This window comes from Magnolia sinica, chromosome 11 (assembly GCF_029962835.1).
Source record: "Magnolia sinica isolate HGM2019 chromosome 11, MsV1, whole genome shotgun sequence".
NCBI classification, from domain to species: Eukaryota; Viridiplantae; Streptophyta; class Magnoliopsida; order Magnoliales; family Magnoliaceae; genus Magnolia; species Magnolia sinica.
The window spans coordinates 42,261,019-42,405,197 of NC_080583.1; the positions used below are offsets into that span (position 1 = coordinate 42,261,019).

At 41.4% G+C, this 144,179-nt stretch overlaps 1 non-coding gene across 1 annotated transcript; it reads left to right on the plus strand.

Moving 5' to 3' along the window:
• Positions 1-36,741: 36,741 nt before the first annotated feature.
• Positions 36,742-36,848, plus strand: LOC131219806 (small nucleolar RNA R71). The gene has a single exon (XR_009158449.1). It is a non-coding gene; the product is annotated as a small nucleolar RNA R71 (small nucleolar RNA).
• The last annotated feature ends 107,331 nt before the right edge of the window (positions 36,849-144,179 follow it).

Sequence of the window (144,179 nt, forward strand, 5' to 3'; positions counted from 1 at the left end):
AAAATGATGGAAGACTAAATTGGCAAGTACATAAATGTTGTTAGCCATACCAAGGCTATGCAATGCAAGGCCTACATGGCTGAATGTCATATAGTAGAGATGCAATGCAAGCATGCTAATCCTCAACTAGTGCATGTATCAGTACGATTCATCACTGAAAATATCACCGGGGTCTACTACACTCCGACACTGGCTGCCGCCCCAACTCGGCATGACCAAGTGAGTGGAAGAGACCTCACTATTTGCCTTACCAGTGGTATGCCAATGCCCACCCGGCTCATCGATACCTGACCCATTTACGATCTGGTCAAACTCAACCTAGTTTATATCCCCCTACCCTCAGACAGATAAGGTCACACCCCTTTTTAACCAACCATGACTGTGGGATCCTGGACTTTTATAACACCACTCGTGTGCACACATGTCCCAACTCTCATCATTAATAGAACATACACTACACCCCAGTGCACCCAACAACCCTACCCAAGTGATTTGTTCTAGATGACCTTGAGACATCTATCATGTAGACCACATCATCTTTGCGGTCACAATGGTGAAAACTGTGCGTCAATCCGATGCTCCGTTAGTGAAATATGATCCATCGAATCTACGGCCCAAATTATATATCCTGTAACATAAGTAACTTTTATTATGCTAGACTCATTGGACTTAGGCCCATGTGAGCCTAAAACCCACCTTCTAGACCATAGGAATTATCACAAAATAGGACAATTACTACATGACAAAAAAATGACCTAGCACATATAAGACAAGTACTATAAGACAAAATTGGATTATACCCCAAAATCTATCATTTGCCCTCTCCCCATGCTTTAGAAACTAATCATGGCCCATGTCCACCTCATCTTATACATCCATCCAATGCATGTATTGATTTGTGTCACATCACTTCAAACAAACAATTACAACACTCCACCTCATCATCCACCATGCATCACCTACAACTCTTATCCATCCATTAGCTAATGCATGTCTAGATTTCTTCCACCTTGGCCAATGCATGCTTAGCATCATCCAATCATCTATCCATTACCCATACCATACATCACCTTCCTCCTCACTTTTAGCACCAATAAGACCCCATAAACTTGTCACATCATCTTGCTACTTCAACCCCCAATTCCCTATATAAGAGTCAGAGCTCTCTTGCGCTTATTCTTTTCCTATACTTAGAAAAATTCTGATATTTTAAGAGAGAGAGAGAGAGAGTGGAGTCAAGGTGTGGCCCACCATCAATCTTAAATAGATTGGACCACACATCATCATCCAACCATCTATCCATTTGAGGAGAGTCTACATTGCTCCTTCCATCCTCCTCACCTTCCTCTTCCTTCCTTTTTATTTTCTTGATATGTGTGGGGTCTAAATGTGTGGAGACCCATAGGTGCATATATTATTGTCCATGGTGGTTAGCAAAGTGGCCCACGTCAGTATGGTCCACCATGATGAACATCGTATCCACACCCTTCACATGTAATCCTGTTTTTATATCTGGATAGCAAGTTCTAAAAATTATATAAAATTGACCATGCTAAGATCAAATTTGAAACTTGGAAATTATATGAACCACAATATGCACTAACTCTGGGCCAAATTTCATAACCATCCAACAGTCCAATCATCGGTAGCATCAAGTTTACCTAGTTGTTGTCTAGTAGCACATGCAGGATTCCGATTTGCCAACAACGAACCCATTTTTTAATTCCTTTAATTAATGTATTAAAAATATATGTTCCATTGGATTCATAAAAAATTGGACTAGCTTTCTAGTGGTATATAATAAGCCTCAATTAGAGTTCGAACAACTGAGATCTTGGTCTTATATGAGAAATGTATTTGAGGGCTTGTTATAACCATTCTTGTGTGGGCCATATCCTTAATTCCAATGGTCATATGTATTTGATATTTGTTCTTAACTTACTTGAGATAGTTAATAATCATATTTATGGTCCCTATGGTCAGATTCATTCATGATAAAATTTAAAAATTTCTAGATCAATACATACTTCCGTAAGGATAAACCTTAAATTATTTTGTATGGTCCAGATGGATCTAAGGCTCTGTATGGTTGGAAACTTATATACAACCTGAATGATGTATTAATAAACCATCCATTGGCTCAGATTTTTCAATAGAGAATCTGATCATAGAGATTTGATCAATATATTTCATGTGTTGCTTGTATGTTGTATGTATGTTGACCACAACATTCATCCTCTTATTATGGACCCACTTAGTAGTGAGACCACTTTTGATTTTTGTACTTTCTTAGTTCTTTTAATCTAGACAGCCATGTGTATTGATGTGTGTTTCTTATCTATGCTCTGCTAGCATGTGGCCCCACTTGCCATTATATCTATTTCCTTTCTTTTGCACTTTCTGTTTGCTGGAGTATTTCAAAGTACCTAACTACATTGCATGTAGGTCTCTTTGACACCTTGTGGTGGGCCTCACACTCTATATTTAAGGGTCCCACCTTAGGGAATATTTAATCCATATATAAGTGAGCTGGGATGTCCCACTTTTTTGTCACGAGTATTTAAAAATTGCACCCTAAGTTGTGACAGATCCCATTGCTGAAAAACTATCTGATTATTGTGTTTTGTACCAACTTTGAGCCTTTGTAGTGGACTCCACACACAAGATATGAGTAGGCCACCACTTGGATCCTTTAATATATATCAATGGATAGAGAAATTATATTTTACTTGGGCCAAACTAGACCTCATATGATCAGGGAGTAGATCCCAAAATGGGGCAAGGCACGGTTGTGTAGAAAATTATGCGCATAAAATTAAAGTACCTATGTTTGGCCGTAAACCAAATATTATGTGTACACAACTAGTTAGTCCCAGCTTATAGTTATTAAATTAAATATATAGTACTACCAAGAACACCAAATGACACACTGAAAGGTGGTCCCTCGTGATCATGGGATATACTCAAAGTCGGGACAAATTCTGCACTAGTTTCTTACACATTTCCTCCAAGTACCCACGTTTAGGACATCACCGTAAATTGTATACACCAAACCAATGAGGCTCGTCTTATACCTTTTAAAGCCCATACATAGAGCTACCAGATGGATCCTTCTTTTCACCAGATGTGGGTCCCATATGATCATAAATTTGAATTGAAAATGGCCCAGAACCAACCTTGTGCCAAAAGTCTGTTTAATATAGAATTTATGTGGGGCCACGTCAGTAGGATCTACCACCTTCCCAAAGCATTTAATGCAGCATCTAAACTTTGAAAAATAACTTTCAAGCTAAAAACCTTAAGTGGGCCATCTAGTATAGGCTATCTTATATGGGCCTTACTTTTCAAGTAGTGAGAACCACCTAACGTGTTTTGTAAATGGGTATTATATAACTTGTAAAATATTTAGTGGACTAATCTTGCTACCCAATTTTTGTGTTAAGGTATGTATGGCCTTGGGCCCATCTAAATGATGCAACTTTAAGGCCCAAGTGGGCCTAACACAAAGAGATCATTATGGAGTGAGAAGCCCACCATGGTAACCTTCCTTGAGCCCGTTGGGCGGGCCTATTGCCTAGTGGTTAGTGTGCCTTACACACTACCTCTAGTCAAGTGGACCATGCTTAGAGAGGCCTATTTTACAATGCATAAACTGGATAATTGGGCTTTTTCTTGGTTTTTTGTGTATTTGGCTAGTGGGCCCAATATGATGTATGACATGATATTAGCATGTTGTCCTTGTGTTTGAGATTGTGCATTGTTTCTAGTTAATGGTGGAATGTGTGGGGTGCAGTTAGTTGTGGAATTAAATCCACACCATTGAAAGCCTTGTAGTGGGACATTTATGCCTTTGAGTTGGCCTATTGGTTCACCAAGTGGGACTCGCACTTGACCTATACGACTCCATGCCTTGTGTGTAGTCCAAGGTTAATGTGGAACTCACACTAGGTAGGACGCATCTAGTGATGGGTGAGATGATGATACATGTATGGTAACAAGATAATGATGATTGTGAGTTGTTGGTTAAAATGATAGATATGATTTAATGGATCGTGAATTATGACATATGCATTGATGATGGATGAGTAATTATTTGTGTTATTTATGACATTTCTTATGTTAATCATAAAGTGAAAATGATCCTCATGATGATGATAATGATATTATATGTGTATATGCATGATGACAAAACATGCTAGTTGACCACCATGCTTGATATCTAAGTGATAATAATGCACGTATTAATTGTTGTGATGATAATATAGACAAGATAACCATGTTTTACTTGATGCATGGATGATGATAAATATATGATGCTGGTGAACGTAAGGAGAACCTCATGCATGACAAACAACTAATGCCTAGGGCATGTATGATAGTGATGGATGATGGTCATGATATTAATGATGCATGTGAATCCTTACATACTGTGTACTCCATGCACATGCTTTCATGATGTAGGTTGTGATGATGAAATTGATGTTGAATGATGTTTATGCTAACCTATGTACCTTATGCATGTACATGCTATGTGAGCCCTGGTGGCCATTTGTTAAGTATTCACAAGAGGTATAGGGCCTCAGTGTGCTATTGAAGACACTTAAATGTATGGACCTTTGTGTCACATTGGTTATTCTTGTGTTGGGCCTAGTGCATTGGGCTTATGAAAGCCTACTTGCCCATGGAACTTGGGATATAAGTTGGTTACAAGCAACCATTGGATGAGAGACCAAGTGACCCCACTTCCATGGTCAAGGGAAGGATGTTTTGATTTTTGTTAGCTTGCTAGTCTATTTTGCCAATTGGTGCTATTGTTAAGTGAAGCCCATGAGGGCATGAGATGATTATGTTATATGATGTGTTGTGATATGTGGATGATGTGTGATGTGTAGCTCACACAAAATGTTTATGGCATGCTTTATGTAGCCAATATGTGATGGACATGGCATGCATCGTGTAGCCTATATACATGGTTGGGTCTCATAAGACCAGATTATAGATTGATGATTAAATCTTAGTTGGGCCAAGTTAAGGCCCATTGCTTAAAAGTCGTGATCTAGCCCATATCAAGAAAGGATTAAGGGTGCAAATGGACATCCCCAATGGATAATGGACTATGACTTGAGGGTTTACTATTTAGCATATATGTGCCATAACATGGCAAGTTGATCTATTTTGCCTTTAATAGTTTGATAAACATAGTTGATTCATGAGCATCCATTTTATATGCATGCATGAACACATCATGAAATTGGAGCCCTTGCATTATTATATATGCCTAGACATGATCCAAAGGAGTTGAGAGATTTGGGATATTTTTTTTATTTGGGCCCTCGTATTGGTCCTTGTGCCTGGATGAATGTCCAAGGGAGTTAGAGTAAAAACATGCCATTGTGATTACACACTTGATTATATGGGCTTTTGGTGATGTATTTCTCAAGTGGATGTTTTATATGGTAGCCACGTGATGGCTAGTTGGGTGATGTGGTTTGTGTTGAGGCTTGATGGCCTAGGTATTTATATTGTTGAGAAGTTCTCAGAAGGATGCTCTATGGCCACCCCGGCTTAGATCCCAATATTGGAGATGCCTATCCTCTAATGAAACCATGAAGATTGCCCAATCAGGTCCTCTTTCGTTGTGTGTCGAGTGGGGGTGAGCACAGTACAATGGGTGCAAGAGTCCTTTCCACTGTCAGGACCAGGAAGGGAAGATGTGTGACGAGCCTACCTATCACCGTGTGCCGAGTTGAGGTGGGTGGTATTCAGACTGCTGAGGCTGGGTAGGGCGAAATAAATCAGGGTCCCCCATTATTAAACCAATGGCTAGATGGGTAGGGGTTGACACACCCAATACTTTGCTTTTTGGAAATGTTGTCCCACTCTTATGTATGGATGGTGGATTACCCATGTGTGGTATGTTTGTGATTGTTGATGGAGATGTATTATGTGTTGTGGAGATGTATTAACTGATGGTGAAGGATGTTGTCCCACTCTTATTTGAGGATAGTGGATTACCCATGTGTGGTATGTTCGCGATTCCTCGTGGAGATGTATCATGTGTTGTGGGGATGTACTCGTAAAAATGAGGGATGTTCAGCATTTGAATCATGCATTCATTCATCCACTATTCACTCGAGCTTGTGGTGCACAAATAAATCATTATGTGCACATTCACAATGACCACAATTTCGATTAGGAATGGGAGTAACCTAAATCAGGAGTTTACCACATCGAGTCTAGCTATCCAAATCTAGTATGGGACTGGTTTGGATAGAAGTCCCTTGTGATGAACCCCACGGCTTGCGATATCGTGTACTATCATCCCGACTCCACACATCAGCTCTGTCATTGTCTTTCCATCATATGCCACATAGTAGAAAATGGAATTTGATTATCTTGTTCATGATGATTGGCTATTCTAATGATTCATGGTCACTCATCGAGTTGCACGCCTAATATTAATGTATGTTCATGATAACCTGTGTATGCTTAATTGATAACCTACTCACCTATGATAACATGCTCAGTTGATAACATGCCCATGGTTGTTTTGGATGTCTTTACAGGAGTGCCCTGATAAGCCATATTTTACTCCTAGCATGCAGTAGACTCATGAGCTGCGGTTTGCTCATACAGATGACTTACATTTTTTTCAAGATGCACGCAAGAGCTGTTGGAGTTTGCTATTGTTTCCTTCATTACTATTGAGCTGGTGCACCATATTATGTGTGACATGTCAAACAGGTTCGTCTCTTCGATATGCGTTGATACCATGTATAAAATGTATAACTACATAAACAGATTAATTGTTCAAAAAAAATTCCTCCGCCATGAGCTGGGTTTAGTGTTTGGGAAGTTAGCTAACCGTTCACCAAGTCTAGTAAGTGGCGAGGAAGTCATGCATCAAACTTGCATGATCATGTGTGACAACTCTATCTCATATGGGGTCCCCTAAGTATCTCAGCCCAATGACATATGCTATGATCAATCACCACCCACAACATGCATACAAATGATACGTATAGGCATATGTCTGGGCATGATGTCATTATACTAAGCATGTTCTTAGTGTGTCCTGCCAGGCCAAGTACACTAGCATGTTATCAAATATATCAGACAATAATCGGCCTTAGTCAGCACATCTTATACAGAGAGTGGGAATTAAACGACATGCCCCACTAGAAATATAAAAGTCTATGTGCTATAGCCCATGTTAGAATAACATCAGCTTCTCATGTAGCCTATAAGGCATGAATAAAATATACATAACAAGGCGAGGTCCACTAGGAGTGACCCTGATGGATACCCACATGTACAACACATGTGTCACTAGTCACAAGGCCCACTAATGATGTCCCAAAACAATCAAATTATCAATGAAATCACTATAGTTACTTTGGTAGAATGATCTACATCATCTAATCATTGCTAACGTAAATTGATGGATACAGATCATTGATTAGTCACTAAGATGTAATCATATACTCATGGCTCATCTGAGTCTTAAGATTTCATCAGTTCAAGCAAGGTAATGCTTAAATGGATTTAATAAAACCATAGGTTCAACATTCACACACCAACTAATTTAAAGATTTGAATTCAAGATGCTAAATATAACCAAAGACCTAAGGGATCTCAATCCTAGGGATTCCCAAGTCCAAGGGATCTCAAAACCAAGAAATCCCAAAGTCTAAGAGGTTTCTACTCCCATATTACCCTGTGATACGGCCCACTTGAGATCTGAATCAACCTAAGTTTTAGGCTCATGGCCTAACATGGTATAATAAGACGGATGAACGGAGTGAATGACATGCATACATCATGTAGCGTCCCACATGTGGGGCAGCAGCCTAAAGTGGCTTAGACCCTCACGTCGGTGAGCAACAATGCCCAGGGACACATTCCTTTTATTATTTTTTTATATACTATTAGTGCAAGCCCCACATGCATCTTCTACTCCGTTCACCACGTAGTCCATCTCAAGCGGGTCTAATGCACTTTGATTTGGGTTGATTTAGGCGAACAAGGACTCCACAATGGCCCTTGGAAGATTTCAAAAGCAATAGTTAGTTTCCCTCATTGCAGCCCACTTGAGACCCGAATCTGTCTCATCTTTTGGCCCATGGCCTAAAATGACATGGAGAATGTGGTGAATGGCATGGATTCAATATAAACATCTGAATAGGGACCCACTTGTGAGACCCAAAATTGGCCAAGAATGGGTTACCACCCACGTGCATAGCATTCATGTATTTTTCATGTTATTATTATATTCGTTGTATGTTTTGCATACACTATTATGTGGGCCCCAAGTGGATAATCTATAAGTGCTATGTTTTCTATCTCCTTTAATTGTTAAATTTTGTAGTGCCAAAACCTCTTGGAATATGTGTCTTGTGTAGCTCATCTACATATTTAAGACTGTGCATCTCATGTACAAGAACAAAGGTCTTTACCTCAAAATTTTCAAATGCAAGATCAAGAGATAGTTCACTCCTTCAAGCTTCAAAGTTCAAGGTTTCAAAGCTTCATCTAAGGCAAGACAATAGTCTTTACTTTGGTACTCAAAGCTCAAGGTGAAGTACAACTCATGTACCTCAAGCTCAAGCTTCAATGTATTTCAAATTCAAGCTTAAAAATGTCTCAAGTTCAGGCTTCATCGTATGTCAAGATATCAAGTTTTGTGAACTTCGACGAACAACTATCAACTGAAGCAAAAGAAAATTCAATGTTCATATATTGTTTATAAGGTATGAACGGCCCTAGTTTGACCATAGGATAGGTCATTTTGAATACATAATTAAATTAGGTTACTTTATAACTACATCGTCTATTTTTCAACTAGTCTTAGATTATTTTTGACTAGTCCTAGTACTGGCTTGACTAGTCCAAGGAATTCCTTGACCAGTCCTAAGTTTATTACTAATTTTCAGGATTTTTTTGTTATTGCCTCGACCAATCCTAGAGTGTAACGGCCTGAAATTCAGGGGTCGAGCATAACTCAGCTCCCGAGGTTCAGAACATCACTTATGCAACATATGAAATGATGAATGTAACTTCTCTGTATTAGTGCATAAAACATGGAGTAGATTAAGCCAAACTGCAAACATAATCCAGTGATAGATGAAATGTACAAGCAGAAGACCGAAGTGAATATATGAACTAGTGCAGTCCCCAAATGATGTGCGCAGTGCCAGGTTAATATTTACAAGTGTTTGTCTCAAAATACAAGTATCAAAATGAAATAAACCACTACAATAATAACCCTGAATCCCCATAGCTCAGGACACGGTTCACATGAACCCCCTTGAGAACTGCATAAAGGAGAACGCCTCCTCATCAACATCATACTCCCGCTCTGCCTCGTGGGTCGCATCATGATCTGCATCTACGACAGAGTCTGGTTGGTGTTTAAACACCGTCCCAGAATGTGGGAGTGAGTGATCAACTTAGTGGAACTATACAATCAAACATATCCTAATTGCTCTTGTTAATTCAAGGATGTATGTAAAAAATGATGCATGCCCTCGCCTATACTCCCTCAGCGTCTTCATCTTACGGTATGCATGAAAACCTCCCGCAGTGCTCCACAACACCAAGGCACATGCAATGTGGTGCATGAACATGATTACCAAGTTGTTATTAGTCCTTTTCATACAGCAGGATTGGGAAGCTAAGGTACCTTCCTTATATCAATTCCCAAATGGTGATCCATTCTAGGGTCGTCAGTCCTAGACAATATCATACGATATTATAGTTCTAGGTCGCTACAAAGGACTCATCACCAATCAATGCAGGCCTAATCATACCTTAGTTGCTACAATAAGGTTCGTTACCTCAATGCAGTATCATGGTATGCTTAAGGTCACTACAAAGGGCTCGTCACCCCAACGTAGGCCAATAGCTCGACCACAGTGTCCCATACCACCATGCCCGGCTCATGAGTCTTAGCGTATCGAGGTACCATAGTTAATGGGATTGCACTAGTAAGTTTAGTACCCTAGATTCAAACAGTAGCGTTCATACATGGTGAACATCCATCGGGACAATCGGGTTACTTGATGAGCTCGACTAGCACGAGCGCACGGTGAGTTGAACGACATGAAGTGCGCAAACACTCCGAGTGGCCAAACCACTGCCGATAACCCTAATACGACTCGAGTTCGTCAAATACGTCTTACGTGATGAAAACGACCTCAGCCACGAACTCAAAGCTCATTACCAATTTCCTGGACTATTTCATAGTCCCAAACACGTTCAATTATAACAGATATTCATACCAGCAATTCAGAATAGTAATGGATCAACAATTTCAATCATACAAGCATGTGAGCATTTGATGGATTTCAACTTAACATGAATTCACACCTAAGTAGTGCCTAAATTAAACAAACAAAGAATGTAAGTTGCATGTAGGAAATCATACACATCATTAAGATAGTTGAGAATCTCTTCTCAACGCCCATAAACAATACAATATATTACACACTTGATCATTCAGACATTTTTACAAACACTTAGACTACATATTCCAACATACATGACGTGTGTTGGTGATAGTACACATTACGACAATTCCTTTCGCCAAGGAGTTGATACACATACAACTAGCACAAACATACGACAATTAATCATGGTAAACACATGCTCATATTTCATACATATACGATACTTTCTACCTATACATGAAATACACAAATCTCAATATAGTTCATATATATCAGAAGCGCAATATAAACATCACATTTGGCGTGTGAAATTTCACCCACAACAATAATAAACCATTAACCGACATTGAAAGCCTTAAAAACCATAACCTATACGAATATAGTCCACACCTTTAACCAGATATTGCGCAACGAATTCGATTTAGACGATAAGTCTTCGTCGACGGCGAATAGGTAACCTAAGGCATGAATTAGATTAGCTACATCAACACTTAAGCTATTCTAAGTTCCAAAATAGGTTAGGGTTTAATTGACTTACCCAAAAATGAGATTAGAATCGCCGAAATAACGATTCAGATGGGATGGATTAGGTACGCCGAGTAATTGGAAAGAATTCCATGATGATTCATCTTCTCGCTCACTTTCTCTCTCCTTTCCTCTCCCTCTCTTAGCTAGGGTTTGGAAAATTCGTATGGAATTTGAGAGTGAGGGTTTAAGGTCTTTATATAGGCCTAAAATTGATGGAATTAGCCCCAGGGCCAAGGTATACTTAGGTTATAACCAAATCGGGTCTATTTCGGTCTAACAGAGCACTTCTGGTGGTCCCTTTTCCACGTGCGGTCGGACTTAAGCTCCTTGACCATGGATCTAGGTCAGGCTAAGTTTTCGTATCGATCGGATTTACAGATCAGCCGTGGCGGACCAGTTTCAGTTCAGCGGTCAGGGTCACTCAATCAGGGCCACAAGTACTGACATGTGTGGGACATTTCTCCTGATCCGAAGGTATATTTGGGTCAGATTATGATAGTCTGAATCCTTATATTTGGTCCGCAAGCGACACGACTCAAATTTCTTAAATTTAAATTTTTATTTCTAAATAGTTTCACGTTTCTCACACTCTTCACTTCAGGCTCAAGTTGTGCATTTTTATACATAGTTTGGACTTGATTTCCGAGGGGGTTGTCAAGTCCAGTAAAGCGGTCATTACTGTATAGTTTCGAGGTAATCGGACTTTCGACGTGCGGTCCAGGTCCGATACGGAGTTTCAGGATGCTTCCAGGAGCAACTGGGTTTAAAGATGGATTCTAGATTTCAGGATAATGTAACATCAATGATTCTGCACGTTTTGGGTCTTGCAGATCATATTTAAAGTGATTAGTGCTAATTTCATAAGCACTCTAGTTTAGCACTTGCTTATATTAACCTAATTTCTAGAGGATTTGGTCCTGGGTGATTTCTGCCTGAGGTGGTACTAGGGTCTTTGTACAAATTTTTTCGAGACGTTACAATCCACCCCCTTAAAGAAAAATTTCATCCTCGAAATTAGTACCTTCTCGTACTCCTTGAGAATCTGAGGGTAGTTCTTTCGAACCTCGGCTTCTGTTTCCCAAGTAGCCTCTTCTTTCATGTGATACGTCCACAACACTTTCACCAGTGGAATGACCTTGCTACGCAACACCTGCTCCTTCCTGTCTAGGATATGCGTCGGTCACAGTATATATGTAGTGTCCTCGCTCAACTGTACCTGCTCCCATCTGATAATGTGGGAAGGATCGGGAACGTATTTCTTCAGCATAGAAACATGAAATATGTTATGCACGCCCGCAAGTAGTGTGGGCAAAGCAAGGCGGTACGCTACCGCTCCCACTCGATCCAGTATCTGAAATGGGCCAATGAATCGAGGCGTAAGCTTCCCCTTCTTGCCAAACCGAAGGACTCCCTTCATAGGGGAAACTCTGAGAAATACATGGTCTCTGACCTCGAACTCTAGCGGTCGCTGCCTCGTATCGGCGTAGCTCTTCTGTCTGCTCTGCGCTGTCAGCAGTCGGCGCCTGATAATGTCGACTTTCTCTGAAGTCGCCTGTACTAACTCTAGGCCAATCAAGCTCTTCTCGCCAGCCTTCGCCAAGCAATGCGGCGCTCTACACGAGCGCCCATATAGTGCCTCATAACGAGCCATGCCAATACTCGCCTGGAAGCTGTTATTATAGGTGAACTTTGCATAGGGAAGACAATCATCCCAACTGTTCTTGAAATTCAGCACACAGGCCCACAACATATCTTCCAGAATCTGATTCACCCGTTCTGTCTGCCCGTCAGTTTGTGGGTGAAACGCGGTATTGAACTTCAACTTCACACCTATCGCTTCCTAGATACGAGTCCAGAAGATAGATGTAAATCGCGTGTCTCGGTCTGATACGATCTCCAAGGGAACTCCATACAGACGTACAATCTTCTTGATGTACAACTTAGCCAACTCGTCTGCAGAGTTCGTAACTCTGATTGGTAGGAAATGAGCCGATTTCGTCAATTGATCGACGATCATCCAAATGGAGTTATGTCCCTTCCTCATTCTCGGTAGCCCTGAAATAAAATCCATAGAAATAAAATCCCACTTCTATTCAACTATGGGCATGGGCTGAAGCAGTCCAGGATGTCAGCGATGCTCTGCCTTGACCTGTTGGCACGTGAGACAACGGGATACAAACTCAGCAATGTGAACCTTCATGTTGTCCCACCAGTAGGATCTCCTCATGTCTTGATATATCTTTGTACTACCTAGATGCATTGCAAGCCTTGAATTATGGGCTAACTCGAGAACCTCCTATCTCAAGTCAGGAACATCTGGGACACATAGGCGGCCACGATATCGTAGGCCTCCATCTGAACCAACACTCCACTCGGAGTCCTCATCTGTACGAACCCGCTCTCTCATCTTCGCCAGTAGCTCATCATCTGCCTGAGCTGCAATGATCCTATCATCAGTGAGGTGTTGTACTCAAATGTGTGCGACAACCTCATACGGCTCTTCCACTGTGAGTTTGTACTCAAAGTCTCACACAAACTCCATCATGTCCCATTCTACTATCATTAGCGGAGATGCAAACTCTATAGTCTTCTTGCGACTCAACACATCTGCCATAAGATTTGCCTTACCCGGATGGTAAGAGACTTCAAACTTGAAGTCTTTCAGTGTCTCCATCCATCGTCGCTGCCTCATATTTAGGTCCCGCTGAGTGAATATGTATATAAGGCTCTTGTAGTCACAAAAGAGCTCGAACTCCTCTCCGTAGAGGTAATGCCTCCAGATCTTCAAGGCAAAGATAATGACAGCTAATTCCAAGTCATGCATAGGGTAGTTTTCCTCGTATTTCCTCAACTGTCACGACAGGTAGGCAATAACTCTGTCCTTCTGCATCAAAACACCACCCAATCTGACGTGAGATGCGTCCGTGTATATCGTATACTTGACCCCTTGCTCTGGCAATACTAGCATAGGGGCAGACATCAACTTGTCCTTCAGCTCTTGAAAAGCTGTTTCGGCCTTCTCATTCCAGGCAAACTTCAAGTCTTTCCGTGTCAACTGAGACAACGGTCTGGCTATCTTTGAGAAATTTCGTATGAAGTGTCAATAATAGCCTGCTAAGCCCAAAAAGCTTCTCACCTCAGTAACCGAACCAGGTTGCTTCCAGTCCTGAACTGCAGCTACCTTAGCAAGGTCCATAGCTATCCCTTCTCTGGACACCACATGTCCTAGAAACTTAACTTCCTCTTTCCAGAAGTCATATTTCTTGTACTGCGTAAAAAGTTGATTCTTCCTCAGAGTATCCAAGACTGCTCGCAGGTGTTCCTCATGCTCTTCCTGACTCTTGGAGTATATAAGGATGTCATCAATAAACACAATGACGAATCGAAAAAGGAAAGGCCGAAATACCCTGTTCATTAAGTCCATGAACACGGCTGGTGCGTTCGTAAGGCCGAATGACATTATGAGAAACTCATAGTGTCCAAAATTGGTCCTAAAAGCCGTCTTCTACACGTCCTCATCCCTGACGCGTAACTGGTGATACCCTGACTACAAGTCAATCTTCAAGAAATACCTTGCCCCCTTCAATTGATTGAACAGATCATCTATCCTGAGCAAAGGATACTTGTTCTTCACCGTTACTTGGTTCAATCTGTGATAATCAATACACAATCGCAGTGAACCATCCTTCGTTACAAATAATACAGGCGCTCCCCATGGAGACACACTGGGTCGTATAAAACCAACATCTAACAGATCGTCGATCTGTTTCCTCAGTTCCTCCATCTCACATGGAGCCATACGATATGTCGGAAGTGAAATGGGCATCGCACCAGGCACTAAGTCAATGGTGAAATCAATTTTGCGCTGAGGGGCAGTCCAAGTATCTTCCTGAACACGTCTGAGAACTCTTGGACCACAGGAGTGTCCTTAAGCGTTGGACCATGAGCATCCTCCAGTATAGAAGCATAACAATCAATGTGATAGGGCCAACTAACCTACACCGAAAAAGTAAAGGTCGTGCCCTCTGGTCCATAAACTGTCACCACTTTAAAATCGCAGTCGATCTCTGCCCTCATCTCTGTGAGCCAATCCATACCGAGAATGACATCATAGTGATGTAATGGGGTGACAATCAAGTCGAGGAGCACTGTCCCGCTCCCTACATCTATCGAACACCCCTTATAGATCCTGGTAGCGTCCGAGAAAGTCCCTGTGGTAGTAAGGATTCTCACCCCAACCATAGGACTAGTTTCCAAGCTTAGCCGCTTGACTGTTGTGCACGATATGATAGAGACAGTGGACCCAGTGTCCACCAACAAAAAGACTGGAATACCTTGAATATGTGTCGCAACCTCGAAGGCTATAAGTGGCGTAGGTGCTGCCTCTGATGCTGCAGCTGTAAGTGAGTGTACTCGAGCTTGCTAAAAATGATTGGGCTGAGGTGTCATAGGCCGTTGAGGTGGCCTAACTCGAGGTGCAGGGGGCTTGAAAGAAGGATGTGCAGGTGCTGTCTGTAGGGGTGGAGTCGATAGAGCCTGAGGCATCGGGCGGCTGATCCTCTGTGGTGGCGTAAATCCACTGTCCCGCATTCGCGTGATGCAATTTCGATCCAAATGCCCGACTTTCCCACAGTATGTACAGCGCAAATTTGAACGCATCAGCTGAGCAGGCGGCGTTGCACGTCTCGAAGGAGAATCTGCCCGTGGCCTCTTGCCGAGAAATGGTCTACTCGAAAAGTCAGGTCGCGGTCTGGGAACCATAGGTGCTCACATACGGGACAACCTGTCCCCGTCCTGCTCAGCTCCTAGGGACATGCTCACCAACTCAGCATAAGAAGAGATGCTAGTACAGCACATCTTCGATCGAATCTCCGGCCTCGGCCCCTCAGAAAAGCGTTGCATCTGCATCGGCTAATCACCCAGAAGCAAAGGAGCATACCTACCCAGCTCCGTAAACCGGTTCTTATACTTTGTCACCGACATCCCTCCCTGACGGAGGCGAAGGAACTCACTCTCCTTCTCATGTCGGTAAGTGACTGGGAAATACTTCTCGTGGAAGCGAGTCTCAAACCCCTCCCACGTCCATACGAAACCCTCCGCAACTGTGCGGAGAACACTATCCCACTATAAACTGGCCTCCTTCTCAAACATGAAGGAGGCAAGCTCGACCTGCTCAGCCTTAGAAAAGTGAAGCGGCCTCAGCATCTTAGAGATGCGTTCAATCCGGTACTCGACCTCCTCGGGTCTATGAGAACCTGTGAATGTGGGAGGGCGTAAGCGTTAGAATCGCTCAAATGTGCTGCTAGCACTAGCGTTCCCAGATGGGTGCATAGGTGAAGCAGGTGGAGTCGACCCCATCGACTGAGCAAAGATACGAGCCATGGAAGATAAAAACTGTTGTTGCTGCTGCTGCATCAACAACTTCATCTGCTCTAGCCTATCTGGAGGCGGAGTGGACGAAGATGCATAAGGCGTCGACGCAGATGCACGATTCTGCTCAGGAACCGAAGGAGTGACTGGAGGAACCATAGTTGGTGTCACAGGAGTCGGCCCAGCAGCGGGGCCAGTAGCTGGCTGAGAGTCCGGCCTAGCACCAAACTGAGACGGGCCCGACTGGGGGTCCGTCTAGCCATCACCTAGGGGGAGACCCCACCAAGCGACTCCCCCAAAGAGAGACAGGCTGAAGTCTTCAAGCCCTTAGGAGGCATACCCTACATTCAACAGAGGGTGCAACCTGTGAGATTTAACATCCACATAATTCACCCACACAATATTCACATTACAACTTAGGGAAAACAACATGTATTTTATTTAACAAAATCGTCGCAATACAAGAAGTGCAGCATTACATGGATCAGGACAGAGAAAGCATGCGAGCTAATACAACTTAAGCTTCAAACAATAAAATAACTTCCAAATTACTACGCCTATAACGGCTACACACAATAACAAGCAACAAAATAGAGCAAAGGACGACTACATCCACGACTACTCGTCGGAATCTGGTGATGGAGGAGGGGCACCCTTATCCTGCAGGCAACACAGGATAGATTTCAGAGTACGAGTCACCTTCTTGAACTTATGTTTCATGAAGCCTCGAAGATCCATAATGTTCTGTCATAGGACAACCTGACCCTCCTCAAACCGAGCTATATGGGCATCCCTGGCGGCCTGATCCGTGGCCTACTCCAGTGCTGTAGGAGGAAAACTCTCACTCGTGTCTTGGGCCTCCACTTCTTCCTTATCCTTCTCTTCTTCTTCTTCTATTTCAACTCCACCTTCTTCATTACTATCTTCCTCTTCGCTCTCAGTCTCATCCTCACTTTCTTCAAGTAGAGCTTGTCGTCGTCGAGGCCCAATGTGCATCTGATTAAGAGTTGTCTCATTGATGTAACGGACAGGTACCGGCCTTTTCGCCCCAAGTTTGTAGCCAAACTCATGTGCAATCTTACATATGAGTTGGCCAAATGGGAGTGATTTAGTCCTTCTATTCGAACGTGCGAGAAGGACTATCTGTCGCAAGATGTACGTAGGCACACACAGCTTCTCTCCTTGTCCCACCTGATACAAGAAATCCACCATCAAGTGCGTGCACTTACTGCGGTTGCTCCACCTATGATAGACATTGAATGTGCAGATGTGGTCAAGCAAGCGGAAGTCGTCCATCATGTTGGTCGCTAAAAGGCTTCTGTTAGGCTACCATTCAACCAGACAACCACAAAGGAACCGCATGCGGCAATCCCTTTCACGCGCACTACTTAGATTCTTCTCACTTGGATGAACCTCGCCAAGCGGCACGTTCAGAAGTCGGGATATCAAAGCAACGTCGATTGTGGCCTCTTGATCTCTTCTGTAAGGGATCTTGAACTACAATGGCTCTAGCGAAGGTTCTCGAATGTGGGCATAGAAAGCTCGGATAGTACCCACATTTATACGATATTCACCCTCAAATAGTAGACCCCACCTGGCCTCTTTCAGGCGCTCAAATAAGAGATATTCTTCAAATAGTCGTGCATCTACATGAGCTTCAGAAAGGACCCTACGGCCCTCATAAACTCCATGAGATAACTCCACCAACAAAGTCCTTCCAACGGGAGCCCGGGGATCGAGGTCCCGCTTTGTCTGAAACTCTCGAGTGGCGGTGGTGCTCGCGGTGGTGCCTCTCGGCCTCCTTGAACGAGTTGATCGACTAGGCCCGACATCATCAAGGGGAGCTCTCTTCTTCCCCATGAAAGAGAGAATGGTGGAGATGAAAAATATGGTCGTAATAAGCTCGAATAGGGCCATGAAAAATGAAAGAAAAGAGAGAAATGGAAGGAATGATGGGGCTTCCATAAATTTGAGACTCAAAGTAGGGATTTCAGTGCTCAAATGGAAAGAAAAGAAAGGGAAATCAGCAATGGAGGTGGGTTTTGAGATGGGTAGAGTGAGGGTGCATGAAAATGGAAGAAGAAAGGGTTTGAAGATGGATTTTTATGGGGTTTTGAGAGAAATTTCAAGAAAAGGAAAGCACGGAATGATGATTTGTGAAGGAAAGAGGATTTGCAAATGGATTGTATTCAACCAACCTTGGAGAAGTGGGTCACACTAGGCCCTAAATGCATCGACCTGAGTGGCCCAGCCCGTCCGGGCCCACTAGGCGATGAGGCCTCGCCGGTCTCTGGATAAACCGGTAATGGCTCGCTGGTGGGGCGAGGTCCTCCCCCTCCCCAAGTCCAAAAATTATGTGGGTCCCCCTGAAAATGCCCCGATTGGGCCCCTAGTCCGTTTCGATTCATTTCGGGTTACTTTGAATAGAACCTGATACAGATTCAAGTTTACCGGATTTTTAACGGCTGGGATGGGATGATACATGGTCTAAACCCGTTGGTGGATGGTCTAGAAGTGATTTGGGGTCGTTGTGTGTGATCATGAGTGTGCACAGACTCGATCTCGGCGATCATTTTCAGTAAACTTTCGCCAATTGGTGCAACTGGAAATCCTGCAATGTTTCTAAATTTAGCTCACCCCCTCCTACGCTAAGGTAGCGTCAGCGTGCGTTGTGTGACCATAACCCAAGTCCGGTTTAATCCAAATCATGCTCTGATACCAACTTGTAACGGCCTGAAATTCAGGGGTCGAGCATAACTCAGCTCCCGAGGTTCAGAACATCACTTATGCAACAATGAAATGATGAACATATGTTGTCTTTATTAGTGCATAAAACATGGATTAGATTAAACCAAACTGCAAACATAATCCAGGGACAGATGAAATGTACAAGCGGAAGACTGAAGTGAACATATGAGCTAGTGCAAGTCCCCAAAGGATGTGTGCAGTGCCAGGTTAATATTTACAAGTGTTTGTCTTAAAATACAAGTATCAAAATGAAATAGACCACTACAATAATAACCCTGAATCCCCGTAGCTCAGGACACGGTTCACATGAACCCGCCTGAGAACTGCATAAAGGAGAACGCCTCCTCATCATCCTCATACTCCTGCTCTGCCTTTTGGGTCGCATCATGATCTGCATCTAAGACAGAGTCTAGTTGGTGTTTAAACACCGTCCCAGAACGTGGGAGTGAGTGATCAAATCAGTGAAACTATACAATAAAAGTTAACATGTTATCAATTCAATCAAGCAGTAATGATAAAGCAATACAATCAAACATATTGCTCTTGTTAATGCAAGGATGTATGTAAAAAATGATGCATGCCCTCGCCTGTACTCCCTCAATGTCTTCATCTTACGGTACGCATGACAACCTCCTGCAGTGCTCCACAACGCCAAGGCACATGCAATGCGGTGTATGAACATGATTACCAAGTTGTTATTAGTCTTTTTCATACAGCAGGATTGGGAAGCTAAGGTACCTTCCTTATATCAATTCCCAAACAATGATCCATTCTAGGGTCGTCAGTCCTAGACAATCTCATACGATATTATGGTTCTAGGTCGCTGCAAAGGGCTTATCACCAATTAATGCAGGCCTAATCATACCTTAGTTGCTACAATAAGGCTTGTCACCTCAATGTAGTATCATGGTATGCTCGAGGTCACTACAAAGGGCTCGTCACCAATCAATGTAGGCCGACAGCTCGAATATAGTGTCCCATACCACCATAATCGGCTCACGAGTCTGGATTGCTCACTGGTCACTACGGGGAGGCTCGTCACCCCAGCGTAAGTCGACAGCTCGACCACAGTATCTCATACCACCATGCCCAGCTCATGAGTCTTAGCGGATCGAGGTACCATAGTTAACGGGATTGCACTGGTAAGTTTGGTACCCTAGATTCAAACAGTAGCATCTATATATGGTGAACATCTACCGGGATAATCGGGTTACTTGACGAGCTCGACTAGCACGAACACACATTGAGTTGAACGACATGATGTGCGCAAACACTCCGTGTGACCAAACCACTGTCGACAACCCTAATACGACTCGAGTTCATCAAACACATCTTACGTGGTGAAAACGACCTCAGCCACGAACTCAAAGCTCGTTACCGATTTCCTGGACTACTTAATAGTCCCAAACACCTTCAATTATAACAGATATTCATACCAACAATTCAGAACAATAATGGATCAACAATTTCAATCATACAAGCATGTGAGCATTTGATGGATTTCAACTTAACATGAATTCACACCTAAGTAGTGCCTAAATTAAATAAACAAAGAATGTAAGTTGCATGTAGGAAATCATACACATCATTAAGATAGTTGAGAATCTCTTCTCAACGCCCATAAATAGTACAATATATTGCACACTTGATCATTCAGACATTTTTACAAACACTTAGACTACATATTCCAACATACATGACGTGTGTTGCTGATAGTACACATTAGGACAATTCCTTTCGCTAAGGAGTTGATACACATACAACTAGCACAAACACACGACAATTAATCATGGTAAACACATGCTCGTATTTCATACATATACGTTACTTTCTACCTATACATGAAATACACAAATCTCAATATTGTTCATATATATCAGAAGCGCAATATAAACATCGCATTTGGCATGTAAAATTTCACCCACAACAATAATAAACCATTAACCAACATTGAAAGCCTTGAAAACCATAACCTATATGAATATAGTCCGCACCTTTAACCAGATATTGTGCAACGGGTTCGATTTAGACGGTAAGTCTTCGTCGACGGCGAATAGGTAACCTAAGGCAAGAATTTGATTAGCTACATCAACACTTAAGCTATTCTAAGTTCTAAAAAAGGTTAGGGTTTAATTAACTTACCCAAAACTGAGATTAGAATCACCGAAATAATGATTCAGATGCGATGGATTAGGTACGCCGGGTAATTGGAAAGACTTCCAAGATGATTCACCAACTTCTCTCTTACTTTCTCTCTCCTTTCCTCTCTTTCTCTTAGCTAGGGTTTAGAAAATTCGTATGGAATTTGAGAGTGAGGGTTTAAGGTCTCTACATAGGCCTTAAATTGATGGAATTAGCCCCAGGGCCAAGGTATACTTAGGTTATAACCAAATCGGGTCTATTTCGGTCCAATGGAGCACTTCTGGTGGCCCCTTTTTCACGTGCGATTAGACTTAAGCTCCCTGACCATGGATCTAGGTCAGGCTGAGTTTTCGTACCGATCGGATTTACAGATCAGCCGTGGCGAACCAGTTTTAGTTCAGCGGTCAGGGTCACTCGATCAGGGCCACAAGTACATTGACATGTGTGGGACATTTCTCCTGAACCGAGGGTGTATTGAGGTCAGATTCTGATGGTCTGAATCCTTATATTTGGTCCGCAAGCAACACGACTCAGATTTCATAAATTTAAATTTTTATTTCTAAATAGTTTCACGTTTCTCACACTCTTCGCTCCGGGCTCAAGTTGTGCATTTCTATACACAGTTTAGACTTGATTTTTGAGGGGATTGTCAAGTCTAGTAATGCGGTCATAAGTATATAGTTTCGAGGTAATCGGACTTTCAACGTGCGGTCCAGGTCCGATACGGAGTTTCAAGATGCTCCCTGGAGCAACTGGGTTTAAAGATGGATTCTAGATTTCAGGGTAATGTAATGTTAATGATTCTGCACATTTTGGGTCTTACAGATCATATTTAAAGTGATTAGTACTAATTTCATAAGTACTCTAGTTTAACACTTGCTAATATTAACCTAATTTCTAAAGGATTTGGTCCTGGGTAATTTTTGCCTGAGGTGGTACTCGGGTCTTTGTACGGATTTTTTCGAGACATTACATAGAGACTGCTCGAGCAATTGAGTGAACAGTACTCGATCAGTCCAGCAGGCTCGACTCAAAGTCCAGCAACTAAAATGAGTCCCACACGACCAGTCGTGGACAGGACTCGACCAGTTATGGAGGCCACTCGACTGGTCGAGTAGGCCCTTCGACCAATCGTGGAACAGCCTAATCTTATCGCGCCCAAATTTTTAAAAGTTTGTTGGTCCTTCAACCAGTTGAGTTGTCCTATAGGCCAGTTGAAGGAACGATTTCTGCACTTATAAATAAAGCACAATTTTCAGAGTTCTATATCTAATTCAAGCAAAATCAAGGCACCGCTCTGAGAGATAAGTTAGTGATATTCTTAGGCTATTTAGTGCTCATTTTATATTCTCTTTAATTAGCTTTTTGCATTTGATTTTGTATTTTATTTCCAATCTTATTTGAAAAAGGGATTGAAGTTTTTCCATTTCTTGGAATCAAAATCAAATCAAGCTAGCCCAAGGTGATTTAATCTAAAATCCATTTAGAACTTAGAACCATTTCATAAGTGAGTTTGAACATTGAACATCTACATTGAACTTCTACTCCAAGTTGTTTCTACTGGGCTGCAACAAAGGAGAATATCTAGATAAGTATTTTACTGTTATGTAAATCAATTATTCTTTTGGTTTCTTTAAGATTGTGCCAGAAAAATCTCTTTCTTTTGGTTTGTCTGAGGTGATCCAGAAAACTCAGTGTGGGGTTTTTGAATTGTGTAAGCCCACTTGAAAGACACAATTGTGAGGGTTTTAGGTGAACCTTGAAAAACCTATTTCATAGTGAACGCTAATATCCATTGTGTGAGGATATTGGTAGTGGAGTAGTTGTGTGGCTGTTTTTCTAAACAGTTGACGTACAAACAAATGAACCACTATAACTTCTGGTCTTGTGGTGATTATTTAATTGTGGCATTGTGTGGATGTTGTAATTTCCCTTTACACATTTGTGGAGAATGTTGTAATCTTTTTATGTATGTGTGGCAATGCTATAATAGCTTAGTTACTTTCTTTGCTATTTTAATTTTTATTCCTCTATACCAGTTTGAGATTTGATACATAGACCGTTCTAGGAATCAGGTTGTCCTACCATAAGCCATTGGTTTTTGGTGTAAGGTTGTCCTTAGAACAACATCTGTATCAACCTCTCAATCCTTGTACAATTGAGGTTGTTATTCATTTTTGCATTGTGGGATTGTTTAATTGCTACCTTTATTTATATTTATTTAAATTTCACATTTTATTTTTAATTTGGCATAGTCTTATTCCCCCCCCAACACCCCCCCCCCCCCCCCCCCCCCACACCCTCTAGGACTCTTAGCTCGGCTTTTTTGAGTGGTATCAGAGCCTAATAGATCGCTTTAATTCTTTTTTTTTTTTAGATTTATTCCTGAACTAATCAATCTGAGCTTTTTAAGATGTCAAATTTTGATAGTCTTTCAGTCACTAGGCCTCCACCATTTGATGGCTCCAATTATGCTTATTGGAAAACCAGAATGAGGATTTTCTTAAAATCCATGGATAAGAGCATGTGGCAAGCCACATTGGACCCCTCCTACCACTGAAGTGACTGGGCAATAATGCCAATAATGGAACTTTATAGTGGGGTCCATGTGGTGGCAGCCCAAATGTTCTTCCGCCGTCACGTCATTGGGCAATAATGCCAAGTGACACCTTTTGTTCTTTTTCTTTCTTCCTTTATTTTTAATTTTAATCTACTATGTGGGGTCTACTAGTGGATAATCCATTCCGTCCATTATATTGGCCAGCTCTCTATGGACTAAAGGAGTCCAACGATGGATAGGTCCACCACCTACACACATAACGGTCGGCCTTAGAAAGTTCCAACAATGAAACTTTATTTCCCTCAGTGTGGTCCACTAGGAACTCGGATCTGTCTCATTTTTTTGTCTCATAGTCTAAAATGACATGGGGAAGGTGGTGGACAGCGTGGATTAAACAAATACATTAAGGTGGGATATATGGTTGGGACGCCCCCACCCCATGTCTGTATGGTTGACGTGAGGGGTGCTCCTACTCCCACCATCAATTGTGGTGTGATCCAATTGATGGTTGGATCAGCTAGATATTTGGGCTCCATGACTAAAATGAGACAACAGATAGATTTATGGTGTGGATCTAAGAAATACATCAATATGGGTCCCACGAGTGAAAACTCACTCCAAATCTCCCATGCAAAGTAAGAAATGATGGTGGGTAACCCAACTCCTATAGTATTTGTGGTATGGCCCACCTGAGATTCAGATTAGCTTCATTTTTTAGCTTAACGCCTAAAACAAGAAGGGAAATTGAATGGATGGTGTGGATGATATATATATACATCATGATGGGGCCCATGAGAGAAGCCCACATGGTGGTTTTATAAGGTAAATAGTGATAGAGACATGTCCCTTGACATTATTGTGTCCAGGGACATGGTGCCACTACCCCTCTCCCTCTTTTGTGTTTTAAGGGTGAGGTAAGGCCTACCTAGGAAATCCAGTACTCTATCTATTTGAATGTCTAACTTATGGTGGGGCCAAGAAGCTTTGGATCACATCCATTTTTAGTGTATTTTCACTATCCAAGTGTGCTTACACAATCAACTGGTTTAAATAGAAATTAAACATCATGGTGGGCCACACAAGGTGGTTCACGGTATCATAGTGTGTGGGACACTCTCTCCAACAGCGTGGCCCACTTGTGGGTCTCACAACACCATGAGAATTAGAAAAGAAAGGGAAAAGAAGGAAAATAGATCCGGTCATTAGGGTGACCCCCCGCCACTATGGGTTCTACCACATACTCAATACATGATCAAGGTGCGTCCCACCCTTATGAGCCCACCAAAATAGAGAAATCACAAAGAAGGGGAGGGTTTTCACCCTCCCATGCACTCAAGTTAAAGAATGGACGGTTAGATCGCTTGGATCGTCGATTGGATGGCCCACTAAGCACCTCTTCACCCCTAATCTCCTCTAGTCACTCTTTTCTCTATTCTCTTACTCTTACTCTCTAGATCTTTCTTAATACTCTCACAAGCTCTCTTTCTTTTCTCTTAATCTCTCCCTAATATTTCTTTCTTTTCTCTCTTTCTCTCTTAATTTCTCCATAATCTTTCTAATATTTCTCTCTCTTAATCCCTCTCTACACTTGCTAGAAAATGGTAGAGATGAGAGCGAGTTAGGGAGTTTTCATGGTAGAGATTTTAGGATAGGGTGGGAATAAGGGGAAGATGGAGGGGTAAATTGGGGTGAAAAAGAATAAAAGAATGATGGCTAGCATAGGTAGGGGTATGGGTTAAATGAGAATGGCATGGGTTTCTTTGACTAATGGGGAGAGAGTGACATGAGTGAGGGATGGCTTGATTGATGGATAGATTGATAAATATATTGATTATTTGATTGACTTGACAATATGGGGATTTGTGCAAGTGCAGCCCACGTGTATTGCGCGGCCCACCTCCGATTGTGCCAAAATTGTAACTTCTAATCTAGGGGTCAAAATGGAGCGTGCCATGTGGCGTTGAAATTATAACACCCATACGGTCGCTAGGGTACAAGTCTCAGGTTATTGTGATACAAAAATAGGGTAACGATCAAAACTCATATATTCAGTCCAATGGAAACATGCTGGCATCAAAAACGAAACATACGGAGGGCTAATTAGGGTATGGGTGTTACAGTGATTGATTTCAGATTTAAAAGGAAAATACCGAAGGCCTTTAGAAAAGTGAGAGAGCCATTAGAGAGGGGAAATCCTATGGATGTCCATAAAAAGTTCGGTGGTCATTTATGTGATGGAAGCTTCTCAATTAGGAGAAGAGAAGTATGCAAATTCTTCATTTATAGGCATAAAGCCATCAAAAAATTTTCCTGTCAGTGGGAGGACGACAATTCGATGAATATCCCATAACGTAATGCTGACTTCAATAGTTGGAAGATGGAATGAATTGGTGATCGGACATCAATAATTGAAGAAGCCTTTGAGGGCTATGATGTCCTTCTAAAAATATTCTGAAGTGACCTCTATAGCATCATATAAACCAATCTTTATTAGGGCCATGGCATGCTTCGTCAAGATCACTTTCGTCCATTCATAATAGTGAGTGGGAGAAGATAGAATACCGTGAGTTCTAAACTCTTCATTCCCCCAAATAGACTCATAATATCTGAAACGCTGTTGAACGGTCTCGTAGAAATGGGTCAGAAATAAGATATGGGGATTGTGAGAAGGGACAGGAAATATCATCAGATGGACATCGCCTATGCTTTGCTTCGACCTCTAGCAGATAGAGTTCCTTTCAAGATTTGTGGTTCATTTTTCACCTAATTTGTAGTGAACATGAGTCTCTCTCTGTCCATCTGATTAGAGGGTTTGTTGTTGATGAGGGATTGGTGATGGTTGAGGTTCAATGGGATGAGAACCATTCATTCTATGAATGGTCTCTCAAATTTTACGATACCTTGGTTGAATTATATCATTTCCCAAGAATTCTGAAGTTTCTCCTTGATTTGTTCTCTTATCTTCTCTTGGAATTCTTCGGCCTTATTACGACGTTGTTTCTTCTTCGACAACGAAGCGGGTGGAGTATCCTCCCTTGCAGGTGGTCTCCGGCTACTAATTTGAAGATGAGTTGTTGATTTTAGTCATTCCTCCCACTCGATGTCATAATCATGATGAGGTAGTCTGTCTATTTCCCTTATTGTGATTGCTCTATGAATTGGGGAAGATAACGCATGGATACGGTCGATGAAGTTAAAGGTTGGGAGTACGGGTTCCTTGATGTATTTGGGACATTTGCTAGTGGTTTTGAATTACTTCTTCTTTAGTTGTTCTGGTTGCAGAGAAGGAGAAGGTCCAGGTGTCTGGGAAGACGATGGATTCGGCAATTTAAAATGAGAAGGTTCTGAAGTAGGGTGTTTTATCAAATGGTATGTTCTTTTGGTTTAGGCCATTTGAGAAAAGAAGGAAAAGTCCAAAAACTTACAAAAATTTAAGTGTCAGGAGATGTTCGAAGATTTAGAAGAGTTTGAGCAGAGTTCTGAAAAGGGAGTGATTGCATGGGGCTTGCAATCAAAGTCTGTTGCGCGGAAGCATGCAGAACGATATGATATTGCACTAGCAAGAAAGCGTTGCATGGAGGATTCGTGTAAGGATAACTTGTTGCACGGAAGGAGTCTATTCTACAAGAGTTTGGACAAGAGAATGAGAGTGGGGAAAATAGGGCTGAGTCCAATATTTATAGAAGAATCGGACCTGACAGTGTTGCGCATGTTGCGTGGGCCCGCGCAACGACTTACAAACATGAAAAATAAGAAGAAGTTGATCCTATTTCTTTGTCATAAGGGATGATCTTAAGGAGGGAGGACAAACAAAGGATTAAGGGGTCATCTGTTAAGACCTAAAAATAATCAAGATCAAGATGCTATGATGAATATCAAGTTGAAGAGCATTAATGAAATAAATTGTATTGGGCACACTCGTGCAAAGAATGTTGGTTGTGCGGGGCCAAGCAGCACTAATAATGGTTGCGAGTGGCCGGGCAACATTGGATTGGTCATAGAAGTTTAGATGGATGAGATACTATGTGAAGTAGGCCCCTTGGTATAGAGATCAAGGGTTTACATGTGTGAAGACCGTATCCTATACTGTACCATTCCATAGGCTTTCGCGGTCCTCCCAATTGAATTTCGGTGACATGCATCTATTATCTGTGTTTGCACACGATTCTGAGTTGTGTCCCATATATCTGAGTCGGCTCAACCCAAGACTTGTACCGTTGCGACCGCACCGTCGCTGCGGTTCCGATGACGCATCTCGTGCGCCAAGGTAATACCCTCGCTAGGAGATGTGGGCCGGCATTTGGTTCGAGGAAAATACACGCGTTGCAATTCTGAGAGAATCTCTATGAAATGTCCCATTAATCAATCCCATCAATCACCTTATATGTCAAGTACAACATCCCATCCCCAAGTACCAACACCCACCCCTAAAGTCAACTCTCTCCCTTACATGTCAAGTACACATCACTCTATCACTCACATCTCCCATCTCTCTCTTACAACAATCTCTCTCTCCCTCATTTTCTCCAAGCAACCCACGTCCATGGCTTCCATGGGGGAGAAGCTAGTATGGCCCATTTCCTATCTCCCATCCCCAACATCCAAAGTCCATCTCAACCGTTAAAATCCACCACCTAGAGCTCTAGATCTTGTTGGTGGAAGAAGGAAGAAGAGATCAAAGGTGGGTGATTTTTGTATGATTTTGATGATTTTAGGGCCCACTTATGGTGGGACCCATATCGATGTATGTTTTGTATCTAGGAGGGGCCCATAGTGGCGGGGTCCCTCCCATTTTCACAGTTCTCTCTCTCTCTCTCTCTCTCTCTCTCTCTCTCTCTCTCTCTCTCTCTCTTCCCCCTTTTCTTTTATGATGAGGATGATATGGGTGTGGTTCACTTGATCCACGCAGTACAACCATGTGAACCCATCCATGGTTGTTCACTCCCCAAGTATAGGGTTGTGATGTAGTAATAAACTCGGTGAGACTGAGGTCGAATCCCAAAGGACTGAAACCTGTATGTTATCTGAAACTAAGTAGAACTAGAACTAGACTAAGATGAAATCTAAATCAAATAAATTTAAGGAGTAATGGTGAAATATTTATCTAAAATTTAAAAATTCAGGGAAAGAAAACTAGGAATTCAGAGGATCCACTTGTAGAGATCAGGGAGATCTTATGCCTGCTTTAAGAACTCAACTGGACTTAGAGTCCCAACCTTATCCAGTTAGAGGGTGTAACCTTGAAAATCAAACTGAACTTCCTTTGATCTAGTTTTTAAGAGATGAAAGGTATATGAATTAGAATGGATTCCATCACTAAACCATGCCCAAGAGACAAAGCAAACAATGGAATTAAACTAATTAACAACCAATCGTAAGATGTATGAAGGTTAGGAAGGGTACCGTCATCCGACTATGCCCAGGAGACGATGGTGAACAACAAGGCTTCTTGACATCATACTCATCAAAAGGAAAAGGAAATACTCAAGCCATCACAGATCTATTGTGATTTCAGTCACAACAAACCATTAAAAACTAAAGGTATTTCTTTAATATCAAACTAGAATCAAACTTCAGTTCATAATATGAATCTAACCACAGAGATCTCCCATCACGCCACAAGCTTCACCTCTTAGCCCTAGCTAAGAGGTTTAGCCTGACATGATGAGGCTAGCAATCTCTAAAAGCATAAGGAAAACAGGAAAATTACAAACTCTACTCCCTCTGTCTCGCCTCCTCTTGTATTCACGTTCTAGCCCAAAACCGAGATATCTCCCCTGCTCTCCACTCTTTTTCTCTTTATAGCAGCAACCGATCGGTCAGTAAGAGTCTTTCGCATAAAGAGGCAATGGAGATGGCGTGCACAACAACAAATCTGGAAGCTTTCTTGCGCAGTAACCAGCGAAAGTAGGAACGGGGAACTGGTCGCGTGATCTGCCCCGTTCAGTCTCCTTGGGGGTGATCGGTTGCCCCATATGAAGGGTTTGGACGGCCAGGATCATTGGGCCGATCCTAGCCATGGTCATAGAACAGACACGAAACGTCCGGTTTCGGCAGACGCGAGGCCTTCTACGCAACACATGCAACCGACCCAATTTGTGTTAGATATGGGGTCCCTGATCGTTGCTGGATTGGAAATCTAGTCCGATCATTTTTTATCTCAGAAATTAAGTTGGGAAGGGATGGTTTTGGTTGTCCGTTGAAGTGGCCCAGGGAATTCATTCTTCTGCCATCTGATCAGCGTTTGCTACTTCATGCATGTGCAACATTTGAGATACTCAGGCCTTCGATCACTCTACGGTCGGTTTGACCCCCTAGTTTCAATGAACGGATTGGATCATTGAATGGTATGATAGTAGTGGCCCACCGAGCTTCACCCGGATTTCCCTGTTGTGAACAGAGCAAACGAAAATTTCCGTTTTAAGAAATAAGGTCGGTCAAACCGACTTTGACCCATTTGGTTGATCCGATGCACAGCGGGTGTACACCCGATGTGTACACATGCCACGTGAAGTGGGGTCTACCTTGATGTTTGTGGGAAATTTGATGCGTTCGTCCCTTTTCTTATCTCATTTAATGGATAGGTCTCGAGTTTGAAGCATATCTGAATATCAGGTGGGCCTCAGATCAATAATTCATGGGTTGATCTGACTGTTAGACCACTTCCATAGGGATCCAACTATTGAATTTGACGTGTACAGTTTATTTAGGGTCTTCAAGCCATATATGAAGTTTCGAGCCGAGCAGATGGTGGGAACCTTATGACCTCTCTTTCTAGACCAATTTCAGGTCACTTGAGCTTCAGCTTCTCGATTTTCTCGGATCTCTGACATGTAAATCTGTCGATCTTGGTCCCCTGGAGTCCGTCCCTTGCCTTGGTGAATCTTAAGTGCTAAAACCATGCTTTTAATACCCGTTTTCAGTTCAAACTCCTAAATACATCCCGCATTGAAAACATGATTAATGGGCCATTAAATAGTATCATGTTCGTAACCTAGGTAATAACTGGGGTCTGATATGCAATATTTAACCCTCAACATAACCCCCAACCAGCATCTTGCTAGTCCTAAGCAAAGTATGCAGAAAATAATTTCAGATCAGAAATACAAGACAATTCAAAATAATCGAGATGCGAGAATTCTAAGATTCATGAATGTTGGATAGTACTTTCTCTTGGAATCAAGCATATGGTAAACTTCATAATCAAGTTCAAAATATTAATCCATTAATTAGAACAATTCTAAACATTGAGTACCATGAGTGTAGAGTGAAATGTCAGCTTATCATTAAAGTTCACTTATCTATTTCATGATGTCATTGGTAACCAACACGAGAATTCATGATAACCAAAACTTGCCTCACAGATCATATTTTCATTCTTCCAGCTTTTGATTTTTTTTCATGAACAGTAACGCCAAGGAGGGGAAACAAATCCTCACCTATAGGGAGTAAACCTATGGCGAAAACTAATTGCCTAACTCTTTCCAATTGTTAACCATGGGAATTCGAATCTACACCTATAGGGAGCAAACCTATGGTGAAGTTCGTTTGCCTAACCCTTTTCGCAGACAACTATCTTGTAACTGGGTATTTTCTTTTTCTTTCATTCTTCTTATTGAACATGATGGACAAATTCCCATGTTGGTTCCTTCCATGCTTAATGATCACCAAGTTACAATTTAATATCGAACTGAAACCTTAATGTGCAAGCGAGATGTCACATGTGAAATCATAATTTAAACAATGTTTAAAACTTTTAATCATGAATTGATAATTCAAACTCAACCGTGGAATCTATCAGACAGCTAAATCTAAGAGTTGTAAATCACTAACATTCTATATCTTATACTTCCCAAATCATGACTATCTTTCAAAATCACTTCGATTTCACATAAAAGTCTAGAAAAAGTTGAAAATTTTTGAAAATTTTTCACAAATTTCGCTCTAGACCAAGAAAACACTGATTACGTAACCTAATCTCCCACCCCAACCTGAAATCTACAATGTCCTCAATGTAAAAGAGATAAACATGCAATGCACTTGGGACAACAAAAGTAAAAGAGGAGTGATGGAAAGATAGTACCTAGATGAAGTAATTAAGAGAGGCTTTTTCACAAAGATCTCAGCATGAAAGCAAGTCAGCACAAGAGAGAAACCAACACAAGAAAACTATCCTAAAATAATGTAGAAAGCAAATTAACCTAGAACAACATAAAGTAAACTACCCTGGTCCTATGAAAACAGGAAACCTACCTATACCCCCATCAGACTAGGAGATCAATCCTGGTAAACAGGATCAGTCAGAGGTATGGACATGTGCTCTGAATGAAATTTCTCGACAAATGGCTTTAAGCGATGTCCATTTACTTTAAACTCCTTACCATTGTCGGGATCTCTTATCTCAACAGCTCCATGAGGATAAGTAATAACAATAATGTAAGGGCCGGTCCAAGGAGATCGAAGCTTACACGGAAAGAGATGTAGTCGAGAGTCATACAAAAGGACTTTCTAACCTAGCGTGAATGTTTTTCACAGAATATGTTGATCATGTCCTTGTAAATTCTCGAGTTCTCGTATGCGTCATTCCGGATTTCTTCAAGTTCATTCAACTAAAGGTTGCGTACTGAGCCAGTGTTGTCTAGATTAAAATTCAGATTTTTGATCACCCAGTACGCTTTATGTTCCAACTCCATAAGCAAGTGACAAGCCTTCTCATAGACAAGTCTAAAGGGAGACGTTCCAATCGGGGTTTTTAAAGCAGTACGGTATGCCCATAAGGCATTGGTCAATCGGGTTGACCAATCCTTACGATCAGGGTTAACCATTTTCTCCAAGATATACTTGATCTCCCTATTGGAAATCTCAGCTTGTCCACTTGTTTGTGGATGGTATAGGGTACTCACCTTATGAGAGATACCGTATTTCTTCATTAGGCTCTCGAATGGTCTATTACAAAAGTGTGAGCCCCCATCACTAATGATGGATCGAGGCATTCTGAATCGTGAAAGGATGTTCTCTTTTAAAAATTTAATGACCGTGCGATGGTCATTGTTCCGACACGGAATCGCTTCAACCCATTTAGTGACATAGTCTACAGCAAGCAAAATATATAGATTTCCAAAAGATTGGGGGAATGGTCCCATGAAATCAATGCCCTAGCAATCAAATGCCTCAATGATAAGAATGGGATTCAAGGGCATCATATTTCGATGGGACAATGTTCCTAATTTCTAAAAATGCTCACAAGCTTTACAAAACTCATGAGTGTCCCTGAACATAGTGGGCCAGTAAAAGCCACACTGCAAAATCTTAGCTGTGGTCTTTTTGGCAGAAAAGTGACCACCACAGGCCTGTGAATGACAGAAAGAGATGATACTCTGATGCTCAACGTATGACACACATCTCATTAAGATTTAGTCTGGGTAATATTTAAATAAATATGGATCATCCCAGAAAAAGTTGCGCACCTCGATGAAAAATTTCTTCTTATCTTGCGCAGTCCAATGTGTTAGTATGGAACCTGTGGCAAGATAATTAGCAATATCAGCGAACCAAGGTGAATGGGAGACTCTAAACAATGTTCATTAGGGAACATGTCATTGATATGTGTCGTTAAAAGGAATCAGAGGGATTAAGGCGAGAAAGATGGTTAGCCACTACGTTCTCTACTCCCTTTTTATCTTTTATTTCTAGGTTAAATTATTGGAGTAGGAGGATCCATTATATCAGGCAGGGCTTAGCATTATTCTTAGACAGAAGATACTTGAGCGCTGCGTGATTAGTGTAAATAATGATCTTGGATTCGATCAAGTAGGACCGAAATTTGTCCAAAGCGAACACTACGGCCAAAAGTTCCTTTTCCGTAGTCGAGTAGTTCACTTAGGTAGGATTTAGAGTCTTACTCGCATAATAAATAACGTAGGGTTTCTTATCTTTTTTTTGGCCTAGAACCACCCCAAGAGCATAATTAGACGCGTCGCACATAAGTTCAAAAGGAATGCCCCAGTCAGGTGGTTGTATGATGGGTGAACTAGTCAACATGCCCTTAAGCTTAGTGAAAGCTTCCTGACATGGCTCAGTCCACTCGTATGGTGTATTCTTTTGAAGTAGATTACATAAAGGACGAGAGATGAGACTAAAGTCCTTTATGAATCTTCTGTAAAACCCAACGTGTCCTAAGAAGGATCGTACGTCCCGTATGTTCTTGGGTGGAGGTAGGTTAGAGATAAGATCAATTTTTACCTTATCCACCTCGATTCCTTTGGACGAGATAATATGTCCAAGGACAATTCTCTTATGAACCATGAAATGACACTTCTCCCAATTAAGTACCAAGTTCTTTTCTTCACATCTTTTCAACACACATTTAAGACTCTCTAAGCACTTGGTGAAAGATGAACCGAAAACAGAGAAATCATCCGTGAAGACCTCTAAATATTTCCCTACCATGTCAGAAAAGATACTCATCAATATCGCTGAAAGGTAGTAGGGCATTACATAATCCGAATGGCATCCTTCTGTAGGCAAAGGTGTCGTAGGGACATGTAAATGTGGTCTTTTCCTGGTCCTCAAGGGCGATTTCAATCTGATTGTAGCCTGAATACCAGTCAAGGAAACAGTAATAGGAATGACCAACTAGCCTTTCCAAGATTTGATCAATGAAGGGTAAAGGAAAGTGGTCCTTCCTCGTGACGGTATTCAGCTTCCTGTAGTCAATGCACATTCTCCAACCAGTAGTAACTATAGTTGGCACGAGTTCATTATTGGCATTAGTTATGATGGTGATCCCGGACTTCTTAGGAACTACCTGAGTTGGACTCACCCATTGACTATTGGATATGGGGTATATGATACCCACATCCAATAGCTTAAGAACCTCGGCCTTAACCACTTTCCTCATGTTTGGATTTAGTCTATGTTATGATTGCCAATCGGTCTTCGCATTATCCTCAAGATATATGCGATGAGTATAAATCGAGGGGTCGATTCCCTTGAGGTCCGCTATCTTCCATCCAAGGGCTCCCTTATGCTCAATGGGAGTAGATATGAGCATACTCTCCTGTTGTTTCTCTAGATAGGCAGAGATCACCACCGAGTATGTCTCATCTTGACCTAACTATGCGTATTTTAAATCAGAGGGCAAAGGTTTTAGGTCAAACTTCAGTGGCTTGAGATTAGATGGTAGAGGCACTACATCGGTTTGTGGCAATTCTTCAAATTATGGCCTCCACCAGTTAACTTCAAGTACTGGTGCAGTATCAAGCAAGGCACACGTCTCCCTAATCATGTCATCATCAAAATCATGGGAGTGGGCCAGGCACGTCTCTAGAGGATCAGAGGATAAGGTCAAAGGTGTCGTATCTTCAACAAAAGAGTCAATCATGTTAATGTTGTGAAAATCGTCATCATCCTCTAAGTTTCTGCTATTATTGAAAAAGATGTTTGACTCTAATATCATATTCCCAAAAGACATAGTCATGACACCATTTCTACAATTGATAATTGCGTTTGAAGTGGTAAGGAATGGGCGTCCAAGAATGACAAGAATCTGAGTGCTCATGTTATTGATGGGTTCGGTGTCCAGGATGATGAAATCTACAAGGTAGTAAAATCTATCAACTTGGACTAAAACATCCTCAATTATCCCTCTTGGTACATGAACAGAGCGATCAACAAGTTGTAGTGTGGTTAGGGTGGGTTTTAATTCACCCAAACTTAACTGTTTGTATACCGGGTAGGGAATCAGATTGACGCTCGCTCCTAAGTCAAGAAGTGTGTGATCAATTCGATAGTCCCTGATTACACATGATATGGTTGGGCTACCGGAATCTTTGAATTTCTGTGGCACGTCTTGCTTTAGGATGGCACTCACTTTCTCAATCAACAAGATCTTCTTTTGAATACTCTGCCATCGTTTGGTCATGCATAAGTCTTTTAGGAATTTAGCATATGAAGGTATCTGTTTTACGACATCAAGTAGAGGAATGTTGACTTTTACTTGTTTCAACACCTCTAGGATATCCTGAGAGTTAGAGAGAGGTTTTGGTGTGACCAACCGTTAGAGAAATAGAGCAACTGGCTTTTCTAGAAGTTTTGGTTCTAATTTTTGTGGGGCATCACTAGATCCATCATTGTTGTCCTCTTCTGGTTTTTGAGACTTTTCGGGCCTAACCAGAAGGGTTTTATCAATGATCTTCCCACTCCTAAGAGTGGTGATGGATTTAGCATGCTCCATTTGATTTGAAGAACTGGGATTACTTATCTCATATTGCGGTTTAGGATTAGGGAGCGGTTTTGCAGGAAGCATCCCCCTGTCTATAATCGTCATATGTGAATCCATCTTTTGCATAAAATCTCGCATTGCCTGGGTCAGCTCTTGCATAGAATTTTGAACCGATTCTTCTTAAGGTTTCCCTTGATTTGGATTTTGATTGAAGAAACCTTGAGGGGTAACAGTTTGTCCATTTCTCCAACTAAAGTTTGGATGATTTTTCCAACCAGGATTGTACGTATTAGAGGTTGGTCCATTGAAAGGTCTTTGATAAGTATTTATGGCATTGGATTGTTCATTCAACACTTCTCGAAAGGTAGGTATTGTAGGATAATTTTCAGTTGTATGAATGTTGCAATCACAGATGCATTAACCTTATCCTTCTTTCCTTCCATGGCCTCAAATTTGCTTATGAGCGTAGTCACTTTATACTTGAGATCATCCTCTTCTTGAGATAAAATCCACCTTTCTCCTTAGATTGAGTCAGCCTAGACGTGGTGTTCGATTTTGGGTAATAGTCCCATGATTGTGTTTTTTCAGCAAGACTATCGAGGTAATCCCATACCTTGTTGACATTTTTATTAATGAATTCTCCATTACACATTGTCTCGACCATTTGGTGCATGGAAGATGTCAGTCCATCGTAGAAAAAATTTGTAATGCGCCAAGTTTCAAAGCCTTGTTGTGGGCATGAATAGACCAAATCCTTGAACATTTCCCAACATTGGTAAAATGTTTCATCCTCCTTTTGGGTGAAGTTCATGATTGCTTTTCTAAGGGTAATTGTTTTATGATGTGAAAAAAATTTCTTTATAAATTCCATCTATATATCATTCCATGTGTCAATGGATCTAGGACGCAGTGAATATAACCACGTCTTAGCCTTCTCCTTCAAGGAAAAAGGAAAGAGTTTCAGCCTGACTATGTCCTCAGACACATTTTAAAAATATAAAGTAGTTATGATCTTATCAAACTCTTTCAAATGTAGATATGGTTCTTTAGATTCAAGCCTATGGAACTTAGGAAGGAGTTGGATGACCCCTGGCTTGATGTCCATATGTCCTATATTTTTAGAAAAAATCATGCATGAGGGCGTACTCACCCCCGCTGGTTGTAAATAATCTCGTAAAGGACGAGGCGGGGGTGCTTGATGCACCTCATTCTTATCCTGAAGGTCCTCCACCCTAGGTTGGGGTAGAAGGGGTTGGTTTTCAGCCATCACTTCAATTAACTCAAGGGATTTCGAGTGGTGTCTAGTCCTGCGATAGATAGTCAACCCCTCAACCAATCCTCCTTCAGTCAAAAGACATCGAATGTTGTCATGGGCCCACTTGGGCATGAAACACTGGCAGCCCTCAATCAAATTTGAAACCTAATCCTAAGAAAGGAAAAAATCTAGAAAAAGAAGGTTGGAAAGAAGATACCAAATTGAAGTCCCTAAGTTAAAAACCTACAAAATAAAACAGAATAAGTTAGATTCTAAAAAGAGAAGGACTAAAATTAGAAAATTCTTAAAAAGAAAGATAGAAGTAAACTAGTTTCTAAAAGAAGAAATTCCTAAAAGATAGTGGAAATTTCTAAAATAAATTAGGAAAGTCCTAAACTAGAAAGTAAATTACTAAAAGAGATCTGAAAAATAGAAAGTAGAGAAAAAGCTTACCGAATTACAAATTTCTATCTTAAAAGCCTACAAAATAGGAAGGTTAGTTTCTAAACAAAAAGTCTACAAGTATAAAATTTCTAAAAATAAATTAGGAAACAAAGTTAGATTCTAAAAGAGTTAGAATTAGAAACTTGCAAAAAAAAAAAAAAAAAACAAATCCTAATCTAGAAATAACAAGGAAGAAATTAAGAAAGAAATTACCAATTTAGAAACCTATCTCAAAATCCTACAAAATGGGAAAGTTGGGTTAGTTTCTAAAAAAGGGAAAAACTTTCTAAAATAAATGAAAGCCTAGAAATAGAAAATTTCTTTAAAAAAATAAAATAGAAAGTTAGTTTCTAAAAAAGAAACCTACAATAAGAAAGTTTCTAAAACTAAAATCCTAATTCTAAAAATACAAAAAGTAGAGAAGTTAGAAAGGGTTTACCAAATTAGAAGTTTATGTCGAGATCCTACAAAACGGGAAAATAGATTAGTTTCTAAAAATAGAAAAAATTCTAACCTAAAATTAGAAAATCCTAATCTTAAACTAATCCTAAAACTAGTTAATCTTAGAAAAACGTAACTGTCAATCCCCGGCAATGGTGCCAAAAACTTGTTCACTCCCCAAGTATAGGGTTATTATGTAGTAATAAACTCGGTGAGACCGATGTAGAATTCCAAGGGACTGAAACCTGTACGTTATCTGAAACTAAGTAGAACTAAAACTAGACTAAGATGAAATCTAAATCAAATAAATTTAAGGAGTAATGGTAAAATATTTATCTAAAATTTAAAAAATTCATAGAAAGGAAACTAGGAATTCAGAGGATCCACTTGTAGAGATCAGGGAGATCTTATGCCTGCTTTAAAAACTCAACTGGACTTAGAGTCCCATCCTTATCCAGTTAGAGGGTGTAATCATGAAAATCAAACTGAACTTCCTTTGACCTAGTTTTCAAGAGATGAAAGGTATATGAATTAGAATGGATTCCATCACCAAACCATGCCCAAGAGACAAAGCAAACAATGGAATTAAACTAATTAACAACCAATCATAAGATGTATGAAGGTTAGGAAGGGTACCGTCATCCGACCATGCCCAGGAGATGATGGTGAACAACAGGGCTTCCTGACATCATACTCATCAAAAGGAAAAGGAAATACTCAAGCCATCACAGATCTATTGTAATTTCAGTCACAACAAACCATTAAAAACTAAAGGTATTTCTTTAATATCAAACTAGAATCAAACTTCAGTTCATAATATGAATCTAACCACAGAGATCTCCCATCATACCACAAGCTTCACCTCTTAGCCCTAACTAAGAGGTTTAGCCCGACATGATGAGGCTAGCAATCTCTAAAAGCATAAGGAAAAAAAGAAAATTAAAAACTCAACTCCCTCTGTCTCGCCTCCTCTTGTATTCACGTTTAAGCCCAAAACCGAGATATCCCCCCTGCTCTCCACTCTTTTTCTCTTTATAGCAGCAACCGGTCGGTCAGTGAGAGTCCTCCGCATAAAAAGGCGATGGAGATGGCATGCACAACAACAAATCTGGAAGCTTTCTTGCGCAGCAACCAGTGGAAGTAGGAACGGGGAACTGATCGCGTGATCTGCCCCGTTCAATCTCCATGGGGGTGATCGGTTGCCCCATATGAAGGGTTTGGACGGCTAGGATCATTGGGCCGATCCTAGCCATGGTCGTAGAACGGACACGAAATGTCCGGTTTCAACAGACGCGAGGCCTTCTGCGTAACACATGCAACCGACCCAATTTGTGTTAAATATGGGGTCCCTGATCGTTGCTGGATTGGAAATCCAGTCCGATCATTTTTTTGTCTCGAAAATTAAGCTGGGAAGGGACGGTTTTGGTTGTCCGTTGAAGTGGCCTAGGGAATCCGTGCTTCTGCCATCCGATCAGCGTTTGCTACTTCAAGCACGTGCAATGTTCAAGATACTTAGGCCTTTGATCACTGTACGGTCGGTTTGACCCCCTAGTTTCAATGAACGGATTGGATCATTGAATGGTATGATAGTAGTGGCCCACCGAGCTTTGCCCGGATTTCCCTGTTGTGAATAGAGAAAATAGAAATTTACGTTTTAAGAAATAAGGTCGGTCAAACCGACTTTGACCCAATTGGTTAGTCCAGTGCACAATGGGTGTACACCCGATGTGTACACATGCCACGTGAAGTGGGGTCTACCTTGATGTTTGTGGGAAATCTGATGCATTCGTCCCTTTTCTTATCTCATTTAATGGATAGGTCTCGAGTTTGAAGCATATCTGAATATCAGGTGGGCCTCAGATCAGTAATTATGGGCTAATCTCACTGTTGGACCACTTCCATAGGGATCCAACTACTGAAATTTGACGTGTACGGTTTATTTAGGGTCTTCAGGCCATATATGAAGTTTCGAGCCGAGCAGATGGTGGGAACCCTGTGATCTCTCTTTCTAGACCAATTTCGGGCCACTTGAGCTTTGGTTTCTCGATTTCCTTAGATCTCTAACATGTAAATCCATCGATCTTGGTTCCCTGGAGTCCATCCCTTGCCTTGGTGAATCTTGAGCGCTAAAACCATGCTTTTAATACCCATTTTCAGTTCAAGCTCCTAAATACATCCTGCATCGAAAACACGATTAAAATGGACCATTAAATAGTATTATGTTCGTAACCTAGGTAATAACTGGGGCCTGATATGCAATATTTGACCCTCAACAATGGTGCATGTGTTTCACTAATGCCATCCATTCGTTTAGATGTGGATGTGATCCACCGTGATTTAGATATTTGGGGGGGCCCACCATCCATCTGACGGTGGAGATCCAGCAGCATATGGCTGCTAGAAGGACGCCAGCAAGCCACGTGGGTCCCACATGTACATCAGATCCAGGCCATCCAATTATACATCCCACGAGCAGCAAAGCTGTTGTATTGACCCCTGTAGATGGTGGACCCTACCCTGATGTTCGTGTCTTATATCCAGCCGTGCATCCGTGGGCCACATCGTGATATACATATTTTATCAATGCTACAGAGTAGCAGTGGGACCCACGCACGTGTGGACTCCACATGCATTGAAAAAAAAAACCGTCCATCTGTCCAGCGTCCAGACCTGGACGCTGGAACCTATTTTCAAAAAAAAAAGAGAAAGAAAAGAAAGAAAGATAAAGTAATATAATATAATATTTTATATATATATATATATATATATATATATATATATATATATATATATGTCTGGTGGGCCCCACGTGGGACCCACGTTGATGTAAATACTTTACATCCACACCGTCCATATTTAGACGGTGGTGGGTAGAGCACACCGTAATATATGTGTAATCCACTCCATCCATCCCTTCACCTGGACTGGTGGTCACACGTGTGGACCCGCCTGGTATGTATGTTACATCCAGACCGTCCATCTGGACGATACAAGTGGGACCCACGTAGATGTATGTATTAGATCATTATCGTCCATCCATTTTTCAGGACGGTGGGTCCCCACTGCTGACTGACATCAGCAAATCTTGTGGGCCACCAAACGTATGTGTTTCCTTACCTATCCATCTGTCTTGGACATGGGAACCACTCCACACGTGTCGCACGTGTCGAGGTGGGGCCACCTTAATGTATAAATACTAGATCCACACCGTCCAATGTTAGGGCGGTGGGTCACACTACTGGTTGACGTCAGCAGCCCTGTGGGCCCAGAGTGATGTATTTGTTATCTTATCCATTCAATTGTGGATGTGCAACAGAGTAGCTATTGTGGTACTGCGTCAGCAAATTCTACGGGGCCACACATGATCTATGTATTATATCCCTGCTGCTCAGTAACGTGGGCTCCACACATGTGTGGACCCTACCATATGATGTATGTATTATTTCCTTGTCATTCATCCCACAGGATATGTGGGGCGCACCGCAATGCATTTGTGATCCACACCGTTGATCTATTAGGTGGACCACATTACAGAAAATCATGGAGAATAAACGTCCACCATTGAAGCCCGTTTTGGGGTCATAGAAGTTTTGGATTTGTATGAAATTTGTTTTTTTCTTAAGACAGGTCCCCGTGACCTTATGAACAGACTGGGTGGAAAATAAATGTGATGGTTGGCCCTACCTTGATGTATCTATTTCATACCCACACCTCCAAGGGTGGACAGTGCTATGATGCCCATCTCAATGTATTTATCCTATCCGCAACGTCCATCTGTCTAGGATGGTGGGCCAGATCATGAGGTTGTGTTATATCCAAACCATATATCCATTTGGGCATATGGACAGGTGAGACCCCACCTTGATATATGTGATTCATATCCACAATGTCCGTTTGGACGGGCAGTGTAGGGCACACCGTAATGTAACTATTTCATCCCCGCCGTTCGGCCCACCTTATGATGTATCGTACATTCACACCGCCCATTCACTTGGCCCCCACGTGATGTGCATGTTTAATGTTAGTTGTCCATTTAGTGGGGCCCATTTGAAACATGCAAGGCTCGCCCGTGATATATATATGCGGCCCACCTTGATATATTGGTGGCCCATCCATGAGGCCCACCTTGATGTATTGGTGGCCCAACCTTTAAGGCCCACCTTGATGTAATTGCGGCCCATTTGATGAGGTCCATTGTGATGTGTATTAGGCCTATGTCATGTGGCCCATTGTGATATGTATTAGGCCCATGTCTTGTGGCCCGTTGTGATGTATTTCTAGCCCATTTGGTAAGGCCCGTTGTGATATATTTCCGGCTCATATGCCATGGCCCATTGTGATATATTTCTGACTCATACGATTAGGCCCATGTGATGTATTTGAGGCCCAGGTGCAAGGCCTACCCGTTGTGTATTCGAGGCTTGATGTGATATATATGAGGCCCATCGTGATTGTATGTGAGGCCATGGACCCACTATACGTTTAGCCCTATATGGGCCACTCCTTGGGAGCAATGTTGGTTGAATGTCTACATTGATGGGCAATGATGGTTAGATGTCCACATTGTGACCTTCCCCTAGGCCTTGTTAGGCCGATTCCATTAGTCGAGGCTGATTGTCGAGGCCAACTTCGATTGTCGAAGCTGAATATCAAGGCCAATTGTATAGGCCGATTCTGATTGACATGACCAATTTGCCGATTCTGATTAACGATCGATATCAATTGTCATGGCCGATTGCCGATTAGTGATTGAAAATAATTTTGATAACCGATTGCCGATTCTGATTATCATGATCGATTGCCGATTCTGATTGACATGACCGATTTATCGATTCTGATTATCGATCGATTTCGATTGTCATGGCCGATTATCGATAGCGATTGGGGCCGATTATCATGACCGATTGCCGATTTCGATTACCGATTGCCGATTTTGATTGACGTGACCGATTTATCAATTTCGATTATTGATCGACTCCGATTGTCATGGCTGACTGTCGATTAACGATCGGGGATGATTAGCATGACCGATTGTCAATTCCGATTGACATGACCGATTTGTCGATTTCAATTATTGAGGATAATTCTGATGATTCTGATTATCAAGGCCAATTCGGATTGTTGATACAGATTCCGATTGTCGAGGCTGATTATCAAGGCCGATTTCGATTGTTGAGGCCGATTCCGATTCCGATTGTCGAGGTCAATTATCGAGGCTGATTTCGATTGTCGAGGCCGATTGATGAGGCCCAATGTGATGTATATGCGGCCCGTATTTGAAGCCCATTGTGAAGTGCATTCGGCCCGTGTTTGAGGCCCACTTTGATGTATATGCGGCCCATATTTGAGGCCCGTTGTGATGTGTATTTGGCCTGTGTTTAAGGCCCAATGTGATGTATATGCGGCCTGTATTTGAAGCCCGTTATGATGTGTATTCGGCCCGTGTTTAAGGCCCAATGTGATGTATATGAGGCCTATGTGATGAGACCTATTGTGATGCATTTGAGGGCCAGGCAATGTGGCCCATTGTGATGTATGTTAAGCCCATGTGAAAAGCCCATCGTGATGTGTTAAGCTCTTGAATAAGGCCCATGGCGTTGTATATTTGGCCCTTGTGTGAGGTCATGGGTCCACTATATGTTAGGCTCTATGTGGGTCATTCCTTAGGGCAATGTTGGTTAAATGTTCACATTGTCGAGGCCGATTGTCAAGGCTGATTATTGATACCGATTATGAGTATATGACAGCATAGCATCATGATACATGCCCATATGCATCATCTCCATGATTGTCATGAGATGTGGTTAACCATTGCATATGTCATTCGGCAGGTTGTTATGAGACTCCCTAATAGGGGAGATTGTCTTACATGAGCGCACTGTATGCATAGGATTGATGCATAACTGAATTGTATACTCATGTATCTTGTAGTATATGCTGAGTGTACAGTATGCCCTAGCAACATCAGGGTCGTGGCCTCCACAGGCATATCGTGGATGCCCAAATGAGACACCAAAAATATTTGGTTCTAGCATATGGGCACCATAGATGTCCTTGGGTGAAAATTCTTAAACCTCCATAGCCAAGAGACGCCCCAACGTCGAGACCAAGTGGATATATATGAGCGCATGAGGGCCGTATACCAGTAGGTCACGTCTCCCACTATGTCATGGTCGGTTAGGAGGGGGTGTGACCTTACCTGCCTGAGTGAGGGGGCAATATCTAGGTTGAGTCTGACCAGCTTGAGGAATGGGTCCACTATCGATGAGCCAGGCCCGATGTTGGTAGGCGGATAGTGAGGTCTCTTCCACTTACCTAGTTGTGCGCTCGAATAGGGGCGGCAAGTTGGCTAGAGTGTAATAGACCCCGGTGATGATCCTAGAGAGGAACCGTACTGATATGTGCACTTATTGAGCAGGAGTTACATACTCATTCATTCATTCATTCACTATCCACTCGGGTTGGTGGTGCATAACTATTTGTTACGTGTACCTTCACAATGACCAGGATTTTAGTTTGGGCACACGACTAAACTAAGATCAGGAGTTTACCACATTGTGTCGGACTATCCAAATTTAGGTATGGGACTAGTTTGGATAGAAGTCCCTTCTGTTGGACCCCGTAGCCTACGATACTACATATTAACATCCCGACTTCACACTCCAACTTGGTCATTTCATTCACATCGCATATTGCATTACATCCGCAGGCATATGACATTTTGGGTTGCTATGTTTCTACACTTATATGGCCTAGATGGACCTAGCAGGATTTACATATTGTATTGTATCTTCGGCATCTGATATTTGGCTCTCTATGACTCCTTATTTGCATTGCTGATTTGTATTGCATACTCTGATATTGTAGGATTTATAGACTTGTAGTATTTTCACTTACTCTGATATCGTATGATTCATGATCTTGCCAGAATTTTGATATTGTATGATTATGGTATCGTGTTGAATACTTGGCACTTACCTTGTGCACACACTTTCATCACCCACTAAGCTTTTTATAAGCTTATACATGATAGATGCGTGCAGGTGGCGTTAACTTGAAGCAGTGTTGAGCATGAAGCTTGCAGCGGTCTTCTGGAGCTTTGATTTTTAACATATGTATTTCCCAGCATTGTATTCAAATGTTTATATTAGTGGATATGTGATGATGACGTTGCCTTTGTGATTCGGGTATACTTGTGGTTATGCTTATTATGAGTTAAGCGTACATTGGAAAATCCTCCTTGTAGGATCCCATGATCGGAATCTGGCGTATGGACGCTAGGAGTCGAGAATGGGGTACTACGGAGGGTGTCGGTACCGGATTTGGCAATCAGGATTCCAATGAATCTGATTTTTGAATTTAGGGCGTGACAGAAGTTGGTATCGGAGTATAACTTGTACCTAAAGATAACATCACATATCTGTTGATAGCTACCCTGCACTCTATGATTATTGAGAACTTAGAACGGTTAGATCCCCGAGTTTGAATAACTTAGAGATTTTCTGATATAGCTTCCTACCGTTGAGATTATGAGGCTGCATTGTATTTCAGCTTCAATCATCTCTGATCCAGAGTCCGAGGTTCAGTAGGATCACCATAGTATTGATGATGCGTCTTAGGAGGGCGAGGTTAAGATTAGAGAGCGCTATCTTCATCCTTTTGTAGATTGATTGAGCCTTGACATTTATAATAGACGATGTTTCCTCTTCTCTTGTCTGTTTTGTAAATTTTGAAGACCAAATTTTTATTAGGTGGGGAGAGTTGTAAGGCCCGTATTCTATATCGTACCATTCCGTAGACTTCTGCGGTCGTCCTGGTTCAATTCTGGCGACCCGCGATCTGTTATCTGTGTTTACGCGCGATCCTAAGTCATGTCCGGTATATCTGAGTCGGCTCGACCAGAGACTTGTACTCTTGCGACCGCGCCATCGCCGCGGTTCCGACGCCGCGTCTCTTGCGCCAAGGTGATACCCTAGCCAAGAGATGTGAGCCCACATTTGGTTCGAGGAAAATACTGCGCGTTGTAATTCCGAGAGAATCTCTACGAAATGTCCCATCAATCACCTTACACGTCAAGTATAACATCCCATTTCCAAGTACCAACACCCATGCCTAAAGTCAACTCTCTCCCTTACATGTCAAGTACACATCACCCCATCACTCACATCTCCCATCTCTCTCTCTCTCTTACAACAATCTCTCTCTCATCTCTCTCTCTCCCTCATTTTCTCCAAGCAACCCATGTCCATGGCTTCCATGGGGGAGAAGCTAGTATGGCCCACTTCCTATCTCCCATCCCCACCATCCAAAGTCCATCTCAACCGCTAAATCCACCACTCGGAGCTCTAGATCGTGTTGGTGGAAGAAGGAAGAGGAGATCAAAGGTGGGTGATTTTTGTATGATTTTGATGATTTTAGGGCCCACTTGTGGTGGGACCCATATTGATGTATGTTTTGTATCTAGGAGGGGCCCATAGTAGCGGGGTCCCTCCCATTTTCACCGCTCTCTCTCTCTCTCTCTCTCTCTCTCTCTCTCTCTCTCTCTCTCTCTCTCTCTTTTTCTATTATGATGAGGACGATATGGGTGTGGTCCACTTGATCCATGCAGTACAACCATGTGGACCCGGCCATGGTGCATGTGTTTCACCAATGTCATCCATTCATTTGGATGTGGATGTGATCCACCGTGATTTAGATATTTGGGGGGGTGGGGAGTGCCACCATCCATCTGACGGTGGAGATCCAGCAGCATACGGCTGCTAGAAGGACGCCAGCAAGCCACGTGGGTCCCACATGTACATCGGATCTACGCCATCCAATTGTGCATCCCACGAGCAGCATAGCTGCTGTACTGACCCGGACCCTACTTTGATGTACGTGTCTTATATCCAGCCGTGCATCCATGGGCCACATCGTGATATACATATTTTATCAATGCTGCAGAGTAGCTGTGGGACCCACGCATGTGTGGACTCCACATGCATTGAAAATATAAAAAAAAACCATCCATCTGTCCAGCATCCATGTCTGGACGCTGGAACCAATTTTCAAAAAGAAAAAGAGAAAGAAAAGAAAAAAAGAAAAAGTAATATAATATAATATTATATTTTATATATAAGTGTATATATATATATATATATATATATATATATATATATATATATATGTCTGGTGGGCCCCACGTGGGACCCACCTTGATGTAAGTACTTTACATCCACACCGTCCGTATTTGGACGGTGGTGGGTAGAGCACACCGTAATATATGTGTAATCCACTCCGTCCATCCATTCACCTGGACCGGTGTCCACACATGTGGACCCACCTGGTATGTATGTTACATCCAGACCGTCCATCTGGACGATACAGGTGGGACCCACATAGATGTATGTATTAGATCCCCACCGTCCATCCATTTTTCAGGACGGTGGGTCCCCACTACTGACTGACATCAACAAATCTTGTGGGGGCACCAGACGTATGTGTTTCCTCACCTGTCCATCTGTCTTGGATGTGGGAACCACTACACACATGTCGCATGTGTGGAGGTCGGGCCACCTTGATGTACAAATACTAGATCCACACCGTCCAATGTTAGGGCGGTGGGTCACACTACTAGTTGATGTCAGCAGCCCTGTGGGCCCAGCATGATGTATTTGTTATCCTTTCTGTTCATCTGGGGACGTGCAACAGAGCAACTGCTGTGGTACTGCCGTCAGCAAATTCTGTGGGGCCACACATGATCTATGTATTATATCCATGCTGCTCAGTAACGTGGGCTCCACACACGTGTGGACCCCACCATATGATGTATGTATTATTTCCTTGTCATCCATCTGACAGGATATGTGGGGCGCACCACAATGCATTTGTTATCCACACCGTCGATCTATTAGGTGGACCACGGTACAGAAAACCGTGGTGATTAAATGTCCACCATTGAAACCCGTTTTGGGGTTATAGAAGTTTTGGATTTGTATAAAATTTGTTTTTTTCTTAAGACAAGTCCACGTGACCTTATGAATAGACCGGATGAAAAATAAATGTGATGGTGGGCCCTACCTTGATGTGTCTATTTCATACCCACACCTCCAAGGGTGGACAGTGTTGTGATGCCCATCTCGATGCATTTATCCTATCCGCACCGTCCATCTGTCCAGGACGGTGGGCCGGATCATGAGGTAGTGTTATATCCAAACCGCCTATCCGTTTGGGCATGTGGACAGGTGGGACCCCACCTTGATATATGTGATTCATATCCACACCGTCCATTTGGACGGGCAGTGTAGAGCACACCGTAATGTAATTGTTTCATCCTCGCCGTTTGGCCCACCTTGTGATGTATCGTACATTCACACCACCCATTCACTTGGCCCCCACGTGATGTGCATGTTTAATGCTAGTTGTCCATCTAGTGAGGCCCATTTGGAACGTGCAAGGCCCACCCGTGATGTATATATGCGGCCCACCTTGATATATTGGTGGCCCATCTATGAGGCCCACCTTGGTGCAATTGTGGCCCATTTAATGGGGCCCATTATGATGCGTATTAGGCCCACGTCATGTGGCCCATTGTGATATGTACTAGGCCCATGTCTTGTGGGTTATTGTGATGTGTTTCTGGCCCATTTGGTAAGGCCCGTTGTGATATATTTCCGTCCCATATATTTTCAGCCCATACGATTAGGCCCATGTGATGTATTGAAGGCCTAGGTGCAAGGCCCACCCGTTGTGTATTTGAGGCCTAATGTGATATATATGAGGCCCATCGTGATTGTATGTGAGGCCATGGATCCATTATACGTTTGGCCCTATATGGGCCACTCCTTGGGAGCAATGTTGGTTGAATGTCCACATTGATGGGCAATGATGGTTAGATGTCCACATTGTGACCTTCCCTTAGGCCTTGTTAGGCCGATTCCGTTAGTCGATGCTGATTGTCGAGGCCGACTTCGATTATCGAGGCTGAATATCAAGGCTGATTCAGATTGACGTGACCGATTTGCCGATTCCGATTATCGATCGATTTTGATTGTCGTGGTCGATTGCCGATTAGCGATCGAGACCGATTTTCATAAACGATTGCCGATTCTAATTATCATGATCGATTGCCAATTCTGATTGACGTGACCGATTTGTTGATTCTGATTATCGATCGATTTCGATTGTCATGGCCAATTGTCGATTAGGGATCGGGGCCGATTATCATGACCGACTGCCAATTCCGATGACCGATTGCCGATTCTGATTAACATGACCGATTTGTCAATTCTGATTATCGATCGATTCTAATTGTCATGACCGATTGCTGATTAGCGATCGAGGCTGATTATCATGACCAATTGCCGATTTCGATGACCGATTGCCGATTCCGATTGACGTGAGCAATTTGTCAATTTCGATTATCGAGGTCGATTCCGATTGTCGATACAGATTCTAATTGTCAAGGCTGATTATTGAAGCCGATTCCCATTGTCGAGGCTGATTCTGATTCCGATTGTCGAGGTCAATTATCAAGGTTGATTTCGATTGTCAAGGCCGATTCACGAGGCCTAATGTGATGTATATACGGCCCATATTTGAAGCCCACTATGAACTGCATTCGGCCCGTGTTTAAGGCCCACTGTGATGTATATGCCGCCCGTATTTGAGGCTCGTTGTGATGTGTATTTAGCCCGTGTTTGGGGCCCAATGTGATGTATATGCGGCCCGTATTTGAGGCGTTGTGATGTGTATTCAGCCCATGTTTTAGGCCAAATGTGATGTATATGAGGCCTATGTGATGAGGCCCATTGTGATGCATTTGAGAGCCAGATGATGTAGCCCATTGTGATGTATGTTAGGCCCATGTGAAAGGCCCATCGTGATGTGTTAAGCTCTTGAGTAAGGCCTATGGTGTTGTATATTTGGCCCTTATGTGAGGCTATGGGTCCACTATATGTTAGGCTTTATGTGGACCATTCGTTGGGGCAATGTTGGTTAAATGTCTACATTGTCGAGGCCGATTACTGATACCGATTATGAGTATATGACAACATAACATCATGATACATGCCCATACGCATCATCTCCATGATTGTTATGAGATGTGGTTGACCATTGCATATGTCATTCGACAGGTTGTTATGAGACTCCCTGATAGGCAAAGATTGTCTTACATGAGCACACGGTATGCGTAGGATTGATGCATAATTGAATTGTATACTCATGCATCTTGCATTGTATGCTAAGAGTACTGTACGCCCTAGTAACATCAGGGTCGTAGCCTCCACAAGCATATCGTGGATGGCCAAATGGGACACCAAAAATATTTGGTTCTAGCATATGGGCGCCATAGATGTCCCTGGGTAAAAATCCTTAAACCTCCATGGCCAAGAGACGCCCCAACATCGAGACCCAGTGGATATATATGAGCGCATGAGGGTCGTATACCAGTAGGTCGCGTCTCCCACTATGTCATGGTCGGTTGGGAGGGGGTGTGACCTTACCCGCCTGAGTGAGGGGGCAATATCTAGGTTGAGTCTGACCAGCTTGAGGAATGAGTCCGCTATCGATGAGCCAGGCTCGATGTTGGCAGGCGGATAGTGAGGCCTCTTCCACTTACCCAGTTGTGCTCTCGGATAGGGGTGACAAGTTGGCGTAAAGTGTAATAGACCCCGGTGATGATCCTAGAGAGGAACCGTACTGATATGTGCACTTATTAAGCAGGAGTTGCATATTCATTCATTCTTTCATTCACTATCCACTCAGGCTGGTGGTGCATAACTATTTGTTATGTGTACCTTCACAATGGCCAGGATTTCGGTTCGGACGCGCGACTAACCTGAGATCAGGAGTTTACTACATTGTGTCGGACTATCCAAATTTAGGTATGTGACTAGTTTGAATGGAAGTCCCTTGTAGTGGACCCCGTAGCCTATGATACTATGTACTAACATCCCGACTTCACACTCTAGCTTGGTCATTTCATTCGCATCGCAGATTGCAATACATCTGCAGGCATATGGCATTTTGGGTTGCTATGTTTCTACACTTATATGGCTTAGACGAACTTAGCAGGATTTACATATTGCATTGTATCCTCGACATCTGATATTTGGCTCTCTATGACTCCTTATTTACATAGTTGATTTGTATTGCGTACTCTGATATTGTATGATTTATAGACTTGCAGTATTTCCGCTTACTCTGATATCATATGATTCATAATCTTGCCAGAATTTCGATATTGTATGATTATGGTATCGTATTGAATACTTGGCACTTACCTTGTGCACACACTTTCACCACCCACTAAGCCTTTTATAAGCTTATGTACGATAGATGCGTGCAGGTGGCGTTAGGTTGAAGCAGCGTTGAGCATGGAGCGTACAACGGTCTTATGGAGCTTTGATTTTTAACATGTGTATTTTCCTTTCAGCATTATATTCAAATGTTTATATTAGTGGATATGTGATGATGACGTTGCCTTTATGATTTGGGTATACTTGTGGTTATGCTTATTATGAGTTAAGCGTACATTGAAAAATCCTCCCTATAGGATCTCAGGATTGAAATCTGGCGTATGGACACTAGGAGCCGAGAATATGGTACTACGGAAGCTGTCGGCACTAGATTCGGCAATTAGGATTCCAGTGAATCCAATTTTCAAATTTGGGGCGTGACAACATGTGTGAAGGCCTATAAATACCTCACTCCCCTCTAATTTAGACAATAACAAAAGATCAAAGCCCTCTAAGAAGAAGAAGATCTCTGAAATACCTCTTAACAGGTACTTTGGAGGAGAAGAGAAGAGAAGGAAGAAGAATGGATTTAATCCATTGTGCAGGCCCATGTTGTTATGTAGGGATTGGTGTAAAGAGGCTGAGATTTTGCCAAAATCGATAGATCTTCACAAGTATACGAGTGTTTATCATATTATCCAGTATTCTTTCATAAGAAACCTTCATTTAAGATGAATTGGAAGAGAATGAAATATATTCAAATATGCACAACACTTCTCTTGCTGAGATAATATTCATTACAAGCTGAAATACTGTCGAAATTAATATTTAAACTTATTTAATACATGTATTTTGTATACATTATCTTAAAATAAAGGGATGAAAGGATGTAAATGAATTCAGAATGAATGAATGAAATATATTTCTATGATTGTTCTCTCTATCTTTTATTCGTTATCATCAAATAAGATATTCCCCAAATCAAATACATTCCTTTCTTGTTGAAACAATGTTGATTTAATTACATCTCTTTTACATAAAAAAAAATTTGAAAGGATGAGTTGTAGATGTTCTAGAGGTGGGGTGGATTGGACAATACCAAATATTTCGATATAATGCAGAATAAATAAACAATTACTCTCAATTGCTTAGAGTATTGAAATCTTGATTTCAAATAGTTCGTAGGACAACCTTAACAAAAGGATTTAGGCAGGATAACCTTATTTCACGACGTCTTTGAGATCAAAACATCAAACTTAGCAAGAGACAATCAATACAAATAAAGCAATAAATAAATTAATATTCACCACCACTACTCAAGGAGTTATAGTGGTTTGGTGCTTAACCCCATACCTACTCCACTCCCAAAATTACTATGCTCATAATTTTGGCTTTCAGTATTTCAAGGTTTTCACAGGTTCACCTTAAGAACCTTATGCAGTTCTTATAATTTTCACGAGCTATCACAACAAAACTCACTTTGTGATTTTCACGAGCTCACCAAAAAACAAGCCGCTGAGATTTCCGGGTTATCTCAGAAAAACCAAAATGACAATAAATTAAAGTACAGTACTCATATTCTGATGTCGATTCGAAGACGTAACTGTAGCGTGATTGGAGCGACCTTCTTTCTTAGGATATTGCTGAAGTCGTATATGTGTTCAACCTAAAAAGAATAAAGGGATCTAATGTATTTTAAATAAACAAAACCATAATGCTGCAAATTCAATTCTCTAATTCTCAAGTAAAGTATGGATTACTTTATTGAAAATGATTAAAACTAACTTGAGAAAAGATAATAAAATAAGCTAAATTAATATAAGATTTACTACACAAATAGCTTAAGATGGCCTTGACTTTCGCTCATTGCTTGAGAATATTGCTCAAAAAAATTTGTATTGTAAATGAATGAGAAAAGGCCACTATTTATAGCCAAAGGTCTTAGAAGTTCGGCTGGCCTAATTTTCAGTTTGGCTAGCCGAATCTCCCTGAGATCTGAAAATCTAATTTTGCTGGAAACTTGACTGAACACTTCGGGCTGACAGAACTGATAGGTTGGGTTAGCCGAACTTGACGCAAAAAATCATTATCTTTCTATATACTTGCTCAAAATGTGTTGGGTTAGCCAAAGGTAGTTAGGTTGGCCGAACCTGAAGTTGGGCTGGCATAACTTTGTGTATTTAACTTAAAATTATGTTCATTATGATACCATGTGAAATACACCTAACCTAGGGTCATTTTAAGGTTATACCACCTGATGATTGACACATATAGATGCTTCAAACTTCAAACCAAGCCAATTTAAAGCTTGCGATGATGAGTCTTCCCTTGAGATGTTGATTCAGTCTTTACGTAGTCTTTGTGAGTCGTCGAAGAACATCTTCATGAGTGATTGTAATCCATTCGGGACTAAAAATTTGACAATCCTAAATGTGCTTAAATATATGCACTTATAATCTCCCCCTTTGTCAATTTCGTGACAAAACACAATCATACACAACTCATCATACAACATTACAACATCTTACAAACTCATCATACTAAAATGTGCTCTAATTCAAATGAATATCCAATTTTTACTACACCTATAATATCATATATTGAGGTTCTTACTTGATGCTCCCCCTTAGAATATGTATTAGTAACTCCACTTGAGTACTTAATCAAAGATATATATATATATATATATATGGAAATGGTTCTATGTGGTCGAGCTCATGGGAACTTCCCATAAGGTCGAGTTGCATATCATATCAGAGAGAGAAAAAAAATCATATCATATCATATCATGCATCAAATAAAATATATCCCTAGATATCATAATCTCTCCCTCTTTTTGTCAGAAGTTGACAAAGAAAGAAATATACCAAAAGATGTATAATAGAAGGCATAAATATCAAGCATAATGTTATAAAGATTAATGATAAAATCATCCAAATGAATAAAGACAAATATCCAAGTAGGAGTGCGGCAAATCTAAGGAGTAATAAAGAGCTATTACAAACCATAAAATGTATAATCATTCTGATTCAGTGGAGGATGGTGCAAGAATCTCAAGATCATTAATTCTTAAATTCATGTTAAAGCGATGAAAGTAATTTTTGACGTACTTCATGTGTTGTTTTTTAGTTTGATGGAGTAATTCCTAGGATACTTGTAAAGCGCCCACCTTCTTCTGTAAACTCTCCAACCTATCAGCAATTTGAGAAGGCTAGAAATCAGAATCATTTACGTCTCCTAACTCATCCAAATCAACAAAAATTTCAACTATATTGAGTTCGTCTTCATGAGCTTCTTCCTCCTGATTGCCTAGTTGCTCAGGACGTGAGTTTAACTGCATCATATTCAAGTTTGCATTTCTAAATGGAAGTTTGGATTCCAGTGCTTCGATTTTGGGAATTTAAACATTAAAGTGCAAAGTAAGGGAAGTCATGAAGAATGAAAAAGGAATGGAGCCATGATGTGGATGGAGGCGATATTGAATGATCAGGAAGGAAATCAAAGATGGAAGACAAATATGAATACCGGATGCAAGAGCATGCAAGACACACATCATGAAGGGAGTAAGGTTGATCTTATTCCTTGTCCTGGGATAAACATTAGTGTGAAGATGCGATGTAGAACATGGTATTTTGGAAGTAAATTATAAGTGGGATGAGAGTTACCGGACCGTCATTTGGTGTAAAAACCACATAACACCTAAGTAAGAGAATTTCTTTTTGAATTATTCATATCGTCAGAATGAGTAAGAATAGGAACCCCATCATCCGCCATGTCAATGTCTATAACAGACGAAATGATGGAGGGTGTTACAGTGATAGTTTCTTCCATAAATTGAATATTAAATGTTAAGTTATCAGAAGAAACTTCATTAATGGATGCATACATCCCTTGCGCAATGGACTGGTAAGTCGCCCCGCCCCACTTCAAAATTTTCTCCCATCTTACCTCGGAGAGGATTTCAAAGATGCCATATTGAACGATGTGATCAAGATTAACCGATCTCTCAATAATAATGCACCGAGAGCAAAATTCCCGAACATTCTCCGGATAATCCTCAGGTGCGCGTATGGTCTGCACAACCCGAGTAAAGCGGGATGAGGAACCGAAATGAGGGGTCTACAAATGGTGCGTTTGTATCTCGGTTCCACAGAAGAAAATGTGCAAGGAATAGGACAATGGGGGATGGGTTTGAGAAGATTAGATTTTATAGGAAACCCACTAAAAAGGAATATCTAGATTCAAGTTAAATGTAAAATACTTAAATAAAATCCAACAGAGAACTTAAATCTAGAAGGAAAATGTAAATAAACCATTTACAAAGAAGCTAGGGTGATGGATTTGGTTAAAGGAAGCACCGTCTAACTGAGGAAGAAGAAGTGAAAATGAGGTAATTCGGGGTTTGTCCCCCTCTTTTACCCATTTCACGCACAATTCGACTAACCCAAGCATGTGCTCGGCTGGCCAAATTGGTCGGTCAGCTATGGGCTGGCCGAACAACCCCAAAAATTTTGCATTTTTGTAATTTTTCTATTATGCAAATATTAATAAAAATGCAATAAATAAAAAATTAATTAAAGATAAAATAATTAATTAATGCAACATAATCCAATGTTATGTTTTAAATTAGGGAATCTGACGCCATCTAGGGGTTTTGTCAGAATATCTGCAAGCTGCTTCTCAATATGAATGTATTGAAGCATAATAGTCTTGTCTTCAACTAACTCTCAAATATAATGATATCATAAGTCGATGTATTTTGTGTAAGAATGTTGAATATGATTTTTATAAATGTTTATTGCATTGGTATTTGTTGAGTGTCAAATATTGCATATTCTCCCTATTTATATCTTGGTTTTATGAACATGATAATGCTTAATGGGTATATTTTATACATGTTTGTATTGCAAAGTGAATCTAAGAGCTTGGATTAAAAGCATGTTAAAAGCATGGGTTTGATGCTCTAGAATCACCAAAACAAAGGATGGATCTTAGAAGACTATAATCGAAGAATTCACATGCCAAAGATCCAAGGAAACCAAGTGAGGAATGAAGAGAATCGAAGATTTGAAGTGAAGAAAAGGAATATGCGTGAAATTCGACTAGCCCAAGAAACTTCATCTCGAACTCCAGTGACATTATCTTTTAAATTCGCACAAATCTTAATTAGTCGAAGATGACTCTTGACCAGTTGAAGATTTATCTTGAAAAGTTGAAGGTAATGCAGATTTTGTGCGGACTACGTAAATTTGAGGTAGTTTCTAAACTTTTCCAACTCGGTGCGAAAGTTGAAGTTCCCCAACTATAAATAGGAGTTCCTAGGATGCTCCAAAGCATCTTCTAGGGTTTGAGGAGTGGAGAAAAAGGGTGTAGAGCCACCGCCAAGAGTTTTTCTTCTTCTTCTTCCTTAATTGTTTTTATGTTTTCTTTAAGAATTCTTAGTTTAATCATGTGTATGGTTGGCTAAACCTCTTAGTTAGGGCTAAGAGGTGAAGTTTGTAGTGTGATTAAGATGATTACTCTGCTTTAATTCATGTTTATATTGAACTTCATTGATTTCTAGTTGATTTTAAGGAATATTTTTAGTTCTCAATGGTTTATTGTGACTCAAATTATAGTAGAGCCTGCGATAGCTTTGAATATCTTTTTTTCCTAATTGAGATTGTTGGATTGGTAAATCCTGTTATTTTTCATCATCTCCTGGGCATGGTTAGGTGATGGAATCCCTTCCAATATTTAGAATTCTCCTTCATTGAGGCTAGATCAATGAGAAGTTCAGAGATTTGACCATCTCTTTCTCCAATTGGATAAGATAAGACTCTAATTCCAGTTGGATCTCTTGAATCATGTAAGGTAGCATCCTAATAGTGACAAGTGGATCCTTGGCACCTTAGTTCCCATCTTTAAATTCAGAAGTTTCAATTACATCATCCACAATTTGTAACACCCCGAAAATCAACACCCGAGTATAGAGACCTCGATCCCGAGTTTCTAGGTGTTAACTAAATAAAATGTACGTGTGACATCGTTCATATTCACATAAGCAATCAGTATCACAATTCAAATTAGCAGACCCAAAGCGAGGTAAAGATAATAAAGATAAATAAATATGGGGCTAACAGTAACAATAAAATTTAAATATGATGTCCGCCCAAATGAGGATTATACAAAATATAATATACATACCAAAATAATTAAAGTGCAAGTTTTTGGTTTGGTCCAATCCTCTAAAACACAACGTCGGTGGTGCAAGCCACTCTAAGCCTATCTATCTAAAATCTCAATAGTACCTACATAGATAATATCGTTTGGTTGGTGTTTTAAAATACCGTCCTAGAGTGGGAGTGATTGATCAACTCAGTGGTTCCATTAACATTAAGTTACGTAAGCTATCAAATCCACATGCACAATTAATGAAAAGCAAATTAAGCATAGAGTTCCTAGATACTCTTGTTAATGCACATGCATGGTATTATGATATGATGCATGCCCTCACCATCCAACACTCCCTCAAGCGACACCATCTATATGTTCGAATATAACCAACACTCTATCAATGTGACCTCGACTACTGAGTCACCAACCCATGCTAATACAATGCCATGAATATTCATGTCAGCTAAGTATTTAATTAAGTTCGTTCATCCGACAAGATTGGGGAAGTTGAAACACCTCCATTAAATCAATGGCCTTATCGAGATCACTTAGCCCAGGGAGGCTGTAACGACTCTAAGCCTGCAATCTATGATCCAAATTTAGGTATCATCTATCTGTCTCACAAATTAATAATTTTAAAGGTAAGGCACAATACCCAAAGGTATGAAGATTAACTCGGTATGGGTCATCACCCAAATACCCAGTATAATCACTCAGTTTTGAGCTGTGGGTTTGTCACATAACTAAATCACCACAAGGAAGGGCTCATCACCCAATTCAATTCATACTCGAGTTGTTCAAATGGTACGTTAGCATGGAACCATCGATCGGGTAGTTTAACGGGGGCTGACGGGGGCCATTCGAACAAGCACCTATCATCTCATGTCCTCATTGGTCATTAAAGGGAGGCTCGTTACCCCAGCGTAGGCCAATAGCACGATCACAATATCTCATTCCACCATGCCCAGCTCCCGAGACTTGATTGCTCACTAGTCACTACGAGGAGGCTCGTCACCCTAGAGTAGGCTGACTGCTCGAACACAATGTTCAAATCCACCATGCCTGACTCATGAGTCTTAGTGGGATCGTATCACTAATAGTTATCACCAGGCCTCTCAAAGGTATGAGGTGCTTCAGATTCAGGCAAGTGTGACCATACATGGTGAACATACATGGTTGGCCAACTAGTGAACTAATTTGACTGACTTAAGCGAACTACAATACAACCGGTACTGAGTGTAAGCATCCCGTGTAGTCCAACTACTGTCGGTTGTCCGTCTTCAGCCTGAATCGATCGAATTGGCACTAGGCAGCCGATCCAGTAAGGTTGCCCTTGCAAATCTTTCTGATTTTTCTGGCCAACCCAATTACATTAGACTAAAATTCTATAGCATGCCAAAAACAATTCTACTCAAGAATAAGCAACCAAATTCAACAGTACCTAAGGATATTCTAACTAATATGGGCAAACAAAAGGCATGCATGAAATGGCCAAGCTATATGTCCTAGAGGGGGGGGGGGGGGGGGGGTGAATAAGACTATACCAAATTAAAAATAAATATAGTGGAATATGAAATAAAGAATAGATAGCAATCACAGAATAGGAATGGAAAGCAACTAAAATAGAGAAATAGAAACACAAATTGTTCTAAGGACAACCTTACACCAAAAACCAAAGTTTATGGTAGGACAACCTTATTTCTAGAACAAATAGAGAAATAGAAGTACAACGTAATAAAGAGATAGCAAAAATATAATGTTGTAATGTAAATCTAAATTATTACAACATTCCCCACTATGCTTGAAATGTAGAAATTACAACATTCACATCCACACATACATTTCACAATTCTGAATGATAAAAGATAGGAAATATAAATCACACATCCACAACACAAAGAATTATAGTGGTTTGCCTGTGTGTTCACCAACTGTTAAACAACAGCCACACAGAATGCTACTCCACTCCTAATATCCTCACATAGGGGATATTAACGTTCACTATCAAATAGGTTTTCACATGTTCACCCAAAACCTTCACAATTGTGTCTTTTTCAAAGGGCTTACACAATTTAAAAACCTTCACTTCTGAGTTTTCTAGCTCTCCTCAGATAACTAACAACTTTGAGATTTTTCTAGCTTAACCTCAAACAAAACCAAACAATGTAAATTACACAAATTGTAAAATACCTGATTTTCTCCTTCGTTGTAGTAGCCTAGAAGAACCAAGTCGGAGTAGAGATTTGAATGTTAAAGTTCAATGTTCAATACTCACTTTATAATGGTTCTAGGTTCTAATAGATTTTAAATTAAAACAAAAGGGCTAGCTCTAATTGATTTTGATTCCAGAAAAAGGAAAACAACAATTCCTCCTTTCAGATTAGATTGGAATGTAAAAAACAAAATCAATTAAGAAAGCTAAAGAAAGAGAATATTAAATATGCACACTTAGCTTATATGGAGCACTGACTTATCTCTCAGAAGACCGAATTAATTTGGCTTAAAGTTCATCTTTTATTCTGAGATTCATGCTCTATTTATAGGTGACCAAATCACACCTTTGACTGGTCTAAGGACCTCTACGACAGATCGTAGAACCAACAGATATTTGAAAAATTCAGGCACGATAAGATTTGGCAGTTTTACGACTGGTCGTAGGTGGTCTACCACTGGTCGTGGGTCTCCTACGACTGGTTGTAGATTCACATGATTGGTCGAAGCAGGTCGATTTTCAGCACTGTACATTGAGTCGTAGCTCTATGACAGGTCGAAGATGCAGTCGACATTGTTCCTACGACTGGTCGAACAGTCCCCAGGACTAGTCGAAACCTAACAGAAAATTTTTGATTTTTGTAACAAACTTACGACTGATCCAGGAATTTCTTAGACAGGTCGAAACAGTGCTAGGACTAGTCAAACAAAGTCCAAGACTAGTCTTAGAACAAACCAAACTCACTTATAGGAAACATATGAATTATGTATCCAAAATGACCTACTTTAAAGGTCAACCTAAGGTCAGTCATACCTCAGGAGTGAAGTAAGGACATTGAAACTTTAGAGACAAGTGACCTTTGAAAGTAATGGAGCTTGAAGTCTTGATGTCGTTTAAACTTGAGAGCTCTTTGAGATATTGAGATTGAACTTGAAAGCTTCTTGAGATCTTGTCGAACAATCTCAACTTTCTTGAGTCTTGACTTATGAACAGTGCTTGTTAATTAAAGTTGATCTTGAGTAAAGCATTGTTCTTCACAGATGCAAGCTTCATAACAGTGTCTTTGGCACCACAAATTTGACAATACAAAGGGCTATAAACTATGGCACTTACAATGCAAGTGCGTTGGTTAGCAAGCATTCATCTACGTAGTATCTCAATCATCAATTGGCACTGATTAGCACATATACATCCATGCGTAACCAATAGTAACTAGCACTGGTTAGCACGCATCCATCTACGCACTACACAATTATAAATCGACACTAATTATCATGCATAGGCCCATACATTACCAAAATCAATAATCAACATTGGTTAGCATGCATCCGTCTACGCATTCATAAATCAACACTAACTATCATACATTCATTTATTCACTACATAAACCATTAATTGCAGCATGAGTTTGATAATTGGTAACCTAAGAGTAATGGTCTGCACCTAGAAGTGATTCATCGATTGTTAGTATTGCCCCTAGGGTTAGGGTTCGTTGATTACCGTGTCAGTGCCCTCTGTTGTGTTGTTGGGTTGTTTCCTTTCAAGGGCCCACTTCCAAAGGAGAAAAATATTCATATGATAGTTCTATGTATAGGCATCAACAATCAAAATTTGGTTCTCATTATCATGCATGCACAAGTATTTGTGAATGCCCAAACAGTGCTTAGGAGAGATGTGCAATAAAAATGTGCAGAAATGACCCTTGGCCATTTTTGAGCATGTCCCACAATCAGGTGGGGCCACCTTTTGGCATGCCATTTGGTTCCTTTAGTAGCCCTGTGTGTGGACTTCAAAATACAAATAGTTTAGTTCATTGGATTTGCGCATATGAGTTTTGGCATAAGGCCAAACATAGGCATTCCAATTTTTCTGCGCAGGATTTTCTGCACAACTACACCCGGTCCTATTTGAGATCCACTCCCCAATTATATGGGGTCCACTAATTTCGAAGGAAAAAAAGGGAATTAGGTAGAGTTATATATATACTTCAAAACCCACTAGGTAAACCTACTTAATCATGCATATAAAAATTTTGGTGAAGACTCAAACTTGGGTTCTTGGAAGAAATGAGCAGGAAATACAGTACAGAATTAGTTTTGGCCTGATTTTGAGCATGAACCATGATCACAAGGGACCACCTTTCAATGTGCTATGATGTGACCTTGGTAGTAATATATATTTACTTCAAAAATTATAAGCTGGGACCAACTGGTTGTGCACACATAATATTTGGAACAAGGTCAAAAATAGGTAAAATAATTTTCTGCACAACTGCGCCTTACCCCATTTTGAGATCCACTCCCTGATCATGTAGGGTCTTATTTGGCCCAAGTAAAATATAATTTCTTTATTCATTGATATAGCTTAAAGGTTCTAGTTGGTAGCCTACTCATATCTTGTGCATAGGGTCCACTACAGAGGCCCAAAGTTGGTACAAAACACAAAAATAATTAACCAAGTTTTAGCCATGGGGTCTGTCACAACTTAGGGCCCAATTTCCAAACACTTAAGGATCATTCCAGATAAAAAGGTGGGACATCCTATCTCACTGATATAAGAATTAAACATCCCCCATAGTGGTACCCTTAACTACAGAGTGTGGGGCCCACTACAAGGTGTCAAAGAGGCCTGCATGCCATACAGTTTAGTACTTGGAAAAAATTTAGCAAACAGAGAGTGTAAAGGAAATGAACTAGATCCAATGGCAAGTGGGGCCCACATGTTAGCAAACCATAGATAAGAGACACAAAACAATGTACATGGGCGTCCAGATTAAATGAACTAATAAAATGTATAGATCACAAGTGGTCCCGCACCCAAGTGGGTCAATACGAATGATATGTACAACATAGATCCAACATACACATCAAGTAGCACATGAAATGTATTGATAAAATATCTATGATCAGATCCTCTGTTGGAAAATCCCATCCAATGGATGGTTTGGAAATAAGTCATTTATTCTATATATAGGTTTCCAACCATATAGAGCCTTAGATTCATTTGAACCATATAAAACAATTTAAGGTTTATCCTTAAGGAAGTATTTATCAGTCCAAACTTTTTTAAATTTTATCATGAAAGAATCTGACCATAGGGACCATACATATGATTATTAGCTATCTCAAGTAAGTTAAGAATAAATATCAAATATATCTGACCGTTGGATTCGCGAATATGACCCACACAAGAATAGTTTAACAAACCCCCAAATACAGTTTTGTATAAGGCCAAGATGTCAGTCATAGAACTCTGATCAAGGCTTATTATATACCGTTGGAAAGCTGTTTCAATTTTATATGAATCCAATAGAACATATAACTTTATCATATTCAATAAAGGAAGTAAAAATGATTATGTTTTTAGTAAATTGGAATCCCGATGCCACTGATGATTGGACCGTTGGATGGCTATGAAATTTGGCCCAGAATTAGCTCATATTGTGGTTCATATTATTCTCAAGTTTCAACTCCAATCATAGAATGGTTGATTTTATATGATTTTTAGAAGTTGTTGTCTAGATACAAAAACAGTGTTACAAGTTAAGGGTGTCGATACAATGTTCATCATGGTGGATTATACTGACATGGGCCACCATGCTGACCACCATAGCTATTAATACATGCACCCATGGGGCTCCACACTAGTGGGCCTCACATGCATCAAGAAAATATAAAAGGTGGAAAGAGGAGGATGGAAGGTGGGATGTAAACTCACCTTAAATGGATGGATGGCTTGATGATGATGTGTGGTCTACTCCCTCTACGTTGATAATGAACCACACCTTGGCCTCACAATCTCTCACTCTCTCTTAAAATCTCAGAATTTTTCTAAGTATAGCAAAAGGATGAGTATAAGAGATCTCCTATTCATATATAGGGAATTGGTAGTTGAGGTGGTAAGATGATGTGACAAATTTATCGGGTCTTATTAGTACTAAAAGTGAGGTGGAAGGCACTGTATGGTATGGGTAGTGGATGGTGCTAATCATGCATTAGCCAAGGTGGAAGAAATCTAGGCATGCATTGGCTAATGGATGCATAAGGGTTGTGGATTATAGGTAATGCATGGTGGATGATGAAGTGGAGTGTTATAATTGGTTATTTGAAGTGATGTGGCACAAAATAAGATATGCATTGGATGCATGGGTAGGATGAGGTGGACATGGGCTATAATTAGTTTCTAAGGCATGGGGAGAGGGCTAATAATGGATTTTGGGTAGAACTCATTTTTGTCTCATGTGCATTGTCTTATATGTGTTAGCTCATTTTTTTTATCATGTAGTAATTGTCCTATGTTGTGATAATTTCTATGTTATAGAAATTGGGCTTTAGGCCCGCATGGGCCCAAGTCCAATGGGCCTAGCATAATAAATGTTGCTCATGTTACAAGATACGTAATTTAGGTCGTGGATTCGATGGGTCGTATCTTACTAACGAAGTGTCGGATTGACACAGATTGTCATCATGGTGACCACAACGATGACGCAGTCCACGTGACAAAGGTTTCAAAGGCATCTGGAACAAATCACTTGGTTGGGCTGTTTTAGTGGATTCAAGGTCACTCCTTTTGGTCCTAAACACATGTGAATACACACATAGATATGCACTCAAATCGAAAAATCAAAGGTAACAACCAAGGACGTCTAATTTTCAATTGGCAAAAATCTAAGAGGTTACAAAATTACTCTCTCTAATATTTCAGATTTAGATTTAAATCTTCTTCTAGTTCTGATTCTAGTTAAATCCAGAAACATACAAGATTAGTCCCTGTGGATTCGACCTCGGTCTCACCGATATTATTACTACATCGCGACCCTGCACTTGAGATTGTGAACAAGTTTTTGGCGCCGTTGCTGGGGACTATGTTCACAACCCCAAGTGTAGGGTCGTGATGTAGTAATAATCTCAGTGAGACCGAGATCGAATCCACAGGAACTGAACTTGTGATCTTTTGAAAGTAACTAGAACTAGAACTATAAGAAGATGTAAACATAAATTTGAAATATTTGAGTAAGCGATTTTGAATAATGTAATTAAAACTTATAAATTTAAAGGTGGTAACTAGAGTACCAAGGATCCACTTATAATAATTGGGAGACTACCTTGCTTGATTCAAGGACACAACTAGAATCAGAGTCCTATCCTATCTAATTGGTAAGAAGAGATTTGTCATGCTCTGAACTTCTTATGGATCTAACCATCAATGGATAAGAGTTTTGAGGATTTGGAAGTGATTCAGTCACCTAACCATGCCCAAGGGACAAAGAAAATAGCAGGATTTACCAATCCCACAACCAATCATAAGAGAATTGTGACGATTAGGAAGGATTTAATCATCCTACCACGCCCAAGGGATGATGGTGAACAACAGGATTCCCTAATTTCACAATCTAAATTTAAGAAAAGAAGATATTTCAAGCTATTGCAGATCTATTGTAATTTGTCATAATAAATCATTAAAAACTAAAAATATTCCTTAATAATCAAACTAGAATCCAAGAGAGTTCAACAAAACATGAATCAAAACAAAGCAAACATCCCAATCATGCTACAAGCTTCACCTCTTAGCCCTAGCTAAGAGGTTTAGCCAACCATAAACATGATTGAACTAAAAACTCTTAACAAAACAAAAAGATCAACTAACGAAGAAGAAGAAAAACTCTCGGACTACGGCTCCACCCTTTTTCTCTACTCCTCAAACCCTATAAGTTGCCTAGGTATGCTGTGGGGACTCCTATTTATAGTTTTACAACTCCCACTTTCGCACCGAGTTGGAAAAATCTGAAAATCGCCGAATCCATGTGCTGTCTGCGTAACCTTAGACGAGTCGAAGAAAACCTTCGACTGGTCGAGGATGACGGGAAATTAAAGGATTTTGTTATTGGAGTTCGAGTCGAGGATTCTTTCACTAGTTGAGCAGGAGCCTTAGACTGGTCGAAGGAGGGCTTAGACTAGTCAAAGCAGGCAGATTTTTAGGGTTCCTTCTTTTCACTTCAAGTCTTCAATTCTCTTCATTCCTCACCTGGTTTTCTTGGATCTTTGACATGTAAATTCTTCATTTTTGGTCTCATAAGATTCATCCCTGCTTTGGTGATTCTTAAACGTTAAATCCATGCTTTTAGCATCCTTTTCAATCCGAGCCCTTAAATTCACTTTACAAGATACACATGATTAAAATAGGACATTAAGTATTATCATGTTGATAAAACCAAGTAACAAATGAGGGATAATATGCTATTTGACCCTCAACAGACTATGGTTGCATTTTTTTGAATTTAATTAGTATTAGAATTAAGTTAAGATTAGGATTAACTTTTTTTTTGTTTCTAGTTTAAGATTATTTTTTAACTTGTTTTTAGAATCTAACTTGGTTTTCTGTTTTGTAGGATTCTAGCATAACAATCTTCAATCTGGTTAGCTCTTTCTAATTCTCTCTCTTATTTTTTTTTTAAATCTCTTAATTGTTTTAGTTTCCCTGGTTGTCTTTCCTAGGTTTAGGTTTAGTTACTTGAAGGCCTCGAGTGTTTCATGCCCAAGTGGGTTCGTGACAACACTTGACGTCTCTTAAGTGAAAGATGATTGGTCAAAGGGCTACCTATCCATCACAGGATCACACTACCAGAGATCCTCTGAGTCAATAGAAGTGATGGCTGCAAATCAACATTAACCTCCAGTTGAGGAAATTCAGGATGAAAATAAGGTGCATCTTGCACCCACGCCTCATACCTTACGAGATTATTTACAACCTGCAGGAGTGAACACACCTTCTTGTATGATGTTTTCAGAAAATACAAGAATTATGAATATTAAACTGGGGTCAATCTAACTCCTTTCAAAGTTCCATGGACTTGAATCTGAAAGTCCATATCTACACATGAAAGAGTTTGATGAGATAATAGCCACTTTACACTTTCCCAACGTGTCTGAGGACACGATCAGGCTGAAACTCTTCCCTTTCTCCTTAAAATTAAAAGCTAAAATGTGGTTGCATTCACTACATCCACGATCCATTGGAAGATGGAATGATATGACAAGGGAGTGTATAAAAAAATTCTTCCCATACCATAAGACAAACACCATTAGGAAGTCGATCATGAACTTCGCTCAAAGGGAAGATGAGACATTCTTCCAATGTTGGGAGCAATTCAAGGATCTTGTCAGTTCATGCCCACAACATGGCTTTGAAACGTAGCGTATAACAAATTTCTTCTATGATGGACTGACATCTTCTATACGCCAATTGGTCGAGACGATGTGCAATGGGGAATTCATGAACAAAGATGTTGATGATGTATAGGATTATTTTGACAAACTTGCTGAAAATGCACAATCATGGGACATCTCATTAAGACCCACCACCACTTCTAAGCTTACTCAATCAAAGGAGAGGGGCGGAATATATAAAAATATATATATATATGTATATGTATATATATTGAAAGAGGAAGATGATATCAATGTTAAAGTGGCTAATCTCACAAGAAAAATCGAGGCCATGGAACTTAAGGCTAAGGAAGTTGTTTGTCGTATTTGTGCTTGCAACATACATACAACTGAAAATTGTCCAACAATACATACCTTTCATGAAATTCTGAATGAGCAATCGAATGTTGTGAACAACTACCAAAGACCTTTTAGTGGACCCACCTCAAATACATATAACTCTAGCTAGAGGAACCATCTAAATTTCAATTGGAGGAATGGACAAACGACTACTTAAGAGATCCTTAACCAATTCCTGAATCAAAGGAACCCTCAAGAAGATCCACTCTTAAAACATATTCAAAACCAAGAGCTTCTCAATCAGATATATTGCAAGCCATTCAAGACCTTTCAAAGGCCATATAAGGGCATGAGACAAAAAATTCGATTGGGGAGAAAGAGATCCTTCTGGCCCAACCTCTCCCCAACCCTAAACTGCAATACGAAATTAGTTACCCAAGCTCTTCAAATCAAATGGAGCAAGCCAAGTCTATCACCACTCTTAGGAGTGGAAAAACAATTATCAAAACTATTCCGGTAAGGGCCAAAAAGTCTAATGACCTGAAAAAAGACATTAATGATAGGCCTAGCATTGCTCCACATGGGTTAGAATCAGAACCTTAAAACAAGCGAATTGCTCCATTCCCCTGGCAGTTGATCACACCAAAACCTCTAACCAACTCATAGGATATTCTAGATGTGATGCCCCATCACTGTGTGGTCACATGTGGGCGGGCACATGTGGGCAGATGCTGATGTGGGCGGGGCTCGGAGGGCCTAGGTGAGCTACCAGTGGTTGACAGACTAGGTGTTGGCAGGCTACTATACCCACAATGAAGGTGAAACTTTGTCCCATATCGGAAGAGTAGTCCGAAGTTGTGGTGGCTATAAGTTGGGTTCCTCCCTTAACAGACGTGACGCATTTTAAAGTGTAACGACCTTGGAATTTTTGTGCCAATCTTTCCTTAAGTAGTTGTTTTGGGGTAATTAGTGCTTTACTCGATTGCTTGTGAAATCCGCATCAATCACTTTAAATTGTATCTGCATGGCTCTAAACGTGTAGATTAGTGAGCGCTACGTTACTCTGAAATCTGGGATCCATCGCTAAATCCAGTTGTTCTGGGAATTTTTTGGAAGATCTGGATTGGATCTGGACCGCGCGTCGAAAGTCCGATAGCGATGATCTTAGGCTGTTGCGGTCACCGAGTTGCGCTTGATCTTCACCTCGAAAATCAAGTCGATCTGATGTTCTAGGTCGATTTGATTGAGCTCGGAGTGAAGAGTGTGAGAACGGTTGGAATTTATTAAGCTTTTATTGAAATCTGAGTCGTGTCGCTTGCGCGACGATTTTAAGCATTCTGACCGTTGGATTCTGACCCAATTTCACCCTCTGATCAGGATAGTTGGCCCAGGCATATCCTAGTGCTTGTGGACCTGATCGAGTTTCCGTGACCGTTGAATTGAGTGTGGTCCGCCACGGCTGATCTGAAGAGCCGGTCGGTACGAAAACTCAGCCTGACCTAGATCCATGGTCAATGAGCTTAAGTCCGACCTTTCGTGGTTATAGGCCCACCAGAAGTGCTTCGTTGGATCGAGAAAGGCGTGCTTTGGTTATAACCTAAGTATACCTTGACCCTGGGGTTATTTCCATCATTTTAAGGCCTATATATAGTCCTTAAACCCTAGCTCTCATTTCCATACGAATTTTCTCTAACCCTAGCTTGGAAAGAGAGTGGAAAAGAGAGAGTTAGTGAGAGAGATTTGTTGGTGATTCATCTTGATTCTTCCTTGTTCTTCTTCACCTTTGAACCTTCACTTTGAATCGTTCTTCTGACGGTTCTGAGTTCCTTTGGGGTAAGTTAACCTAACCCTAACCTGTGTTAGAGCTTAGACTAGACTTGGTGTTGTTGTATCTCATTTCTATCCTTATTTTAGGATATTCTAGCGCCGTTGACGAAGACAACTTGTCTAAATCAGCTCGGCGGTTCTTTCTTCGCTTAAGGTGCGGACTTTAAGTGTATAGGTTATAGTTTTCAAGGCTTTCAATCCCAGTTAGTGATTTATTCTTGTTATGGATGAGATTTCACATGTCAAATGTTGTGTTTACATTGCTTTCCTGATATGCATGTGCTATCTTGAGATTTGTGTATTCTAGGTGTATTTATAAAGTACCGTATACGTATATATTATGCACATATGTTTGCCATGATTAATTGTCATGTATGTATGCTAGGTACATGTATGACAACTCCTTGATAAAAGGAATTGTCTAAGTGCATGTATTTCAACATGCGTCATGTATGTTGTTCCACGTATGCTAAGTGTTTGTAGAAATGCATGAATGATCTAAAGTGTAACTGATTACACTAAATGCGGGCGTTGAGAAGTGATTCTCAATACTCCTATTGATGCGTATGATTTCCTTTATGCAGTTACATTTCAAGTTATTTAAATTTAAGCATCTCCTATGCTTACATTTATGTTAAGTTGATATTCTTCAAGTGCTGGTGTACCATGATTCGAGTTGTTGTTCCGTTACTGTCTTACGTTCCATATGAATATTTGTAGTAGTGTAAAGTGTTTGGGACTATGCCTTAGTCCAGGAAATCGGTAGTTGACCCTGTATGCGTGGTTGAGATTGCTTTCGCCACGTAGGACGTATTAGACGAACCCGAGCCGTATTAGAGTTGTCGACAGTGGTTTGGCCACGCGGAGTGTTTGCGCACTCTATGTCGTTCAATTCAACGTGCGCTCGTGCTAGTCGAGTTCGTCAAATAACCCAATTGTCCGATGTATGTTAACCATGTATGGACGCCACTGCTTGAATCTAGGGTACCGAACTTACCAGTGAAATCCTAATAACCATGGTACCTGATCCGCTAAGACTCATGAGCCGGACATGGTGGTATGGGACACCGTGGTCGAGCTGTCGGCCTACGCTGGGGTGACGAGCCTCCCCGTAGTGACCAGTAAGCAACTAAACTCGTGAGCCGATTATAGTGGTATGTGACACTATATTCGTGCTGTCGGCCTACATTGATTGGTGACGAGCCCTTTGTAGTGACCTCGAGCATACCTGGATACCACAAGGAGGTGACGAGCCGATCTGTGGTAGTAAGGGCATGAAAGGCGTACATTGATTGGTGACGAGCCCTTTGCTACGACCTCAAATATAAAATCGTATGAGATGTCTAGGATTGACGACCCTAGTATGGATCATTGTTTGGATAGTGACATGAGGAAGGTATCTTAGCTTCCCAATCCTGTTGTGTGAAATGGACTAATAACAACTTGGTAATCATATCCATGCACCGCATTTGCATGTGCTTTGTAGATGTGGCGCACTTTGAGGCGATGTCATGCGTAACGTAAGATTAAGACGCTGAGGGTGTACGCGTGAGGGCACGCATCATATTGCATTCATACTTGCATTAACAAGAGTACTTAGGATTTAATTACTTATCCTGCTTTATCATTACTGTTTGATTGAACTGATAACATATTAACCAGTGCCTTATTGTTCCACTGAGTTGATCACTCACTCCCACGTTTCTGGGGCGGTGTTACACACCCACCAGACTCTGTCTTAGGCCCTGATGTTGCAGATGTGGATGCGACGTCTGAGGCAGAGCGGGAGCTGGATGACGACGAGGCTGCCTTCTCCTATATGCAGTTTTCAGACGGGTTCTAGCGAGCCTCGGTCTGATGCGCGGGATTCCTAGGATATTTTTGGGGACTGAAATGATGTAATTTAATACTTATAATTTTGTTGAATAACACTTTTACACGATCTGGTTGTATATGTAATTTAGGGATTTACACTTGTACACTTTTTACTATAAGTCTTCCGCTTGCTTTATTCACTTGTCCCTGAATCATATCTGTGTTTTGGCTTAATCTATTCCATGTTTTATGCACTAATACAGTCAACATACATTCATCATTAAATATGTTGCATAAGTGATGTTTTGGAACTCGGGAGCTGAGTTATGCTCGACCCCCGAATTTCAGGGCGTTACATAAAGTCACGAGCTTCGACAAAGCGGACAATATCATGTGTTGTGGGGGTGGGCCTTACAAGTGGTATTAGAGTCGAGGACTGCTCTGCCCTCGGTGGGGGATACTGTGACGCCTCATCACTATGTGGTCACATGTGGGCGGGCACACGTAGGTGGACGCTGATGTGGGTAGGGTGTGGAGGGCCTAGGTGAGCTACCAATAGTTGGCAGACTACTGTGCTAGTAGGCTACTGTACCCACAGTGAAGGTAAAACTTTGTCCCACATCGGAAGTGTAGTCCGAAGTTGTGGTGGCTATAAGTTAGGCTCCTCCCTTAACAGACATAATGGGTTTTAAAGCCGTGAGCTTCGGCAAAGCGGACAATATCATGTGTTGTGGGGGTGGGCCTTACACTAGAGTTGTTGAAACAAGTGAAAGTCAACATTCCTTTATTGGATGCCGTGAAACAAATTCCCTCTCACGCCAAAGTTTTAAAAGATTTATTTACAACCAAGAGACGACAGACTATTCAACAAAGAATTTTTTTGACAGAAAAAGTGAGTGTCATCCTCAAGCAAGATGTGCCACAAAAATATAAAGATCTTGGTAGCCCAACTATCACTTGTATAATTGGAAATCACTAGATAGAGCATGCACTTCTTGACTTAGGAGCAAGCTTTAATTTGATTCCTTTTTTGATATACGAAAAATTGGTTCTAGGTGAATTAAAAACCACCCAGACCACATTACAACTTACTGATCGTTCGATCTGTGTACCGAGAAGGATAATTGAGGATGTGCTAATCCATGTTGACAAATTCTACTATCTGGTAGATTTTATCATCTTGGATACTCAAACCATTTTAGATATGAGCACTCACATCCCTCTCATCCTTGGTCATCCATTCCTAGATATATCAAATACCATAATTAATTATAGGAATGGAGTTATGAGTTTATCTTTCGGAAACATGATGTTAGAGCTCAATATCTTTTTCAACATGAGCAAACAGTCAGAAGATGCTTACGATGTCCACAACATTAACATGATCAACTATTTCATGGAAAATAGAGCAACCCTGAATCCATACTTTAATCCTCTATAATCACAATGTTAGGAAAGTGATCTCAACTCACTTGTGAATTGTACTGAATTAGACAATGATGAGGAGTTGGATGACAATCATGAGTCATAGCCCAAAATTCCCTAGAATCGATTTCAATTATGGTTTAAGTAAATGATCACGAGGCACAAGAAGTTTTTGACCATAATGATCTACTCCCCCTATCTAACACGTTTGATTTAAATGGGGAGGATGAGTTCCTTTGAATTAAACCGCATGATTCTTTTGAGGCGTGCTCGGCCCACTCCCCTAATTTAAATGATGATTTATTAGCAAAATGAATGACTCACTCAATATAACTCTGGTATTTGAAACTACCCAGTGGAGGCCACCATTTGAATAATTATCCCTTAAAAATACAAAGCCTTTACTAATTATTATTATGGAACCAAGTCTTCTCCTTAGATCTTCGCCTACTGATTCTCAATCTGTCTATGCATGGCAAGGCAAGATGCATCTGGTGACAACTGACTCTCACCAAGATGAAGAGCAAGAGAGTATATTTTTCATTATTCTAAAAGAAGAGGAAGGAGTCCTTGGGCATATCATTACAGACCTCAATTTGAAAAACGAGCTCCTCTCAACTGAATCTCTTAACTCCCTAGAAGAATGCTTGTCGCACTTTATAGATTCAAATGATCCCATGATACAAGGCATAGTGAATACCTTGTGATACAACACCTCAGTAGTTGATACTAACCAAGGGAATCGTTATTTTGAAGCACCTCTTTCCACATATCCTAAACGTTTACCATCAAAGGAGGAGGAGCTTCTGTCACACCCCAAACTTATAAACTGGGCTCACAGAATCCGACACCGACAACCTCCATAGTACCCCATTCTCAGCTCCCGGCACCCATATGCCAGATTCCTATCTTAGGATCCTATAAGGAGGATTTTCAATATTTTTTTTTTGTAAGGGAGAGTAACCACAAGCATAACCAAGTCACAAAATAACATCATCACATAACCACTATAATATATCATTTGAGTACAATGCTTTAAGGCAAATACAAGTATAACCAAAAGATCCAAGAAGACCTAACAGCGCTCTTGCCTCAGCATTATTGCGACCTAATGTCACCTGCATGCAATGATTGTGCATAAGCTTACAATGAAACTTAGAGGGTGTGTGCATGTGTGTACAATGCATGTGCCAAGCATGAAATATCAGAGTAAGCGGCAATACTAGCAAGTCCATGGACGTTATCAGCCATATTAAGGCTATGCGATGTAAAACCCACGTAGCCAAATGTCATATGCAAGATGTAAAGCATACATACTAATCCTCATTAAGTCCACATGTCAATACAGTTTGTCTCTGGAATATCATCGAGGTCTAGTACACCAGATTGCAGCCCAAATTGGATCGCAACCATGTAAGTGGAAAAGACCTCATAACCCGCCTGGGCAGTAGTCTGCCAATATCTACCCGGATAGTTGATAGCGAACCCATTTATAAGTTGGTCAAACTCAGCCTAACTTTTCCCCCTACTCTCAGGCAGATAAGGCCACACCTCGTTCCAACCGACCAAGACATAGTGAGAGATGTAGCCTACGGGTATTTGGCACTCAGGCACTCATGTATCCACTTGGAATCGATGTTGGAGCAACCTCCTGGTACCATAAGGGTTTATGTGCTTTCACCCAAGGACATCCAAAGTGTCTATATGCTGAGTCCCAAATATTTTTGGGATCCAATCTGGCCATCCACGATAAGCCTATGGAGGCCACAACCTTGATGTCATTAGGGAACTAAGTGATCATGTCACACAAAATGCGAGATGCATGAGTCATACCATCCAGTCATGCATTAAACTTACGCGTACCACGTGATCGTATGGGGCAACTCCGTCTCATAGGGAGTCCCATAAACATCTCAGCCCAATGTTATGATAAATCACTCCTCATAACATGCATACAAATGATGTGTATAGGCATGTATCATGATGTTATACTAAGCATGTTCTCAATGTGTCCTACTAAACTAAGTACACTAGCATGATTATTAGATATAACAGGCGATGATCGGCCTTAATCGGTATGTCACTTACAAGAGTAGGGGCTGAATGATATGCCCCACTAGACATATAGAAGTCTATATGGAATGGTCCATGTTATACTATCATAACGTACTCAAGGTACTAGTATATCATCTATCCTAAAGCAGTGTCCCCTGTAAGGATGGTGGATCTTACCCATGAATCGAGATAAGCTTCAACAGTGGACATACCAAATCTGATACCACATATTCATCCATCTACGACAGCGGGTGATGATGTACTCTCCTATAATAGTGGATGGCCTAGATGACATACTTACATCAAGAATGGGCCTTATGGTTGAGTCAAACGGGCGTACAACAAGGTGGGTTCTGAGGTTTGGGTAATCCTATGAAGTATGGTAGATAGAACCATCATCAATGGGGGTCCAACAGTTTGGGTTAGCCCAACAAGGGTTGAGTGGAAATGGGCTTAACAACGGGCTCTATGATAGTTTACAACAATGGGAATTTAACCATCATTGTTCCTAAGATGCGACCCATTTGGGGCTAGGATTTAACTCATAAATGGGGGAGGGGGGGGGGGGGGGGGGGGGGTAGGCATGGCCCTTATACTATTTAGAAAATAAATGGATAGTGCGTGTACTACACACACATCATGGTGGGCCTCTCAAGGCAACCCATGGGGCGCATAATTCATACATCATGGTGGGCCTGCATAAGGTGGTCCGTATAAATGAATGGATGGTGTGCATACAACACACATCACAATGGGCTTCACACATCACAATAGGCCTCACATATCACAATGGGCCTCACATATCAAAATGGGCCTCATTACATGGGCCTTACACATCACAATGGGCCTCACACATGTAGATGGCCCCCACCAGATAGACATTTTGGATATAATACATTCAACAAGGTGGGCCTGTTGCTGGACAGTCGGTCCAACAGCATGCGTGGCCCAATTTGGGCACCATACAGATGGGCGGCCTGGATAAGATGCATACATGGTGGGTCCCACCGTCCCACCTGTTGAACGATGCGGATACAGTGCATACATCAAGGTGGATCTCACCATCCTACCTGCTGGATGGTGCAGATATAACATATACATCAGGGTGGATCCCACTGTCCCACCTACTGGACGGTGCGCATACAACATATACATTAGGGTGGATCCCACCATCCCACCTGTTGGATAGTGCAGATACAATAATACATCAGGATGGATCCCACTGTCCCACCTTTTGGACGGTGTAGATACAACATATACATTAGGGTGTATTCCACTGTCCCACCTACTGGACGGTGCAGATACAACATATACATCAGGGTGGGGTCCATGTGTGTGGCCCACCATCTGGGAATCCAGCTGATATTTGTGTTTTCCCTTCGTCCAGGCCTACTGGCAGACTGGACGGTGCTAGCTCTAGCTGCTAGCCCAATCAAATTGGGGGCCCACTCTTAAAATCATTCCTCCACGCGGACTACCTCATAAGGGGTCCATGTGGGTGGGCCACACGACCACGAACCAAGATGATCTTTGTATTTTCCCCCCTGTTTGGCCGACCGGCCATGCAGGCCCAAAACAAGCAGCAAGGTTGGGCTGGCTGGACGGTCCCATTTGATGGACGGTCTGGATATGTCCTACATCAAGGTAGTTCACAACAGGGAAAGGAGAGGGGACATAGAGAGAGAGAGAGAGAGAGAGAGAGAGAGAGAGAGAGAATGTGTGGGTGTGTGTGAGGGAGGACCTCCACCATATGAGCTCCCCTCCAAGCATTACAACACATACATCAATTGGGTCCAACCACATATGGGCCTATAAATATACAATTAAGGTGGGGATACCATCCCCACCACAAGATCAAGGGTCTAGATGACCACCACATGCTGGCTATCAAAATAAGCATCATGGTAGGGTCCATGGAGAATGGATCCATCTTGAAATAAACACATGTATCATGGTGGGCCATTGGCCACACCGTGGGTCCAAAATGGGATCTTTACCATTAATCGATAGGCCCCACTTGCCCTATGCATCAAAATCACAATCTAAACCTATGATCACCAACTTATGGATCTTCTTCTTGGTTCCTTAAACTCCTTAGTTCCTAAGCTTCCTCTTTAATGGAGGATGATGAAGATTGAAGAGTTGGATGGTGAGATTTAGGGTAGGGAAAGGGGGTCTAGCACTTGGGTTCTTTCTCCCCTTAGGATTTTTTTCCTTCTCTTAGTTACTAGGGAATGGTAGAGAATGGAATGAGATGGGATGGAGTGAAATGAGAGAGGAGTGGTATGTAAGAAGAGATGGATGGAAAGCATGGGTTGTGTAAGAGGAGTGACATGAAAGTTGACTTTTGGATGAGAGAGGTATGGATTGCCATGCCTTGTTGGTAAGAGAGGGATGGGTTGCTTGTCTTGGTGGGAAGAGAGGCATGGGTTGAAATGATAGTTGTACTTGACTAGTGATGTGATAGGTTGCGTAAAGATTCTTCTCTCAGGATTTACAACGTGCAATGTTTACTCGAAATGTACGCGGACCCACTACTCCTAGCCTAGGTATCGCTGTTACAACCCAAATCCGGGGACGGACAGCTTCCGTGATGCCCCAAATTCGGCACTTGACTTCCATACACCAAGTCCCGAGTTCGGCGCACCACAAGGAAGATTTTTTACTGAATTTTTTTTATATATACATAGTAATACCTGAGCATAAAGATCCATGATCAAATTACCAAGCAACACTCTCCAATAGAAATCCTGATTGTTACAAGTATAAAGCTTTCCAAAGGTACACAACGTCAACATTGCCAAATCGAAAAATAGATGCAATGCATCGAGAAAGTAAAGCCTTCCAAGCTACTCCAGCCCTAAAAAAATGGGAAATAGGAGGCTTAGGCAAAAAGCCTAGTGAGTACACACGTGTGTGCAGTGTGTCCTACATGCAAGCAAGATAAATATGCTACAAGGAAATCATACCACAGCCATAACCATATTACATGCATCCGTAATCACATCATTATCATCATATTGTCATGCCATAATTATACAATATTAAAAATACTGACAAGTCCATGAGTCATACAATATCAGAGTACGCAATATAAATCAGCTATGCAAATGAAGAGTTATAAAGAGCCAAATATCAGATGTCGAGGATGCATTGCAATATACAGTTTCGGATGAATTCACGAATACCGTCAGCCATATCTAAATACTGAAACATACTAATCTGAAATGCTAAACGTTACTAATGTATTGCAATATGTGGTGCGAATAAAATGACTATGCTGGAGTGAAGTCGGGATGATAGTACGTAGTATCGCAGACTATGGGGTCTATCACAAAGGACTTCTATCCAAACTAGTCCCATACCTAATTTGGATAGTCGACTCAATGTGGTAAACTCCTGATCTCAGGTTAGTTACGCACCCTAACCGAAATCCTGGCCATTGCGAAGGTACACATAACAAATAGTTGCGCACCACCAACCCGAGTGGATCGTGAATGAATGAATGAGTATGCAACTCCTACTCAATAAGTCCACATATTAGAACAGTTCATCTCTGGGATCATCACCGGGGTTTAGTACACTCCAAATGACACCGTCTCTTTCCTAGCAGCACAGTCTAAGTGAGTGTAAGAAACCTTACTATCGCCTAGCTAATAGTCTGTTAATACCTATCTGGCACGTCGATAGCGAACCCATTCACGAGCTGGTCAAAATCAACCTAGTAATGCCCCCTACCCTCGGGTGGGTAAGGCCACACCCCCTCCCAACCGACCACGACACAGTGGGAGACGCGGCCTCCTGGTATTCGGCACTCGGACGCTCATGTTTCCACTCGGTCTAGACGTTGGGGAGTCTCCTGGCCTCAAAAGTTTAGGAATTTTCACCCAAGGACATTTATGGCGCTCGTATGCTAGAACCAAACATTTCCGGTGCCCCATCTGGCCATCCACGATATTCCTGTGGAGGCTACGGCCCTGATGTCGCTAGGACACACAATGCAAGATGTATGAGTTATACAATACAGTCATGCATCAATCCTGCGCATACCGTGCACTCATGTGAGGTAACCTCTGCCTATCAGGGAGTCTCATAACAATCTGCCCAACGACATATGCAATGGTCAACCACATCTCATAACAAACATGCAGATGATGCATATGGGCATGTATAATGATGCTATACTGCCACATACTCATAATCAGTATCAATAACCGACCTCAACAATCGGCTTCGACAATGTGGACATTTAACCAACATTGCCCCCAAGGAATGACCCACATAAACATCAATACATACATCATGGTGAAATCACACATCACATCGGTCATCAGAAACATCGCTTTGGGTCTCACATAAGGGCCACACATTCATCGCATTGGGCCTCACTCATGGGCTGCATATACATCACATTGGGTCGTATCATATGGGCCTTACACATTGCAATGGACCTCGTCACATGGGCCATGATTACACCACATCAGGCTTCATGACCCATGGGCTTCAACTACACAACAAGTAGGCCCTACAAATGAGCCTCAAATATATCACAATGAGCCACAACCCATGGGCCTAAAGTACATCTCAATGAGCCACAACTATGGGTCTCAAATACTTCACCTTAGGCCTCGAATACATTGCAAGTGGCCTCAAATCTATTTCACAGGTAGGCCACATACCTGGGCCTAATACACATCATTATGGACCACATCACATGGGCCGAAAATATATCTCAATGGGCCTTGCCCATAGGCTACGAATACAGGGCTACACCAATTATGATAAGTCTTATATCACACGTCATATAGTTAATGGCTCATATTTGGTGTTGCATGGTTAAGGGCCAAGAGTCACATTTCATCGTACCAATTACAGTTTAGAGATCACAGTGTATAGAGTCCAGGACCTTGATAGCATTAGCTTGAGTAACATAACCATACAATGCATTCGGTTTAGTGTACAACTTGGTTATATGTGATTCAAGTGGCGGTATCTATATCGATAAGCACAAACCTACGTTGTTGAATGGCCATCAATACCACTTGATTTCATACGGTTAGGTGGCCTTGTATGTATTTCACATTCATACAATTAGATGACTACATATACTACATATACCCCACCATTGCATATGATGAGGTGGTTATATATACATCAAATACCTACATGATTAATGGACCAAACATGCATATCACACCCTCACACCACTAGAGTCTACATATTTGTTATAATTAAACATGATTAAGGGTTTAAACACAAGTCACATGATCTTATTACTTAGGGCCGCACTCTAACCAAAGTACAAAGTGATCAAGGGCTGTCCACAATCAGCCCATTTAAGGGATTAATCATTATTACTTCAAGAATTATAATACCAGTTCGTCATATATTCAATACATGGAGATTATAAACTCTTGTCGAAGAGGCCCAATGGTTGGCCCAGACAAGGCTACCACTGATGGGCCCACATGGCGTTCACTCAAAGTGGGCCTTAACATTCTTGGGCCCACACATCAATGGAATTACAATGAGATCTATGTGGTGGAGCTCATGGGGTTTTCCCATGAGGTTAAGTCGTGTGTGACCCACTTAAGACTTAGGTCTACCTTAATTCTAGTGCAAATCCTAAAATGATATGAGGAAGTGGACGGTCCTTAGGTTGGATTCAATAGTTAGGTCCTTATTCTCGCAGCCTTGTATTGTATGGTCCAATTCAGGTTGGATTGACTGATCTTTCGGACAATGCCCTAAAGGGGACCCGGTACATGGACTAGATGGGTTGGATATCTAATACATCATCAGGATGGCCCATAATACCTTTTTAGTGATGAGAGTTCAATTTACATTATTTCATAATGTATGGCTATCTAATCATTGGATGGGCCTGAGTCTTGGTAACATATCATCAAAAGGGTTGATAAAATATATAAACAGTGAGGATCTTAAATATATATCATGTCATAACCATGGTGGATTAAGTGGCATAACTCCTACATCAAAGTGGGCCATACCACACACAAGTTGAGAGGTTTACCCTCCATTAAATATTCATAATCATTTGTTGGGCCCACAGAGATGTAGTTCACAATCCACTCCATCTATTATGTGGGTCCCACTTGGTTGAGGCTTTAATCCAAGTTTCATATGCATCAAAATTTCAGGTGGACCTGTAATGACCCGGGAATTTTGTGCCGAGACCCGAGTACTACCTCTTTTTTTCCCTAGTAGTTATTTTTGGGGTAATTAGCGCTATACTTGATTGCTTATGAAATTTGCATCAATCACTTTAAATTTGATCTACATGACTCAAAACCTGTAGAATAGTTAGCGCTATGTTACTCTGAAATCTGGGATCCATCGCTAAGTCCAGTTGCTCTTGGAAATTTTTGAAAGTTCTGGATCGGACCTAGACCGCGCGTCGAAAGTCCGATAGCAATGATCTTAGGCTGTTGCGGTCACCATGTTGGGCTTGACTATCACCTCAAAAATCAAGTCCAGATGATGTTCTGGGTCGATTTGATTGAGTCCGGAGTGAAGAGTGTGAGAACGGTTGAAAATTTATTAAGCTTTTATGAAATCTGAGTCGTGTCGCTTGCGTGATGATTTTAAGCAATCTGACCATTGGAATCTGACCCAATTTCACCCTCTGATCAGGGAAGGTGGCCCAGGCATGTCCTTGTGCTGGTGGACCTGATCGAGATTCTGTGACCGTTGAATTGAGAGTGGTCCGCCACGGCTGATCTGAAGATTCGATTGGTACGAAAACTCAACTTGACCTAGATCCATGGTCAGTGAGCTTAAGTCCGACCTTTTGTGGTTATAGGCCCACCAGAAGTGCTTCGTTAGATCGTGAGAGGCTGGTTTTGGTTATACCCTAAGTATACCTTGGCCCTGGGGTTATTTTCATCAATGTTAGGCCTATTTATAGACCTTAAAACCTTAGCTCTCTTTTCCATACGAATTTCCTAACCCTAGCTAAGAAAGAGAGTGGAAAAGAGAGAGAAAGTGAGAGAGAAGTTGGTGAATCATCCTAGATTCTTTCTTGTTCTTCTTCATCCTTGAACCTTTACTTCTGAATTGTTATTCCGGCGATTCTGAGTTCATCTTTAGGTAAGTTAACCTAACCCTAATCTGTGTTAGAGCTTAGATTAGTCTTTGAGTTGTTGTAGCTCATTTCTATTCTTGCTTTAGGTTGTCTTGTCGCCGTTGACGAAGACAAATCATCTGAAATCAGTTCGGTGTTCTTTTCTAGATTAAGGTGCGGACTTTAATCGTATAACTTATGGTTTTCAAGGCTTTCAATGCCAGTGAATGGTTTATTCTTGTTATGGATGAGATTTCACATGCCAAATGATATGTTTATTTTGTGTTCCTGATATGCATGTGTTATATGGAGATTTGAGTATTTTATGTGTATGTATAAAGTACTGTATGCGTATAAAATATGAACTTATGTTTGCCATGATTAATTGTCGTGTACTTATGCTAATGGTATGTGCGACAACTCCTTGGCAAAAGGAATTGTCCAAAGGTGTGTATTTCAACATACGTCATGTATGTTGTATTGTGTATTCTAAGTGTTTGTAGAAATGTCTGAATGATCTAAAGTGTGATATATCAACCTAGTATGGGCGTTGAGAAGCGATTCTCAACTCTCCCACTAGTGTGTATGATTTCCTTCATGCTAGTTACATTCCTTGTTGTTTAAGTTCAAGCATTACTTATGCTTACATTCATGTTAAGTTGATATCCTTCAAGTACTCATATGCTACATGACTTGAGTTGTTGATCCATTACTATTCTAAATTGTAGATATGAATATCTGTTATAGTGTAATGTGTTTGGGACTATGAATAGTCCAGGAAATCGGTAATCAGCCTTAAGTTCGTGGCTGAGATTGCTTTCGCCACGTAGGACGTGAATAGACGAACCCGAGTCGTATTAGAGTTGTCGGCAGTGGTTTGGCCACGCGGAGTGTTTGCGCACTCTATGTCGTTCAACTCAACGTGCGCTTGTGCTAGTCGAGTTCGTCAAGTAACCCGATTGTCCGATGTATGTTCACCATGTATGGACGCTACTGTTTGAATCTAGGGTACCGAACTCACCAATGAAATCCTGTTAACCATGGTACCTTGATCCGGTAAGACTCATGAGCCGGACATGGTGGTATGGGACACCGTGGTCGAGCTGTTGGCCTACGCTGGGGTGACGAGCCTCCCCATAGTGACCAGTGAGCAACCAAACTCGTGAGTCGATTATGGTGGTATGGGACACTATATTTGCGCTGTCGGCCTACATTGATTGGTGACGAGCCCTTTGTAGTGACCTCGAGCATGCCTGGATACCGCATTAAGGTGACGAGCCTTGGTGTAGTAACGAAGGTATGATAGGCGTGCATTGATTGGTGATGAGCCCTTTGCAACGACCTGAAACCATATGATCATATGAGATGCCTAGGACTGACGACCCTAGTATGGATTACTGTTTGGATGGTGATATGGGGAAGGTACCTTAGCTTTCCAATCCTTCTGTATGAAAAGGACTAATAACAACTTGGTAATCATGTTCATGCACCGCATTTGCATATGCTTTGTAGACGTGGCGCACTTTGAGGCGATGTCATGCGTAACGTAAGATGAAGATGCTGAGGATGTACGCACGAGGCACGCATCATTCTGCATACATCCTTGCATTAACAAGAGGATTTAGGACCTGTTTAATTGTTCTTCTTTATCATTACTGCTTGATTGAACTGATAACATGTTAACCTTTGCTTTATTGTTTCACTGAGTTGATCACTCACTCCCACGTTCTGGGGCAGTGTTAAACACCCACCAGACTCTGTCTTAGTTTCTGATGTTGTAGATGTTGACGCAACCTTTGAGACAGAGCCCGAGATTGAGGATGATGAGGCTAATTTCTCTTTTATGTAGTTTTCAAACGGGTTCTAGTGAGCCTTGTTCTGATGCGAGAGATGCTGGGATTTCTTTTGGAAATTAAATAATGTAATTTGATACTTGTAATTTTGATAGCAACACTTACATTACAACCTGGTATGTGTATGTATTTCAGGGATTTGCACATGTACACACATATATTTCATTAAGTCTTCCGCTTGCTTTCTTCACTTATCCCTGAATTATATCTGCACTTTGGCTTAATCTATTCCATGTTTTATGCACTAATACAGACAACATACATCCATCATTAAATATGTTGCATAAGTGATGTTTTAGAACTCGGGAGCTGAGTTATGCTCGACCCCTGAATTTCAGGGCGTTACAGGACCCCAGAAGTAATTCTATATACTCGAGTTCCGAGTTGTATGAAAGGTTCAAGGAGGTCAAAGTTACATGGGCCCCAATGTGATATATTTATTATATATACATAATTCTTTTATTTTTAGATATCATTTTAGAGCATTATCCAATCAAAATGAATCATATCCAAAGATTATTTAGACCTCACCACAAACAGTAGTGGAGATAACGATTTCACCGTTAAACAATTCACAGGGCCCACCTTAACATTGATTTTCCATCCAATCTGTTCATAAGGTCACAAGTCCTGAATTAAGGGGAAAAGCAAATTTCATATTGGTCCAAAACTTCTATGACCCAAAAGGGTTCCAAGGGTAGACATTCAATCTTGGTTGCTTTTGTAGTGTGGCCCACTTGATAGTTAGATCTTTCTATTTTTATTTTTTTCTCAAGCCTTAAGACAAGCTCACCGAATGGGTAGATGGTTTGGATATAACATATACCTTATGATCAGACCCATGAAAATTGCTGATTTATTCAACTTCATATATATATATATATATATATTGATGGTGTGGGCCACCTGAGTTCCGTGTACGGCTGAAATTTAGGGGTGGCCCATTTTTAAAGGGGACCTATCAAATGCAGGGTGCTGATGTTCGACATAAATCAAGGTGGGGCCTGTGGTGGGGGCCACTTTCTTCCAGCGTCAGCAGCAGACGCTGCTTGCTACAACATCAGACACTGACAGCAACAGTGTCACGGCTGTTTTGAAATATATATATATATATCATATTTGGGGCCCACAACAGGACGATCTAGTCCATCTGTTGTGTGTGTCCCACATGGTGGAGGGGTCAGTCCCAGTTTCAGATGTATAAAAATTTCAAGTGGGCCCCAACAAGTACTTTTATATGTTTTAACATGTCTTCACATGATTTTTAATGGTGTGGCCTACCAGAGAATTGGATTAGTTTCATTTTTCAGCTCAACGCCTAAAATGAACTGGGAAATTGGATGGACGGCGTGGATTAAATACATACATCAAGGACGGGGGGCGTTGTGAGCCCACAGCCCCTACCCTTAAGCAAGCTGGGACATTGTTGCTCCAGTGGTCCTCTGGACACTAGCAGCAGTGTCCTCTATTCCTTCTCTTTTTTTTTTCTTTTTTTTTTTTTAATTACATATGTGCATGTGTGTTCATGGGTGTGCCTGTGGGGCCAGCTCAATGAGCTACACTTGGACGGTTTGGATGGCATGCAAAATTCTAGTGGGGCCTACTATTGATAGGTCCCACATGTAGCCTATGACAATTTAAGTTTTATATATATTCTTCCATACATCCACACCATTAATAGCATCATCATCATTATTCTAATTATCTTCACCATCAATCATACTATCTTCATCATCCACACCATTAATAGCATCATCATCCATAACACAATGAAAATAAAAATAAAAATAAGTGGGGAGGGTGTACTCACCTTGATGAATTAGATGGATGGTTGAGATGGATGGAAGGGATGAAATTGATGGTTGAGATGGATGGAAGGTATGGGATTGATGGAGTTGATGGCCCACCAAGATCACTCCTCTCTCTCTCTCTCTCTTTCTTATGGAAAAATGGCGAAATGCTAAGGGATGGAGGGGTATTTATAAAGAAATGGATAAAATTTTGGTTAAGCTAATATGATTAATATTAGCTTAGCCTAAGATTATGGTACTTAATTCATGCTTTGTAATTAATGGTGGATTAAAGGAGTTTGGGATGGCATGGTGTGGTGATGTCATGCATAGTGTATGGCATGGAGAAAGGTTGACTTTTCATGCACATGAGAGAGAAGAGGTATGGGTATGTGACATCACATACATGGGTAGAGATTCTCTCACCCATGTGTGGCATGTACATGTGTTGTGCACATGTGTGGAATGAAATACATGGTGCCATGCGCACATGATACACTTATTATTCTTCATGGCGTATCTCACTAACGGAGTATCAGACCGATGCATGGGTAGTACCTCCACGATCGCGGCGATGGGGCGGTCGATATGAAATAGGTTTCAAGGTCTTGAGGTCCCGGTCAGTTGGGTGTGCACTATGAATGGCTAATCTAGGTCTAGCTAAGGGTGTCAATCATCGTGCATATATGCATAGAAACTAGTACGGAATGACTGGGTATTACAATGGCATTCATGCATAAGACGCGGCGTTGGCACTGTGGCAATGGTGCGGTCACAAGGGTATAAGTTTCGGGTTGAGTTGACTCAGGTTTACTAGATGCGACTTACGGTCACGCGCAATCGCTGTGTACAGGTTGTGGGTTACTGGAATTCGTCGGAGAGGATCGTGGGAGTTGGTGGAATGATACGGGACTAGGATACGGGCCTTACAACTAATAATTGAACTGAATTCTAAAACTTTAGAATGTGTTGAGACTACACTACCTATTAATAATTTCTCTAAATCTCACCTACTTGCAGTCTATGATTCACCATATTGTACTAACTTTGAAATTTTATCTGTTACAGGTGAATCATATATACTTTGGATACCTCAAGCAATTCAATGATGATTTTTTGCTGAGGTTCATAAATTTCTCTTGACATTCATGCTCCAAGGCATCTAAGCCTAATATAAAAGGAGCTTTTGGATGATCTTGTTGAGAAATCTACTGAGAAATTTATCGAGATACTGGCTGGAGGAGGAACATGCTGCATGATTGAGTAACCATTCCTTGCTTTTCGGGTTTTTTATTAGGTTTATTGCTTTCATAGGATTTAGGACTAGGATAGTTTGCTCTCAATTGGTTTAGTATTCTCATTCACCTTCACATTGAGAACCTTAGAATAACTTCAATTCTCCTTTTGCAGGTACTACCATTCCATCACTTCTCTTTTCTTTTCGTTACCTCATGTGCATTGCATACTTATCTCTTTTACATTGAGGACAATGTAGATTTTAGGTTGGGGGGTGTGGATTAGGTAGACTAATCAGTGTTTTCTTATGTTTTGAGCAAAATTTTTGAAAATCTTCAAATTTTCAAGTTAAAAGACTCGTTTGGAAGAGATAGTTTACGTAATTAAGAATGTTTTGAGTATGACTTTGAATTGTTGGAGTTTGATCAACTGAGTAGACTATCACTTGAAGTTCTTTCATTTAATTGATTTAGAGGAAGCTTGAATATCATGTTGATCTAAATCACAAGACATATTTAGTTTGCTTTTTGTGAATCACACTAGAATTTTTAATGGTTAGTATGTAAATCATTGATAGATGTTGAGAATTCAATCTGGAGAATTTTATCCACCTTAAAAAATGAAAAGAACTAGTTAAAAAACAGTGAGATTGACAAAAAGGTCATGTATGATGAAAAGACGGAAAAAAGTTTGAAAAAGAATGAAAAGTTCTAAAAAGCATGAATAATAATAATAAAAAGTGACCGTCAATATAAAATAAAAAACTAAAAAAAGAAGGAGAAGGGGATAAGTTCGGAATCAGTACTTGAGTTTTTAACTACTCTTAATATGATGAACATGGCTAACATTATGAAATGATAGTATTCTAATGGGAAGTAATTTGATTTTCACTAGGCACATTGAAAAACATGATATAAGAACTTATGCTTTGATTTAATTGATAAAGAACCTATTTGATGGGTTGCTTATATGATTCTGATCTAGGTTTTCAAAATCCCACCTTCTCATCTTAATTCTACTCATCCATACTTGATTGCACAAACAATTATTTTCTGGAAGAGCTTTGAACATTAAGAATTGAAGATTATGTCACACACGTTTTTCTTGTGACTAGCAAAATCTGGTTGGGGAGTATGATGAGTGTCAAATGTTGCATATTTTCCCCTATTTATATCTTGGTTTTATGAACATGATAATGCTTAATGGGTATATTTTATACATGTTTGTATTACAAGGTGAATCTAAGAGCTTGGATTGAAAAGAATATTAAAAGCATGGGTTTGATGCTCTAAAATCACCAAGGTAAAGGATGGATCTTAGAAGACCAAGATTGAAGAATTCACATGACAAAGATCCAAGGAAACTAAGTGAGGAATAAAGAGAATCGAAGATTTAAAGTGAAGAAAAGGAATACGCATGAAATTCGACAAGCCCGAGTTCTGGTTCGACTAGCCCAAGACCTGGTTCGACTAGTCCAAGAAACTTTGGCTCGAACTCCAACGACATTCTCTTTTAAATTTTTGTGAATCTCGACTACTCAAAGATCTCACTTGACTAGTCGAAGATGACTCTTAACCAATCTAAGATTTCTCTCAATTAGTCAAAGGTTACACAGATTTTTCACGAACTACATAAATTTGAGGCAATTTCCGGACTTTTTCAACTCAGTGCGAAAGTTGGAGTTCCCCAACTATAAATAGGAGTTTGTAGGATGCTCCAAAGCATCTTCTAGGGTTTGAGGAGTGGACCAAAGGGGTGGAGAGCTGTCGCCAAGAGTTCTTCTTCTTCTTCCTTAGTTATTTTTATGTTTTCTTTAAGAATTCTCAGTTCAATCATGTCTATGGTTGGCTAAACCTCTTAGCTAGGGCTAAGAGGTGAAGCTTGTAGTGTGATGTTGAGGCATAAAAAATGAAGAAGGGATTGAAGCAGAAGAAGATTGAGAAATAGAAAGAAAATTGAAAAAGAAGAAGAATGAAGTGACTTAAGGGTGGTTTGCGCAGGTCCGCACAACCGATATCCATTACGTGGGACTGTGCAACCGAAATATCCGTTGCGCGGGTTCCTTCAACAAATTTCAGAACTAGTTCTTTGAAAAAGACCTAAAGCATCAAAAGGTGGGTCCTATGGCACCAAAATTGAGGTGCCACATGTGTGAAGGCCTATAAATAGCCCCTCCCCTCCTTTATTTGGACCGATTGAAGATTTTGGAGAGGAAGCAAAGTAAGGAGAAAGACTGAAGGTAGGAGGAAGGAGGCCCCGGTGGTTTGCGCGGACTCGCACAAACCATATCAGTTGCGGATTGCCCTGCAGTCTATGATGATTAAAGAGCCAATATGCTGCTGAAATGGCCAAGTCTCTGGACTTCTTCTATCCAAGCTTCAAGAGGAGAAATCAGTAGAAGAGATCTATATCATATTCCTCTTAAAGAGATGATCAAATTGCGAGTCAAAGTGCTACCAGATTCGATATCTCACTTGGATATTCGAACTTTGTCAATTTCTGCATTCTAAATAATCTATCTTAGAATTAAGGGATGTATGAGGATGTAAATGAATTCAGTACTAATAAAATATGATGATTGTTCTCAATACTCTCTCTGTTATGTTTGAATAAGATAATATCCCAAATCGAATGCATTTGTTTCTTGTTCGAAACAAAATAACGACTTTACTGGGGACCTTTTATCTTATTTAACATTAACTTTGAGATAGTTAAAAGCCTTCATCGTTTGGCGTCTTTCCGGCGCCAAAATGGTGACTCTCAGTGGGAACATCCTCCCCTTCATCTCTAAGATAGATTATTCGATTCTTCAAACACTAACTATAGTTATGTTTCATGTTTGAAGGTTTTTGAATCTAACTATAAATTACAACCAATGGCAATCTCCATAAGAAAGGTGAGCTTTCGTTTCACTCCGACTAGATTCATGATAGAGTATGCACCGAACCAACCCTCGGAATACATGACTCGACTTCCTACAAGCAAAAATAACCTGACTCGAGCAACAGCTGGAGTTGTATCTGCTTCGCCTCAACCACTGGAAGGAGATAAAGGCTAGACCGTCGTAATGTCTCGCAGGACGAGAGCACAAAATGCAAGGAGCCCCATGATGGATCTACCTTCGCCAAGAGTTAGAGGGCCGATAACGTGTAATGCAGCTAGGAAGAATCCTGAACTCGCTCCTCCTGTGATATATCCTACAAGAGTAGTTCCACACTTAGCGTCGTGCGACTTCCCAACTTTTACCACCCTAAGGGTTAGATGGACGAGAGAGCAGAAAGGTAAAGTGTTAATGGCAAGTTCACCCGTATCCGTATCACCCTAGACAATTTCACCAATGTCTGTGTCGCCCCAATCGATTAATAGCACTGGAAGCATACGAAAGTCGAATGAAACTCCATCCTCTTCTCTCTTCGTAAGCCCTATTACGTCAACGTACTCTCGCCCCACTCTAACTACAGCTTCGTCGAAGAGTGGAGAAGCTGCAGTACATATGGTCGGGACAAATCAAGATGACATGCAGACTACAGAAGATCGTGTGAATGCAATGGCAGAAGCATAAAGAGCACTAATGGAAGAGTGCAGAAACCTTAGAGAGGCCTTGACAACCATTGCACATAATGTAGCCCAGATAGCAGCTCCACTGATGATGGGCACAATAAATGGACAAGAAAACCAGCCTAAAGGCTCTCAACCATAAGGAGCAGGATCATGAGGGTCTGTTCCAGCCGCGAGAACCATAACACAAGACGAGGTAAGGCAAGTCGTCAAAAAAGCTGTCAGAATAGAAAAATAGCATGAAAATACTAGCCATTTCAGATACCGAACGTCGTATCCAAGAGAGGTGGAAGATATCCCCTTTCTTGCCAACTACAAGCATCTAGATTTCCAGAAGTTTAATGGGGAAGGATCGGTAGAGGAACACTTAATGCACTTCATTACTAGCATGGAGAATTTTTCTATGATACCGTCGTATTGCTTACGATTGTTTGGGTCGTCACTAACACACAAAGCATTCAGATGGTATTCCAGCTTGGCCCCAGGGTTGATACATACTTGAGAATAAATGCAGGATGCTTTTATGTCAAACTTCTTCTCTTCAGAGAGTGATTAGTATTACGAAATTGGCTTTCGTATGGTAGAGAGAAGGAGAACTGGTAGAAAAGTTTATAGACATATGGAAGACATTAGGAACCTCATGTAGGCAGTTGCCAAAAGAAAGGGAACAGGTCAAGATGTGCCAAAATTCTATGGAAACGGGAATTGCGTTTGGACTCACCAGCGCCGACATTAGAACTTTCTGTGACCTAACCACTAAGGCTCATGCTTTGGAATTGATGACTCGTAAGATGCCAGCATTTCACCATGAGATAGCTAGGAGAGCACCCAGTAGGATGGCTGTAAATATCGTCGATCATGACAAGAGAAGCAAAGATACAAGGGACTCCAGGGAAAAGAGACTGAAACAAAAAGAAGAATGGAATCAGTCAAGAAATAGATATAGTGGAAAAAGGCCCAGGATGCTCAATTCTCACGAGGGGTTCACGTTCAATAGGGAAGATGTCATTCCTATGTTGAACCAACTCCTAAAAGCCGACACGATAGATTTACCAGAACTTAAATGCCTTGAAGGTGTGACAAGAACCAGAGAGAGATTTTTGCCACTATCATCGCCTAGTGGAGCATCCAACAGAGAATTGTTATACATTGAAATGTATAATACAATGAATGATAAACAGGGGTGAAATAGTAATTGGTAAAGAAAAAAAAAGGTACGATGGCGACACTGAATATGCTCACAATCCGAGAAAAGGCCTGAGAAATAAAAGAGAAAGAGGACCGAAAGATGACTGTAATGACCCGAAAAATTTTGTGCCAAGACCCGAGTACTACCTCTATTTTCCTTAGAAGCTATTTGTGGGGTAATTAGCGCTAAACTCGATTGCTTGTGAAATTAGCATTAATCACTTTAAATTTGTTCTACAGGACTTAGAACTTGTAGTATCGTTCGCGCTATGTTACTCTGAAATCTGGGATTCAACACTAAATCCAGTTGCTCTTGGGAATTTTTAGAAGCTTTGGATCAGACTTGGACCGCGCGTCGAAAGTCCGATAGCGATGATCTTAGACATTTGTGGTCACCATGTTGGACTTGACCATCACCTTAAAAATCACATCCATGGGAAGATGGTCAAGCGGATTATGATAGATAATGGGTCGGTAGTAAACCTCTTGTCACTCTCGATGTTGAGTAAACTAGGTTATCGTCGTTTTGATTTATACCCTAGTGGAATGATGATACATGGCTTAATCAGGATGGGCAATGCGCACTTGGTAAGATTATAGTGATGTTGAAAATAGGAGAACTGACTACTGATGTCGTGTGCCACGTTATAAATGCAGTGACGACATATAATCTTCTCCTAGGAAGGCCATGGATACATCAGTACAGCATTGTACCCTCTACTCTGCATCAATGCTTCAAATACTGTAAAGGTGGAATACAATATAAAGTAATGGCCAACGCAAAGCCATATACAGAGGCCAAGTCCTTCTTTGTAGATGTTAATTACTATAAAGGGTTCGCTAAAGAAGAAAGAAAGAATGATGAAAGCAAAGTCTTAAAGGACATTCACATAAGTATGATTAAAGAAAAACAGAAAAAGTAGAATCATCCAGAACTGCAGAAGTAAAGAAGAAATTCTATTTTACGCCGAAACATCTGAGACAACCAGGGCAGCTGCCATTAACCCTGTTATCACCCGAACAGTTAAAAATTTTACAGTCCAATTATACAGTGCCATTGTCATACATTGAAAGGAATAAGCCATTTTCGGCCGCTCTAGGAAGATTTTAGATCAAGGCTAGCGCAAAATACCCGGAACCAATAGAATTTTATGCCTCAGTATAAGCGAAGGCAGGAGAAGAGACCAAGAATAATGTGTACCGCGGTAGGCTGACACTGCAAGATCTCAAGAAATATAGCCCGGCAAGCAAGAAAATCATGAAAAACATGGTTTCGATTACGAAGAACCCACCGACTTGAATCATGGGAGAGGAATTCAAATTCCTATTGGGGTTAGTCAGGAAAAGTGAAAGAAATTTTAAGGACTAGGGACAGAGTCATCAGTGAACATGGTTACAGCCACACAGTCATCGAAAGAAGATCCCAAGACAATCGAGTATCCTGAAATGGCTTCAAAGCATATAAAAGACAGGGAGCAGCCGAAGATAGACAATTTGCGAGAGATAAACTTGGGTACAGAAGAAGAGCTAAGGAACACATTTATCAGCGCCAGTCTTTCTGAACAAGAGTCTGAGGAATACATTCGACTTCTCAAAGAAAATAAAGACGTCTTCGCTTGGACATATGCAGAGATGTCCGGCTTAGAACCTTCCATAGCACTACAATAATTAAATATCTCTAAAGAGATCAATAGGCCGGTTAAGTAAGCGCAAAGGCGATTTCATCTGGATTTGGTTCCCCTGATAGAAGAAGAAGTCAATAAGTTGATAAAAGTCGGGTTTGTCAAGGAGGTCAAATATCCTAAGTGAATATCAAACATTGTCCCTGGAAAGAAGAAAAATGGACAAATCAGGGTGTGTTAACTTTAGAGATCTGAACGAAGCCTGCCCAAAAGATGATTTTCCTCTCCTAATAACTGAATTACTGATTGACAGTATAACTCAGTATACTATCATGTCCTTCATGGACAGCTATGCAGGGTATAATCAGATTAGAATGGCACTTGAAGATGAAGAATCAAGCCAGATGTTGTGAGAAGCGCGCTTTGGAGAATGTGGGCCACATCAAGTTGGCCAAAATCTATTCCATAGAATACATCGAATGGGGTATTATTGGCCCACTATGTTCAAAGACGCGATAGATTATGCAAAGCGGTGTCATAAATGTCAGATTCACTAAGATGTTATACACGTTCCTCCAGAAGACCTACATTAATCGGTCGCCTCTTGGCCCTTCTCTGCTTGGGGACTTGATGCCATTGGTCCTATAAATCCACCTTTGTCTAAAGGAAAATAATATATCTTGGCAGCGATAGATTATTTCTCTAAGTGGACAGAAGTAGTTACTTTATGCAATGTTAAGGAAAAAGATGTGGTCAATTTCGTTTGACATGCTATAATATACCGCCATGGTATTCCAAAGAAAATTGTCAGAGATAATGACACTCCCTTCAAAAAATAGAGGCGTGGAAAAGTTGTGTCAGAAATTCAACATTCATCATTCGTTCTCAACACCTTACTATCCATCGGCCAATGGATTAGCAGAGGCATTTAATAAAATGATAGTTAAGATACTGAAAAAGACAGTGACCAGGAACAAGCGTGATTAGGATGAAAGGTTACAAGAAGCATTGTGGGCATACAGAACTACTCATCGAACAATAACAAGAACGACATCGTATTCAGTAGTCTATAGTATAGAAGCAGTGATCCCGATTGAAATACAAGTAGCGTCACTCAGAGTGGCAGTACATTAGTCCATAACAGATGATGAAAATGCAAAAATAAGGCTGAGAGAACTAGATTTACTTGACGAGAAATGTCTGGCAGCCTAACAGTGATTACAATCGTATCAGGCAAGGATATCGGCCGCCTTTAATAAATGAGTTAAATATCGCTCTTTCGAGAAAGGAGTTATGGTGCTGATGTTGAAAAGACCTATAGTAGTCACCCATCGAACAGGGGGCAAATTCGAGCCTAAATTAGATGGGCCATACATAATAAAAGAAGTGTACTCTAATGGCGCATACAGAGTCATAGATCAAGATGGACAAGGTATCAGTATACTAGTCAATGCTCGCTTCATCAAACAATACGGTCCCTAAAGACATTACTGATTTTGATCTAGAATATTATCAGAATAATGATTTTGTATCAAAAGGGGGTAAGAATAAACAAGAACACAACTGTGTACTGTCAAATGAATGAATAAAGAAGAAATTTGCAGGCACATCAAGACTATATACCAATAAGTGTTGCAAAAAGAAGGTGCCCATCGTTATCATCAAGCGAGTTCTGCAAAATTTTGTTGAAATTGGTATCGTCACCAAGCTAATGTGTTATCAATCTCAGGCAGAGATGTCTATCATCCTCGCGACAATGATGACCACTTACTATTATCTTTTAAGGCAGCCTAGCCAAGCCCTAAAAGGGCCAGCTACACTTAAGGCCTATCACTTTCACCATTTGGGTAGCAGTGAGAAGTCAATGGCCCTAAAAAGCCCGTAAAGGCCATCATATGCATACCCATGCAGGCAGCTGATGGAGTCAGTGACTAAAAGCCTAAAAGGCCAAAAAGTCCTCAACGGCCAGTCACGCGTGAGACTAATGTCGTCTGTATAGCTTTCCAGTAGCATCACGGGGAACAGAGGAAAAATATCCTCCTCTGAATGGGCTCGACCTTGCAGTTGAAGAAAATGCGGGCCGCAGTGTGAGTTCTTTGGCCATGTCCATAGATAAGCCAACCATGTGTAAGACCCCCCAGATCTTAGGCTTGATTTCAGTACTAACTCATGAGGAGGGGCTTAAACCTACTCATTGATGGACTGGCAGCCCTAGATTTGGTACCCCAAAGGTCCCCTTGCAAGCCCCGTGAACTCTAGAGAGTTACTGCGACCAACTTTGTGCGTAATTCCAACCGAGTTCACGGCCCCGGTAGCTTCACTAGGCCCCTCTGATGGATCGCGGTTTGTGAACTCACCAGGCTATGAGAAGTCCAGTGAACTCCTAAGAGTTACAGAGACTATCATGTGAGACCTGACTCCACTACTCAAGAGTTTAAAAAACTGCGGGGGCTCTACTACTCAAGACTTAAACTATGTGTAACTGACTGAATTGAAACTTAACACCGCTAATAAAAAAATCATATAGCAAATTCCGCACTAACAAGCATAAAATGTTGGTGTTTTATAATTAGTTCCTCATTAAATATCATGTCAAGATAATTACACAGATGAATATGCTTGAAATGAATAGGCACATATGCAAAAACATGTAATACTGGGATGATGTAAGAATGTACGAACATATATTCATCTAAAATATGCCAAAATATGTCGATTGCTTGATATAATGACATAAATCACAAAATTCCATATGCAGAATGTGTTTCTTCTAAAGTAAATGAAATCACAATTATATTAAGTTAGATCAAAATATCCAATATTTGAAATCTTTTACTTTAAGGTTAAATGTTTCAAAATATATTTATTCTTCTGAAGAGGACAAGTCTTCAATGATAATATGTTTGTCCTTCTAAGGTGGATGATGATGTTCTGGCGTCTCCTTCCTTTCTGACGATAAAGGAGAATTATCTCGTAATATCTGCAAAGGCGGAGGAGTATGGAACTGTAACGAATCATCATTCTGATGAGTATTTATCAGAGGAGTGCCGAAAGCTATCCATCCTTCAAGGGCATCAACAAGCTTTACTTCATTTATAGCATTTTCTAAAGAAATCTTCGTGCCAAGTCGCTCTAGAAAAGGGGGAGGGTTCGTTTCTTTAAAATAGTCGATGCCCTGGTCTTTCTGATAATCTCTAAGGTAAGGAGGAGGAATCCACATGGCATTATCTGTTGGAAGATAATCGTCCACCAAGTAATATTGGTGAACCCACCATCGCATCTAATAGTAAGAAGCGCTAACTGGGTAATTATAGCCAGGAATTATGAAATGCGATCTAGTCTGAACGATCAGGAGTTGCTTCCATATCAGGGCCCAATTATGTGGCCCAATGCCATAGCTTCTCATTGCTCTTATGACAATGTCATGAGTCTCGGGTACGGCTTGATTAAAGCCAAACTGGCTAGCAAATCTACTAGGATAGTATGGTTCATGGCAGAATATGCTACCTTCTCTCCATGGAAGAGTACTGGATCTGATAGAAATAAGGAAGGAATTGTAACGCCCTGAAATTCGGGGGTCGAGCATAACTCAGCTCCCGAGTTCCAAAACATCACTTATGCAACATATTTAATAAAGGATGTATGTTGACTGTATTAGTGCATAAAACATGGAATAGATTAAGCCAAAACACAGATATGATTCAGGGATAAGTGAACAAAGCAAGCGGAAGACTTATAGCAAAATATGTGTACAAGTGTAAATCCCTGAATTACATATACAAGCCAGATCGTATAAAAGTGTTATTTAACAAAATTATAAGTATCAAGTTACATCATTTAAGTTCCCAAAAATAATCCCAAAGATCCCGCGCATCAGACCGAGGCTCGCTAGAACCCGTCTAAAAACTGCATATAGGAGAAGGCAGCCTCGTCGTCATCCAGCTCCCTCTCTGCCTCAGACGTCGCATCCACATCTGCAACATCAGGGCCTAAGACAGAGTCTGGTGGGTGTTTAACACCGCCCCAGAAACGTGGGAGTGAGTGATCAACTCAGTGGAACAATAAGGCACTGGTTAACATGTTATCAGTTCAATCAAACAGTAATGATAAAGCAGGACAATTAAATAAATCCTAAGTACTCTTGTTAATGCAAGTATGAATGCGGTATGATGCGTGCCCTCACGCGTACACCCTCATCATCTTCATCTTACGTTACGCATGACATCGCCTCAAAGTGCGCCACATCTACAAAGCACATGCAAATGCGGTGCATGGATATGATTACCAAGTTGTTATTAGTCCATTTCAAACAACAAGATTGGGAAGCTAAGATACCTTCCTCATATCACCATCCAAACAGTGATCCATACTAGGGTCGTCAATCCTAGACATCTCATACGATTATATATTTGAGGTCGTAGCAAAGGGCTCGTCACCAATCAATGCACGCCTTTCATGCCCTTCCTACCACAGTTCAGCTCGTCACCTCATTGTGGTATCCAGGTATGCTCGAGGTCACTACAAAGGGCTCGTCACCAATCAATGTAGGCCGACAGCACGAATATAGTGTCCCATACCACCATAATCGGCTCACAAGTTTAATTGCTCATTGGTCACTACGGGGAGGCTCGTCACCCCAGCGTAGGCCGACAGCTCGACCACGGTGTCCCATACCACCATGTCCGGCTCATGAGTCTTAGCGGATCAAGTACCATAGTTAATAGGATGTCACTGGTAAGTTCGGTACCCTAGATTCAAGCAGTAGCGTCCATACATGGTTAACATACATCAGACAATCGGGTTACTTGACGAACTCGACTAACATGAGCACACATTGAATTGAACGACATAGAGTGCGCAAACACTCCGCGTGGCCAAACCACTGCCGCCAACTCTAATACGGCTCGGGTTCGTCTAATACGTCCTACGTGGCGAAAGCAATCTCAACCACGAATATAGAGTCGATTACCGATTTCCTGGACTAATGCATAGTCCCACACACCTTACACTACAACAGATATTCATATGGAATGTAAAACAGTAATGGAACAATAACTTAAATCATGGTACATAAGCACTTGAGGAATATCAACTTAACATAAATGTAAGCACAAGTAGTGCTTGAATTTAAATAACTTGGAATGTAACTTGCATAAGGGAAATCATGCACATCAATAGGAGTATTGAGAATCACTTCTCAACGCCCACAATTCGTGTAATCAGTTACACTTTGGTCATTCATGCATTTCTACAAACACTTAGCATACATGGAACAACATACATGACGTATGTTGGAATACATGCACTTAGACAATTCCTTTTACCAAGGAGTTGTCATACATGCATCTAGCATACATACATGACAAATAATCATGGCAAACACAAGTGCGTATTTTATACGTATACGGTACTTTATAAATACACATAGAATACACAAATCTCACCATAGCACATGCATATCAGGAAAGCAATGTAAACATAACATTTGACATGTGAAATCTCATCCATAACAAGAATAAATCACTAACTGGGATTGAAAGCCTTGAAAACCATAACCTATACATTTAAAGTCCGCACCTTAAGCGAAGAAAGAACCACCGAACTGAGTTAGACGAGTTGTCTTCGTCAACGGCGTTAGAATACCCTAGAACAAAGATGGAAATGAGATACAACAACACCAAGTCTAATCTAAGCTCTAACACAGGTTAGGGTTAGGTTAACTTACCCCAAAAGAACTCAGAACCGTCAGAAGAACGATTCAAAGTGAAGGTTCAAAGATGAAGAAGAACAAGGAGGAATCCAAGGTGATTCACCAACTTATCTCTCTCACTTTCTCTCTCTTTTCCACTCTCTTTCCAAGCTAGGGTTAGAGAAAATCGTATGGAAAAGAGGACTAGGGTTTAAGGACTATAAATAGGCCTATTCTTGATGAAAATAACCCTAGGGACAAGGTATACTTAGGTTATAACCAAAGTAAGCCTTTCTCGATCCAACGAAGCACTTCTGGTGGGCCTATAACCACGAAAGGTCGGACTTAAGCTCCTTGACCATGGATCTAGGTCAAGCAGAGTTTTCATACCGACCGGCTCTTCAGATCAGCCGTAGCGGACCACACTCAATTCAACGGTCACAGAAACTCGATCAGGTCCACAAGCACTAGAATATGCCTGGGCCAACTATCCTGATCAGAGGGTGAAATTGGGTCAGAATCCAACGGTCAGATAGCTTAAAATCGTCGCGCACGCGACACGACTCAGATTTCAATAAAAGCTTAATAAATGCCAACCGTTCTCACACTCTTCACTCCGAACTCAATCAAATCGACCCAGAACATCGGATCGACTTGATTTTCGAGGTGAAGATCAAGCCCAACTCGGTGACCGCAACAGCCTAAGATCATCGCCATCGGACTTTCGACGCGCGGTCTAGGTCCGATCCAGATCTTCCAAAAATTCCCAAGAACAACTGGATTTAGCGATGGATCCCAGGTTTCAGAGTAACATAGCGCTCACTAATCTACACGTTTAGAGCCATGCAGATACAATTTAAAGTGATTGATGCGAATTTCATAAGCAATCGAGTAAAGCGCTAATTATCCCAAAAACAACTACTTAAGGAAAGATTAGCACAAAAATTCCAAGGTCGTTACAGGAATGCTCACCGAATGAGATAGAATCATCATCAATTGCATCTACATCTTCAGGATAGCTAAACAATGGAAAGTGGTGAAAATCAATGGGATCATTGCCTTTTAGTCTACTAGAAATCCATCCATTTGATTCCTTAATCATGTCCCTTAATTGAAAATGCTGAAGAGGGAGTCAATTGGGGTTTAAGTATGCGCTTCTGGAGTCAGTAAATGTCTAAGGAAAGTATACTCCTAGCCAACCTATGAAGAAATTCCAAGGAGCACAGACCGGAAAAGCTTCAAGGACCGGAAAAGGCACGATAAAGAGAGCACAGAACAAGAGGAGCTAGCGAATACTTTTGACCTACTGCTATTGCTCCTACGACTATGAAGAATGAGGGCCTAATAGTGTCTGCTTGATCAGGATCAGGGAATATCACTAAGCTTAACCAGTAAGCAAGAAAGGCGACTAATTCACAAGGACTGTGTACTGCAGAATGTCCTATTTTCTTACAAATGTCCTTGAGTTTTGACTGGTTGTGGCCTGCAAAGCTGCCAAGATATAGATGTAATATTTCAGCAAAATTGTTTGAGAATGGGATTAATGAAAATAAAAGATAAGAGGAAAGGAGTGTACCGTAATTTTTGAGAAAAATGAGCCAACCATTCAAGAGAAGTGATGCGATTAGGGTGAGGGAATGCAGCCAATGCACTAAAAAGTTCAAGGGTAGTTTTAGAAATTTTGGATATACTTCCTCTCGCAAATGCAAAAGCAAGCTCTTCATTAGAGGGTATATACGCATCAAAGATATCACCCATGATAGGAAGACCTGCCATACAAAATAGATCCCATAAAGTGACGCTCATTTCACCTAGGGGAAGATGAAATGAATTGGTGGTTGGAGACCAATGATTAAGAAGGCATCTGAGGATAGTAGCATCCACGTGAAATTGTTCCGATGTGGCTATAATTGCGTCAAAGAGTGAAATCTACTCTAGTATAGCAGTATGTCTCCGAACGATAGTGCAAGCCCAAGCATTATAAAAATCATGGCTAGACAACAGTCCTATGATTGTGAATCTCCCTGTACTCCAGTGCAATTTCTCAAGAAAGAAGAGTTGCTGAGCTGTTTTGAAGTAGTGGGAAGGGGAAGGTTGCTGAGGATCATAGTGCGGATGCAAGAATCTCATCTTATGAATTCTACCCGCTCTTTGACAGAGCTTATTTTCTCCCAAATATCCTATAAGATTCTTGGTTCTCTCATAACCCAGTCATTCATTGAGACAAAGATATTCTGCCGGTCAAAAGGTTCACTGTGTAAAATCGACTAGTGACGCGGTAAATTGATAGGGATAATGGTTCGACCATTAGTGAAAGGGTTATGGAGATCCAAAGTTTTTTCATTTATCTCCACATGTTTCCAAGAATAATGAAGAGGTTGTTTCAGCCTAGAAGTGGATGGACGGTTCTTTCTTCTAGAAGAGGAAGCTTCAGAACGAGCCATAATGAAAGAGGGGTGAAAGGCTTGAAGAAAGTTCAAAGAAAGCTGAAAATTCTCTAAGTTCTGATTACGCGGTACTAGGCAATCAAAGTTAGTTGCACAAGACAGCACAAAGGCTAGAAAGTGTTGCGCAAACAGAAAACTATTGCGCAGGTCTACGCAAATGAAAGTCATTGCATAGGGGAGAATCAGTGATATAAGGGTTCGCTGCAGTGGGAGAAAAGTGAAGAATGACTGAAGGATCAGGGTATTTATAGGACGCACGGTCAAGTACTATATGTGGGTCTCGGTTATACGGACCCGCTCAAACCTTGTTATAATGAAGAAATTTGATCCTTTTTCTTTGATTTTGGGGAAACAAAGAAAGGATCAAGGGGGCATCTGCTGAGGCATAGAAAAATGAAGAAGAGATTGAAGCAAAAGAAGATTGAGAAGTAGAAAGAAAATTGAAAAAGAAGAAGAATGAAGTGACTTAAGGGTGGTTTGCAAGGGTCTGCGCAACCGATATCTGTTCCGTGGGACCGCGCAACTGAAATATCCGTTGCGCAGGTTCGCTCAACGAATTCCAGAATTGGTTCTTTGAAAAAGACCTAAAGCATTAAAAGGTGAGTCCTATGGCACCAAAATCGAGGTGCCACATGTGCAAAGGCCTATAAATACCCCCTCCCCTCCTTCATTTGGACCGATTGAAGATTTTAAAGAGGACACAGAGTAAGGAGAAAGACTGAAGGTAGGAGGAAGGAGGTCCCGGTGGTTTGCATGGACCCGCGCAAACCATATGCCCTGCAGTCTATGATGATTAAAGAGTCGATATGCTGCTGAAATGGCCAAGTCTCTGAACTTCTTCTATCCAAGCTTCAAGAGGAGAAATCAGTAGAAGAGATCTATATCATATTCCTCTTAAAGAGATGATCAAATCGCGAGTCAAAGTGCTGCTAGATTTGATATCTGACTTGGATATTCGAACTTTGTCAATTTCTGCATTCTAAATAATCTATCTTAGAATTAAGGGATGTATGAGGATGTAAATGAATTCAGTACTAATAAAATATGATGATTGTTCTTAATACTCTCTCTCCCTATTATGTTTGAATAAGATAATATCCCAAATCGAATGCATTTGTTTCTTGTTCAAAACACATGATTAGGATGTTTACTTTGCTTTGATTCACATTTATATTGAACTTCATTAATTTCTAGTTGATTTTAAGGAATATTTTCAGTTTTCGATGGTTCGTTGTGACTCAAATTACAGTAAAGCCTGCAATAGCTTTCAACATCTTCTTTTCCTAATTAAGATTGTTAGATTGGTAAATCCTATTGTTTGTCATTGTCTCCTGGGCATGGTTGGGTGATAGAATCCCTTCCAATCTTCACAATTCTCCTTCATTGAGGCTCGATCAATGAGAAGTTCAGATATTTGACCATCTCTTTCTCCAACTGGATAGGATAGGACTCTTATTCTAGTTGGATCTCTTGAATCAAGTAAGGTAGCATCCTAATAGCTACAAGTGGATCCTTGGCACCCTAATTCCCATCTTTAAATTCACAAGTTTCAATTACATCATTCACAATTACTCTCTCTAATATTTCAGATTTAGATTTAGATCTTCTTCTTATTTTGATTCTAGTTAAATTCAGAAACGTACAAGATTAGTCCCTGTGGATTTGACCTCGGTCTCATCGAGATTATTACTACATCGCGATCCTACACTTGGGTTTGTGAACAGTATCATCACAATTCATTGTGTCATGATTAATACCATAGTCTGCTAACATGTGTTTCATCCACATAAGTTGCGTGCAAGCATTCCTTGCCGCAATATATTCAGCTTCTACGGTGGATAACGACACTGAATCTTGCTTCTTGCATATCCAAGAAACAAGGCAGATTTTAATATAAAAGCATCCACCACTTATAGATTTTCTGTCATCAATATTACCTGCTTAATCAACATCAGTGTATCCAGCTATTTGTAGAGATGTATCATGCAGATACCGTCAACCTAAGTTAGTAGTACTTGCAACACATCTAATAATTCTTTTGACTATAGATAAATGAAATTCTTTAGGGTTAGACTAGTATCATATGCCAACACTAAAAGAAATATTAGGTCTACTGGCTATTACGTACAATAGACTACTAATCATGCAACGGTAAAGACGAGAATCAACACTTTTACCCGATTCATCTTTAGATAGTTTGAGTGTTGTAGCCATAAGTGTTTGAAATTTTTTACCATTCTCAAAACCAAATCTCTTCACTAGATTCATATAATATTTGGTGTGAGTGATAAATATCTCATCTTTGAGTTGTTTCACTTGGAGATGAAGAAAATAATTTAGCTCACCAATCATACTCATTTCGAATTTTGATTTCACCAAATATGCAAACTTAGAGGAGAGGTCAGTACAGGTTGATCCATAAATAATATCATCTACATATATTTGCACAATCAATCTATCTTCATTATATTTTTTAAATAAATAAAGTTTTATCAACACTCCCCATATTAAAATTTTGACTAAGTAGAAATTTATTTAGTTTTTCATACCAAGCTCTTGTGGTATGCTTTAAACCATATAGAGCCTTTTTAAGACAGTATACATTATTGGGAAGTTTGGGATCTTCAAAGCCCTTAGGTTGTTCAATATACATTTCCCCGTTTAAGTCACCATTTAAGAAGGCACTTTTAACATCCATCTAGTGTATTTTGAAATTTTTATAGCCTGTAATGGAAATAAATAATTTGATAGATTCAAGATGAGCAACTGGTGCAAAGGTCTCATTATAGTCAATCCTTTTAATTTGTGTGTAACATTGCACAACCAATCGTGCCTGATTTCTTACAATATTACCTAATTTGTCAGATTTATTTTTGAAAATCTATTTAGTTCTAATCACATGTTTGTCAGAAGGTCTGGGAATTAGATACCAAACATTATTTCTAAAAAAAACTGATTTAATTCATCTTACATGGCCAAAATCTAACTTTCATCAGCTAGGGCTTCATTTACATTAGTCGATTCTATTTGGGAAGTGAAGCAGACATGATTACATAAGTTTTCTAACTGTCTTCTGGTTTGAACACCAGTGTAAGGGTTACTAAGTATTTGATTAGTCGGATGATCCTTGACTAATCTTATCTTAGTTAAATCTGATTTTAATGATGGTTCAAATTGATTCACTATAGTAATTTCATCTTGATCAAGTTTAGGTGCGACGGTTTGATCATCGATGGCAACATTCATAGATTCTTGTATCACCCTAGTTCTTTTATTTAGGACACGATATGCTCTACTGTTTAGAGAGTATCCTAAAAATATACCCTCATCGCTTTTAGCCTCAAACTTTTCCAAATGTTTCCGGTCTCGTAAAATGAAGCACTTGCTTCCGAAGGTACAAAATTATTTCACAGAAGATTTTTATCAAACCAATGTTCATAAGCTATTTTATTTTTTCCTGCTCTTATATACACATGATTGATAATGTAGTAGGTGATAATAACATATTCATCCCATAAATTTTTAGTTAATTTTAAGATATTTAGCATAACACTCACCATTTCTTATAGAACTCTGTTTTTCCTCTCAACAACTCCATTTTGCTAAGGAGTTTTAGGAGCAAAAAAATTGTGTAATTTTCCATGGTTATTATGGTACTTCTTAAATTACTATTTTCAAATTCAGTACCATGGTTACTTCTTATTTTGATCACAGACAGTTCTTTTTTAGTCTGGATGCATTTAATTAACTTTTTGATTTCATTAAAAGCATCCACCTGTTCTCTTAAGAATGCTACCCATGAAATATCTAGTGCAGTCATCTACTACAACTAAAAAGTATTTCTTTCCACCTCTACTCTCCATTCGAGTTGGTCCAACTAAGTCCATATGGAGTAGTTTAAAAGGTCTTGTAGTGGCTAAGGAGTTTACCTTTTTGTGACTACTCCTAATTTGTTTGCCTATTTGATGGGCACCACATATTTTATTTTCTACCATTTTCAATTTGGGTAGACCACGTAGATGATCTCTTTTACTCAATTTGTGTAAGTCTCTATAGATTACATGTCTAAGACATTGATGCCAAAGTTCAGTTTCGTTTGTTTAGATCATGTAACATGAATGTTTTGTTGAGCAAGAGTCATTAATGATATAGAAATTTTTAGAGTTTTTGTGACCATTTAATATTATATGACCTTGATTATTAATTATCTCACATCCGTGATCTAAAAATATTACACTATGATCATTTTCACATATTTGAGATATTCTTAACAAATTATATTTTAATCCTTCAACATATAATACATTTTTAAAGATAGGTAGATTAAGAAATTTTATATTACCTCTTCTGATGATTTTGTAGTTAATACCATCTCCAAAAGTAATTGAGTCACCATCGATTTCATTGATGTTTAATAGAATCGCCTTATCAATTCTTATATGTCTAGAACATTCATTATCTAGGTACCATCTTCAATGACTACTTTCTTTAAAAGCCGAGTGGATGATAAGACACTTACCCTTTAAAACCTACTTTTAAGGCCTGTATCCTAGACTGTACCATTCCGTAGACTCTTACGATCCTCCCCATTGAATTCTAGCAACCCTTGACCTGTAATCGGCATTTATGCATGACCCTAAGTCGCATATTATAATTCTGAGTCGACTCAACCCAAGACTTGTACCATTGCGACTGCGCCATCCTTGCGGTTCCAACGCCGTCTTGCGCTCCAATGCAACACCCAAGCTAGGAGATGTTGGCCCGTGTTTATCTCGAAGAAATGCCACGCATTTACAATCCAGAGAGAATCTCTACAACCCATCACATCAATCAATCAAGTCAAGTATACAACCCATCACACCTATACCTCACATGTCAGATCTCTTACATAACCCATACCTCTCTTACACAAGCTACCCAAAAGTCAACCCTTACATCACTCCATCCATCACTCACACCCATCACCTCTCTCTTACAAACACCCTCTCTCTCTCCCCTTCTCTACTCACTTTCCCAAGCAACTAGGGAAGTGGACGTCCAAGCATTTTCAAGCTCCAAGAGAGTTCCTACCCCTCTCATCTCCCATCTCAACCTTCCAACTTTCATCAACCTCCGTCAAAGAGAGAGAGAAGGAGTTTGGCATTCCATCAGACCAAGAAGATCCAATAGTGGCTGTTCTTATAGGTTTAGATTTTATTTTTGATGATGGGCTAAGTGGGGCCTACCAATTGATGGTATGGATCCCACTTTTGACCCTAGGTGTGGTCGATGGCCCACCATGATTCACATGACCATTCCATGATGGGGCCATTCTCCATAGACCCCATCATGATGTTTAATTCCTAGCATGAAAAGGTCATCTAGACCTTGCATTTTAGTGGAGATGGGATCTCCACCATTGATTTTGATTGGTGGGCCCACATATAATGGGACCCACTTGATATATGTTGTATTGCATGGAAGGGAGGGCCCATAGTGTTGGGGTCCCTCCATCACTGCCCGTCTCTCTGTTTGTCTCTCTCTCTCTCTCTCTCTCTCTCTCTCTCTCTCTCTCTTTCCCCTTTTACAGCCCACCCTGATGAACGGATTAGATCCACACCGCCCATTAGTGGTAGCCACCTTGCTGCCCACAAATGGGACCCACCTGATGCATGTTCCTTACATCTCCACCGTCCAGACCATGGATGGTAGAGGGGCCATTTGATGTATTTGTTTTACACACCCTGGACAGCAGCTGATCATGAGGAATGTGTTAAATCCCTACCATCCAGCCATTTGTAGAGAACGTTTTATGGCATTACAAAGAGAAGGGGATAGATCTAAATTTCAAGTGGGACCCACCCTGCACGTGTGGCCTACCTTGATTTTATTTTTAATCCACGCCGTCCATGGTTGGGATGCTGGGACTTCACTGTGAGGTATCAATTAATCTAAGCCATCCATGAAATGGACATGCTGGATTGAGTCTAGCAGCCCTGCGACCACTAGATGTATGGGTTTATCCACACCATCCAAATCTTGGACAGTGGGGACCTTGATGTATGAAATTCATCCAGGCCATCCCAGGCCTGGATGCTGCTACCCGTTAAAAAAAAAGAAAAAGAAAGATATATATATATATATATATAATATAATATATATATGATATGTATATATATGTATATGTGGTGGGCCCCACATGGGACCCACCTGTCTGGATTGGCTGGTGTGCACTGACACTAGCTATATAACTGATGTATTAACATCAGCAAGTAATGTGGGGTCCACCGGTGATGTATATGGGTTCATCCACACCGTCCAAATGGCTGGACGTGGGACCCACCAGCCGTATGTATTGTCCACACCGTGCATCTACATGGACTGTCATGCCCCAAACCCGGAAATCGGATTCACAGGAATCCTGATCGCCGAATCTGGTGCCGATAGCCTCCATAGTACCCCATTCTCGGCTCCTAGCGTTCATACGCCAGATTTCGATCCTGGGATCTTACAAGGAGGAATTTTTTTTTATACATTTAACTCGTAATAAGCATAACCACATGTATACCCAAATCATAAAGGTAGCATTATCATCACATATGCACTAATATAATCATTTGAGTACAATGCTGAAAGGAAAATACATCAATCGCAAGTCAAGCTCCAGAAGACCGTTGTACGCTCCAAGCTCAACATTGCTGCACCCTATCATCATCTGCATGCATCTATCATGCATGAGCTTATAAAAAGCTTAGAGGGTGGTGTAGGTGTGTGCACAGGGTAAGTGTCAAGTATTCAATACAATGCCATCATCATACAATGCCGAAAATATGGGTAATCCATAAATCGTACATTATCGGAATAAGCAGAAAGATTGACAAGATCATGAATTATCAAAGTAAGCAGAAATACTGACAGGATCATAAATCATAAGACAACAGAGTAAGCAATATAGAACAGCTATGTAATAAGGAGTCATAAAAAGCCAAATATTAGATGCCGAGGATGCAATGCAATATACAATTCCTAATGAGTTCATGAATAACGTCATCCGTATCTAGACCGTATAAATGCAGAAACGCAGTAACCCAAAATGCCATATGCGGTGTGAATGGAATGACCATGCCGGAGTGTGAGGTCGGGATGATAGTACGTAGTATCGCAGGCTATGGGGTCCATCACAAGGGACTTCTATCCAAACTAGTCCCATACCTAAATTTGGATAGTTAGACTCAATGTGGTAAACTCCTGATCTCAGGTTAGTCGCGTGCCCCAACCAAAATCCTGGCCATTGCGAAGGTACACGTAACAAATAGTTGCGCACCACCAACCCAAGTGGATAGTGAATGAATGAATCCATGAATGAGTATGCAACTCCTACTCACTAAATCCACATATCAGTATAGTTCATCTCTAGGATCATCACCGGGGTTTAATACACTCCAAATGGCACTGCCGCTCTCCTAGCCGCACAGTCCAAGTGAGAGTAAGAAACCTCACTATCTACCTGGCCAATAGTCTGCCAATACCTATCCGACACGTCGATAGCAGACCCATTTACGAGCTGGTCAAACTCAGCCTATCATTGCCCCTTACCCTCGGGCAGGTAAGGCCACACCCCCTCCCAACCGACCACGACAGAGTGGGAGATGGGGCCTCTTGGTATTCGGCACTAGAGCGCTCATGTATCCACTCGGTCTCGACGTTGGGGCATCTCCTGGCCACGGAGGTTTATGGATTTTCACCTAGGGACATCTATGACACCCGTATGCTAGCACCAAACATTTTTGGTGTCCTATTTGGCCATCCATGATATGCCTGTGAAGGCTACAGCTCTGATGTCGCTAGGGCATACAATAATCATAATGCGAGATGCATGAGTCATACAATCCAGTCATTCATCAATCTTGCGCATACTGCGTGCTCATGTGAGATAACCTCCACCTATCAGGGAGTCTCATAACAACATGCTTAATGACATATGCAATGATCAACCACATCTCATAACAAACATGCAGATGATGTGTATGGGCATGTATCATGATGTTATGATGTCACATACTCATAACCGGTATCAACAACCAGCATCGACAATCGACCTCGATAATGTGGACATTTAACCAACATTGCTCCCAAGGAATGGCTCACATAAAGCCAAACATATAATGGGTCCACGGTCTCACATAAAGGCCCGATATACAACACAGTGGGCCTTACTCAAGGGACACATATACACAATAGGCAGGCCCTGCTCATGGGCCTCAAATACATGACATGTGAGCCCTACACATGGGTCTCGAATACATCGAATGGGTCATGCATCATGGGCTATGAATACATCACAATGGGCCTTTCTCATGGGCCTAACATACATCATAATGGGCTCCATAGCCTGGTCCTCAAATGCATCCCAATGGGCCTCATCGCATAGGCCTCATATACATCATATTAAGCCTTAAACACAGCCTGAATGCACATCACAACGGTCCTCAAATACGGGCCGCATATACATCGCATTGGGCCTCAACAATTGGCCTCGATATTCGGCCTCAATACTCGAAATCGACACTCGGGATCGGCCTTGATAATTGGTACCGATCATCAATATGTATAAATAAGGCGGGGTCTATAGATGGACAACTAATCAACAATAATGTAAAGATCAGCTCTCGGCCGTGGTTATATCAATCCGATAGCATGGAGCCATCTGTCTATGGCGAATGAGGCCCACTTATTTGGGTTAACCCACGAAGAGAATGAGCCTAACAAGGCCTAAGGGAGGGTTACAATGAGGACATCTAACCGTCATTGCTCATCAATGTAGATATTCAACCAACATTGCTCCCAAGTAGTGGTCCATGTAGAGTCAAACATAAGGTGGGCCCAAAAATCCAATAGGTGGCCTTAAATAGTCATCACAGGTGAGCCTTACACATGCGGCACGTGGGCCTACACATCACGGTGGGTCGATACATTGGGCCGCACCATTAGCCTAATATGCACATCACGGTGGGTCGCATCATTGGGCCACATCAATGGGTGTCAATCCAATAAGTGGGCCGCATCAATGAGCCGCACTAATGGGCCTTATACACTTCAAGTCGGGCCTCAATAACTGTGCTGGAAACATGTCATAATGGGACACGACATATGGGCTGAAAATACGTCGTAATGGGCCTCGACCCATGAGCTGAAAATACATCTCTGTGGGCCTTACCAAATGGGCCATAAACACATCCTAATGGGCCTCAACCATGGGCCTCTAACATATCATAACCGGCCTTGTGTCAATGGGCCGCACTAATAGGGCTCATGCACATCAAGTGGGTTGCATTAATGGGCCGCACAAATGCACAATAGGTAGGCCCTGCACATGCAGCAGATGGGCCCCACCAGATGGTTAGTGTGGATATAGAATGCATACATCTAGTGGGTCACACATCCCACGGACGGTGTGAATAAAACATACATCGAGGCTGGCCTTATATGACCTAAATGGTTAGGGTGGAACATATGAGGTGGGCTTTGCTCACAGGTTCCAAATACATTACAATGGGCCTTACCAAATGGGCTTTGAATACATCTCAATGGGCCTCAACCCATGGGCCCTGATATATATCATAATCAGGTGCCTGCCCTGGATGGCGTGGATAAAAATACATCATGGTGCATCCCATCCAAATAGTTGGACAGTATGGATATAAAAACATACATATCATGTGGGATCCATGTGTACAACGGATGCATCAAGGTGGGCCTCACACAGATGGACTGCATGGAATGAAATACATATGTCACACAGGTTCTACATCCCACAGCCAAAGATTGGGCGGTATGCTTATTCAACACATATAATAACATATAGTAGGGAGGACCCCATCGTCCGGTAGCTGCTGGACGATGTGAATAAGGAGTGCATGCATCAAGATGGGCACCTCGAATGGACTACAAAATACATCAGAGTGGGCCCAACAAATGGGCCACAAAATATATCAAAGTGGGCTTCATCGATGGGCCACACTAATGAACCACATACATATCAAGTCAGCCACGACAATGGGCCCCATGGATGGCCCACAAATACATCGAGGTGGGCCTCATGGTTTATCGCATTGGGTCTTATACAAGGGCCTCGTAGTAGGTGGGCCCTTCACAACCAGCAGGTGGGCCTGCATCATCCAAATGATCCCACCAGATGAACAACATGGATGTACAACATATACATCAAGGTGGACCCCACATAATGTTTATTTTCCATCCAAATCTGTTCATAAGGTCACAAATCATATTTATCCAAAACTTCTATACTCCCAAAAGGGGATTTTAATGGTAGGTGTTCAATCCCCACTGTGCAGTGTGGTCCACCTGATATATGGGTCTACCTCATTTCTCTTCCCAAACCTTAAAACGATCTCACTAGGCCGATGGACGGCTGGGTTGAAACACTTATATCTTGGTGGGGTCCACTGCACGGACGATGCAGGAAAAGCCCATATATCACGGTGGTTTCCACCTAGGATGGATTTTGTGGATATAAACCACATACATCAAGAGGGGTCCATGTCCCAGGACAAATGGACGGGATGGATATAGAACAAATATATCAAGGTAGGTTCCCATGGTTATGTGGACCCCACACATACATCTAAGTGGCCCCACGTCCAAGCTATGGACGGGGTGGATATACATATCAGGGTGGATCCCCACCATCCAGGAACGTGGGACGGTGTGGACATAGAACAAATACATGAAGGTGGGTCCCACGAGCTTGGGATGCCAACACAGCAGTTATAGTGCTTGTGAGAGGTACACCAACCAATCTACTTCATCAAGTGGTCCCACATGGGGCCCACCATATAATATAATATGTATTATTATTATTATTATAATAACATGCTGAGTCCAGCGTAGGGACGATCTGGATGTGCACGTACATATAGGTGGGTCCACACGGTGAACGGTGTGGATCAAAACCCACGTAATGGAGGTCCCACACGTGGACGGTATGGATACAAAACATACATCACGTGTGGGTTCCACGCAACATGTAGACATCCTGACAGCAGCAGTGCAGCTGCTATCAGCGCACACCAACCACCCCATGCACCATAGGTGGGTCCCATGTGGGGCCCACCATAATGTGAATTTTCCATCCAATCCGTTCATACAATCACAAACACTTGAATAAAGAAGAAAAACAAATTTCATGTCGATCCACAACTTCTGTGGCCCAAAGATAAGGGTTTCAATGGTAGATCTTCAGTCCCGTTGTTTCCTATGATGTGGGCCACCTGAGCTTTGGGTAGGGCTTATTTTTGGGGTGGGGCCCACTGCCCTAACAGGCCATCAAATGCATGGTGTTGATGTTCGAAACGCATCATGGTGGGGCCCACAGCTGGGGCCGTGAGGCCCAGCCCGTCCGTCCGCCGCCCGCCAGCGTAGGACGCTACTATGTCCTCAGCAGCAGCAGTGGCTGCTTCGTGTGTATATATATATATATATTTAAAATTTTATTTTCCTACAGATTTTCCTAGGTGGGGCCCGCGTACGAAAAATCCAACCCAACCACTAGGTTCTACGGCCCCAAATTGACCTATTGAGACCAATATATGACATGTTTTCGATGAATAGAAGAAGCACGGTGGGTTTTAACGGCAATACCACTATTTCCTATGGTATGGCCCGCTTATTGTCAGATCGGTCTCAAATTTCGCCTCAGCACCTAAAAAAGGCTAAGGAATGGGATGGATGGTGTAGATTAGTTCTATACATCAAGGTGGGGCCTGTATGAGTGACCCACCCTAAACTTTAAAAAGCAATGCATATATATATATATATATATATATATATATATATATATATATATATATATTAGCTATTAGTACATGCCCATGCTAGTACACACACTTCACGTTAGCCACCCTCATGTCCAGCGTCCCTGGACGCTGGACAGCATGGATAAACACAGTGGTGGGTCCCACGCGGACATGGCCCACATTTCATCAAGGTGGGTCCTCACATGAATGTGGCCCACCTAATTTGAATCAATCTGATACTTGAGTGTTTCCACCGCCATAAGGTAGGGTCCACATGACTTGGACAGTTTGGATAAAACATACATCAAGGTGGGGTTCATCCAAGTGGGCCACACATCACACAAAAAAATGAGAAGGAGAGGGAGAGAGAAGCACCCACTAATCGGCCTTCTTCTTAGACTTTCTTCTTCCATCAATGCATCCTAAAGATCCAAAGGGTGCGATTCAATGGTCGATATTGATTTCGGAGGGTGGAGATGAGAGTTAGAAAGGTGGGCCACACTAACTCATCTCATGGAGCCATGGACGTTGGGTGCTCCATGGGGTGTTGTTTGAAAATGGAGAGAGAAAATGAGAGCGAGAGAGAGTTGATGGGAGAGAGGGATGTAAGGGTGTACTTGTGTAAGGGATAGAGTTGACTTTTAAGGATTGCTTTTGTACTTAGGGATGGGATAGATTAATGGGTGTCCTTTGACAATTGAAGTGATTGATGTGATGGATTTCTAGGGATTGCAACGCGCGACGTTTTTCCTCGAACTGAACGCGAGCCCACATCTCCTGGCCTGGGTACCGGCTCGACGCATAATACGTAGCACCAGAATCGTGGCGACGACGCGGTTGCAATGATATAAGTCTCGGGTCGAGCTGACTCGGACCGACAAGATCCGGCTCAGGATCGCGCGCAGATGTCGTTCACAGATCGCGAGTCACCGAAATTCGACCGAGAGGACCGAAAAGGCATACGGAATGGTACGGGCTAGGATACGGGTCTTACATGGACCCATCTTGTTGTATTATATCCACATCGTCCATCCAGACCGTCCATCTCAGGACATGAAAACCATCAGATTTGCAGTTATTGTATTGTTGTTAGCAAGCTAGGTGGGCCTAATCATGAGGCATGTATTATATCTAAATTGTCCATCTATATGGACTGTAGCAAGTTTCGTGGGTCCTGAATGATGTATGAACATCTACACTGTCCATCCACAATAGCAGATCTATCCCTCAGGTGGACCACACTGCAAAGATCAGTGGATAACGAACGTCTACCATTGAAATCCTGTTTGGAATCACAGAAGTTCTGGTTCAAAATAATATTCATTTTTCCTCTTAAACTAGGTCTTTGTGACCGTATGAACAGATTGGATGGAAAATAAATGTTGTGGTGGGCCTTGTGGAATTTTAACAGTGGAAATCATTATCACCACTGCTATTTTTGGTATGGTCCAGATGATTTCCAATCATCATCTCCACTGCTATTTATGGTTTAGTCTAGATGATCTTCCGATGTGATTCATTTTTGGGTAATGCTCTAAAAGGATCTCTAAATAGATAAATGGTGTAGATTGTGCGGCCTGTAGATGCAGCCCACTTGATGTATATGAGGCCCATTAGTGCATCCCATTGATGCGGCCCACTTGATGTATATGAGGCCCATTGGTGCGGCCCATTGATGCGGCCCACTTGATGTATATGTGGCCCATTATGATGTATATACGGCCCATTGTGATGTTCATGGGCTCATAGATGTGTGAGGCTCAAATGTAATGTATGTGAGGCCCAATATGATATATATTAAGCCCTTTAGTGAGGTCATGGGCCCCACTATACGTTTGACTCTATGCGGACCATTCCTTGGGAACAATGTTGGTTAGATGTTCACATTGATGGGAAATGATGGTTAAATGTCCACATTGTGACCTTCCCTTAGGCCTTTGTTAGGCCCGTTCTCATCCTTCTTTAAGTGGGTTGACCCTAATCATTGGGCCTCATTGCTACTGTATGGTCCGTCATCACCGTAGATGGATGGATCCGTGCTATTAGATTTGGTATATCCATAGTTAAGGGTCGATCCTTATGTTATGATATAGATTGGTTGTTCATCTATAGACCACGCCTTGCATATAAGCCAATTGTCGATGCCGATCATGAGTATGTGACAGCATAGCATCATGATACATGCCCATATGCATCATTTACATGATTGTTATGAGATGTGCTTGACCATTGCATATGCCATAGGGCAGGTTATTTATGAGACTCCCTAATTGGCAGAGTCATCCCATATGAGTGCATGATATGTGCAGGATTGATGCGTGATTAGACTGTGTGACTCACGTATCTTGCATTATGTGATTATGATTACTGTACGCCCTAGCACGAATGACAAGATTGGATACCAAAAATCTTTTCTCTACATGGGGTGCTGTAGATGCCCCTTAATGAAATTCTTTAAACCTTTATGGTACCAAGAGGTCGCTCTAATGTCTAAACCGAGTGGATGCATGAGCGCTAAGTGCCGATACCAGGAGGCCGCGCTTCCTACTGTGTCGTGGTCAATTGAAAGGAGATGCGGCCTTACCCACTCGAGAGGAGGGGGTAAAGCTAGGCTGAGTTTGACCAGCTCGACGAATGAGTCCGCTAACAATGAGCCGAGCCCTATATTGGTAGGTGGATAGTGAGGTCTCTTCCACTCACCTTGTTGCGCACGATGGGGCGACAATCTGGTTTGGAGTGTACTAGACCCCGGTGATTATCCAGAGAGAACTGTATTGATATATGATGCTCCATATATGAGCTGGTTTGATATGTGGATTGGTATGCTTGAGATGCATCTTGCACATGACATTGGCCATGTAGGCGTTGCATTGCATCTCATGTCCTTGGTGTGGCTGACATCATTCATGCCTTGCATCGCATAGCCTTGGTACAACAGATAGTATTCATGGACTCGCCAGCATATTGTGTTACTCTGATATTGTATACTTGCATTGCTACCTTACGCACACACTTTGACCACCCTCTAAGCTTTCTATAAGCTTATGCACGATTGATGCATGCAGGTGATACTAGGTCATAGCTGAACAGGAGCAGGAGCGTGCCACGGAGCTTCTAGAGTTTCTATCATTATTATCTTTTTATTTCCCTTTATGCACTTTGTACTTAAGTTTTGATTATAGTGGATATGTGGTGATGTTTTCGGTTGTCATTGTTTGTGGGTTATGCTTATGGTTATGCTTCTTGCGAGATGAATGTACATTAAAAAAAATTCCTCCTTGTAGAATCCCAGGATCAAAATCTAGCGTATGGTGCTGGGAGCCGAGAATGGGGTACTACAGAGGCTGTCGACGCCGGATTCGGCAATCAAGAATTTTATAAGCCCTGTTTTCGAGTTTGTGGCGTGACAGAAGTTGGTATCAAAGCATAACTTGGGAATAACCTAGAACAACATCACATATCTGCTATGAGCTTTGGATGATTAGGTCTCGAATGCGTAATTTTCTGATTTGGTTGCCTAATATTTGAGCCTTTGAGGGATCTCAAGGCTGATAGGCGCCTTTATTCTTTTTTATAGACCATGTCGCCAAGGCGAGGCACCCGGAGCGCGCGAGTGACCCAAGCGACTCTCGCTCCCCCGTCTGAGTTTAGTGCAACCCTGACAGCATCCGTGACTGCAGAACAGCTTCGACAGATGCTACATGCTATGACCACTATCCTTAAGGGGTAAGGCAGGCGTCCCGCTATTACGCTAGCCCAGGCAAAGCAGGAGCATGCTAGCACCCTTCTTCAAGATTTTCTACAGCATGATCCCCCGCACTTCCGGGTCAAGCCAGACCCTACTGCAGTAGAGATATGACGCTCCGAGGTGGAGAAGATACTCAACACTATGAGATGTATGACCCAGCAGCAGATTCCGTTGGCTATCTTTTTACTTCAGGGCAAGGCCGAGCATTGGTCGGCATCAGTCTCCCGACCAGTAGGAGCTGATTTTGAGTGGACATGGGAGGACTTTGTAGACTGGTTCGACCGAAAGTTCTTTCTCGAGCATGTGCAGCAGGAGCGTGCATTAGAGTTTGAGACTTAGTCCAGGGAGACATGACAGTGTCCCAGTATGAGGCACGTTTCATGGCGCTATCAAGGTTCGTGCCGCACTTAGTTAATGATGAGGGGCGGAAGGCCCGCCGTTTCGAGAACGGCTTGCGATATGGTCTCCGAGGTTGTGTTGTTGGGCATGAGCTCCCGACTTTTGAGGATGTTGTACAGAGGGCCCAGATCTACGAGGCTGAATAGGCCGACGCGCAAAGTGACCATGATCAGAGGAGAGGCCAGAAGAGGTGGGCGCCCTCCAGTGACTCCCAACACCACCGACCTCAACAGAGGCGCATAGGCCGCCCAGCCTTCTGAGCGCTAGCAGCACCTCCAGCACCACCTCTAAGGTAGTTCTTCGGTGTTTGTTTTGGGTATGGTGAGATGGTGCACCGTATTTGGCATTGTCCCCGCCCTCAGCAGCAGCTGCCGAGAGCACCACAGCAGCCTCAACTGTAGCAGCTGAGAGCATAATAGCAGCAGCGACCGTAGCCACCTCAGCCGTCGAGGGCCCAACAGCAGCAGAGGTAGTAGTATAGGCCACCACAACAGTATTAGTAGCAACAACGACCTTAGAGGGGACAGGCACCTCCCCATCCAGCCTAGACTAAATTCTATGCGGCCCATTAGGACCCGCAGTCATCCGAAGGAGTCATCGACGATTCGTACGACCAGGCCTTAAGACTGTCGTGTTAGATTTGTCATTAATGGGATTGTCAGGTTGCTTAGTATCCTAGTTTCGATCATTTCTGATCGGGATTCGAGGATCAGTAGGGTCATCATAGTGTAGACAAGGCATCTTGCGAGCGTGAGGTTGAGATTCGTGAGTGATATCCCCATCTCTTTGATGTTTAATGCTATGTTGAATTGTGTTTTGATTATATATGATGTCATGGTTTCTCTCTTCTTTTATTAGTTCTATTTACTTGCGATGATAGTGTAAATTTCGAGGATAAAATTTTTATTAAGAGGGGAGAGTTATAAGGCCCGTATCCTAGACCGTACCATTCCGTAGACTCTTGTGATCCTCCTCATCGAATTTTGGCAACCCTCGACCTGTAATTGGCATTTACGCGCGACCCTAAGTCGCATCTTATAATTCTGAGTCGACTCGACCTGGGACTTGTACCATTACAACCGCGCCATCGCTATGGTTCTAACGCCGCATCTTGCGCTCTAATGCGATACCCAGGCTAGGAGATATGGGCCTGCGTTTATCTGGAAGAAATGTCACGTATTTATAATCCCGAGAGAATCTCTACAACTCATCACATCAATCAATCAAATTAAGTCAAGTACATAACCCATCACTCAACCAATCACACCCATACCTCACATGTCACCTCTCTTACACAACCCATACCTCTCTTAGACAAGCTACCCAAAAGTTAACCCTTACATCATTTCATCCATCACTCACACCCATCACCCCTCTCTTACAACCGCCCTCTCTCTCTCTCTCTACTCACTTTCCCAAGTAACTAGGTAGGTGGACGTCCAAGCATTTCCATGCTTCAAGAGAACCAAGTGTGGCCCACTTCCTGCCCCTCTCATCTCCCATCTCAACCTTTTAACTTTCATCAACCTCCGTCAAAGAGAGAGCTAAGGAGTTTGGCATTCCATTGGACCAAGAAGATACAATGGTGGGTGTTCTTATAGGTTTAGATTTTTTTTTAAATGATGGGCCAAGTGGGGTTTACCAATTGATGGTATGGATCCCACTTTAGACCCTAGGTGTGGCCGATGGCCCACCATGATTCACATGATCATTCCATGATGAGGCCATTCTCCATGGACCCCATCATGATGTTTAATTCCTAGTATGAAAAAGTCATCTAGACCTTGCATTTTTGTCATGCCCCAAACTCAGAAATCGGGCTCACAAAATTTTCGATCGCCGAATTCGGGGCTGACAGCCTCCATAGTACCTCATTCTCGGCTCCCGACACCCATACACCAGGTTCCGATCTTGGGATTCTATAAGGAGGATTTCAAACATGATTCTGATTCAGTATAAGCATAACCATAAGCATAACTCACACACAATAACCACAAGAACACCATCACAAAATCCACTATGATTAAAATCTATGAGTACAATGCATATGAAGGGAAATACAAGATAATGATAATAACGGAACCTCCTAAAGCTCGACTGTATGCTCCAACTGCAGCAAGACTATGGCTGCATCCCGGCGTCACCTGCACGCATCAATCATGCATAAGCCTATAGAAAGCTTAGAGGGTGTTGTAAGTGTCTAGTAGTATGAACGAGCTCAGAATGTAATGTTAGATAATGCGGAATCATGCTGATAGGTACATGAATGCAATCAGCCGTACCAAAGCTATGTGGTGCAAGATATGAATGTCATTGGCCATATCAAGACCATGCGATGCAAAATACAACCCATGTATGCCAATCCTCATCCACATGTCAATGCAACTCCTCACTAGAGCATCAAATCTCAGTATGGTTCTCACTCTAGATAATCACTGGGGTTTAGTACACTCCACATGGCACTGCTCCTTTCTCAGGCGCGCAGTCCAAGTGAGAGTAAGAAACCTCGCCATCCACCTGGCCAATAGACTGTCAATATTTATCTGTCACGTCGATAGCGGACCCATTCACGAGCTAGTCAAACTTAGCCTAGTAATGCCCCCCTACCCTTGGGCGAGTAAGGCCACACCCCTTTCCAACCGACCACGACACAGTGGGAGATGCGGCCTCCTGGTATTTAGCCCTCGTACACTCATGTATCCACTCGGTCTCGACGTTGGAGTCATCCTCTGGTACCATTGGATTTAGGAATTTTCACCCAAGGAAATCTATGGCACCCCGATGCTAGAATCAGTATTTTCGGTATCTAATCTAGCCACCCACGATGTGTCTGTGGAGACCACAGCCCTAATGTCACTAGGGTGTATAGAAATAATGTCATACAAATACAAAGTTCATGAATCACACTACCAGTCATGCAACAATCCTGCGCGTACCGCGCGATATTGAAGGGCAACTCTACCTATCAGGGAGCCCATAAACAATCTGCCCGAAGGCATATGCTATGATCAGTCACTCCTCATATCAAGCATACATATGAGTGTATGAGCATGAATTATGGAACTATACTAAGCATGTTATATGGTGATGGATCCTGTTCATAATGAAGAGGGGCTTAGACGGCCTACACACTATAAGTATGGGCCTATCAATGGGCCCTAGGGAGAGTTATAATGTGGACATTTAACCATCATTGCTCTTACAATGTGGCGTCAAACCATCATTGCTCCCAAGGCATGGTCGTCAAAACATCATTACATACATTGTGGTGGAATCTCACATCGTAATGGGCCTCATATACATCACAGTTGGCCCACACAAAGGCCTCACATACATCCCATTGGGCCTCATATACATCAAATGGGCTGCATCATGTGGGCCGCTCCAATGGGTCAATCATGCATCAAATGGGCCGAATCAAATGGGCTAATTCAAATGGGCCGATCAAATGGGTCGATTCAAATGGGCCGATCGATTGGGCTAAATCAAAGGGGGCGAATCAAATGGGCCGATTCATATGGGCCAATCAAATGGGCTGAGTTGAATAGGCCGAGTCGAATAGGCCGAGTCAAATGGCCGAGTCAAATAGGCCGAGTCGAATAAACCAAGTCAAATAGGCCGAGTCAAAAAGCCGATTCCAATACACCATACATGCATTGTTAGATAACATTGTAGAGCATAAAAAAAATGAATCATGTCCAAAGGATCATTTAGACCATATCACAAATGGCAGTGGTGATAATGACTTCCACAGTTAAATTCTAATGGGCCTACCATGGTGTTTATTTTCCATCCAACCTATTCATAATGTCACAAGGACCTGAACAGGGAAGGAAAAACAAATATTATATTGATTCAAAACCTCTGTACCCAAAGGGGTTTCAATGGTGGGCTTTCATTCCACTGTTTTCTGCAGTGTGGTCCACTTGATATGAAATCTATCTTATTTTTAGTCTCAAGCTGTGAGACAAGGTGGCCCAAATAGATGGATAGTTTGGATGTAATACAAACATCAAGGGTGGGGTCCACGTACATGGCCCACCTAAGACAGCTCGACAAATGGATGGATGGTAGGGATACAACATAGGCATCATGGTGGGGTCCATGAGCTTGGCCCGCCAAAAGAAAATATTTATTATTATTTTTTAAAAAGGGATGGTCCAATGTCCTGGACGGACGACTAGATGCAGGATGCCTCCATCTGGTGTGGATCCCATGTGTGTGGTCCCACCATAGATATATATGTATATTAATATAATATTAGTATAATATATATTATATTCTTAATATAATATAATATATTATATTATATACATATATATACAGTAGATCCACTGTCCAGATACATTTGGATGGTGCAGATCGTACAAATTAAAGGTGGGTCCAATTTAGGAGTGGCCCACCAGTGCATCGTGTTATATAAAATATTATATTGTAAAGTAATATATATATATATATATATATATATCATATATGTATATGTACATGTGTGTGTGTGGGAGGGTGGGATGTGTCAGTGTCCATGCCCTCATCTTTATTTATTTTTATTTTTTTTAGTTAGCTTGTTATTATACACACACGTCAGTACACACATTTCATGTTTGCCACCCCCACTAAGACCTCAAGTGTTGAAACGAGGTATCTCCACTCGATCTGCCAGTTGAGCTATGGATCTGGGTGTGTCTAGGCCCTGGACAGCCCGGATGCAGATGCACTTCATGGTGGAGTCCCACCATTCATGATGGACGGTGCAAATGAAACACAAATTAGTGGGGTCCACTTCATCAAAACGGATAAAAAGAGAGAGGGAGAGAGAGAGAGAGAGAGAGAGAGAGAGAGAGAGAGAGAGACGGTGATGGAGGGACCCCACGACTATAGGTCCCTCATGGTTACAACATATACATCATAATGGGTCCCACCTACAAGTGGACCCTCAAATGCAAATCAACGGTAGAGCACCCACCTATCGGCCTTCTTCTTTAGCTCCTTGATCTCAATGGAAGATAATGAAGTTTTGATGGTTGAGATGTGAGATGAGAGGGTGGGAAAGTGGGCCACACTTGGATTTGGGAGAGAGGGCTTGGATGTTGGGTGTTGCTCTTGGGCTTAGAGAGTGAAGATAGAAATGAGAGGGAGAGAGAGAAATAATGGATGAAAGGAATGGATGGAGTGGTTATTGTAAGGAAATGAGATGGAGAGGTAAGGTTTAGTTTGAAATTTGGAAAAAGAGGGATGGGTAGGGAGAGAGAGTGTTGACTTGGGAAAAAGGAGGGATGGATTGCTTGTACTTGTGGTATGGAGTGTACTTGGCTTGATTGATTGATTGATTGATAAGACACGTTGTAGAGATTCCCTCGAAATTCGCAACACGCGGCATTTAGCTCGAAAAGAACGCGGGCTCACATCTTCTAGCCCAGGTATCGGATCAGTGCGCGAGTCAGGACATTGGAACCATGGTGGTGGTGTGGTCACTAGGGTACAAGTTTCGGTTTGAGGTGACTTCGGTATGCAGGACTTGGCTTAGGATTGCGCGCAAACGTTGGATAAAGGTTGAGGGTTGCCGAAATTCAACCGGGAGGACCGCAGAAGCATATAGAATGGTACAGACTATAATTTGAGCCTTATAATTTTGGTAGAGATGTGATCTCCATCATTGATTTTGATTGGTGGGCCCACATGTAATGGGACCCACCTGATATATGTTGTATTGCATCGAAGGGAGGGCTCATAATGTCGGGTCCCTCCATCACCGCCCGTCTCTCTCTCTCTCTTTCCCCTTTTACGACCCACCCTAATGAACAAATTAGATCCACACCGTCCAGTAGTGGCAACCACCTTGCTGCCCACAATGGGACCCACCTGATGCATGTTCCTTACCTCTCCACTGTCTAGACCTTGGAAGGTGGAGGGGCCATTTGATGTATGTGTTTTACCCACCCTGGATAGCAGCTAATCATGAGGAATGTGTTAAATCCCTACCGTCCAACCATTTGTAGAGAACATTTTATGGCATTACAAAGAGAAGGGGATAGATCTAAATTTCAAGTGGGACCCACCCTTCACGTGTGGGTGGGGCCTACCTTGATATTTATGTTTTATCCACGCCATCCATGGTTGGGACAGTGGGACTCCACCGTGAGGTATTTGTTAATCCAATCCATCCATGAAATGGATGTGCTGGATTGACGTCCAGCAACCCTGCGATCACTAGATGTATGGGTCTATCCACACCGTCCAGATCTTGGACAGTGAGGACCACCTTGATGTATGGAATTCATCCATGTCGTCCCAGGCCTGGACGCTGCTACCTATTTAAAAAAGAGAAAGAAAAAGAAAGATATGTATAATATAATATAAATAAATGATATGTATATATATGTGTGTGGTGGACCCCACATGAGACCCACCCGACTGGATTGGCTAGTGTGCACTGACACCAGCTATATAACTGATGTATTAACATCAACAAGTAATGTGGGACCCACCGATGATGTATATGGGTTTATCCACTCTGTCTAGATGGATGCGGCCCACTTGATGTATATGAGGCCCATTGATGCGGCCCACTTAATGTATATGAGGCCCATTGGTGCAGCCCATGTGATGCGGCCCACTTGATGTATATGAGGCCCATTGGTGCAGCCCATTGATGCTACCCACTTGATGTATATGAGGCCCATTGGTGCGGCCCATGCGATGCGGTCCACTTGATGTATATGAGGCACATTGGTGTAGCTCATTAATGCGGCCCACTTGATGTATATAAGGCCCATTGGTGCGGCCCATGTGATGCAACCCACTTGATGTATATGAGGCACATTGATGTGGCCCACTTGATGTATATGTGGCCCATTATGATAAATATATGGCCCATGGGATGTGGCCCATTGTGATGTGCATGAGCCCCATAGAAGTGTGAGGCTCAAATGTAATGTATGTGAGGCCCACGAATGAGGCCCAATATGATGTATATTAGGCCCTTGAGTGAGGCCATGGGCCCCACTATATGTTTGGCTCTATGTGGGTCATTCCTTGGAGCAATGCTGGTTAGATGTCCACATTGATGGGCAATGATGATTAAATCTCCACATTGTGAACTTCCCTTCAGCCTTTGTTAGGCCCATTCTCATCCTTCTTTAAGTGGGTTAACCCAAATCATTGGGCCCCATTGCTGTTGCATGGTCCATCATCATCATAGACGGATGGATCCGTGATATTGGCTTTGGTATATCCATAGTTGAGGGCCGATTCTTATGTTATGATATAGATTAGTTGTTCATCTATGGACCCCGCCTTACATATAGGCCAATTATTGATGCCGATTTTGAGTATGTGATAGCATAGCATCATGATACATGCCCATACGCATCATTTGCATGATTGGTATGAGATGTGCTTGACCATTGCATATGCCATAAGGCAGGTTGTTTATGGGACTCCTTGATTGGTAAAGTCGTCTCACATGATGATATGTGCAAGATTGATGCATGATTGGACTGTTTGACTCATGTATCTTGCATTGTGTGATTATGATTACTATACACCCTAACGAAATCAGGGTTGTATCCTCTGCAGGTATAGCGCGAATGGCAGGATTGGATACCGAAAATCTTCTTTACATGGGGCGTTATGATGCCCCTGGGTGAAATTCCCTAAACCCTTATGGTACTAGGAGGTCGCTCCAACGTCTAAATCGAGTGGATGCATGAGCACTAAGTATCAATACTAGGATGTTGCGCTTCCCACTATGTCATGGTCAATTGGAAGGGGGTGTGGCCTTACCCATCCGAGAGGAGGGGCAAAGCTAGGGTGAGTTTGACTAGCTCAAGGAATGGGTCCGTTATCGATGAGCCGAGCCTGATATTGGTAGGTGGATAGTGAGGCCTCTTCCACTGACATTGTTACACACAATGTAGTGTTAGTCTAGTTTCGAGTGTACTAGACCCCAATGATTATCCAAAGAGAACTGTAATGATATATGATGGTCCATAAATGAGCTGGTTTGATATGTGGATTAGTATGCTTGAGCTGCATCTTACACATAACATTGGCTATGTAGTCCTTGCATTGCATCGCATGGCCATGGTGTGGCCGACAGCATTCATGCCTTGCATCACATAGCCTTGGTATAGCTAATAGTATTCATGGACTCACCAGCATATTCCACATTACTCTGATATTGTATACTTGCATTGCTACCTTGCGCAAACACTTTCACCACCCTCTAAGCTTTTTATAAGCTTATGCATGATTGATGCATGCAGGTGACACTAGGTCATAGCTGAGTAGAAGCAGGAGCATGACGTGGAGCTTCTGGAGTTTCTATCATTATTATCTTTTTATTTCCCTTTATGCTATTTGTACTTAAAGTTTTTATTATAGTGGATATGTGATGATGTTTTGGTTGTCATTGTTTGTGGGTTATGCTTATGGTTATGCTTCTTGCGAGATGAATGTACGTTAAAAAAAATCCTCCTTATAGGATCACAGGATTGGAATCTGGCATAAGCACAGATACCGTAAACAACTTCCTTAGCCTTATCCTTCTTAAGTTCCATGGCCTCGACCTTCCTTGCGAGACTGGCCACTTTAACATTTATATCATCATCCTCTTTTAGCAAGTATATCCCACCTCTCTCCCTTGCTTGAGTAAGCTTAGATGTGGTGCTAGGTTTTGGGGAGATGTCCCATGATTGTGTGGTTTCAACAAGTTTGTCAAAGTAATCCCACACCTCATCGACATTTTTATTCATGAACTCCCCATTACACATCATCTCGATGAATTAACACATGGAAGATGTCAGTCCATCATGGAAGAAAGTTGTTATGCGCCACATTTCAAAACCGTGTTGTGGGCATGAACTGACAAGATCCTTGAACTACTCCTAACATTGGAAGAATGTTTCATCTTCCTTTTGGACAAAGTTCATGATCGACTTCCTGATGGTGTTTCTCTTATGGTATGAAAAGAATTTTTTTATGAACTCCATCATGTCATTCCATGTGCTAATTGATTATGGACATAATGATGCAACCATGTCGTAGATTTTTCCTTTAAGGAGAAAAGAAAGAGTTTCAGCCTGATCGTGTCCTCAGGCACATTAGGAAAGTATATAGTGGTTATAACCTCATCAAACTATTGCAAGTGTAGGTATGGACTTTCAGATTCAAGTTCAAGGAACTTTGGAAGGAGTTAGATCACTCTAAGTTTGATATCCATATTTCCTGTGTTTCCTAGAAAAACCATACAAGAAGGGGTGCTCACCCCCGTCGGTTGTAAATAATCTTATAAAGTACGAGGCGGGGTGCTTGATGAACCTCATTCTCATCCTAGACTTCCTCAACCCGAGTTTAAGGTTGTCTTCTCGGTTGATTTACAGCCATAACTTCAATTAACTCTATGGATCTCGAGTGGTGTCTAATTCTATGATGGATATATAATCCCTCAACTAATCCTCCTTCACTCAAAAAACGTCGAGTGCTGTCACGGACCCACTTGGGCATAAAACACTCTCAGCCCTCAATTTCAGATTCCAATCTAAACCTAAAAGAAAGAAGAAGGAAATAGATATATAGAAATAGAAAGAGAGAATTAGAAATAAGTTACCAAATTAGAAGGTTCTATGTTAGGATCCTGCAAAAGAAAAAGAAAAGTGAGTTAGTTTGTAAAAATGAAATAAGGAAAGCAACCTAGTTTTTAAAAAAAATGAAAAAGGAAAGTTTCTAAAAACAGAAAATAAAATGTTTCTAAAAAAATTAGTTTTAAAAAAAAAAAACAAAGTAGGAAAGTTTCTATATTAGAATTAGAAAGTAGATCTAAAAACAGAAAAGGAAAGTTTCTAAACCTAGAAATAGAAAGTAAAGTTAGTTTCTAAAATAACTCAGAAAAAACCTAATCCTAAAAATAGAAAAAAAGAAAAACTATAATCTTAACCTAATTCCAAAACTAGTCAATCTCGGAAAAACGCAACCATTTATACTCGGCAACGTTGCCAAAAACTTGTTCACAACCCCAAGTGTAGGGTCATGATGTAGTAATAATCTCGGTGAGACTCAGGTCAAATCTACATGGAATAATATTGTGTGTTTATTTTGAGAGTAATTGGAATCAAAATTAAGAGAAGATTTAACCTAAATCAAGAAAGTAGAGGAATTAATTGTGAAGTTTAATTGGAAATTTAAGAATTTAAGGTGGGAATTAGGGTTTCCAAGGATCAACTTGTAGAGATCAGGGAGATCTATGCTTGATTCAATAAACACAATTGGAGTCAGAGTCCCAACTTATCCAATTGGAAGATATCTCAGTAAAACCAAATCTAAAATTCCTTTGACCTAATTCTCGATAGATGAGAGTTGTGAGAACTGGAAGTGATTCCATCACAAAACCCTGCCCAGGAGAATGGCTCATAATAGGATGTACTAATCTCAAACCAAATATAAGAGAATCATGAAGATTAGAAGGGATTTCATCACCCAACCATGCCCATGGGATGATGATGAACAACAGGATTTCCTAATTTCACAATCTCAATACATGAAAAGAAGAAACTCAAAGTGTTGAGGGTTAAATATTGCATATTAGACCCCATTTATTACCTAATTTTACGTAAATGATAATGTTTAACGTCATATTTTAATCATGTTTTTATTACAAGGTGAATTTAAGAGCTTGGATTGAAAAAGGGTGTTAAAGGCATGGATTTAATGCTCGGAAATCACCAAGGCAAGGGACGGATAATAGGAGACCGAGATCGAAGAATTTACATGCCAAAGATCTGAGAAAATCAAGTGATCAATGATAAAGAGGCCTGAAAGTCATCCTGAATGCAAGATCATAGGGTTCCCACCATCCGTTTAGTTCAAAACTTTATATTTGGCCTGAGGACCCTAAATTAACCGTACACGTTGAATTTTAGCCATTAGATCCTTATAGAAGTGACATAACAGATAGATCAGCCCATAAACCATCAATCTGGCACCCACCTGATCTCTGGATATGCTTTAATTTTGGTCTCAACCTCTTTAATTAGAAGATAAAACAGATGGACGGAGCGAATTTCTCATAAACATCATAGTGGACCCCACATGTGACGTGCGTGTACACAACACTTATGCATGCGAGCCACATCGGACCCAGTCCTCGGTCAAGGATCGGGTTGACCCAACCCTTCTTCCCAAAGGAGATAGCGTACAGACGCTATCTCGCTTGGATGCATCAGTGGGCCACCGTAATCATCCCATTAGATGATCTGAACCGTTCATTCATTTAGGGGGTGGCCACGAACCTAGCCATGGTTACCGTTTGGTCCCATGCACGTGTGCACATGTGGATCACCGTAAAACGTAGGATGAATGGTAGCATGATTTGATACAATGGGTCACACCAAGCTAGAGCAAAACCATCCATTCCTAACTGAAATTTTGACATGAATTCAATGGATGGGGTGGATTTCTCCAAAAACAGTACTGTGGGGCCCATTGAACACGTCAGCGCAATCCCTTGTGCATGGCCTATGTCCGGAGGTCCGGCTCTCAATGGCCCATTGTACGATCAAGGACATGGTCGGTTGCAAGATCCAGACCGTCTAAAAGTTCAAGAAGGGGGCCTTGACCCCCACCATGAAGTCTGAATCAAGAGATCGAGATGTTCACCATCTCAAAAACCAGTTCAAACGCAGCTCTTTCATGCTTTCGTTACGCACACAACTGGCTGCTAGAACACCCATCGACCTACATTCTTGCTATAAAAGAGAGGGAGAGAAGGATGTGGAAGGGCATCCAGGGAAGCCGTGGAGGCGAGGACATGAGGCAGAGCGAGAGAATGCGTGGAGTGGGCCAGTTTCACAGAGCTTTTCTTCCTTCTTCCTTCTTTGGTTTTTCTTTTTTTGACATTTAGTTAATCATGATTATGGTTCGCTAAACCCTCTTTGCTGGGGCTAAGAGGTGAAGCTTGTAGTGTGATGGGGTAATTTCTATTGCTTTGATTCATGTCTTATTGAACTCTCTTGGATTTTAGTTTGATTATAAAGGAATATTTTTAGTTTTTAATGGTTTATTGTGACTCAAATTATAATAGATCTGTGATAGCTTGAGATATCTTCTTTTCATGTATTAAGATTGTGAAATTAAGCAATCTCGTTGTTCACCATCGTCTCATGGGCATGGTTGGGTGATGAAATCCTCCTAATCTTCTCAATTCTCTTATAATTGGTTATGGGTTTGGTAAATTGTTGTTGTTTTCCTTGTCTCCTGGGCATGGTTAGGTGACGGAATCACTTCCAAATCTTCATCACTCTCATCCTTTAATGATTAGAACCATGAGAAGTTCAGAGATCTGAAAAATCTCTTCTTACCAATTGGATAGGATAGGACTCTAATTCCAGTTGTGTCCTTGAATCAATGTAAGGAAGCTTCCCAATTGTTACAAGTGGATCCTTAGAAACCTTAGTTTTCCTACCTTTGAATTTTACTAGTTTTAGTTTAATAATTCATCACTATTCTCTTAAATTCCTCTAATTTAGATTACATCTTTGTCTAGTTCTAATTCTGGTTATTTTCATATTACATACATGGTTCAGTCCCTATGGATTCGACCTCGGTCTTATTGAGATTATTATTACATCGTAACCCTACACTTGGGGTTGTGAACAAGTTTTTGACGCCGTTGCTGGGGGTTAACGGTTACATTTTTCTAGGATTAGCTAGTTTTAGAATTAGGTTAATATTAGGGTTCTTCTAGTTTTCTAATTTTAAGTCTTAAGTTTTTTTTATTTGTTTAATTTTTAGAAACTAACCTAACTATCATGTTTTGTAGGATCTTGACATAGACTTTCTAAATTGGTAATCTTTTTCTAATCTTTCAACTTTTTCTATTTTTAGGATTAGGTCTTATTTTCTATCTTTAAAAACTTTCTATTTCTAGGTTTTCTTTTATTTTTAGAAACTTACTTTCTAATTCTAAGTTTAGAACTTTCCCAATCAGTTTTTAGAAACTTTATATTTTCAGTTTTTAGAAGTCTTTTCCTTTTTAGAAACTAGTTTACTTTCTAGTTTTAGAATTTTTATTTCTAGAAACTAACTTGTTTTGGTTTGTTTTGCAGGTTTTTAACTTAGGGACTCCAATTTGGTAACTTCTTTCCAACCCTCTCTTTTCTTAGATTTCTATTTCCTTTCACTTTTTAGGGTTAGGTTAGAATCTGAGATTGAGGGTTGAGAGTGTTTCATGCCCAAGTAGGTCTGTGACAACACTCAACGTCTTTTGAGTGAAGGAGATTGGTTGAGGGGTTATCTATCCATTACAGGTTTAGACACCACTCGAGATCCTCAGAGTTAATTGAAGTAATGGCTGCAAGTCAACTGGGAAGACAACCTCAACTTCGGGAGGAAGTCCGGGATGAGAATGATGTGCATCATGCACCCACGCCTTGTACTTTACGAGATTATTTACAACCGGCGGGGGTGAGTACACCCTCATGCATGGTTTTTCCAGAAAATATGGGAGACATGAATATTAAGCTAGGGGTGATCCAACTCCTTCCTAAATTTCATGGGCTTGAGTCAGAAGATCCATACTTACACTTGAAAGAGTTTGATGAAATCATAACCACTTTATACTTTCCTAATGTGTCTGATGACACAGTTAGGCTGAAACTCTTTCCCTTTTCTTTGAAAGAGAAAGCTAAGACGTGGTTGCATACACTACGTCCTCGATCTATTGGCACATGGAATGATATGATAAGGGAATTCATAAAGAAATTTTTTCCACATCATAAAACGAACACCCTTAGAAAGTCAATCATGAACTTCGCCCAAAAGGAGGATGAAACATTCTTCTAATGTTGGGAAAGGTTCAAGGATCTTGTCAGTTCATGCCCACAATGCGGTTTTGAAACATGGAGCATTACACACTTTTTCTATGATGGACTGACATCTTCCATGCACGAATTGGTTGAGACAATGTGTAATGGGGAATTCATGAATAAAAATATCGATGATGTGTGGGATTACTTGGACAGACTTGCTGAAAATGGACAATCATGGGATACATACCCAAAATCAAGTACCACTTCTAGGCTTACTCACTCAAAGGAGAGGGGCGCAGTATACCTTCTGAAAGAGGATGATGATATCAATACTAAAGTGTCTAATCTCATAAGGAAATTCGAGGCTATGGAATTAAAGAAGGATAAGGTTGAGGAAACAGTTTACGATATTTGTGCTAGCAACATTCACACAACTAAAAATTATCCAACGATACCTGCCTTTCAAGAGGTGTTGAATGAGCAATCTAATGCCGTAAATAATTACCAAAAACCTTTCAATGGACCTACCTCCAATACATACAATCCCAATTGAAAAAATCATCCAAATTTCAGTTGGAGGAATGGACAAACTGCTACCCCTCAAGGTTTCTTTAATCAAATTCCAAATCAAGGGACACCTCAAGAGGATCCGGTTCTAAAACACATTCAAAACCAAGTGTTACTTAATCAGAATATGGCACATGCAATCCAGGAAATCAGATCTGCAATTGGAACGCGTGCGTGTCTGTCCAAAGAATGGAGTCACAATTACCAATTGGGGGAAAGGGGATGCTTCTTGCTCAGCATCTCCCCAATCCTAAACCACAATATGAGATAAGTGACCACAACTCTTCAAATCAAATGAAGCAAGCTAAATCTATTACCACTCTTAGGAGTGGGAAGACCATTGACAAAACCATTCCGATTAGGGTTGAAAAGCCTAAGGATCTGGAAGATGACAATAATTATAGACCTAATACTACTCCACAAGAATTAGAACTAGAACTTCAAAGTAAGCCGATTGATCCATTTCCCCAATGGTCGGTTGCACCAAAACCTCTTTCTAACTCTCAAGACATTCTAGATGTGTTGAAACAAGTGAAGGTCAATATTCCTCTACTGGATGCCATAAAACAAATACCTTCATATGCCAAATTTTTGAAAGACTTGTGTACGACCAAAAGATAGAAAAATATTCAAAAGAAAATATTCTTAACAGAGAAGGTGAGTGTCATCCTAAAGCAATATGTGCCACAGAATTTAAAGATCCCAGTAGCCCAACCATCGCTTGTGTAATTGGGAATTACCGCATTGAGCACACACTTCTTGATTTAGGAGCGAGCGTAAATCTGATTCCCTACTCGGTGTACAAACAATTAGGTTTAGGTGAATTAAAACCCACCCTAACCACATTACAACTTGCTGATCGCTCAGTCCATGTACCGAGAGGGATAATTGAGAATGTGTTAGTCCAAGTTGACAAATTCTACTACCCAGTAGATTTTATCCTCCTGGATACAGAACCCATCAGTAACATGAGCACTCAAATTCCTTACATCCTTGATTGTCCATTCCTTACCACTTAAAATGTAATCATTAATTGCAAGAATGGAGTCATGAGTATGTTTTTTGAAAATATGACATTGGAGTTAAACATATTTTTCAATACAAGCAGACGGTTAGAGGATGATGACGATTTTCACGACATTAACATGATTGACTCTTTTGTGGAAGATAGAATTTTGATGACCTTATCCTCTGACCCTCAAAAGACGTGTCTAGCCCACTCCCATGACTTTGATGATGATATGATTAGGGAGATAGGTGCCATGCTTGATACCGCACTGATACTTGAAGTTAACCGGTGGATGCCACAATTTAAAGAATTACCCCAAACTGATGTAGTGCCTCTACCATCTAACCTTAAAGCACCGAAGCTTGATCTAAAACTTTTACCCTCTGATTTGAAATATGTCTATTTAGGTCAAAATGAGACATACCTGGTGGTGATTTCTTCTCACCTTGATCAAGAGATGTAGGTGTCTTTCAAATATAATAATACTGATACACTTTACTCACATGACACCCTTGGTCCTAATGATGAGGGAGAGATTAGTTTATTCGAACCTCAACCCAATTTAGAAATAGAATGTAAGGAACGCGATCCCATTTCACGTGTGTATTGTACTGAATTGGATGATGATAAGTATTGGGATGTGATTCATGAGAGCACAGCCTAAGATTCACTAGAATCAACTTCAATTATGGTCTAGGAAGGTGACCAAGAGGCACAGGAAGCTCTACTCCACCCATATGACATGTTTGATTTAAATGGGGAGGAAGAGTTTCTTCCAGGGTGAGCAAGAGAGCATGCATCCATCCACTTTCAGAGATGATGGAATCCTTGGGCAGATCATCACAAGTTTCAATGAGGAAAATGACTCACTCTCAGCTGAATTTCCTAACTCTTTGGACGATTGCCTGGCACACTTTGCAAATTCAAATGATCTCATGATAAAAGACATAGTGAATGCCTCGCAAGCCAATATCTCAGTAGTTGTCATGGACTGAGAGAACCCTTATTTTGAAGCCCTTCCTTCCTCATACCCTGAATGTTATCTACTTATAGTCTCTGATTCACCATGGGATACTAACTTTGAAATTATTTCTATCGCAGGTGAATCATATATACCTTGGATACCTCAAGCGATTCAATGATAATTTTTTGTTGATGTCCATCAATTCCTCTGGAAATTCATCCTCCAGGGCATCCAAGCCTATTGTAAAAATGGCCATTGGATGATATTGTTAAGAAACCTTCTGAGAAATTTATCAAGATATTGGCCGGAGGAGGAACCTTGCGGCATGACTGAGTAGCTTTTCCCTTGATCTCCTAGCCTGACGGAGGTATAGGTAGGTTTACTACTTTCATAGGAGTAGGGTAGTTTTCTTTTTATTATTCTAGGATAGTCGACTCTATGCCATTTGGATAGTTTGCTTTTTGTTGGTTTCACTCTTATGCTGACCCACCTTCACGTTGATTTCTTTTGGAAAAGGCTCTTGATTCATTCCTTAGGTACTACCTTTTGTTGAGGGTCAAATATTGCATATTAGACCCCAGTTATTACCTAAATTTATGAACATGATACTGTTTAACGGCCTATTTAAATCATGTTTGTGTTGTAAGGTGAATTTAGGAGCCTGGACTAAAAAAGGATATTAAAAGCATGGATTTAATGCTCAGAAGTCACCAAGGCAAGTGATGGACCCCAGGGGACTGAGATTGAAGAATTTACACGCTAGAAATCTGAGAAAATCATGCAATTGAAGCCCAAGAGGCCTAAAAGTCATCCTAAATGCAAGATCACATGGTTTCTACCATCCGTTCGGCACGAAACTTTATATATGGCTTGAGGACCATAAATTAACCGTACATATTGAATTTCAGCCATTGGATCCTTGTGGAAGTGGCCTAATAGACAGATCAAACCATAAATCTCTGATTTTGGGGCCCACCTGATATCTGGATATGATTCAATTTTTGTCTCAACCCCTTAAATAAGGTGGCACAATGAAAGGATGGAGTGGATTTTACATATATATGATGATGGACCCCACATGGCCAGTGCGTATACACCATGTACATGACACTGGCCATGCACCAAAACCCAAAAACGGGTCAGCGCATGCTGACCTGTCTTCTCTATGTGAAAAGCTCTAGCGGACGCACTCAATCGGCTGGGTTTTACTAATTGGCCCTACTCATCATCCGGATCAGTGATTTGGACAGTCCATTCACTCCATAGGGGGGCAAGACCCTGGCTATGGTGGCCTTTTGGCCCCATGAATCATATCCATCATAAACTTATTTGCATATTGTTCATCTCTTAAATAGTTTGTGATTTGATCCTCTACCGGGCTTGGAAGCCAGTAGAGTTACTCTTGAGTAATCCTAATGTATGCTTGCGTTAGGATTAGAGTGATAAGATTTTAAATTGTTATAAAATTACTTAAAAGTCCTATTCACCCCCACCCCCCCTCTAGGACATATTGGCATATTCTTACTTCAACTAAAGTGGTCATTATCACAATTTCAGGACCCATGGTCTGGATGGATACGGTGGATATAACATATTAGGTGGGACCCACCATCCTCTGTTGGACGGTGGAGTCACCATGTGCGAAACCAAGGTTAGTCCACACATCTAGCCCACAGTTTTGGATACGAGTTGATATTTGTGATTGCCTTCATCTAGGTCTGTTTAAAATAGACATCCCGGTGGGCCCTGTCCACTGGACGGCCGACCCAGCTGGCCGCTGGCCCCTGATGGGCTAGATGGTGTGGATCAGATACATCACGATGGTGGACTACGGTTGGGCCACACGGTCTATACCAAGCTGATATTTGTGATTTCCTTCATCCAAGCCGACCTGAAAATGGGCAGCAGGTGGGCTGATTAGACAAGATAGTGAGGTGGGCCCCGGTTTGGGAGAGAGAGGGAGAGAGAGACGTGTGATCGAGGGCTTCACCACTATGAGCCCTCCCTTTCATACAAAACATACATCAAGTGAGTCCCAATACATGTGGGCCCACTAATCAAAATCAACGGTGGAGATCCCTTTTCCACTGAAAATGCAAGGTTTAGATGACCTTTAAGCAATCGAAAAATAACATCATGATGGGGTCCATGGAGAATGGCCCCATCATGGGATGAACATATGGATCATGGTGGGCCATCAGCCACACCTAGGGTCCAAAGTGAGATCCATACCATCAATTGGTAGGCCTCACTTGGCCCATCATAAAAAAATCACAATCTAATCCTATAAACAGACACCTATCATGTTCTTCTTTTTCTCCTTGGAATCCTTGGCTCCTAAGCTCTCTCTTTGATAGAGGATGATGAAGATTAAAGGGTTAGATGGTGAGATTTGGGGTAGGAAAGTGGGCCTAACACTTAACTTCTTCTCTCCTTAGGATTTTTCTCTCATGGTTACTTGGGAAATGGAGGGAGATAAGATGGAATGGGTAAGAGATGGGAGAGAGTAATGGGTGTTGTATGAAGAAATGACATGGAGGGTATGGGCTTGGTTGACTTTTGAGTGAGAGAGGGATGGGTGTCATGCTTTGTTAGTAAGAGAGGGATGGGCTAGGTATGGGTTGTGATGGGATCTACTTGACTTGTGATTGATTGTTTGATGTGATGTTTGGGTAGAGATTCTCTTAGGAATCGTAATGCAGGGCGTTACCTCGAAATAAATGCGGGCCAATAACTCTTGGCCTGGGTATCGCATCGATGAGCAAGTCACAGCGTTGGAATCATGGTGACGACGTGGTCGCAATAATACAAGTCTCGGGTCAAGTTGACTCAGATTTACAAGATGCAACTTAAGGTCGCGTGCAAATGCCGACTACAAGTCGGGGTTGCTAGAATCCGATGGGGAGGATTGCGGGATCTACGAAAGGGTACGGACTAGGATATGGGCCTTACAATGGGCCCTATGGAGGATTTCAACGGTGGACATTTAACCACTATTGTCTCCTAGTGTGTGGTCCACTTGGGATTTGACTAACTCTCTATGGGGCCCCATGACCCTTATACAAATTGGGGAAATGGATGGACATCGTGCATGTAACACATACATCATGATGGGCCTCATAAGGCAGCCCCATGGTGGGCATATAGCCCATAAATTAGGGTGGGCCTCTCAAGGTAATGGGGCCCGTGACCTTAGAGAAATGGATGAATGGTGTGAATATAACACATACATCATGGTGGAATCACTCATCACAATTGGGCCTCATATATGGGCCTCGTATACATCACATTGGGCCTCACACAAGGGCCACATATACATCACTTGGGCCTCATACAAGGGCCACATATACATCACTTGGGCCTCATATACGGGCCACATATTCATCACAATGGGCCTCATACACAGGCCGTATATACATCACAATGGTCCTCATTACATGGGTTGCATATACATCACAATGAGCCTCATTACATGGGCTGCATATACATTATAATGGGCCTCATTACATGGGCCCCATATACATCACATTGGGCCTCAAACACGAGCCGTATATACATCACAATGGGCCTCAAACTTGGGTCGCATATACACAAGTGGGCCGCATTGCATGGGCCTCATATAATCAAGTGGGTTGTATTGCATGGGCCTCATATACCTCAGGTGGGCCTTGCTTCCAGTAAAATGGACGGATGACATGGATATGAAACACATACATCATGTGGGTCCCACTGTCTAGAAACGTGGACGGTGTGGGTTTACAACACATGCATATTGGCCCCATGTCGAGGGGCCAGATGGCTTGGATAAAACACCTACATCATGTGGGGTCCACATCCTATGGACGGTGTGGACACCACACGTGTGGTGAGTCCTCTAGACAGACGGTGTAGATATAACAAATACATCAATGTGGTCCCCATCATCCAGATGGTAGTGGGAATAAAATACATAAATCATGGTGGGTTTTCACCATCCAGATAACTGGACAGTATGGATGTAAAACATATACATCATGTGGGGTCCACGTATACAACAGATACATCAAGGTGGGACCCACACAAATGGACAGTTTGGGTATAACATGTACCTGTGATTAGACCCACTGAAGTTGCAGACGTTAATTCTACTTTTTATTGCCCCCTCCTAAGTCAAAATACGTCAGTGTGCATCGTGTTACCATAACCCAGGTCCAGTTTAATCCAAATTATGCTCTGATACCATCTTGTAATGCCCTGAATTTCGAGGGTCGAGCAAAGCTCAACTCCCGAGATCCAACACATCACTTATGCAACATAGATAATAATGTTTAAATGTTGTCCATATTAGTGCATTAAACATGAGCAGGATTATACTAAATTAGCATATCATACTCTAGAGATAATTAAATTAAGCAAGTGGAAGACTGAGATAGACATATAAAGTATGTAAGTGTTTCTCAATCCCCAGAGTATGAGTATGTTACCAGGCTGAATATACATAAATGTATGGTTCCAAAATTTACAAAATATCAAGTGTAAATGTCCAACAAATCCATAACCCTGTAATCTCAGCAACGCAGCTCTAGGTCTACAGAGACTTGCTTGAGAGCTGCACGTAGGAGAACCCCTCCTCATCTAAGTGTAAATGTCCAACAAATCCATAACCCTGTAATACGTAGGAGAACTCCGTTCGAACACTACGTTCCTGTAAACTGAACATTAGACACCTAAGCAATGAAATAGGTTAGCTATTTCGTAGATTCCTCTATTTTGATTCCTAAAACAAGATTAGGATTAGGACTCCTTACCCAGATCATCGTTGAAATGGTTCGTGTAGCTAGATGTAAAGGCGATTCGATGCGTGGAGTAGCAGGAAAGAATCACTGCAGCAAACTCCAAGGATCTCCCTTCACTCTCAACTCTTTTCTCTTTCTTTATCTCTTCTCTCTCTTAGGGTTAGAGAAAATTCGTATGGGATAGAAGTGGGGTGATTTAAGGGCCTTATATAGGCTCATAAGTGGTGTAAATGGCCCTAAGGCCATGGTATACTTGGGTTATAGCCAAAGGGTGCCCGTTTATGATGAATGAGGCCCCTCTAGAGGCCCATTGCTCGCATACGGCCTAGACCAAGTTCCCTGACGATGGATCTAAGCCAGGTTATGATTTCGGTCTGATCGGATTAGTGGATCGACCGTGGAAGACCCATGTCAATTCAACGGTCATCGTCACTCGATCAGAGTCACAAGTATACCGATATGTGCAGGAAAATTTCCCTGATCCACGGGTATAGTTTGGTCAGAAACTGATGGTCTGAAACCTTAAATTTCACCTACAAGCAAATGGCCCAATTCACTTAATTTTTGGTTCATTTTCTAAAGATATTTGCGTTTCTCACACATTTCGCTCAGGGCTCAAGTTGTGCATTTCTGGATACTATTTGGGCTCGATTCCCACGATGGTTGTCAAGCCTAATAAGACGATCATAACCCTATAGTTTTGCGGTAATCGGACTTTCAACATGCGGTCCAGGTCTGATACGGAGTTTCAATGTGCTCTCGAGAGCAACTGGGTTTTGGGATTCCCCGAGGTTTTTAGGTAATGTTGAGTTAGTAATTTTAATGGTTTTGGGTCTTGCCATTCGTATAGATAGTGGTTCAAGCTAATTCCATTGATTATTTAGTTTAGTACTTAATTAATTTTCATCTAATTTCTACAGAATTTGGTCCTTAGCAATTTCTGCTTGAGGTGATACTTGGGTCTTTGTACGAATTTTTCTGAGACGTTACAATCTACTCCCCTTAAAGAAAAATTTCATCCCCAAAATTAGTACCCTTTCATACTCCTCGAGAATCTGAAGGTAGTTCTTATGGACCTCGGCTTCTTTTTCCCAAGTAACCTCTTCCTTAGCGTGATGAGTCCATAATACTTTCACGAGTGGGATCACTTTGTTACGTAGCACTTATTCCTTCCTATCAAGAATACGTATTAGTCACAGTACATAAGTAGCATCTTCACTCAACTGTACCTACTCCTATTTGATAATATGGGAAGGATCAAGAATGTATTTCTTCAGCATCGATACGTGAAATATGTTGTGCACGCCTGCGACTGGTGTGAGCAAAACAAGGCGGTATGCTACCACACCCACTTGGTCTAAGATCTGGAACGGACTAATAAATCTTAGCGTAAGCTTCCCTTTCTTGCCAAACTAGAGGACTCCCTTCATTGGGGATACTTTCAGGAATACATGGTCCCCAACTTCGAACTCTAGTTGTCTCCGTCTGGTATCGGTGTAACTCTTCTATTTACTCTATGTTACAAGGAGTTGATGCCTGATAATGTCGATCTTCTTTGAGGTCACCTGTACTAAATCTGGGCCAACCAAGCTCTTCTCACCAACCTCTGCCCAACAATGCGGTGCTCGAATGGATGCTTATATAAGACCTAGTAGGGAGTCATGCCAATGCTCGCTTGAAAGCTGTTGTTACAAGTGAACTCAGCATAGGGAAGACAGTCATCCCAACTGTCTTTGAAATCGAGTACACATACTCGCAACATATCTTCTAATACCTAATTCACCCGTTCCGTCTGCCCATCAGTTTGTGGGTGGAACACAGTACTAAACTTCAGTTGCACTCCCATTGCTTCTTAGATTCGAATCCAAAAGATAGATGTGAATCGCGTGCCTCGATCTGACACAATCTCCATAGGCACTCCATACAGCCGTACAGTCTCCTTGATGTACAGCTTGGCTAAATCATCTGCTGAGTTTAAAACTCTAATCGGAAGGAAATGAGCCGATTTCATCAATCGGTCCACAATTACCCAAATGGAGTTGTGTCCCTTCCTCATCTTCGGTAACCCGGAAATGAAATACATAGATATGAAACCATTCAGCAATGGGCATGGATTAAAGTAAACCAGGAGGTCGGTGATGTTCGGCCTTAACCTGCTAGCACATGAGACAACGGGATACATAATCTGCTATTTGGGCCTTCATGTTGTCCCACCAGTACAAACGCTTCATGTCTCGGTACATCTTCGTACTACCAGGATGCATTGCCATCCTCGAATTATGAGCGGCTTCTAAAACTTCCTTCCTCAAGTCATAGAGATTTGAGACACACAGATGGCCACGATATCTCAAACCTCTATCTAGACCAACCCTCCATTTGGAATCTTCACTGTCACTCACTCACTCTCTCATCTTCGCCAATAGTTCATCATCTTTCTGAGCCACAATGATTCTGTCATCAATGAGTGGCCGCACATGAACATGTGCAACTCTCTCGAACAGCTCCTCTATTGTAAGCTTTTGTTCGAAATCTCGCACAAACTCTACCATATTCCATTCTTCTATCATGAGCGGAGCTGTAAATTGTATTGTCTTCTTATGGCTCAATGCATCTGTCATAAGGTTGGCCTTGCCAGGATGGTAGGAGACCTTAAACTTAAAGTCTTTCAAGGTTTCCATCCATCGTCATTGCCTCATATTCAAGTCTCTCTGGGTGAATATGTACTTGAGGCTCTTGTTGTCGCAAAAGAGCTCGAACTCCTCTTCGTAGAGGTAATGTCTCCAGAGCTTTAATGCGAAGATAACTACTGCTAATTCCAAGTCATGCATAGGGTAGTTTTCTTCATGCTTCCTCAGCTGTCGCGACGCATAGGCAATCACTCTATCCTTTTGCATAAGAACATAACTCAAACCAACACGAGACACGTCAGTGTATATCGTATATCTGACCCCTTACTCTGGCAATACTAGCACGAGTGTGGACGTCAGCTTGTCCTTTAATTCCTGAAAGGCTGCATCTGCTCTCTCATTCCAGGCAAACTTTGGGTCTTTTCATGTGAGCTGAGACAACAGTCTGGCTATCTTGGAGAAGTCTTTAATAAATCGATGATAGTAGCCTGCAAGGCTGAGGAAACTCCTCACTTTTATAACCGAGCCGAGCTGTTCCCAGTCTTGAGCTGTGGCCACCTTGGCAAGGTCCATGGAAATACCATCTTTGGACATTACGTGTCTCAGAAACTTGACCTCTTCCTTCCAAAAGTCACATTTCTGGTACTGAACAAACAAATGATTCTTCTTAAGAGTATCGAAGACTGCTCGTAGGTGTTCTTCATGATCTTTTCGAATCTTAGAGTATATCAAGATGTCATCTATAAACACGATGATGAATCAGTACAGATACGACAGAAACACCCAGTTCATGAGGTCCATGAACACAGCCGATGCATTTGTGAGTCTAAATGACATCACGAGGAATTCATAATGCCCAAAACTAGTTCTGAATGTTGTTTTCTACACGTCTTCGTCCCTGACGCGCAACTGATGATACCCAGACTGTAAGTCTATCTTTGAGAAATACTATGCCCTTTTTAATTGGTCGAACAGATCATCTATTCCTGGCAAAGGATACTTGTTCTTCATTGTCACTTGGTTTAACCTATGATAATCAATGCACAATCGTAGCGATCCATCCTTCTTCTTTACAAACCACACAGGTGCTCCCCAAGGAGATATGCTAGGCTGTATAAAACCTGAATCCAACAGATCATCAATCTGTCTCCTCAACTCCTCCATTTCACGTGGAGGCATGCGATACATTGGTAGAGAAATGAGTGTCGCACCAGGCACAAGGTCTATAGTAAAGTTGATCTCGCACCGAGGAGGTAGTCCAGGTATTGTCCTAAACACGTCCATGAAATTTTGGACTACAGGCGTGTTCCAAAGTGTCAGGCCATCAATGTTTTCCAGTAAGGAAGCGTAACAACTTATGCGGTAGGGCCAACTGACCTGAACTAGAAAAGTAAAGACCGTGCCCTCATGTCCATGGGTTGTCACCAATCTGGTATTGTAGTCGATCTCTGCCTTCATCTTGGTGAGCCAATCCATACCGAGGATGACATCGTAATGATACAGCGGGTTGACAATCAGGTCAATGTGCACCATTCTGCTCCCTAAGTCTATCAAGCAACCCTTACATAGCTTAGTGGCGTCTGTGAACGTTCCTACTACTGCAATAACTCTCACCCCAACCATAGGGGTCATATTCAGCCCTAAGCGTTTGACCTTAGAACATGATCTCATTGAAATAGTGGACCCAGTGTCCACCAACAGAAAAACTGGTATACCTTGGATATATGTTGTGACTTCGAAAGCCAATGGTGCTGCAGTTGCTGTCTCAAATGCTTCAGCCACAAGTGAGTGCACATGAGCCTGTTGAGGACAATTCAGTTGTGCTGTCATAGGTCATTGAGGTGGCCTATTTTGAGGTACATTCGGCCAGTAAAAAGGCTGTGCTGGTGGTGCTGATCGTAGAGGTGGAGCTGATATAGCTGGTGGTAGCTGACGGTTGATCTTTTGAGGTAGCCAGAAGCCGTTGTCTCTCATCTTGGTAAAGCAATAAGTGTCTGTATGGCCCATCCTCTTACAATAGGTGCACCAAATGTCTGATCACCTCGGCTGGGTCGGTGGAGCCATAAGCCTGGGAGGCGAATCTATACGTGGCCTCTTGCCGAGGAACGGTCGGTTCGACAAATCAAGTCGAGGCCTCGGGCCCATGGGCATGCATGTACAGGACAGTCTCTCGCCATCCTACTCAGATCGCAGGGACATGTTCACTAGTTCAACATAATTGAGAATGCTAGCGCAACACATCTTCATGCGAATTTCAAGCCGCAGATCCTCTAAAAATCACCACATTCTCATCGGCTCATCTTGCTAAAATCAAAGGTGCATATCTGGCCAGCTCCGTGAAGCGGTTCTCGTACTCAGCCACGGTCATTCCTCCCTATCGGAGGTGAAGAAATTCACCCTCCTTTTCATTATGGTAAGTGAGGGGGAAGTACTTTCCATGGAAGTGGGTCTCAAATGCATCCCACCTCCACACGTTTCCAGCGGGAACGGTCTGTAGGATGTTGTCCCACCATAGATTGGCCTCTTTCTCGAATATATATGTAACTAGCTCTACTTGCTCTGCCTTAGTATAGTGCATTGGTTTTAACATTTTGGATATAAGATCCAACCAGTATTCTACCTCCTCGAGTCCGTAAGTACCCGTAAAAGTAGGAGGACGGAAGTGCTAAAAGCGCTCAAAAAGACTGCTGGTATTCATATTCCCAGCAGGCTGCACAAGTGGTGCGGGCGGGACCATTGAAAAGGCCAAGCTATATGTCCTAGAGGGGGGGTGAATAGGACAATGCCAAATAAAACTTATAACAGTGAAATTAAAAAGAAAATGATAGCCAAAGTAAATCACAACGCAGGAAAGTAAAATAACCTCAAAATTCAAATCTTGAGAGGTTGATACAAATGTTATTCTAAGGACAACCTTACACCAAAAACCAGAGTTTATGGTAGGACAACCTTATTTCGCTGGAATTCGAGTCGAAGATGTTCGACTGGTCGAAGATGCAGTCGACACTGTTCCTACGACTGGTCGAACAATTTCCTGGACTAGTCGAAGCATAACAGATTTCATCCGAAATTTGTAACAAACTCACGACTGATCGAGGAATTTCTTAGACTGGTCGAAGCAAGTCTAGGACTAGTCGAAGAAGACCTAGGACTAGTCGAAGAACAGACCAATCACATGTAAAATAAACATTCGGTTTATGTATCCAAAATGACCTACTTCTAAGGTCAACCTATGGTCAATCAAACCTCAATCATGAAGTATGGACATTGAAACATTAGGAACAAGTGACCTTGAAGTATCAGTCTTGAAGTCTTGATGTAGATCAACCTTAATGTAGCTTAATCTTGAAAGGGTCTTGAGATCTTTACCAACTGCTTTGTACTATTCTTGAAGTCTTGCAGCTTGAGTCAAAGGGTCTTGTGAGCTTATTGTGAGCTTAGCTTGTTCATAAATGTTGACCCTTGAGAGAGCTTTACTTATGCAAGTTATATATAACATAACAGTGATTATGGCACTACAAATTTGACAACAGACAGGGATAAAAACTATAGCACTTACAATCTCCCCCTTTGTCAAATTAATGACAAAACACATAACCAAGATAAACAAAAGTAAAACAACTGGTTAATACCTGCAAATCAATATTCAATA